General features: G+C 37.5%; 2 long non-coding RNA genes across 3 annotated transcripts; one reads left to right on the forward strand and one right to left on the reverse strand.

The window, feature by feature from the left end:
- Window positions 1–33,671: 33,671 nt before the first annotated feature.
- LOC110743227 lies at window positions 33,672–72,182 on the reverse strand. 2 transcript variants are annotated; one of them, XR_002521933.2, is made up of 3 exons: window positions 72,094–72,182; window positions 59,949–60,236; window positions 33,672–35,457 (listed from the first exon to the last, which is right to left on the reverse strand). It is a non-coding gene; the product is annotated as an uncharacterized LOC110743227 (long non-coding RNA). The 2 variants fall into 2 exon arrangements; XR_002521932.2 differs by lacking the exon at window positions 33,672–35,457 and having other exon boundaries at window positions 59,624–60,236.
- A 145-nt stretch (window positions 72,183–72,327) lies between these two features.
- On the forward strand, window positions 72,328–90,936 carry LOC103884215. Its single transcript, XR_646729.2, has 2 exons — window positions 72,328–72,386; window positions 90,643–90,936. It is a non-coding gene; the product is annotated as an uncharacterized LOC103884215 (long non-coding RNA).
- The last annotated feature ends 53,243 nt before the right edge of the window (window positions 90,937–144,179 follow it).

The raw sequence follows: 144,179 nt of genomic DNA on the forward strand, positions 1-144,179 counted from the left end.
ACGCCTCCCTACTTAACTCACATTAATTCTTTTGTGCTTCTGTTATGTCCTTATCTCTTAATTCTCCTTGAATGTTTTGTATTCTGTCATATTTCTCTGTCTGCACATGACAATATCTATCTTTTTCCCTTGTATTGAATAACTTAATCCCCACAGCAATCCTGTGAAGCGGGGAAGAAATGCTGTAGTTATTTCTGAGATGAGGAAAGTGAGGTTTGAAATGTTAAATGACTTTGTCAAGGGCATCAGGCTTCTATGGAACAAAACAGGAAAAAAAAAATTGGACTATTTTTACTGCAAAATGCAGCATTCTTTCAAATCCTTATTTGCAGCATTAAGCTGTGATTATGTCTCAGAAACATCCCATATTTATTCAAATTATACTTTATATTTAGACCAACTTTACATTTACAGAAAAATTGGGAATATAATACAGAGAGTTTCTTTCTATCTACTCTTTCCACATAGTTTTCCTTATTGTTACTATGTCACCTTTGCATGGGAATTAGTTACAGTTGATAAACAAATATTGATACATTATTATTTTCTAAAGTCCACACTTTAATCAGATTTTCTTACTTTTTATTTAAGACCTGTTTTTTTTGTTTGTTTGTTTTTCTGTTTCAGGATGCCTTATTATATTTAATCTTCTAAGGGTCTTCCTGGCTGTAACACTTTCTCGGACTTCAACAAGACTTATCACTGTTGATGTTGACCTTGATCACCTGGCTGAAATGGCATTTGTCAGATTTCTCCTCTGTAAAATTACATTTTTGTTCCCTTTCTGTGGTATACCCTTTGGAAGGAAGTGACTATGAGGGACCCACACTTAAGGAATGAGGAGTTATGCTCCCCTTCCTAAGGATAAAATAGCTACAAAAAATATTTGGAATTCTTCTGCATGAAGACATTTGTGTCTTCTCCTCTATTTATTTAGTCAGTCATTAATTTATATCGGTTGGACGCAAAGATATTTATTTTATACTTTGGGCTATAATTTAATATTACTTTATTTTGTTGTTCAGATTGCTCCAGATGTCAACATTGCTATTGGTTTCTTTAAAGTAAAATTCAAATTTAATTTAATTTAATTTCTTTTTTTTTTTTTTTTTTTTGAGACGGAGTCTCGCTCTGTCGCCCAGGCTGGAGTGCAGTGGCCGAATCTCAGCTCACTGCAAGCTCCGCCTCCCGGGTTTATGCCATTCTCCTGCCTCAGCCTCCCAAGTAGCTGAGACTACAAGCACCCACCACCTTGCCCAGCTAGTTTTTTGTATTTTTTAGTAGAGACAGGGTTTCACCGTGTTAGGCAGGATGGTCTCGATCTCCTCAAATTTAATTTCTCAATAATTCTTCTTTTATATGTAGGCAATTGATTGAGTTATATATTTGCATATAAATATATATAAAGAATATATACACAAATATATAGAAGAAACATTTAAAAATATAAGAAAATATATATATACATATATAGAAAATATATATACAGAGAGAAAAGAGGTTTAATTGACTCATCGTTTTGCAGGCTGTACAGCAAGTATGGTGCCAGCATCTACTTCTGGTGAGGGCCTCAGGAAGCTTTCAATCACGGCAGCAGGTGAAGGGGAAACAGTATGTCACATGGTGAGGGTGGAAGCAAGAAAGGTGGCTTGAATGTTCTATATTAACCTTATATTCTGTGAGATTGCTATAGTTGTCTGTTAGTTACAAGGAGTGCTTTTGTCCACTTTTCCTAATTCCCTACATAGACAATCATGTCATCTGTGAATAAAGATTTTTTGTTTCTTCCTTTTAAATCTGTATGCTTTACTAACCTTTTCTTACCTCATTGCACTAGCTAGGACTTCTAGCGCAATGTTGAATAGGAGTAAAGAGAGAAGACATTCCTGCCTTATACCCAATCTTGGGAGAAACAATTAAGTTTCTCACCATTGAACAGACGTTAGCCAAAGAACTTTTGTAGATGTTCTTTATGAAGTTAAGGAAGTGCCCCTCTATTTTTAATTTGCTAAGAGTTTGTATCATGAATGAGTGCTAGATTTCGTCAAATGCATTTTCTGAGACAGCTGATATGATCATCTTATTTTTCCTCTTTAGCTTGTTGAATAGGTTAACTATAATGATTGATTTCCAAATGTTGAAACTGCCTTCAATACCTGGGTTAAAGCTCACTTCACCATGGTGTATAGTTTTATTATATATTGTTAGATGCTAGTTACTAATGTTTCTTCAGGAGTTTTGCTGTTGTGCTTATGAAAGATGTTAGGCCATAGTTTTTCTTTTGTGTTATTTTCTTTCTGATTTTGGTACTAATGTAATGCTGGCCTCGCAGAATGAGTGATTTAGAAAGTTTTCCCTACAATTAAATTTTCTGGAAAAATCATACAGGATTGGTGTATTTTATGTTATTATTTTATTAAAATATTTGGTTCAATTTAAAAGCATCTGAGCCTGGTGCTTTCTTTTTATGGAAGGTTGTTAATTATCAATTCAATTTTATTAACATAAATAGGTTTATTCAAATTACTTATATCTCCCTGTGAATTTTGGTAGTGTGTACCTTTCATGGAATTGGTCCGTTACATGTAAGTTGCCAAATTTGTAGGCATAGAGTTACAAATAATATTCAGTTTTTTTCCTTTAATGTCTCAGGATGATTGGTGATGATCTCCTCTTTCATTTCTAATGTTGGTAACTTGTGTCTTCAATCAAAATTGTTTATTGGTCTTTTGATAAAAGCAATTTTTGATTATGTTCATTTTCCCTTTGTTTTACTATTTTCAATATAACTGATTTCTGTTCTAATTGTTTTCTTTACAGTTGCTTTAAACTCCAATTGCTCTTTGTATAATTTTGTTTTTAAATTTTAATTGCGAGAAAACAGGTGGCATCCCCAGGCACCATTAGATTGCGAATCAATGCTCAGTATTCAACGAAGTTTTTCTGTTTCTTAATCAGTCAAGACTACCATCCAAGGGACCAAAATTTCTTCTAAACTTTTAGAGAACGTGTTATCTATCTTTTTTGGGACACAGATCACAAGTCAGATTTCATTGCTGTGTTCTACCAGTGTGTTGTGTCTCTTCTATGCCAGCAATCACTTCTTGACTGTACAAAATATTCCATTAACATTTAATGCTTCAACCACACTCAACACAGTATTTGGAATGTGGGAGATATTCAATCAACATTTGTCTAATGATTCTGAGTCATGTACTGTGGTGACCTAAAGATGGTGTAAGGCAGACATCGATCCCTTCCAAGTAGAAGTAGCATGCCTGGTCAGCTCATTTCTAGAGGAAAAATGCCCTACACACATACAAGGAGAAAAAACAGGGAAAGTTAATGAAAACAGCAAATGCAGAAGAATGCTTCCTTTTCCAGAGTCACAGGAAATCTGTAATGGAGTGATAAAGCTACCACACCTTTACCCCAGGCAAACAGTAATAAATATTTTGATATGTAACCAGGAGTTTATTATGACTTTGCCACTATGGTAAGATCCACCCTCGGTTATCTGGAATGAATGTGCATCCAAAGTCCATATCCATTTCCTTTGTTTGGATATAAAATAGAAAACACTGCCAAGGGGGAGAATCAGGCCATGTACAAAAGCAGCGGCTTCTAAAAGGCAGGGCAATCTGCTTTTATAGTTTAAATTAGCGCTGTCCTGAACATGAAAAGAAAATTAAGTGAATCATTTATAATGTCCACGTACAGGAGTAGGCAGGTGATTCTCATTCACATAAGTCATCGCCTACCTTATCTGAAAAAAATCCCTTTTTTTCTGTTAATTATTTACTTAATCTACTCTTGTCTTTCCTTTCTGAGGGGAACTAAAAACAATACAGTAAAACCAGTTTGCTTTCCCTGTAGGTATCTGAGATAAACATGAAACAATGTAGCTCATCAGACTGAGCTTATCATGCAGCTGGTGGGCGAGAGTTCATTAACTATTCCATTCAGTCATCAGTGTTTCCAAATGATCTATTCTATGTCAGGTCCAAACCATGTGTTTTATGTTGGTTACATAGTTTAGCTAAAAAGCAAACTGATATGGATTGATTATGTCCCCACTCAGATCTCACCTTGAATTGTAATAATCCCCAAGTTTCAAGGGCAGGGCCAGATGGAGATAATTGAATCATCGGGGACAGTTTCCGCCACACTATTGTCTTGGTAATGACAAAGTCTCATGAGGTCTGATGGTTTTATAAATGAGGGTACCCCTGTACAAGCTGTCTCTTGCCTGCCACCACGTAAGATGTGACTTTGCTCTTCCTTTGCCTTCTGCCATGATTGTGAGGCCTCCCCAACCATGTGGAACTGTAAGTCAATTAAACCTCTTTCCTTTATAAATTACCCAGTCTCAGGTATGTCTTTATTAGCAGTAAGCGACTCATACATAAACCAAACAAACACCATATTAAACTAGAAAAGCTCTCTAAAGAATGATAGAACATGGCAAAGCCAACATTGAACCCAGGCTATCTAATCTCAGTGCTTATCCTTACTGACTTTCACATATTATGGACTTTCTTTCTCATGTAATATTTAAAGAATATTAGATGTAATGAATGCCTGGTCTGGAATATTTGGTAAATATTTCCTGCATGAAGAAACTAGTGAAAGATAAAATAACTTTCAATAATATTAGAATACTAAAATTATAAATACAATCAAATAAGACTTTCTATTGTGAAGAAACTCTATTGCTGTGTGTGGGGGGGGGGTGCATGAATCTTTAATTTTTATGTAATCAGATGTGTGACTTTATACAGATTAACCAACAGTTGCAGGAACCCAAAAGAAATAGCATTAAGTAGGCCTGGAGGTAGTGAGATAGATTTATAAAGAAAAGTTGACATTTGAGTTGGACCATAAAGTTGAATATGATTTTACCAGATGAAAATTACATAATGGCATTCTCCGCAGATGGATTGAATATGCAGACATTGAGGTAAGATGCAGTTCAGTGCATAAAGGGAACAGTTGGTATTTCTAGGTAAATAGTGAATAGAGTTCATAGTGGCTGAGACTGTCAAGAAATATCATTAGGAAAAGTCTAAACTTAGATTACTATGACAGTGTGAATTTGAGGGTAATGGTGCAGTACCAGGCCTGTAACAGGTGTTCAATAAATGATTTAGAAATGAATCCTCTGATCTTTCAGGTAATGAGGAGCCCCTAGAGTGTTTAATTACAGTTAAACCCTACAAAGATCCTACTAGCTCCTGAGTAGTAGAAAAAGAAAAGCGCGGGAGAATAGAAGGGCGTCTGTGCTCAAGGAGAGGTACTGACTGTAAGACTGAGGTTCTGAACCCAAGAAGCATTTCACAGACTGAACCACAAGGATTGCTTATGTATTGAACGGGAAGGAAAGTGACAGTCGCCAACACATTCTATGTGATGCTATTTTCAAAGGAGGAAAGAATAAGGAAGTCCATGTCTGACACAGCTATACAAATAATAATTTTTATAATCATACGTATCCCCTAGTGAGTAAGAGTGAAGCCAAAGACCTTAGAGGAATCCCTGCCGGCACAGATATACATAAAATGATAAAAAAATAAATAAATAAAAACAGGATGTTTATATGGTAGCCTCTTACATGGTTTCTTCTCTATCATCATTTAGAATAAAAGTGGCAACTAGTTTTTCTTCAAAAAACATATATAATGTACCGAAGAGATATCTTCAACTGCTTTTCTTATTAGAAAAAGAAAAAAGAAAAAAACCCACAAAACTCTTCACATAAACAACTCCCTCTAGTCCATCCACCTCTCCTCCTTCCCCTGACTAGGAGAAGTGTCCAGACTCCAACATGCCCTTTATTAGACCAAGACTATGTTCCTAGGGTGACCCCAGCATACCCCCACCTCTTAAAATACCTGCCTGAAAAAATTGCCAAAGAGTTTACTGTTTGTTCTAGTCAATATATGAACATGGGCTGACTTCCCATTTTCTTTAGAAAACTTACAATTTAACATCCTTTCCCTGCCCCACTGAGATGCATCTCTTGTAACCCAGGAATGTCTTTCTCAAAAACCTGGAAGCCATCCTTTTGAAATGTAATTATCGCCACAGATGGAAACCCTGTCTCCCAATCTCTGTGATAGGGTAGGAGCCTAACTTCAACAAACACCTTTAGCAAACACAGATCTCTGAGTCACATCGGCCACCCCCCAGCAGCATTTTAAAAGCCTCCTTCCTACCTTTTGTTTCAACAAAGTTAAGCTCAGTTTATGGTAACCTCTCTCTGTCCTACTGCAATAACTGGAAGAAAATTTGTCTCATGTTAACATGAGTTCAGCGCAAAATTTTTCTTTTGCATGAGTTATCTGTATACTTGCCCTCTACCCTGCTTTGAGCAGCCCTTGACATACACAGAGCAATCTACAAATATTTGTTGGGCAATTTTAAAAGTAAATGATTTATTTTTAAACTTAACATTGCTTCTGAAAAGACATTGAAATATTTCAAGCATCGTCATTCCAATTTGGATTTTTTTCTAATTAAAATTAGGTTTTGCAAGTCATTGTGTTGTCTCTGATTGTTTACTTGATAGCAGGGAAAGATATCCTGTCTCCTGCAGAGGGGATTTCCTCTCCTACACTGCTGATTAGAAGATCAAACAAAATGACCTCCACATCAGTCTTTGCCATCATACTCATTTGAGTTCTGATTTTCCCTTGATGTTAGAAGTGATTCAATTAATAGCATACATGGTGGTGTATTGTAATAGGGAAGTGAGTTTGGATCAAAGGGTCACATTTAGTTGAAGTACACAATGACTGCTTTTTTGACTGTTTCTAAGGTTTGCTTTGCTCCCACCAAAACTCCTGTTAAAATTTGATACCCAATGTGGCTGCATTGCATTGACAGATGGGTCCTAGTGAGAGGTGTTTGCGTTATGAGCGTGGATCCTTCATTAATAGATGAATGCCCTCCCATGAGGATTGAATGAGTTCTCACTCTCACTAAAATGAATTAGTTCCGGGATGAGCAGGTTGTTAAAAATAGTCCGACTTTCTCAGTTTGTTTCTCTCTCTTCCTTCCTCTCTTGCCATGTGACCTCCTTACACATACCAGTTCACTTCCCTTTTTGCTTTCCACCATGATTTGAAGCAGCCTGGTGCCTACACCAGCTGCAGATGCCCAATCTTGAACTTTCCAGCCTCCAGAATCATAAGCCAAATAAAACTCTTCTCTATAATCTACCCAGTCTTAGATATTTTGTTATAGCAACACAAAACAGACTAAAACAACTGGATTCCTCTTGTTAGACATTTTCATCTGAAATCCCTACATCTCCAGGCATTGGAACTGGCTCCTGTATGCATATATATTTTAGACCATGTGTTAGATAAGTACTTCAGAACAGTCTTGGCTCATCATGCATTTCCTGAAACCTCTAGTAAATATTGCAAACTACTGTCATTCCAGTCACTCCGTTGGACATTAAGGATACAGATGTAAGACTCAAGGAACTCATAGGCTGATTAAAAACAAGTTATATCAGAGAATAATAGGAACCATGAAAGAAGTAGAAGCACACAACACGGGCAATCACCTGTTTGAAGGTCTATGACCTTCTTGACAATCACTGAGTGAGATCAAATCGACAAGAATCTGCACCTAGAGTTCTTTTTAGGTGAAAAGGCACTTACTTTCAACAATAAACTCAGAAGGGAAAAGAAAACTTTACTTCAGCCGCTAGATGATAATATGAAATAGATCCATCATATATATTAGAATAGCAGCTTATTTATTCACGCTGACTTTGGTCTCATGTCGAAGAAGGCCAAAGCACTCTTCCCATTTGCCCTCTGTTAAAAGCTTTCAAAAATGACCCGATGAAAGGTGGGGTTGCAGAGTGGAAAGGATCAGTTCTTTAGAATTTATAAATGCACTAAAATAGAATTCAAACTTTTGCTGCAGTACATTACAGATATAGAAACCTAGAATTGTAAATAATAGAAATGTGGCATCAGAGGCCCCTTTGAAATTATCTGAAGCTATTTTAAAAATTACTTTATAGTGGTGGAAACTATTCTTATAAAAGCATTAATAATGGGCCCAAGAACTATTTAGAAACAGAACTGTCCTAAATTCAGCTTTGGGGTGCAGGGAAAATATAGGCAGATTCTCCCTCACATTTGAGATTTTCTTCAAAGTAAAGGGGTTCCATCAGCATAAAACCCCTGCCTCTGTTTGCCCCTATCTTTCCTCCCATGGGAGATGGATTGCTTATCTAATTAGTGTATGCAAAAGCAAGCCCAGGGCATATTTAGCCAAGGTGCTCCCTTCTTTTTCTTTGGGGCAGACCTCCTTACGTAAGGCATGAATTTTTATAGCTGTTGGCTATGCAGTGAGGTCATTCCAGAGACCAGGCAGTCTGGGAATGGACTATGGTGCCCCATGGCTGCTGGGATGAGAATGAAAACTCTAAACTCTAAGTTCAGCATTGGGAGGCCCACTTGACCAATATTTTCTCCATTAGTAATAGTAATATTTTGATCTCTTAATAGAATCATGCTGATAAACTAACGCTTGACCCTAGGAAAAAAAAAAATCAGACTTGCAGCATCTGCAGACTTCTGTGGTATAAATACCTCCACCTAGACTCATTTCATTATGACCATGACGTCAATGAATGAGGACTTGAAAAGACATGCACACAATTAGCTCTCATAAGGTTACACAAGACAGATTCAGCTCACACTGTCTCTTTCCCATCTTAGTCTTTTACCTCATTCCTCAATGGGTGCAGAGCTCAGAGAGAAAAAGTGTTATTTAGCAGGCTCTCTCAAACACCAGTATTTAGATTTCTTGATTTATAGTCAAATGCGTTTCCCACTATACCACAGAGTCACTTGGAAACTGGAGTTTCACTGCTCATTATATAATCAAGCATATAAGCAGTTTATATATAAATATATATAGTGTATACCTAGTATATAGTTTCTTGTATGTATGTAGTGTATGTATTTGAATGTACACAAATATGTAGTGTGAGTGTGCATATATGTACACACATGTAGTGTGTAAAAATACATAGGAAGTGGTTGCATATGTATACATATATTGTTAAAATTTACTGAGCGTTTTAAATGACTGGATTTGAGCCTATGTAAATTTTACCTCCATAAAGTAAATTTTTAAAAGTTAATTTGTTCACTTGAACAAAATAGAAATATTAGATTAAATGAGGCACAGAAACCACTGAGATGATAATGGGTGGTTGTTTTATTGCATCCGAATCTTCAGCTTGGCTTAATTCCATGCTTTTATTATGTGACTTTGCTATGACTTCAATGATGTCGAGTGCCCATTTGTGCTAATTTGTTTTTTTTAAAAAAGAGAAATAAATGAAAAACAACCGTGGAACATTGCCAATAAAAATTGTTATTCAAAAAGAGTAATACAAATAGCCAAACGGTGTACCATCTATAGACATTAATCTTCTTCAAGCTATAACAAACACCTCTGATTCTTGAACTGGCTGGGATATTTTGATGAGATAAAATTATACATTACTTGTCCTTGGCAGCAGATATCAAACAGTTGAAAATTGTATTAGGTTTATAATTAAGATATTACTTTGACATCGAAACCTCTTAGTGGACTAGATCTCAATTAACTTCCTGAACTCCTGGCTCCTTAATTGATCATCTCACCTTTGTATTTTAAACAGAAGTTTGTAAATATTATTTTTCTTTTCACCAGAGCTGTGACTTCTGTTTTCCTCCTTCCCCTGGGCTATATTGCCAAGTTAATTGATATCATATTATATCTCCATCACTGGAATTATAACCATCTGGCTTCTAGATACACATCCATACATATTATGCATACACAAATGTTAAAAAACCTGAAATATATATACACATATATATTTATATATGCACATATATACACATACATATGTACTTATGTATTTTAAGTTTTTAGCCTAATAGTTTATATCACAAGATACTTTTATATAATCTGAAATATCTGCATCTATTACTGAATAAAATCACCTGATGTTTAAGTTACATTTTCAATTACGTATAAGTAAACTCCTACAATAAGCTTATATAGACACATTTGGTCATGCGGAGGTATTCATGATTGACGAAAGTGCTACTTTTAACCAACTGCCTAGAATTTGCACTCCTGTCTCCTGACTGTCCCTGTAGGGAGCGCTCCGTTCACAGCAACAGGGTTGCCATTACTGAAAGCAACTCTGAAACTGCCGTTTTTGAGGAACTGCCTTTGGTGCTGACTCTTCTCTATGCTAACCAGTGACAACGCTTGGCAAAATCTTGGTCCTTTGAGAGTTCACTGAATATCTCGAAACTGCCAAAAGCGTTTGGAATCAAGAATAATGAAGATGGCTGATGGGAAGCTGTGGACACTGCTTGAAATCAGTGACTCCGTGGTACTATAGCACCATGAGGCTTTATTTTGCTCTGCGGCTTCTAACCTGAGTCTGAAGTCAGGACCAAATGCAGAGTTCACAACATGCTTTGAGCAAATGCATATGAAATCTCTTCTTAATTGCCTTCTTTGGCTACACTAAAAATATTTATAATCATTGGAAGCACATTCACTTTTCTCTCTCATTTTTAACCTCTCCTTGAAGATCCCTGATTAATGAAAATGGAACACAATAACTCTTCAGCTTGACAAAATGTAATCTGTATTTTCTATTTCACTTCCGTGGAATTACAATTTTAAATCTTTATGTACCTTAAATGTGAATGGAGTACATAACTCCTATGACCCGAAGTTTTGGTGAAGATTAAGTGATAACACATGTAAAACACCTGATCCAATATGTGCATAAAAGGTGTGTGCAATATATGTTATGATCTTTTTCCCACTCTTCTCTCCTTCCCCTAATAAAACTTTTGGGGTATTCCAACATTTGAAATGATTTTGATAATCCAACAAATGATAAATGTTATATAATAATTAAAAAAAAAAAACATTGCAGCCAATTTCTACCCATCTTAAAGCAGAAATGCCAACAGTTTTAGGGATTTTTGTACACTGCATATAACACTCTTTTGTTCCCACACAGAAAACTCTTTAGCTTTGTCTAATAAATTCCAACAAAACACCTGAACGTGAAGTAATACATTTTTGTAACACTTATATCCTTACATTTTGGTAGGTGGTGATAAAATACGGAAGAAAATAGGGGCATTTCAGACACATTTAAAAATAGAAACATACTTTGAGTTGATTGGTTGAAAAATGATTTTGTTTGTTTTATTCTCTTATTTTAATCTTAGGGATGACAAAGAAAACTGGTAAGCAAAATATAGGCCAGGCTTTTCAAACGGTATTTCATTTCAAAAAATACTGTTTGAAAATGAAATACTGTTCCATTTCAATAATGAAGAGAAGGTGCTGCAATGCTAATTATGCAGAGTTTGAACTGAGCATGTACTTGAGCTGAGGTTACAGTCCTGAGGATCCCCTTGCTTCAGGGGTCTCCCATTTACAGGCAATATGTGCTCAGTCTGCCCTACACAGTGACTACATTGTGAACACAAAGGCAGAATTGCAGCATTTGCACGAACCTGCCAGTCTATGCTACATTTTCTCACACAAGGGCCATAATAACCATAAAAACTTTTTTCAACCATACTATTCTACGGGTAACAGATGAAACCGCCCTTCTAAAGGAGTGACTGTTTTAAGTGAATAATTTCATTATATAGATGTATTTTTGTTTCTAAGAGGAAGGCATGGTTTTGAGGTGTCTGTTTGGGAAAGTGGACCAGAATCGAAAAGGCATTCTGAGAATTCCTTGACAAATGTCATGTTTTGCTTGATGATTTGCATTTACCGAGGAAAGCTTAGAGTGGCCTCACCAGGCACCTGTAGAGGAGATTCTCACCATTTATTTTTTATTTTGCATCATTGCTCTTACATGTAGGAGCACTGCCTGTTGTGTCTTGCTACAGCAGGAGTCCCCCATCTCTGGGGAGTGGAGATTCTACCTCTTTATCTTAGTTGGCATTAATGTTACATTTCCTGGAATTATTTTTGAGGAAGTTGAAAAGTCTGTATGGGGGGAAGGTGGGAGGAAGAGATGGTTTAAGAGCTAACTGCACACATCTGAGGGAGAAGATATGTATGGCTTTGCAAACACTTTAATGGAATATTGGTGTGGAAAGAGAGTCTTCAGGATATGACCTTGATGGCCTGGGATTCAGATAAGAGTAAGTGTTCTCAGAAATAAAATCATGCGAGAGTATATGGTAGAGAAATGGCCATGCTCAAACATGGGATCTCTGAAAGACAAGGCATCCAAGAGATAAATCTTTCAGATTCTTTGAAGGGCGGAGCTACCTAATATTTAATTATAAATTATGTGTTGATTGGATATTTGCTGTTACCTACTTGGCATTAACTCCCAAATTTAATTAAATTCTACTTGAAGAAATGATCCTGTTGGAACAGTGCCTTGAGAAAATCAAAGTAAAATAAATTTTGTTTAATCTTTGGGTCAATTTTTGGTACTGAAAAAGAGAACAGCTATAAGAAACAAAAGGGAGAAAATAAAAAGACGAGAAAAAGCAAAATATTGAGTAGGAAGACAGTATAAGAAATACAAGCTCTTGTAAATGCTGGAAAATAGTGGGAAGTGAGTGAGTGATGCTGAGTTGTCCACTATTTCTTTCTTTCTTTTTTTTTTTTTTGAGACAGAGTCTGGCTCTGTTGCCCAGGCTGGAGTGCAGTGGCTGGATCTCAGCTCACTGCAAGCTCCGCCTCCCGGGTTCACGCCATTCTCCTGCCTCAGCCTCCCGAGTAGCTGGGACTACAGGCGCCCGCCACCTCGCCCGGCTAGTTTTTTGTATTTTTTAGTAGAGACGGGGTTTCACCGTGTTAGCCAGGATGGTCTGGATCTCCTGACCTCGTGATCCGCCCGTCTCGGCCTCCCAAAGTGCTGGGATTACAGGCTTGAGCCACCGCGCCCGGCCGTTGTCCACTATTTCTATATGAGATTGGATTCATTTTTATTAAGTTCCATCATTCTGTGTAAGTCCACTCTAGAAGGCTTGGAGATGTCTAGGAAGATGACACATTGATAGCAATTGCACTGTTTCCACTTTGGGTTTATTACAAGATTTTTCTCAATTACCTCTACTTTTTCAGATGTGGACATAGCTCTCCAGAGGCTAAACATACAATCCAAACTCCTAAGAATGCTATAAAAAACTTAGAGGCCCAACCTTTTTTTCTCACCTCATTATCTAAAACTTTGTCACCCACACTCTATGTTTTAACAGTTAAGACTTTTCAATAGTCCTATTTCATTAAAAATAACCCAAATTTGATCTCTGAAACAACAGGAGGTAATGACACCATTACTGCAGAAAAACAAAACCACTTTTGAAATGTAGTTCACAATACCCTTCTTCTGGGAAGAAATTAGTATTAGTGATTTTCTGCTGCATTTTAATAAGATTAAGCTATATTCACCAACCCAGTTGACTGCCAGCTTACTGTTAGTCAAGAATCCAGTGCCCTTTAAGGAGACTTTCCTTTCTTCCAGTATTTAACATGATTACTGATATTTAATAGATAATCTAACAAAGCTACCTGTTCCTTCTCTTGCCCTGTGAAATACTAACCAAGAGTAAATCTTTGAATTGGCCACTGGGGGCTTTTAAAAAATCTGTCCTGCAAGACTACTAAAACACTGCCAATGCTTATAACTAAATTGTCGGAAAAGTTTTCTTTAATATATGCCGGAGAAAATTATAGTTGCTTCAAAGCAACTAAATGCAAATCTGGAATCCAGATATTGCTGGCAGCTAGAATTACAAAACATGTTTTGGAAAAAAAAACATTACATATATATTAATACATACACATAAAAATAATAGATAATATTGTGAGGTTTGGGAAAATGTATCTTAGAATTCCCTGTTGGAGTATATTATCCACCTGCACTGTATGACATAATAGCTACTAGGCATATGTGGCTATTTAACACTGGAAATGTTACTTCTACTAATTGAGATTTTTTTCTAACACTTATACCCTTACATTTTGCAGATATAAATATTGTACATTTTGCTGTAAGTATAGAGTACATTTGATTTGAAAAACCATTACTGGCCGGGCGCGGTGGCTCAAGCCTGTAATCCCAGCACTTTGGGAGGCCGAGACGGGCGGATCACGAGGTCAGGAGATCCAGACCATCCTGGCTAACACGGTGAAACTCTGTCTCTACTAAAAAATACAAAAAACTAGCCGGGCGAGGTGGTGGCGCCTGTAGTCCCAGCTACTCGGGAGGCTGAGGCAGGACAATGGCGTGAACCCGGGAGGTGGAGCTTGCAGTGAGCTGAGATCCGGCCACTGCACCCCAGCCTGGGCGACAGAGCGAGACCCGTCTCAGAAAAAAAAAAAAAAAAAAAAAAAAAAAACCATTACTAAAGCAGAATTCAAAGCATCTAACAGTGTTTATATTGATTACATGGTGAAATAATATTTTTAATATATTAAAATACATTAATCAGTAAAATTAATTTTAGCTTTTTCCTGTTTTTTGATGTGACTACAAGAAAACTGAATAATATGCAGGTAGCTTGCATTTGTAGTACACATTATATTTCTGTTGGATAGTACTATTAAGGTGATAAGATGTTTTCCCACTTTGAGTTTTTATTTCGTTTATTTTTACCTTTCCTCTTATCTTTAAGAGGGCTTGCTAAAAATTGTGGAGGAAGTTTTAACTCAAGTTGGTATCAGATGGTAGTAAATGGAGACTTCTATCTCTTGACAAACTAACAAAGAAAAAATTTACTGGAATTAAAGCACTGTGATATTTTTTTTGGTTCCAGTTGTTCAGCAAATGTTTGCCAAATTTCTAATATATACTGAGCACAGTGCTCCATCCTGGGGATACAGTGAGTAAGCATGCGGGTGTGTTTTTCTCCCCTCTTTGCAGAGTGAGTGCGTGACAGGCATAACACTTATGAACAGCAGCACGGAGCAATATCATACAAAGGGGCCCTGTGTGATGCTATTGGGAAATAGCCAGTAATCATTGGTGAATAACCCAGAGAAATAACTAGATTGGAGAGTTTTGAAATGGACTCTCTGATATAGTATTTTTTTATCCTGATACCTGGGGCTATATATATATGCCAAGGAGAGAGGAATTCCAGGTAAGAATTCTCTTTAGTTAAGGGTCATTCCCAGAGAGAAATTCAGCCAAAAGTCATCAGTAGCCAACCTTTGCAAGTATGAGTCAAAGAGAGAAGCAGCAAACTTTCACTCACTGCCCACTGAAAACATCTGAGCTTGAATCAGATCCTGGGCTTTAATTTGACTAAGAGTCCTGAATATTCATACGGCCTTAACTTGAATTTAGTTATTTGGTTATTACCTGGATTTTTAATGTCCAAAAGGGATGAGGAGATGGGATCTTATCTAACACTAATCAGGAAAGTTGTGTAATTGTTCTATAATTTTAAACAAGAAAAAGTGCCATTCTAGAGAGTAAATTTGAAGTACGAATGGAAGCAAGAATGAAACTAGCTTTTGTATTTACCTTTGAAAGCCTAGTTTGGTCAATGAAAGCAGTTTCACATTTGGCATTATACTGAAATTACTAGGTCACAGGCATGCTTCTCTGCTCTCATTTTAAACTCATTCAGACCTTAATGTTTCCATCTTTGTGGACTGAAAAATGATTCAATGTTGGGTATATACTAGTCATGCAATACATATGTTTAATAAATGAATAAACACTTTTAAAGTGCATTTGTAAGTGTGTGTAATGTTTGTGGAAAAGATGTTATTTAATAAAAATTTTAGAATACATACCTGAGCCCGGAATATATTCAGTAAATATACTTAACAGTTGGGAAGTTGGAAAGGTAATTTCTCACAGTTGATCAGCAGCAATGAACTGCTAATCCCACATAGAGTTCAGAGGTCTAAGGGAATGAAGTTTCTTATGCCCTTATCAACACTTATGAGTGAATATTTAGCAACTAAGCTAATCAGAAAGGGCTTACGTCATCAGAATTAATAAGGATTTAAGACACTTGACTGAGTCAAGGGAAATTTTTCAAAGTTATCTGCCACGTGCTATTGATCTCTCAGCAGTTCATTAAACACCTGAAGCAAACACTGCCGTGAGCCAGCAGGACAGTGGATGGAAATTTACAGCTCCAGTGGATCTCATCCATCAGGTATCTTCTTTGCCTCTTGTCCAGCCCCAGCTTCATCCCAGACCATTATTATTTTAACTTCTATTTTAGGTTCACGGATAGATGTGCAGGTTAGTTATATAGGCAAACTTGTGTCACGGGGGTTTAGTGTGTATATTATTTAGTCACCCAGGTACTCAGCCTAGTACCCAACAGTTATTTTATCTGATACTTATCCTTCTCCCACCTTCCTCCCTCAAGTAGGCCCCTGTGTCTGTTCCCTTCTTTGTGTCCATGTGTTCTCATCATATAGCTCCCACTTATAGGTGAGAATATGCCATATTTGGTTTTCTTTTCCTGCATTAGTTAGCTAAGTATGATATCCTCCAGCTACACCCATGTTCCTGCAGAGGACATGATCTCATTCTTTTGTATGGCTGCATAATATTCCACAGTGTATATGTACCACATATTCTTTTTCCAGTCTACTGTTGATGAGTATTTAGCTTGATTTCCTCCAAGAACAGGATCTCATTCTTTTTTATGGTTGTATAGTATTCCATGGTGTATATGTACCATATTTTCTTTATCTAGTCTGCTGTTTATGGACATTTAGATTGATTCTAGGTCTTTGCTATTGTGACTAATGCTGCAATCAACATACACGTGCACGTCTCCTTATGGAAGAATAATTTACATTTTGGGGAGTATATACCCAGTAATGGAATTTCTGGGTTGAATGGTAACTTTTTCAGTTCTTTGAGAAATTGCCACACTGCTTTCCACAATGACTGAACTAATTTACACTTCCACCAACAGTGTCTAAGCATTCCCTTTTCTCTACAACCTCATAAACATCTGTTATTTTTTTACTTTTTTTTTTTTTTTTTGAGACAGAATCTCACTCTGTCACCCAGGCTGAAGTGCAGTGGTGCAATCTCAGCTCACTGCAGCCTCCGCCTCCTGGGTTCAAGTGATTCTCCTGCCTCAGCCTCCTGAGTATCTGAGACTACAGGTGCCCATCCCCACACCTGTCTAATTTTTGTATTTGTAGTAGAAATGGGGTTTCACTCTGTTGGCCAGGATGGTCTCGATCTCCTGACCTCATGATACACCCTCCTCCGCTTCCCAAAGTGCAGAGATTACAGGCGGGAGCCTCCTCGCCCGGCCTTGACTTTTTAGTACTAGCAATTCTATTGCAGACCTCTTGTCCCACTGTTTGTTGCTATTTCCTAGTCCTCTCTGTATCCTCAGAAGGTCTCTTAGTGACTGATGGAAAGCCAGGTAAATAGAAGGATGTCCAGTACAAAGGTTGAGAAAATCATGCAACATGATGGCCTTTTTCCCTAAAGCGTATTTGGCCAGAAGAGAATTCTGGATGGGAGGTCAAACAGTGTTTTCCATATTCTTTTGTTAGTTCACCTATTTGTATCCCACCCCACTCCCCACCGTTGCAAGTCCAAGTTAAGCCATGCCTCTTATGGAAAATCATTCACAGCCATCCTGTCTCATAGCCATATGCTAAGTGCTGCTAATTGCATAATACAGGTGCATCCTTTAAGATACCAGGAAATACAAAAATTAAAGAAACATCATACTTAAGCACGAATAAAAGTTAAGGGTGATATTGAAAGTTGGTGAAGAAATTAAAATTACTTAATTTTTCTTTTTAGTAGACAACAACTGATAGACATATCCAATCTCCTAATTAAATAATGGCAGTTAAGTAGTACATGGAAGACAGAAGATAGATAAAAAGATAGACAAATTCAAAATTATGTTTAATAACCATGTTTCCATTAACAAGATCCTCTTTTCCTGGATCATTTACCAATTTACCAATTAACCACCTACACTGCCAACAAGTTTGCTACCTAATTGAGGAGAGGAGACTAACAGGAGCCAGGCCACAACGTGAGAGATCACAGCCTACAGTAGGTGACATCTGAACACAGAGTCATGACACAGCTGAGCCCAGCTCTGAGGGAGGCCCTCGTTGCTGGCCAGGAATATCAGCAGAAGGGACTCTTTTGGAGCTAATGCTTATGACAGGCTGAGTTGTGTCTCCTCTGTATTCATACATTGAAATCCCAATCCCAAGTATCTGAAACTGTGACTGTTTTCAGAGATGGGGTCTTTTAAGAGATAACTAAAATGAGGCTTTAGGGTGGGCACTCATTCAATATAACTGGTGTCTTTATAAGAAGAGATGTGGACATAGAAAAAGAGGAAAGATGATGTGAAGATACAGGGAGAAGATGGCCGTCCATAAGCCAAGGAGAGGGGCCTTCAAAGAAACGAAACCTGTCAACACTTTGACTTTGAACTTTTAGCCTCCAGAATTGTGAGAAATTTCTGCTGTTTAAGCTACTCAGTCTGTGGCAGTTTGTTGCAGTAAAACTAACAAACTAATACGGGGGGAAGTGCCTGTGAAGGTAGCCTACATATATGATACATTAGCAGGATCTGAGATTATCAAGTGAAACAAAGTAGGGGGAGAGAAACTTTTCCAGGGAGAGCAGCACATGCAAAATCACAGCAAAGACAGAAGGTACAGGGCATTCAGACGTCTCTAAGTGCATTTGACTGGAGGCCAGGATGGATACAAGATGGCAAGATGAACCTGGGGCTCTAAACAGAGTTCAGACCTCAGAGGGCATCAAGTGATTGCTTAATAGGAGCCACTGACTTTCTACTGAAAGGAGAAAAAGAGTGCTTTGCTGTTGAGGATGACACACTGGTCAAGTTGAATTTCACCCTCTCTGCCTACCCCAGACCATGGTTATTATTCTCTGATTCATGGCTCACCACTCTTCTCACCTCTAATGGGGAAAGCCCCATGGAAGAACTCAAGAAGAAAGCCACCTTACAAAGGGGCATTAATTAATTGGCAGGGAGTCTGAAGGGGTGCTAGAATAGATTGATCACAACAGATGGAGATAAGTCGCTTGAGGAAGTGAACAGCTGGATGGGTCTACATTTCTTTTCCACGACTGCAAATTTATAACAAAATTAATACAACTTATCACCAGAGATTGATGGCATTTCAGAAGCAATGAGCAACCACACGAGTGAAACATTTTATTATGTATATATGAACACAGTCATTAATTAAAACAAGTAATGCTCTTACAACTATGGAATGGATGACTGGATATGTCAACAGAATTCAGCTATAGACAAATATTATTTGATATATACAATTTAGAGTTCCGTATTTTGTAAAGTAAGTTTTGTTAACAAAGAAGACTAAGTCATATATTTTGGAAGCTAAAGCATTTAATAAGGATTAAGTCCATGCATTCAAGAACCATACTTTCCTGGCTCAAATTCTACTTCTACTATTTAGCAGTTATTTAATCCTCCAAAAGTCACAGAGACTCTCGGAGCTTCAGTTTTCAATTTTTAAAGTTAAAATAATTCTAAGTATTGTACTTTACATATATATAATATATATTTTTTATATATATATGCTGGGTATGGTCATGCATGTTTGTAATCCTGGTTACTTGGGAGGCTGAGACAGAAGAATCGCTTGAACCAGGGAGGTGGAGACTGCAGTGAGCCAAGATCGCCTCGCTGCACTCCAGCCTGAGTGACAGAGTGAGACTCTGTCTCGAAAAAAAATTAATAACAATTATTATTAACTCATTTTACTGATCAGGAAATTGAGGCAGAGAGTAGTTAAATAACTAGCCCAAGGTCACGGAACTATTATAGTAAATGACAAAGCTGAGATGCCAACCCACGCAATTTCTCTCCAGTGTGTATATTTTCATTATGCTCTCCAATTCCATATGATCATTAGCACCCTCATTATTATTGTAACTTCCTGGTATAGGCACACATTATCTGTTCATTAACCTACTTGAATTCCAGGTCTTTGCATGAATCCAGTCTCACCTTACTCTGCCTTAAGCAGGTTGTCTCTTAAACGAGGCCCTGGTTCTCGCTCTTCTATCCAAGATTCTGGCTGGCACTTTCTGCCCTCAGTCTCAGTTCCTCTTGAATACCTCCATCTGAATGCTCACTTGTAGCTGAATTATGGTGTCTGATAAGAACTGCTTTGGGGACATTTCTGACGTGATTCAGTCCCTTCCCTTAAAGCTTCTTTTTGGGGGACACAGCTCCCCCATGACTCTGTAGCTACTTTCTCCTGATTGGCACCAGTCGACTCCTCCCAGTACAAATGTCTTCCCTCTTCTCTAATGATGTAAAACTTCTTGCTTTCAGACAAGATAAGGGAGCTTTATGTAAAAATACAGGGGGAGTAAGGTTGAGAACCTGGGCTTTGGAGTGGGGAGATTTCCATTTGAACCTCGGTCCTACCATTTATCATCCACTCTGCCACGCGGACGACACTCCTCCCTCCCTCAGGGTTGCTTTAGATATTAAAAGAGATAACATATGAAAAGGCTTTAACAAAAGTCCTAGTATACAGTAAGTGCTTAGTGAATGTTATTTTTACCATTATAATTTTAATTGTGCTAATAGCACTATAATTTTTCAGAAATATCGTATGTAAAAGCGGCAAACAGCAAGCCATGTTTGATCATGAATTTCTGCTACTTACAACCTTCGGAAACTCCTAATTGCCTCCTAAATGGGTTTCATAAGTTGGCACCTTTTAATCTCTTTAAACATGTAGCCTCCCATCTCTCCCTTTATGCTTTATACTTTAATGATAAGTGACTTACTCTTTCTCAAAAAACACCATATATCTTTGCTCAACATAGTGTGCCATTTATTCCTAGAATCTCCACCCACTCATGTTCTCATCTAGAATGTTCCTACTAAAGCTTGTAAACCACTGCAACAAGAATCTTCCTTCCAGCCTTTTCTGAGAGCCCAACACTATCTTTCCCAATCCAAGAAGGGAGTGATCTTCTATGTGCCACCAATGCACCTTAAAAGTTTGTCTCATAGCAGATGCATTTATCACATGTTGTTCCTTCATTCTATAACTTTTACCAGGTCTGTTTCCATGCAGACTGATCTATGGTTGGATCAGTAAGTGTGTCTAATTCAGAAGCTAGTGTTAGTACGTCCAATTGCTCACAAATGTAAGTTTTGTACTCCAGTCTACCCTTATTATTAATAACGGGTATATTTTGGCTTTTATTTGCTTGAAACTTTATTTTTCAGTGAGTTTGTCATCCAGGTCATGGCAAAAGGAATGTTACTCATTTAGCTTCTCTAAAATAACTCTGATGTGTGGGCTCTGCACCTTGAGAAATGAGCAAGGTGTAAAATTTTGGAAACAAGTTATGCATGGAATGATTTTGGCTTTTGGCAGAGCTTGCACAGATGCTTGTAAACTGTGCTTTTCTAAGCACAGGCCATGCTGGCTCTTTTTTTTAATCTTAGTGACTTGCCACCTGCATTACACAGTGCAGCTGGTTTTTCATTGTGGAGCTGGCTTTACAAATGTGTGGCATGATCTAGGGACTTTGAATCCTTGGAATATTTTCACCATGGCATGTTACTGCAGGCTATTGTGACACTGGCCAGGGTTCTGTGATAGTTTATGTAGAAGGATGCCCCAACAAATGGGAGTCCCAACAAATTTGGAGCCTACCTGTGGGTACAGGTCCCAGCACCATGATCTTGACCGGTACTTAGTTTATGTGCATGAAGAACAGGGACCATGCAAAGAGTAGTGACCTCAGAGTCATCAGTTAAAAGGGTCAGCTGAGGCAAGAGTTTGATTAGAGACAACATATCATCACTAAAGAACTTTTAGGCCTCAGTGGTTGAGGAATACATGCTGTGCTTAGTCTGAAAGTGAATTATGAGTGCGTTACAGAGCACAAGGGTAGTTCTAGGTTGAAATTGTTAACACCAGACCTAGGGAAGAGGCTAAATTGGCTGCCAAATTTTAGTTAGTATTCAAGTTGAGGAAGGAAATTGCAGGTCTAGAGCCAGCACCAGTGTATAAGTCTGTTCTCACACTCCTGTAAAGAATATCACCGAGACTGGGTAATTTATAAAGGGAAGAGGTTTAATTGATTTACAGTTCTGCATGGCTGGGGAGGCCTCAGGAAACTTATTATCATGGCTGAAGGTGACATAGGCATGTCTTACATGGCAGCAGATGAGAGAGAGAATTGAAGGAAGTGAAACCATCAGATCTTGTGAGAACTCGCTATCACGAGGACAGCATGGGGGAAAACTGCTCCTATGATCCAATCACCTCCCACTAGGTCCATCCCTCAATACATGAGAATTATGGGGAATACAATTCAAGATGAGATTTGAGTGGGGACACAGCCAACCATATTAACCAGCTTTTCCATGGGGTCAAGTTCAACTAACTCACCCTCCCACTGTCAACACTATCTGGTGATAAATTAATTCTGCATCTCTTAATTACTTATAAGAGGGGGAAATCTTCTCAAAGAAGGGATATTTTTATGTCTTAAAAATTTCAAAGATAAATGAAGGAGAAGCAGCCTTAATATTTCAGAACTGAAAAACGCTTTGTCATAAGAAAGTTTGGGGAACTCCATTTACTTCGTAGAACCCCCATTCAGCAGACAAGGAAGCCAGGAGGTTGGGAATGTTATGAGTGGAAAAGCAAGCAAATCCATTCTGACTTACCAGGCAGTATTTATAAGTAAATTTTATTGATATAGTAAAACAATCTAGAATTAATATCTTGGTGAGAAAGTTTTCCAATTGAGTTAAAATTTCAGTTATTAGATTTTTAAAAAATAGCATGAACTGAATGATATGCCAGCAAGGTCTCCACCAAGACATCCATCTTCTTTCAGCACAATACTAAGTTTCTGCTGCAGTCTTAGGCAATACAAACGATCTGGCTGAAAATATTTTTCTCTGTGAAACCTCTTTTAGAAGCCATGATGGATTGCTCTGTTTATCCAGTTCTCAGAATAAATGCCATTGCTATGATAATCTTTTCTTTAATAGTAACTTCCTGGAATTTTTTAAATAGTAAAGAACATCAGAGAGTCAATGCTAAACAAATACAACTTCTGAGACCATGAAGAAGAAAATACACCCCTTCCAATGAGAAAGAGTTTGATTTTCAAATGCTTAGAGATCTGTCTCATCCAATGTATTGAGAATTCTTCCAACTGAGACCAAGTGGCCAAAAAATTAAATGAGTGGGAACTTTAAAATCTTTTAAATTTTAACTCAAGTACCAGAGAAAAAAACTGATTTGAACCTTAATTCTTTGGAAGCATGATATTTAGACTTTAAGTTGCAAAATAATGTAATCTCTCTATTTTAATATTGCTCCAGTAATGTTATAGTAGCAAAAAAAAATGTTATTTAAATATGGGTCCTCTCATTATTGATATTTTGTGATTGGAGTATAATTATGTTATCACTCAAAGTCAATATTGTTCTCCCACTAGGCTATTTTGGCAATGTTACTTATAAAAAAAATGTGAGCCAGAAAATCAAATAGAGATTACATTTTCAGCCTTAGAGTTGTTTTAACCAATGTGCTCTTCTGACCCATTTTAGAGTCTACAGGGGCTGGGGAAGGTCAGTTCAGTTCATTGATAGTTCTAAAGTGTATTCATTCCAAGAAGTATTGTTGGCACTGGATGTGGGACCGCATCTGGGAACGGGAAGAACTGGCCTGTTAAACTTGTGTTCTTTTCCCTGGGCAAGAAAAGCACAGTTCTAAGAGAACACAATGTGGAGGAAGGAAGGAGGGAAATACTTCTCCTTTCTTGTGGCTTGAGATCAGTTAGTGAAACACTCTGCTTCTCTCTGTCTCATCACTCATTACATCATGGAAAAGTTACTGACTAATTTTTGAGTCAATTGGGAAGTAATAAACTACATTCTTGACACGATTTTCTTTTTGGAGAGTCTGAAGCCTATATTGCTTTTTGTCATATATTGCACAGTTTTCTTTCCTTGAGAGCAGAGGCTTGTAAAGGGATAGCAATACCTGCAGATGGAAGAGTAAGGCTTTCTAATTTAAAGGCAGGACCCAATAGCAAAGGGTCTGTCTGCATGAGAAATGCACTATGTCCTCCAAACTCTGCTTTCTCATTGATAAAGGTGAGATACCTTGCATCCATCTAATGATAAGCTAGTTTATTTTTGAGAATTGTTTCTTCTGCACCATCAAACACACAGAGTAGGGAAAATTTCAGGATCTTGTGCAGAAGGAAAAGGGCCTAAAATGAGTCAAAGCTTGTTATCTGGGATGGATGTGCCCACCTATGGGACAGTAAGGAGAGAGAATACAGGGTGGCCAGGATTACGTGGGGTGTGACAATTCAGGATGCTCTTTGCATCTTGAAATATATCTGAGTCAGCATCGATTGTCCTTGTGTGCCAAGCTTAAATGAGGCAATGCTGGAAATGGGGCTGACTTGTTCCATTTTTGTGTGTGTGTGACATCACCCCAAACTGCTGTTTAGTGAGAAACAAATCCTGAATTCATTAATGCTTTTTATTCTTGCATGCATTTCCCTACAGATCAAGTCCTGGAGAAATTCAAGACAGTCCCCATGAGGCAGTTAATGGTGAGATAGCCTGGGACTATACAATTTTGTGAATCATGCCCAGTGAAAACACTCAAAAATGTATCAGTCACCCTTATCAATCAAGGCCTTTTTGGCTCAATTTTAAGCTTACCTAGAACAACAAGAAACTTTGTCTACCTTTGAACATGTTGAACTTCAGCTGATTGAGGTCTCCCATATTTTTCTACTGGGCCGATCAATACAAAGACAAGCAACACTATCACCTCTTTCATTGTAAACATATTTCTCTTGACTCAGCCAAGCATCCCACTAAAACCTTTCTGTGTGTCACAGTACTGATGTGTTCTCTATGTGAAGCAGAAGGAGCAATGGCGTTCTCCTGGACTGGAGTTCTAGGCTGGACAGTGATACATACTACAATATTTTTAAATTAATTTCCTGGCATGTTTAAGCCTCAGGACTTTGTTATGTAAACTGAAACATCACTGTAGTTTTATGTTGGTTATTACGAACAGCAAGACTACAACTCTGAAGCCACCCTACCCATGCTCAAGTCCTGGTCTTCCTCTTATTAGCTCCAAAGACCTTACCCAAGTTAAATAACTACTCTGTGTCTGAATCTCCTCATCAGTAAAATGGATATATCAAGTGTATTCCTATATCATAATGTTGTTCTAATAATAGATGAGAGAATAAATTTTAAGTTATTAGAGTAGTGCCTGACATATAAGTAGTGCAACACAAGTGTTGTTACTAGTTTTAACAGATAAAACCCTCAAATCTTCTGTTTGGCATTGAAGACTCTGCATTAATGTATTAATCTGTTTCTTAACATCCACTGCATGTACTCTAGGGCAGGGGTCTCCAATCCCCTGGGACATAGACTCGTACCTATCCATGGCCTGTTAGGAACCAGGACACAGACCAGGAAACCAGTAGCAGGTGAGCGGATGAAGTTTCATCTGTATTTCTGGCCGCTCCCTCTTACATTATTGCCTGAGCTCCACCTTCTGTTAGATCCGCCAGCCATTACCACTAGATTCTCACAGGAGCATGAATCCTATTGCGGACTGTGCATGGGAGGGGATGTAGGTTGCACGCTCCTTATGAGAATATAATGCCTGATGATCTGTCGTTGTTTCCCATCGGCCCCAGAGGAAACCGTCTAGTTGCAGGAAAGCAAGCTCAGGGCTTCCAATGATTCCACATTATGGTGAGTTGTATACTTATTTCATTGTGTATAACAGTGTAGTAATAATAGAAATAAATTGCACTATAAATGTAATGTGCTTGAATTATCCTGAAAACAGTCCCCCCATCCCAGTCTGTGGAAAAATTGTCTTCCATATAACCGGTCCCTAGTACCAAAAAGGTTGAGAACCATTGCCTCAGGGAACACAATATTTGCCAACATCGTAAGGTCAGGCCCGTGGCTAATCCATTGTTTTATTTCTAGTATCTATCCATGCTATCTATGTAAATATATATATTGAGTTAGTGAATTAATCGATGCCACACTAAAATTTACCCTTGATCTCTATCTTTGTCAGAGACATTTATATTTCTGTGCCTTTATGTTCATAAATGTTACTTTCTGGGTGTTCCTCTCCCACTTCTTTCCCAATATAACTCTGACCTGTGCTTCAAGGTCTAGTTCAAATGTCATCTGTTTAATTAAGATGCTTTATCTGGAACGGGCATCATTGTTCTGAAGTGAGAAAGAAATGAGGGGCGGAACTGTAGCAACGCTTTCCAAAATTGTGCCGGAACAGAGCCCAGCAACATGGAACAGGGGCAACAGGACAATATGGGGCTTGTGTTCATCCTGAGGAAGGTTTGGGGGACTTTAGCCTTGCCCCTCAAATCTCCTTTTGATAATCCAGAAACTTTTGTTTTTGGTGCACTTATTCTTTAATAGAAAAACCTAACAGTTTCCTTGTTGCAAGTAGAGATCATAAAAATACCTTTAGAATATTTTGCTGACTTTCATGTTGGTTCTATAACTCACATTCTAAGTTACAATATTGTATTTTATATGCCTACAGAACTGCATGACAAGTTCTCCAAATCCTGGTCCAATCCAAATGCTTACTCTTCACTCCTCCTCTAAAGAAATTCTAGAAACATCATTGCTTGAAGACGAGGCAAAAAAAAAAAGTTAACACAAGAGAACTGGCACTATGTTTATATATGCATTAAAACAAGAAAATGTATCTTGCTTTCACATTACTTCTTTGTCAGAAAAGCATTAAAATCGTCGTTGTATAAATAAGTAAAAAATGGAGGCACAGAGGTTGCAACAATTAAAAATAAAATGAAAAAATAAAATGTAACGAGTTGAGTGCAGGGCAAAAATTCTGAAACCTACTCTAATTATTACAAAGTTGGTCTTTTATTCATGGCATTTTAATGTTAATGGAAAGTAATCTGTATATTTTAATTCCATGGCCAAGATAATTTAGATGAAAGTGTTGCAAGTCCTCATTATTAATAACCACCCATGAATATTATGACAAGATTTAGTTTTTTGCCCTGTAGTTATAGTTCAGCTTCCACATTCAAGCTGGCCTTTAATTTCTTAAACCCCATTTTGGCTAGGGAGAAAATATCAGGAAAAAAAATACAGCCTTAAGGGAAAAAAGTATAATAATTATAGTATTAACTCACAAGAAAGCTTTGTGCTATTAATCTGGAGTCTGGGCCTTTAGCCCACATATCCTTAACATAAATACCCTTTTATACAGATGAAAAGTGCAGAAAACTGAAATCTGAAAAAGTCAATTATTCCCGAGCATTCTCCAAAAAGGAGAAAAGCCAGTACTTTACGCCAACTGGCAACTTATATGAATCTAAAATTGAAACTTTTTTCACTGTTTAAGTTCTAGAACAGTGGTCCCCAACCTTTTTGGCACCAGGGACCAGTTTCATGGAAGACAAGTTTTCCACAGACTTATGGGTACAGGAGGATGGTTTTGGGATTAAACTGTTCCACATCAGATCATTAGGCATTCGATGCTCATAAGGAGTGTACAACCTATATTCCTCACATGCGCACGGTGGGGTTCACACTCCTATGAGAATCTAGTGCCCTGCCGCCATTGATGTGATGGGAGGCGGAGCTCAGGTGGTAATGCTCTCCTGCCTGCCACTTACCTCCTGCTGTGCAGCCCAGTTCCTAACAGACCATAGACCCACACCAGTCCATGACTCGGGGGTTGGGGACTCCTGATCTAGAAGGTATCAGCATGATAATATCCTTTTGAATTCATTCATACACTGAAAGCTTATTATATTGCAGCTACTGTTTCAAATACATGGCATAAGAGTCCTCACGTCCATGTCTTTTCTATATAATTCTAAACTCCCTGAACAGACTTTTTGGCAGAGGGGTGGAGGCCTGATCATCTGACTCCAAGGACTTCCCAGGGATTTTCAAAGTGGGCCCAAGGACAGAGAGTCAAGCCCTTTCCAAAAGTGGCAGCTACAGGGCATGTGACTCAAGGGATGGCAATCATCATGTATTTCAGCATTTCTGGAAAGGGAGAGCATAAAATGGACATGCAAAGTCAGCAAAGACAAAGACAAGATATATGAAGACAGCTCTTGGGTAGTTATGAAAGTACTGGGATCCTTCCAATCTATTTTTTTTTCTTTTTAAATAAAATATTTCAATTTGTATTTATGCCTCTTTAAATCAAAACTTGCCTTATTTATGCAAGAGTCTAGTAGTAGGGAAGAAAAAGCACGGTATCTTGTAGTAAGTGCAATAACAGAGAGAAATCTAGGGCACTGTGGGAGTTTAGAAAATAATTCTCTGCAAGAGCATTGAGAAAGCAATATTTACTGGGAAGGTGTGCTAAGTTATTATTTTTTGTTTTGTTTTTATGTGTATTGATTTGTTTTAACATTTTGTAGAGAAAATCTGGAGTTGTGGGTGGGAAAGCATACAACATAGGCACGCTAAGGACTTTAGGAAGAAGAGGAAATTATCAGGATAAGCCAGAGTTGAGAAAATATGAAACACAAGAAAATTCATAGTGATTGACAATGGTTAAAGCAGAGGCTCATGTTGAAGAGTAAGAGGAAATAAGCCTTTAAGACACTGTATCTGAGTTCTTAGTTATAAATACTGTAGAAAAGTATGTACTGGATCAAGCAAAATGGCTCACTTGCTTGAAATATGGGTGAATAAATCTGTGTAAGTATGGCTGATCAGCTGGTTTCCTGACAATTCTTGGATGGGTCATCCTAGTCCAGAGCATCATGGAAAATTGTCCACACAGCTTGAGTGATTAATTTAAGGGTTTACACATGTCTCAACTCAGAAATCCAATCTCTACCCAGGACTGTTCTAACAGCAGTTCTAAAAGACTGTTGCATTGGAGGCCAGGAAAATGTGAAGCTAGGCCGTGTTTGGACACATACTCTATCATATGGAGAATATCAGCCTATAGCAGGTAAACAAGAGCCCAGCACAGAAGAAAAGGCAGAGCTACAAGAAGACAGTGCCACATTTTTTATTGGAATCTATGTACCCATAGGTAAGATCCACTCATCCTTCTGAAATACCATATTTTGATCAATTTGGCTCCAAGGGGCTTCTGTTACTTGCAATGTAAAATATACCTATTACACTCTGAAGCTGGAAAGGGTCACAGTGTGTTTGTCCTATTGGATAAATGCATATTCACTTTGCAATTCATGTTATAAAATTGATTTAAGAGCTAGGAGACAACACAGATAACATGTGCACCAGCTTACATGGTGTCACAGATGAGAAAATTGAGAAATAAAGCAGGCAAGTAGCTTTCCCCATACAAGTTAAATTGATACCAGAGAAATCCCTTCATTAGCCATTGGTAGGTATTCTATTTCACAAGTGTATACATGTGCCATTAAGTATGCATGATTGCATATGTACACACACACACACACATATATATATGCACACACAGAAGCATATACATAAAAGGCAAAAATCGTGTACCATATATGTTTGTTATATAGTATGTTCAGACACACATATATAAAACCTAACGTAATTAGTACTATCGACAGTAACTCACTTGACTTCAGAGTGGTTACTTTGCACAATGAGAAGAGAATAAATATATATGAACTTTTGAATCACTGGGTATAGCTCATTGACCTGAAATGACACCATGGCAGAGAGGGCTTATTTCAGGGAAGAAGATCCAAATCAATTCTTCGTATCATTTTATCTATTGCTCTTTTCAATAATTTAGATGTTGTTATTTCTTTGTTTCTTTAGGTGTGTTTCCATTTTACTTTTAGGATGACACCACGAGGTCTAGGTGATTGCTTAAGCTCATTACTCAGGGTGCCATATCACTGCTGGTTAGAATATTTATTTGGCAAGTGTTGTTACCTTACCATGTTCACCAACTTTATATAGCATACTTGGTTCAGATTTGGAAGCACTGGTTTCCCCCCCCCCCCCCTCATTTAAGCGGCTTATGATTAGGGAGGCTGACAAGAATTTAGCATGAGTAAGCCTCTGGCAGTGAGAACAGAACTTCTTAATGCTCAGCAGTTAGCACCAAAGATATCAGCACTTGACAATGGAATTAAACTGTCTTTTGACAACAAGAGTTTATGATGACAATCTAATTGTTCTTTCTCCCAAAAATATCAAAAAGAAAACTGTCCTCTCCTAGCACCATAAGGAAGGAATAAAGAATATCAAAATCTTATTATGTTTCATGCACCTGTTAGAAAATATTTTTTTTAATTACAAAAATTAAAAATGAAGCTCAAGGAAAATTTAAAACACTCCAAATCCAATTGAAAAAAGTATTTGGAAAGAATGAATTTTTCAAAAGCTGTAAAGACTTGATCATATAGTAGAGGAAAGAACAATAATTTTAGAATGAAATAGTCCTAGAATAAAAAACAATAATAAATCCTGGATTTATGATGTTTTTATAATTTATCAACATAATTTTCTAAGCATCAGTCACACCTCATATGTCTTAGATTAGGATTCAAAATTTGAGGCATTAGTTTAGAGCAATTATGTCCTAAAAACATACAATATCAGAGAAACATATGTATTGAAAAAGAAGGGAGGTAAGGAAAGAGGGGATGTCACCAAGTTGGTCAGTATTTGGTGTCAAGCTCAACGTATAACACAAAAGCATTCTCAGGCTCTTCCAGATGCATAAGACAACCTCTTAGAATTGAAAGATGGTTTAGGCATCATCTACCTAGTGTTTCTACAAAATTCATGTCCAATGTGTATAATTGCTGGGCAGTGACAGATCCAGTTCAAGAATTTTATCTTATATGTGAAGAAACAAAAAAATGGTAAAATAAATTGTTCAAGGTCACATGAAGTTTTTTTGTCAGAACTGGTTCTAAATCAGGTCACTCTCCACTCTAAAGCCAATTTTTTTTTTTTTTTTTTTTTTTTTTTTGTCTGAAGCAACGTCTTCCCAATTAATCACTCTCTGTTCTTCTTGGACTCCACATAGCATCCTAAAGAGCAAGAACGGCTCCTCTCTTATATTTATATTTATGAGGACCCACTCTAGTGCCAACCACAGAGTAAAACATAAAGTGACTGTTGTAGGTTGAAATGTTTCCCTAAAAAGCCCATATGTTGAAGGTCCCTAATGCTTCAAAGCGTGCCTTTATTTGGAAGTAAGGTCATTGAAGATATAGCTAGGTAAGTTAAGGAGAGGCCATCCTAGAGAACAATGGAAACCTAATCTAATGTGACTGGTATTCTCATGTAAAAAGGAAATTTGGACATGAAGGTGCACACACACATACACACACACAGAACACCATATGAAGATAAAGGCAGAAATAAGAATGATGCTTCTGCACAGCAAGGAATACCTAAGACGGTTAGACAACTACCAAAAACCATGCAACGGCCATGGAATGGAATGTTATTCTGCTATATAAAAGCAGAACATTATAGAATATGTGACCACATGATGAACCTTGAGGGAATCAAGCTAACTGAATAATATAGTCACAGAATGATAAGTGCTGTATGATCTCACTTACATGTGCAGTGTAACAAAATCAAATTCATACAGGCAGATAGTAGAATGGTGGTTACCAGGCAGGGATGGGGAGCAGGGGAAATGAGGAGCTGTAGGTCTGAGGATACAAACTGGCACTTATGTAGGGCGAGTAAGTCTAGAGGTCTAATGCATAGCAGGAGAATTATAGTTAATAATATTGTATTGAATATTAGAAATTTACTAACAGTAGATTTCAGACACTTATATCACACATACAAACAAAAAGAGTAACTATGTACACAGATGGATACGTTAGTATGATTCACTTTGGTAATCGTTTCAGTATGTGTATATATATATTAAAACATCATATCATACACCTGAAACATATATAGCTAAACAGCAGCATAACACACATAAGAAAAAATAAGCATAGTTACATCTATCTGTATATTTTTTTATGCAAAGATGCCATTGGGCATGAAACCACATAGAAATCATGTGAATAAGAGCACAATACACATAGATTTGTTGACTTTAATTTTCTCATCTCTAAATTTGTCTAATAAAATTTTACTTTCAAATTTAATGGTTAAAAAAATGTACACATGCAAGGAGAGTTATCAGAAATGGACCGCCTCTCAAATTCTGTCAATTTTGAAATGGAAAGATGGTTCTGATCTTATTTGTGTGAATCCTGAAGCATCAAAATAATTCACATTAAATTTTTTTAGTTAGTTACTCCCAATTTGATAAAACGAGTTCATAGCATTTTGGGGAATGAGCTTACAGCCTTGACAACTGTGTCCAACAAGAAATGCCCTCTAGTGGACGTTTTATCCCCACTCAGAGGATACTTGGGAGGATCTCTGTCTTTCATTTTTTTCTGTGGCACATTTTACAAGTTAAAAAATACATATTTTTTCAGAACAGTCATTAATACATTAATTTACTTCTTGAAATTTACTATCTTCAGATAGATTACATAGTGTTTTGATCAAATTATCTAAAACAAATACTGGTAAAATACCTACTAGTAACTCATACATCTGGATTTTATTACTGATTCTAAGGCTGACCTTCAGCAAAATCTGATTTCTTCATATTCTTTTCCTCTACCTGAAACATGAGAGTTCAAAATACCTAACATCAAGTAATCCAGCTGGAGAAATATCAACTTTGTATCTAATCATAGTACACTTGATTGTAAAGAGAAAACAAGAAGTCCCTTCTGTAATATTTACCTAGGTATATCCTATACATCTAGTTTCAATAAGCAGAATAAATGTTGGATATATTAAATAGTCTAATTCAAACATACTGATTTGAAAGCAAGACTCCTTTTGTATATACTGTCATGTTTTATATTTCAGGGGAAAAAAGAGTGAAGATTTGAGAATCAAATTTTACCCTGGGGAGTCTCTGATATAATTCCAGTTTGCCCACTTCGGAAGATTAATCTTGAAAAACTTAGGGAAAGAAAAAATGTGTAAAGATGGCTTTAAAAAGGAAAAGGTAGAAAAATATAAATGTAGTAAAATAACAATTTAGCTACAAGAACTGAGCTACAATTTGTTATTCAGACTGCAGAAGAAGATATTTATGAGTTTAGAATATATTCCATATTTACAATATTTGTATATTCTCTTATTCTTGTTATTTCTATTTTTTGTTTTTTTTGTTTTTTGTTTTTTGTTTTTTTTTTTTTTTTTTTGGGGCAGTCTGCATCTGTCGCCCAGGCTGGAGTGCAGTGGCGATCTCGGCTCACTGCAAGCTCCGCCTCCCGGGTTCCGCCATTCTCCCATACTCAGCTCACAGTAGCTGGGACTACAGGCATCCCGCTCCACCACTTTGCTCCCGGCCTAGTTTTTTGTATTTTTAATAGAGGCGGGGTTTCACCATTAGCCAGGATCTCGATCTCCTGACCTCGTGATCCACCCGCCTCGGCCTCCCAAAGTGCTGGGATTACAGGCTTGAGCCACCGCGCCCGGCCCGTTATTTCTATTTTAATTTACTTTTATCTAATGTTATATATAATGTATGGTACCTATATATAACTTACAAAAGTGAAAAAATATATAATAAAATATTTTGGGATGCATGCTGTAAATCTGATAGTTAAACATGATCAATGAGTCTTTGAAGCCCAGAAATAAATTTATGCATTATATATACAGTAACCTGATCACCAGTAAGGATGCCAAGAAGACAAAATAGGGAAAGGAGAATATTTTCGACAAATTGTTTTGGAAAAACTAGGTACCCCCATACAAGAGAATGGATTTGGACCCTTCACATACACTATACACAAGAGTCTACTTAAAATGGATTAAAGACAAATGTCAGACCTGAAATTATAAAACTACTGGAAAAACAATAGGGAAAAAACTATACAACATTGGTCTGGGCAATGCTTTTTTGGAATTGAACCCAAAAGCTCAGCCAACAAAAAACAAAAATAGACAAATGGAAATTCATCAAACTAAAAAGCTTCTCCACAGCCAAGTAAATAAGTAATAGAGTAAAGAAGCAACCTGTAGAATAGAAAACAAAATTTGCAAGCCATACATCTGATAAGGGATGAGTATCCAAAATATATTAGAAACTCAGAGAACTCAATAGAAAGAAAACAACCTGATTACAAAAAACCTGAACAGGGGATCTAAATAGGTATTTCTCAAAAGAAGACATAACAATGGCAAACAAGTATGTAAAAAATTTCTCAACATCACTAATTAGGCAAATGCAAAGTGAAAGCACAATGAGATACTACTTCATACCCATCAGGATGGCTATTACATATATAAAAAGACAATGTATTGGCGAAGATATGAAAAGAATTTAAACATTTTAGTACTATTGGTGAGAATGCTGACTGGTAGAGCCATTTTGGAAAACAGTAGGAAGGTTTCTCCAAATATTAAAAATAAAACTATCATATGGTCCAGCAATTCATTTTCTGTGTCTTTGTGTATATATACATACATACACACACACAGTCAATAAATGATTGAAATAAGAATCTCAAAGAGCTACTAGAATGCCCATGTTCATTGCAGCACTATTCACAACAGTCAAGATATAGAAACAAAGAAATATTACTCAGCTGTTAAAAAGAAATGAATTATACATTTGTTACAGCATGAATACAGCTGGAAGACACCATTCTAAATGAAATAGCCAGTCTCAGAAAGGCCAATACTGTAGGATTCTACTTACATGAGGTATCTACAATTTTCAAACCCAGAGAATCAGAGAAGAGAGTGGTAGTTGCCAGGGTCTGGGTTAGGGGAAGGAGGAGTTGTTATTCAAAGGTATAAAGTTTCAATTTATGCAAAATGAATCAGTTTTGCAGATTTTCTGTACAACATAGTGCCTATAGTTAACAGTACTGTATTGAGTATTTAAAAATTTGTTAAAAGAGTAGATCAGATGTTAACCATTCTTACTACACACACACACACACACACACATTCACACACAAAAGAGACATAAGAAAATTTTTGGTGGTGATGAATGCACTTCTACCTTGATTACACGAATAATATCATAGATGCATGGGCATGTCCAAACTCATCAAATTGTACAAATTAAACATGTGCAAAGTGTTTTGTTTGTTTGTTTGTTATCGATTATTCCTCAATAAAGATGAGGAAAGAATGGAAGGGAAGGGAAGGGGAGGAGAGGGGAGGTGAGGGGAGGGGAGTGAAGGGAAAGGTGGAAAGAAGGAAAAGGAAATCATGATGGTAGCATTATGTGCAGGTGAAAGTTACCAGGCTTTCGGAAGACAGGTAAGGTCTTCTCACTTGGAGATTTCTGAAAAAATAAAAAAAAAAAAAAGGAAATAAGTTTTAAGGAAATGTTAAGCAGAGTTGCACACTAATGTCACAGTTCAATGAAACTGACAGCAAATAATCAGACATACAGTCATTTCCACAATACCCAGAGTAAGATTTTTATCTGAATATTTTCTGCTCTCAGTTTATATTTTACGTGATTATCTGCAACTCTGAATTTATCTAATGATATCTTAATCCTAATTCAACATTCTGTAGTATAAAAACAACAACAGATTGTGGCTCAGAAATAATAAAATCCTAAAAAACAAGTATGGTAAAAGGTACCCTTTATGTCCAGTGGGTCATTGTAATGTAAGCCCAAGTAGGCAGATTTCACAGGTGTTGTTTGATTGACAATAGTCTTGCTCCCCCGCCCCTTTCCCTTGAGAGTAAGTGAGACTTTTTCTATCTGCATTGTTGGTCTACATGCAGCATACTGGCTAAATTTTAGGGAAAAGTGTCCCCTCCTAGAAAAGAGAGCACAATTTGGCCTCTATGTGATACATCACCCATGATAAATATGTATGTGTGCATATTTTATATATATATATATATATATATATATATAACATATTTCTTGCTTAGACACATCTTATCAGACAATGTCAAATAATCGTGAGCCCTTTGATAAAATATTAAAATGTTAAGCTTTAAAACGTTTATGGAAAATAGGAAGGAAAGGGAGAGGAAATAAACAACAGTATTCACTAACGTTTAGTTATGCATTTGTCCTTAATATTTTCTTGGGGGTATGTTTACAATTTGAAATTTCATGTTCCATGGACAAGCTTCAACCACATCTGACATGTGTGCCTTCCAAACGAAAAGCAGTAGATGTTTGTTTCTTTTCTATCACACTAGAAGACACAAGATATTTGCAGATGAAATATCATTGTGATTGTCTCTGAAAGCTAAATACATATCCAAAAATGTTGATTGCAAAAAGCATTTGGGTGGCCAATGTTCCAATAACTTAATGAGTCTGGGAAAGCAAACTAATGCTTATGAGTACTGTAAAATTAAATTCTAAATAGGTGTATTGTTGTTCTTATGATAATGTCACTACCAGTCTCCCTATGTGTACTGCTGTGGGGAGAAAATATAAGATTTTTCTTAAAAAAAAAAAAAAGGAATGTTCAGAGACTATTAGGTTAAATTAAACATTGCTGTAGAAAAATAAATGTTAAGTTTATTGATTCATATTTCATGACAGAAATGATGTCAAGGTCCCATTTCAAGGCCCCCATACTTGCTGTTCCAACTGTCTGGAATGGTGTCATTCCCAAATACATCTAACTCTTTCCTTTGGCCCTCCAAGTCTCTTCAAATGTTACATTTCTCATAAGTCTTCCCTGTCTACCTTTCCTAAATTTACTACCTCTTACCCCAATATCACATGTGTCCTGCTACTCTATGTTATCGGTTATCACTACCTACAAACCTATTATCTATGTTGCTTGTTTACTATGCTAATGATAGGTTGTGTACTGTCTGCCTCCTCCACACGGGAGAAAGTTCATGAGAAACATTTGTTTATTGTGTTCACTGTTACATCTCCACGTTCTAGTCTAAGGCCTGGCATATACCTGGGGCTTAATAAATGCTTTTTGAAGAGTACATATAATTTTATTTGTCTCTCACAACCAAGAAAAGTAGATATTATCTGTGCCCTTAGCTAAATAAACAGAGCACTCAAAGATAGTAAATAACTTACTCCAAACCTCAGAACAAGGAATATTCTCTGAGAGATTAAATATGGAAAAAGGAGAGCGAGGAAGCTGGATGACACAGCTGAGGTGGGCTAAGAAGAGAAGTCAGACTTGTTATGTGGTTACTCAAGGAGTTAGGGAGATGTCAATGGAGAGAAAGCAGGAAAATGAATTTTAGATCTTAGCAGAGATGGACAGAATTACAATGCAACATCTATGGACAGAGGGAGTTCCTGGAAAATGGAGATGTTCAAGGACGATGTGAATAATCAGAATTCAGGGCTGTTGCAGTGATGATTATATTCTGAGAAGGAACATGGATCAGATGTTTTTCAAGGACCCTGCACGATTTCCAAATATAAATTTTTAATAACACTTGGCTGCCAATGACGCCAATTACTAAGCTTCTCTGGAAAAAGAAAGGCTGGGATTTCCAATAGAAGTAACAAAAAAATCACGTTGTTCTATTTTGAAAAACTAAATTATAGCTCCAAGGAGAAAGCTTGGGGACGATGGAAATCGCCTTCACAGAGCAACTACTGTACTGTGCGAGTCACTCCACTCGCATTTTCTATTTTTCTGCATATCCCCATTTCAAATGAGGATCCTAAGATTAGAAGTCAAATGACCTGCTCAAGGTGAACACAGTGAGAACAGTGCAGGTGTTAGATACAAGGAGCCTTTCAACTCACTCCCAGCTCTATACTTTGCCAACTATGTCCTAGCTAGATTTGCTAAAAATAGGAAATAAATTAGCTCAAAAATATAGATAAATGAACAGAGAACAACTTAAGAGTATTTTTGTGGCTCAGATAAAAAAATCTGAAACTTTGTAAATTAGCTTTGCTTATCTTAGAAGAACAATTTAAAAGTATTTAAAACCACTTGTGATGATGAGTTCTGAACTTGAGCTAAGCAGAATTGAAACAAGCATGCACCAGTCAGACTGCATTGGCCATTTTTTTTTTTCCACATTAGAAGTTGAAAAATGGTTATATGTTTCAGAATAAAACATTCCAGTATATTCATAACTTGCTGTATATTTTTAAAAGATAGGTAACTTGGTAACTTGGTTGATTGATTCATTTATTACTCATAATTTTGTTTTAATATATCACTATGTTTTATACAGCTTTATGTTTGTCTTTTGAATTTTTTAATCATAAAGAAGCAATGACTCTATGAACTGTAGAAATTAGAAAAAAAAATCCTAATTTACTACTCTTAAAATCTTTGCTCTCCAGGAATAAGCTGTGTTTATCAAGCAACTTGGTATGGATTTATTAGTCAGCTAATAATGCAACAACAACAAACAGTTATATAGTATTTGTTCCATGGCTAAACTTTCCTATATAATTAATTTAATCTTCACTTCCAATACAACATACTATTGCATTTCCACTTAATAACAGTGGAAACTGTGGCAGAGATGTTAAGTAATGTGCTCAAGGATACACAACTAGTGTTATATTTAGCACTGGACTAGAAATTTGGGGTAGGTAAAAAATTCTATTTTAGATGTATTACCCATCCTTAAAAAAAAATCTGAACTATTTGATTATTGAGTCAATTAATACATGAGTGAATGAATGGATCAATAAATTACATAATTAATAAAAGAGCCAAAGAACAATGTATATTATATAATCAAATCCTATCTTTGTGGTTATTAAATTGGATTTTTTGGAAATCTACAGACAAAGGAATACAGAGGAGCATTGGTGTTGCGGGGAAATGAGGTAATATGGAGCTTTATAAAAGCAGAAGTAATCTAATTAATTTAACAAATAGATATTATTCACATCACACTGGAGAGTCATCGGACTACATTTTGCAGCTATAGAAACATGTGTGGTATGTCCTCAACATATGTCTAGTGGGAGAGAAAGACTGTAAACAAATAATTGCAAGAAGGTTTGGTTTTAGGCGATGGTAGAATACCAATAAGATGTAGAAGTCTTACAGAAGAGAAAGGCAAGACTGAGTGTTTTTTAAAATATTGATAGAAAATGCGTATGGATAACATCTGTAATTCAATTAAAATTGCCATTCATGGCAAAGAGTTCTTGTGCCAATGTCCTCGTGCTTTAAATTTGCTTGAACTCATTTTTTAAACTTCAGTGAATGTTACACCTGAATGTTGTATACACCCCATAAATAGGAAATGGACTTCAGATTGGTTTTCTGTTTTCTGTGAAGCCAAATGTTGTCTCTGTCATTTGAGTAAATTAGTGCTCTAAGTTTATTTATTTAACTAGAAAAATATGCAGATGCCAAATTTTCACATGAACATTATCAACAAAAACTGCTGATCTAATTTCACATTTCAGAATCTATCTATACCAATGGCACAAGAAGGACTACTTTGTTAAAATAAACATGTTTTGTAACTGAATTTCCCTTGCACATCTGTTTTTATATATTTGTATATTATTCATCTTTTAAGAAAGTAGGAGATTATTAAGATTTAGCATTTTAAGTGGTGATGTGTCTAAGGGACTCAGAACAAATGTCAAGAGTGACATCCGTCTAAGAGCACAATTACTTGCTTAATGATTCATAATTTGTGTCCAGCAATGCATGCTGTGATGGACGGAAGTGTTAAATACTTATAGTGAAGATTTCAGACGATACCACCACAACAAAGGGCATTTAGATAAGGCCAGAAATCAAAGGACTTTTACTAGTTATCAAAAAATTGAAACGGCAGTTGATGAAGATTCAAAAAGTGCAGAAATTAAAATTTAAAAACCTCCAAAGATTATCAGACAATAATCCAGGAATGGAATTAGAGTGGCATAGAAAATAATTATTGTGTCAAGTTCTATTGTGGGATTACATTTCTGTTATTAAACCAATTTGGTCCTTCTTTGAATCCATAATGCTCATTTTGAAATCAATTATGTAGTTTTCGGGGAGGTGGAAATGAAGAAAGGGAATGACATTTTTTAGTTACAACTAAATTTCAACAAAATTCTAGGCTTTTGACAATGCAATGAGTTAAATGTGAACACTCTCCTTAAGAGAAAGAACACATTTGAAGACATCTTTATTTGATACACATAGAGTATGCACAATATTGTCTTACAACTTGTGTATCCTTCTTATACATGTTACCATAATGTATGTATGTGGACCATTTCTGAGTGAAACCAAACGATGAGTAGTATTTACTGGTGAACAAATTCATGTAGTGGACCTTTTCTGTCCAGATTCACTTTGCTCCTTTGCATGCAAAACAGCCCATAATCAGGTGCCAGAATAGTTAATTGAGAGTCTACCTATCAAGAGAGCAGAATCAACTAGAAATTGTATTTCAAATCAAAAGGATATTGCTAATTGTCATATTGCTAACTATATGCACTTTTTGAATATGAATATTTAAGCCACATTTTTTTTTTTTTTTTTGAGACGGAGTCTCCCTCAGTCACCTAGGCTGGAGTGCAGTGGCTCAATCTGTTCACTCCACCAAACCTCTGCCTCCCGGGTTCAAATGGGTTCTACTGCCTCAGCCTCCCCAGTAGCTGGGATTATAGGCACGTACCACCACACACCCAGCTGTTTTGTATTTTTAGTACAGACAGCGTTTCAGCATGTTGGTCGGGCTAGTCTCAAACTCCTGACCTCGTGATCCACCCGCCTCAAACTCCCAAGTGCTGGGATTGGGTGCTGACTGCTGCACCCTGGCCTCGGTATTTTCTCTGGAGATGTACGGATAACTATCTAGGATAGTTGGGATACAGCTAACTTATTCCATTTTGGAAAGAGCTCTTCTTCAATAATCTAGGTGGTGGCTTTCCTCAGTTTACTTAATTTTGCTGCTTTCAGCATCATCTTGTTAAAAATAGGGTTTCAGAATACCCATTTTTCAAAGTGATACCTAGTTTCATTTTGTCCCTTTCCAGCTGTTCCTTTTCTGTTTTTGCTGAATCTAATACCAAAGCCCTTACAACTCATCAACCAGGGTAAGAAGCTGTCAGTTTCTAAGAGACAGTGATCCAAAGAATCCCTGAAATGATTATAGAGAATGAAAGTGAACACAAGTATGGGATTCTAAACAGGGCTTTGCTTATCAGTGCTTTATCCTCTTCTGAAGGGACTCTAGTTTATTTACAGCTAAGACCTTGGAAGAACAAGTGGACTTCATTTCTGCCCACTGAATCCTCAGCATAGTATCTATGTAGCCTCTCCATTCTGCTTTTACCCTCCAGTTTGTAAGGTGTCCTTCATAAACAGGACATGTCCTATAGAACATCCTATGGAAACATGTCCTATAGAAACATGTCCTGTAGAACATCTTTGTTTACTTGTTCCTCACAGAGATTAAAAAGGAGAGAATCAATATACAGCCGTTCTAGTTTATCAAAACTAAACAGGCACTAAACTGTACCTTTAGGAAACAGAAGAGGAGTCTTAGACTAACCCAAGTTTTCCTTTGACATGTTTCTTCTAACGTGCACACCTTTTCTGAGAGTGAAGAGGCAGTCTATTTGGATAATAATAGAATCATTACAGGCCAATATTTAGAATGTGCCTCCACTTTACAAAAGAACTTTTGAACGATCAGGGAAAGCAACAGAATGCATTGTCAAACTGTGCACTAAAAAATAAAAAAAGTTTAACAGTAACTCAAAAGCCAAAGTGTTCTCATGTCTAAAGATGGATTTCCCTGTCACCTCAGTGCCCTGGTCCCCTTACGCAGTAGCAGTAAGTACAATTTATTAATCAATTGAAGGGTGAGAAAGGCCATTGCTAACAATATATCTTAAAGGATAAGGTACATTCATTTAATTTAAACTCTAACGTCTTTACATGTTGTAATTCAACTTATGGAGTCTTTATTTGTATCTCTACAAAGAAAGAATCAAGTAAAAAATGTAGAAAGATATTCCCATGTTTCAAAGAAAAAGAAGAGCAAATACTTTGTGTGATTATATGGGTATATGGAATACTTATAAATGAATTTTTTTGTTTGTTTTTGAGATGGAGTCTCGCTCTGTGCCCGGGCTGGAGTGCAGTGGCCGGATCTCAGCTCACTGCAAGCTCCGCCTCCCGGGTTCACGCCATTCTCCTGCCTCAGCCTCCCGAGTAACTGGGACTACAGGCGCCCGCCACCTCGCCGGCTAGTTTTTTGTATTTTTTAGTAGAGACGGGGTTTCACCGTGTTAGCCAGGATGGTCTCGATCTCCTGACCTCGTGATCCACCCGTCTCGGCCTCCCAAAGTGCTGCGATTACAGGCTTGAGCCACTGCGCCCGGCCATAAATGAATTTTTAATGGATGAATTTGCAGTATCATCTACGTATGTATGTATATTTCCACTTAAATACTTGTGATTTTTTAGTGGAGCATCAAAGTATATTAAAACTCATTAAGAGGTCAGAAGATTCTGGTTTAAGCTCTAACTCTGATAACAACCACAAACTTTTGAAAAAGGCAGTTATTCTCCCCTTTGCTCAACTTCCACCTACGCCAGGCTTTCCTGGAACTTTCAGTCGTGTTCCCCAAAACAAGACCATTTCACTCCTTGAAGTGCTAGGAAGCTCCCTGCACTAGGAACCACCAAACATCAAATTTAACCCATTTCTTGCACTCTTTCCTATTTTTCCCTGTGACTATGAATGTACTGTCCTTTGTATTATTTTCCCGTTGCTACACAACAAATTAGCACATAAATAAATGCTTAAAGCAGCACAACTCCTTATCATCTCTAAATTTCCCTGTGTCAGAATTTCTGGGATGTCTAGCTGGGTCCTCTGCTACAGTATCTCACTGGTCTTCCTCAAGTAAGATGTTGTCTGGGGCCGAGTTTTCACAGCCAGTTCCAAGCTCATTCGGTTTGTTGGTAGAATTAATTGCTTGTGACTAAAATGACTGTGGGCCTGAGCTCCCTGCTGGTTGTTGACATGACACAAGGGGCCACTTTCAGCTTCTAGAGAGTGGCTATAGTTCCTTGCCATGTGGCCCTCTTGATATGATCTTTACCTCAGGAAATCTTACTCTTTCAAAGCCACCAATGTGTAAAGACTCTCCACAGGAAGGTCTAGGTACCTCTTGAAGGACTTTCACCTGATTAAGCCAGGCCCACTCAGGAGGACCTCTCTTTGGATAAAATAAACTGATTGTTTACAAATAAGAATAACTTTGCTGCTTTCTTTTAGTTTCCTATGTACTTAATTTACATTTTAACTCATTTTATTACATAGCAACTCAAATATAACATTGAATATATTTGTGGTAGTACATTTTTAATTTTTGTTCTCGTTTTTGGCTGGAAATAAAGTACAGTGCTTCTAAGCATCAAAATATATGTGTTTACTTTTGATTTTTAAATAATTGTCGTCATTAAGTTTAGAATGTTTATCTTTCTGCTATTAGTTTGTTGTGTGAATTTTTAAAAACACCAAGGAGTATAGATTTTCTTAGTATGTTACTTGCACCTATAAAATGACTTACTCTTTAATACGTAATGTGATATAATTAACATATTTTATGATCTTGACCATATATATGTCCTTGTAATAAATGTCACCCCATATTTGGTGTATTTAAAAATTTCTAATATTTTTTCCTACATATGAATGAATTTTGGCCATAATTTCAGTTTCCATGCGTCACTCATTCTGTTTTGGTTTTAACAACTGAAATGAGTTGGAAATTTTATTCTGTCTCTATTAACCTAAAATGGCTTTACATGATAAAGATTACCTAGTTTTTGAAGTTTTATAAAAACGTCAGAACCTGGTATTAATATTAAAATTCTTTTAGGTCCTATATTTCTTCTAAAATTAATTTGTTTTGTTTGTTTTTTAGTTTGGTATTTCACTTAACTGGAATACAGTTGTTCGTTTTTTAAATTTTTTAATCTTATTTTTTAAAGTCTTTTCTTAATAAAAAAGACCAAATACTCAACTATGTGCTGTCTACAGGAAACTCACCTCTTGTTTAAGGACATACGTTGACTGAAGATGAAGCCATAAAAAAGGATACTTCTTGCAAATAGACACATTGACCAATGGAAGAGAATAGAAAGCTCAAAAATGAACTCGTATGTTTATGGCCAATTGACTTTTAACCAAGGTTCCAACAGTACACAATAAGAAAGACATGATCGTTTAAAAAGGCTGTTGGGAAAATTAGTTATTTACATAGAATGAAATTGAACTTTTTCTGATACCATATACAAAATTCAACTCAAAATAATTAAAACTTAAACATAAGATATAAAACTATAAAACAAGTAGAAGAAAACAGGGGAAAAGCTATACAATATTGGTCTGGCAATGATTTTTTAGAATTGAGCCCTAAAATTCAGACAACAAAAACAAAAGGAATAAGTAAGTTTACTTAAAACTAAAAAGCATCTGCACAGCAAAGTAAACAATTAACAGAGTGAAGAGGCAACCTACAGAATGGGAGAAACTATTCGTAAGCCATACATCTAATTAGAGGTTAATATACAAAATATATTAGAAACTCAAAGAACTCAATAGTAAAAAAACAAATAACCTGATTTTTAAAATGGCAAAATACCTGAGTAACCATTTCTCAAAAAAAAGATATGAAAATAGCCAATGGAAATGTAAAAAAAAAAAAAAAAGCTCAACATCACAAAATATTAGAAAGACGCAAATTAAACCTACCACCTCACGATTGTCAGAATGGCTACTAGCAAAAAGCTGAAAGATAACAAGTGTTGGCAAGAATGTGAAGGAAAGGGAAACCCTAGTACACTGTTTGGTAGGAATATAAGATAGTAAAACCGTAATGCAAAAGAGTATGGAGGTTCCTTAAAACACTAAGAATAGAGTTCCCTTATGTTCTAGCAGTTCCCCTTCTGAGTATATATCCAAAGAATTTGAAATTGGCTTATTGAAGAGATACCTGAATTCCCATATTTATTGCAGCATTATTCATGATCCCAGATGATGGTTCTATCAACCAATGAATGGTTAAAGAAAATATGGCATATATACACAACAGAATCCTATTCTGCCTTTAATAAGAGAGAAATTATGTCATTTGTGACAACATGGATGAACTTGGAAGGCATTATGCTAAGTGAAATAAGCCAGTCACAGAAAGACAGACACCACATATTCTCACTTATATGTAGAACCTAAAAAAAATCAAACACATACAAGCAGACAGCAGAATGATAGTTACTTGAGACTAGAGAGTAGTGGAAATGAGGAACTGTTGGTCAAAGGGTACAATAGTTAGATCGGAAAAATAAATGATAAGTATTTGAGGTGACAGGTATGTTAATTAGTTTGATTTAATCATACATCACTTTGTACTTAATAAATATTCAATTATTATTTGTAAATATCCAATAAAAACTAAGAATAAAATTTAAAAGATTGCAAGAGGAGAAAAGATTTCTTTATAAATAATGTGTTAGTGCTTAATTTTTTAGAATAAAAATGTCAAAGAGAAAACATACCTTTTACGTAATTATTTTTAAATTTAAACTTTAAAATACTGTAAAAGGCAATTAAAAAAGTAAAGTTTTCATCCAATTTAAGTTCCATTTTGATGAAGATGAAGAACTTTGGAGTCTAATATTTCAGAGATTCATCTCCAGTTCATTTAGTCACAGTGAGACTCGGCCATATCTCTTCACCATTAGACTTCTTAGATTTTTCCTCTGTAAGATGGGAGGAAAAATATTCACCTGATACATTAGGTATGACTTTTAGCTAAGTTAATTTATGCACAATGATTAGTATAGTTCTGGGTCCATACTAATGGTTATTTAAATTATAGCTTTTTGGTGATTTTAGCAATTATGAGGGGAAAAAATGAGAAATTTAGTAGTGTTTTGTGTTCATAGCTGGTGTTCATTTTATTCACACAGGAAATGTAGGGTGGCAGGAAGAATAACAATTTTCATCTCAATTTCATAGATGAGAAGTCTAAGACTCATCCTGGCAAAGTGTTTCATTCAAGGACATGTAGGTAATCAGTAATACAATCAGGCCTGGAATTGGTACCGAGTTGACTGCAAACTCAGTGTGTTTTAACCTCAATCTACCGTATTTTAGTGCTTCTGAGTAACTTGTCTTTTGCATTAATACTCTAAAGATACTTGAGGGAAAAAAAGAGGTGTGTAAGATAATTTGAAAAGAAAGCAATTGAAAAACTGAAGTCAAGAGGGCAAACTCTGAAGACAATACAGCGGTTCAGAAAAATGAAGGGGCTATTCTAGTAACTCACTTGTGTAGGCTGGCAGGGACAGACATAAAATGCAAGCACACGAGGTCAAGCTTAAAATAATAAATGCCTGCGAGGCGGATTCCTCATTATTATTGTTATTTAAACAAAGACCCACAGCTGTTAACTGGACCTTTGGCCTAAATCACAGGCTTCTTTATATGTATGTTGTGAATTTCACTAAAAGGGCTGTTTTAAGTTCCGTTTTAAAAGAAATGAAAGTTAAACACGTACACACACACACACACACACATTGAATAGAGCTCAAATTTGTTCAAAGCTTCAAGGTTTAAAAACTTAATATTCTCAGTTCTCTACCTTTGCCTCCCAAAGTGTTAAAATAACAAGGAAACAAAGGAAGAATTGCTACAGATATGAAATGTCAGCCAATGCATTCCATTTTGTAGAGGATCTCAATGTTCATTCAAGGAGAATTGGGGTAAAGTGGGAGAAAAATGTTGAGAGAAAAGTTAAGAAATTAGTTTTCATTTTAAACATCAGACCTTCTATCAGGTACTTCATATATCTTGGTTCACATATTTTAGTCAACATTCTTAGAACAACTTTGTGCAGCAGATATTTTCCCCTTAAAGACAGTTGGCAAACAGCAAACTGTGGTCCAAAGACCAAACCCAGTCTGCCATCCATTTTTATAAATAAAGTTTTATTAGATTATGGCCACCCTCATTCACTTACATATGGCTTATGGCTGCTTTTGAGTTATAATGGCTGAGCTGGGTACAATTCTGTAACCAAGAAGGTATGTCCAGCAAACAACATACCTACAATCTGGTCCTTCTCAGATAATTACTGTTGAGTCTTCGATAAGGAAACAGACTCAGTGAAAGGAAATATTTTGTTCAAGGTCAAATAACGTTTTGTTCTTTGGAGGTAAGGGTTGATCTCAGAGTTTCCTAGTTCAACTTGTAATGAAACTCAAAGACTTCTCCAGGTCGAGCAAGATGTACTCTCCCTTAAAATTGTATGAAATGGTTTCTTAAAAGAAACCATACAATTTGAGAATATAGTTTGAGAATATAATTTCATCTTAGAGAACCTGGTGTTGTCATGGGGGAAATGTGCTTTTCATCATCTGAAAGACTCAGGAGAGCACTAGGTCCCCTCATACTTGCTGTTACTAACCCCTATTTTAGTTGGTGAAAATTAAATGAGGAAAAGTTGATAGTTATGTTCTGCAAACCAAAAAGGAAATATTCACATGTGTGATAATAGTTTTCAGTGCCAGGTCAAAGTTTTGTTTCTTTGCTAGAAAATGTGTTCACTTTCAAAGGATTTCCTTTTAAATATGATGCCTCCTGAGGATACATTTTTTTAAAAAATTTCCTATTACCCTGCCCAGGCAGAAGAGGTGAAGCAAAGCTGCTGACTTCAGCCTCAAGCCGATAAGGAGGAGAAGAGCTTGGTAGGCAAGAGGAAACATCTGGCATGAAAATGTGAATTTGTGAACCAAGTGTGTGTCTCTTAAAATGTTCCCATTAAAATTTGCCTTGCATCATCTATAACTTCCCACTGATCATGAGTTTTTGGATTTTTACCCCATGAGATCATCCAATCAAAAGGCTATGAGAATGTCAAGTTAATAAATGAATGTATAGTGAAAAAAGCTCACAATCTTCTGCCCAAAACACACTAATTCACATGCTGCTGCCTTACCAAAAAGCTGTGTGACTGTGCAGCTGTGCAGGGACTGAAACATCAGTGTCCTTATTTTAAAATGGGGACAACTTCTGTCCCCACCTGCCCACTGAGGCGTCGTGAGGATCGAAACAGATAATGCAGCAAACATTATTTAAAGCTGTTAGAAATCATGCAAAGTAAATAAACATCATCTATGTGACTAAGATGATGATGATGATAATGAAGACAATAATGGTAAAGGTAATCAATCCAGGACATTTTCTTCTTTTTTTTTTTTTTTTTTTAGAGAAAATGGGTGCTGTTAATAATTACTCTGGGACAACCCTCTTAAATCAGGATAGCCCCCAAAAAACTGAGGACAGGACTGCAGCCACTCTTTTTAAGCTGATCTTAACAACATGTTTAATTGCTGAAGATCACACCACAGTCTGGGGCTGGAGAGGAAGAATTTATATCTCTTTCCAGCAACGTGGTTGATCTAAGAAAGCCTAACTTGAAAAGAGGACGGGGGAAGAAGGCAAGTGGAAGGATTGACCCTACAGCCCCACCATTGCTAGTTACTTAGTACAAAGTCATTTCTGATTAGATAGATCTACCTGTGTATCTCTCAAGCCCCTCAGATTCAGTGCTCTCAAACCCAGCTCTTCTTTCCACAAACTTCTTTTCTAAAGACTCCTTTATTTATGAAGTTATACTAAAATACCCTTTTCCATTGACTGACCCTTATTTTATCTGGCAGAAAGTTTGTTACTTTTGCCATCTAAAACTGATTTAAGTTTCCTTTTGCTTGTTCAAGCTGACTTTCACTGATTCTGTTCACATGGCTTATCATATTTTACCTTAGATATTACAATACCCTTAATCTGACTTTTCTGCTGGTAGCTCCCCCATTCTTCCAACTTGCCTGAGTTCTCTGTCTGTTACTCTTAGAGCCATCATGCTTAATCATTTCTCATCATTTTCTCTTCCATACTGGTACACGATGGTATAATAGGTGCATCTCTCACAGCGCTTGAACTCTGTGCACTTACACTTAATGTTTGCCCAACATTCATACACTACCCTACATAAAAAATGCTATTTGAGATTAGAGTGACAAATCGCACAGGGCTTGAAACAGAATACAGACTGAAAAACTCATCCTTGAATAGCAGATTGTGTATACACATTTCTGTGAACATCCACTATATGCCCAGGGATGATGCTAAATGCTTTGGACTCCTACACAAAGAAGAACAAGGAGAAGGAGAAGGAGAGAGAGAGGGAGAGGGAGAATAAGAGGGAGAGAGAGAGAGAAGAGGAAGAGGAAGAGGAGGCAGCAGAGGAAGAGAATAAACTTTCTCAAGAATTTTTCTTTTTTTCCCATAAAGTTTTGTCATAATGAAAGTCTTCTGGGTATATTTACATTTTCACCCTCAATTTATACATATAGGGATGATCATATCTGACTGATTTTCTTGGAAAGTCCTGATTTCAAAAAGCATATTGCATACTATAAACCTATAAACCACCACCACTGTGATAGATATTTAATATCTAGTTCAGTGGATCACAAACCCATTTATGTGATAACACTCCTGGAAGTCAGAGTGTCTTTATAGAATTCTGTGATATGATGGTTTTATCATATATTTAATTTCATCATGTAAAATGAGAAAGTATTTGCTATCAGAAAATGTGATTTCATGACCGCATGGTATATAAAAGTCATCTTATTATGATGGGCACTAGAGAGAAGGTAGTAGACAGCTTTTCAACCAAACTGTCACTGCTTTTGTTTTTGTAGTTGTTGATGTCTGCTTACTTACATTATGTGCATTCAGTTTTTTTCTGTTTGCACGTGAGAGTAGCTAACATTATCAGAAAGAAATTAAGGAAAAAGACCTCAAGACTGACATAATTTGGAAAAATTAACTTAGCTTTTTCTCTGTATTTGCAAAACGTTTATATGGCCAACCGCCTTGCTCCTGTACTCTGCAGGCATATAATTTAAGATTTATTAGCTCAAAATCTTAAACTTAAAAAAAAAATCAGATTTATTTCATAATTGTTGCCCATTATGAAACATAATTTACTTCTAGATCACACTCTAAGTGATATTCTTGCTTTTTTTTTTTTTTCCTCCAAACCTGAAAGGACCAAAGATGACACTTAGTGATTTCAGAAAAATAGCAGAAATACGAACCAGCCACATGGATGAAATGTATTCCATAGCTGAGCCCTGAAAACAGGATTAGTTAAGTCATTGGCTCAAAGCAATATGACTAAGGTTACTAGAGGATATGGCAGGAAGGGGCTTTATATTTATGGTATATTTAGTGTGAAAAAGAAAACTGAGGAGAAAGGTCATTGAGTGGGTTACTTTGTATTGTAGTGAAACCTTGATATGCTGTAAAATAGGCAGCACCAAGAATTTTGAAGAACTCAGGATTTGGGGTCAGAGAAGCAGGCTGGAATTCCAGCTTTATTGTATTTGGCAGTCAATTAACTGCTGCCAGTCTATGTTATCTTTGCTTAAGTGACAATAATAATAATTGCATATGAATGTGTGTGTGTGTATATATATAAAATTACCTCACTGAATTTTATCAGGATTAAATGTATAATAATTGTTGTATGCAAAAATTTTCGACAACCACTTAAATACTAACACCAACAAACAGAAACTATAAAAGTGATGAATCATATTATATGGTTATTTCATTTTATGTTGACGTTTAATACACATAGAAGTTCTAATTTTTTTTAAAAAAAGTTAGTGCTTACACATATGGTAAATGCATTGAAGAGATCAGACTTTGGTGATATGAACTAGGTAAGATTCAAGCAATAAATCTCCAGGTATTCCCTCGGACATGGAAAAGCGACACCAATGATACTGTTTTCATCAGCACCGCAGCTTAATTTATTTTCATGATATAGTACAATGTTTTCTTTCGGGAGTCTGAAAACCCTTTTATTGGAAAATTAGGTCATTACAGCTATTGTGTTATTTCCCTCCATCTTCCTCCAATGTGCTGATCAAATCGCCCCCAGCTCAGGAAATCATCAAACAAATGAGAATGCTTACTACACACACTTATGTGTCCACAGCTGCCCTTGAATGATTTTTGTATCTGTTACCATTGTGGTTTCAAGTAAGATTTTTCTCATTTCACTTTGGATGATGTCCTCCAACAAATATTTGCATGTAAATGATGTCCTCCAACAAATATTTGCATGTAAATGGTAAAAAGAAAAATTTTTTTTCTGATCTAATTATATGATGCTTTTAACTTTATTTTCTCCTCCTCAAGTTTAAAGATGCTCAATGACCATAGGAAGAAGATACTGGATTTTCAAAATAACATTTGATGAAAGCAGTTGCCATCCAGTGATGAGCACAGGTTTGGGAGGCTCAAGACCTGGTGTCACATCCTGACTCCAATTTGTATAAGCTGTGTTGCTCTGCTCAGATGATTCAAACACTATGAACTGCAGTTGCACATTGGTAATACCTACTTCATTGGTATGTAAGATTTGAAAATGTTCATAAACCACCAAGCACTATGTAAGCATTAGTTATTCTTATTATGACTTTTTTATTCCTTCTATAGGGAAAAGAGTCCTAGAAATTATAGCTAGGAATTCTAGTTACTATACAATTCCATAAACAATGTTGTGAAAAAGCTTAAATTCTAAGATCAAAGATAACATTTATTCAGTAGGGTTTATATGTATGTGTATATAGACATATATTTTCACTCAGAGCAAATATGGTCAATAAAATGGGTTACAATTGTAAACACAATGACCATTAGTGTTTAAAGTACAAATCAGCCTAGCATGTAAAATAACTTTATTGAATAAAATCTTTCTAGCTACATAATATCTAAAGGTTACTGTGTTAATACACACACACACACACGAAAATAGCATTGAAAATAAAATAAATGAAGATGCTATTAAGTTCAAATGATGATGAAATTGTCCCCAAGAAATGGAAGTAGGTAAGCAGTAGAGAGCCAGTGGTCTTCTGAAGGCTGTAGCCCTGGGCCCTTGCCCAGTCTCAGGTAGTCCCCTCAATTCAAGAGAAATTTAAATGCAATGGACTATAATCCAGGTCTATATATTTCCAGATCTCCTTGCCTAGTGCAGATAACAAAGTTTGGTTCTGAAATTCCCCAGTGGACTGTTTGGCCTGGCTTTGGGCTCCCACATAGAGAGAGACAGTAGCCATGCAGTGAGGGCTTTCACCCCAGGGAAGGTGATGATTAACTATTTAGAAGATGTGTGCATGAGATAGGACAAGTCTTTGCTTCATAAAGTGTTCTGTGTATTGTGAGTTGTTTCACTTCTCTTTCTCCCCACATCAAATTATAGTAAGGTCTAAAAGTGAATAACAGAAAACAGACTTCACAACACCTTTCTAAATGATTCCCGGGAGGAATTCCCACCCAAATTGAGAACCTTGTAGTTTTAAGATGGTTGTTGCTGAGGTCGGACTCTTAAGAGCAATCTGAGAACCCCTTTCTTTCATCTGAACTCAGACTATGCCCTTAGACATAGAAAAAAAGTGGTTTCAGTGTCCAAAAGCTGAAAGGCTATGTTGTAGACATATGTTTCATGGACTGCAGAGCACCTGAAGCTTGTGCCTATGTACAGAAAAACCATGTCCCTAATTATAGGTTGATAGATGCCAAGATTTAACTTTCCAATCCCTCAGAAAAATATAAAGGCCTGCGACCTTGCCTACCAGCCAAGGAATGTGTCTGGTCTTAGGGATAGCAAAAGACCTAGAAATGGAGAATTTTATGTTCTTGTGGGCAGGAGGTGCAGTAGGAGAATCAGCTACCAGAGATGGCCTACAGCACAGTGGAGATCTCATATGCAGTGCTGGAAGCAGTGGCAATAGCATTCAGGCCCTCACTAGATTAAGTCTGCAGCTTCATTTGTGCAGTGGTTCTGGTTTAGGAGCCTCTCCTTATTTCTGTTCTTTTGAGTCTGATTCTCCAATCTTCCTGGAAATCTATGAATCACTCCCTATCTTTTCAGTAAGCATTTTTTTTCTGTCTAAAGAAGCATTCACTTGGTTGTGGTATGGACTGCATGATTATGTCCCCTTTCCACTCAAAAAAAATACCTATATGTTGAAACCATAACTCTCAATGGGATGGTAGTAGAAGGTAGGGCCTTTGGGAGATGATTAGATCATGCAGGTGGAGTCCTTATAAATGGGATTAATGCCCTTGTAAGGAGAATTATAAAGAATTTGCTTCCTCTTCCTTTGCTCTTAGTCATATGAGGAGACACGGAGAAGACGTCCATCTGGAAACCTTCAGGAAGTGGATCTTCACCAGACACCAGATCTGCTGGTACTTTGCTCTGGACTTCTCAGTCTCCAGAACTGTGATAAATTGGTGTCTACTGTTTAAACCACTCAATCAATGGCATTTTGTCATAGCATCCTAAACTGTCTAGTGAAGTTTGTATTGTTTCAACCTAAAGCCCTGAATGATGTGAATGGTTAACCATTTATAAACCACTGAAGGTGACTCAGCCCATTATCTTGTACATGGTGAACCACTCATACCAGAGGTTAGTAGGTTTTTCCAGTTAAACCTTCTAATCATGCAGTAGACATTGGCTGTGCACCAATAAGTGCCAGGTACAATTCTCGGTGCTGGGGATACAAAATGACACAAACCCAAGTCTCACCCAGGAGCTCATCATCTCCTAAAAACAAACACACAAAAAAGCAAATCTATACATTTATGTGTTAGTAATAAAACAGAGGTATGGTCCAAGATTGATGTAAACTGATGATCTTAGTTCTTTGTTGGTTATACAGATTGAAAATATATTCTTATGGTTTACGATCTTTTGTTTCACTTTTTAAGGTGTCTTTGATGTAGAGTTCATTATGTTGTAATTTGTAGTTCTGTGTCATGTTTAGAATCTTCTGAAATCCAGGATTATTAAAATGCTTACCTATATGTTTTTTGCCTAAATGTTTTAGGTTTTCTATACATTAAAAATTAATTTAGCAAATGTTTTCTTGACTCTATTGAAGTGATTTTATGGTTCTTCTCCTTTAATGGACTAATGAAGATTATTACTTTAAAAGATTTTTTAATATTAAACTATACCAGCATTCCTGGCATGCACCCAAATGAGTCCTGAATCTTTCATCTATTACTGGAATCAATTTGTTAATATTTTGTTTAAAATTTTACAACTATGTCCATAACTGGAATTGCTATATAATTTTCATTTATCATCTGTCTTGGCTTGGTTTGATACCAAGATTATCTCAGCTTCATAAAATAAGTTCAAGTGAATCATCTGTTTCCAAGCTCTCTGGAACAGTTTGTTAAATTTGGAAGTAATTCCTATCTTGAATTATTTCTCAAAACTTGAGTATAAAACCGTCTGAGTAAGCTGCCATTTTTGTGAGTAGATTCAGCCATTTCTCTCTTAAGAATCATTGTATCTCTGCTATAATTACATATCAAATATAAAAAGCATTAATTGTAACACTTATTATACACCTCCCCACTGCTCTTATTCTTCATTCTAGTTCTTCTCTCAGCAATTCACCTTCTTTACGTGTTTTTCACAAATGGCCATTTTCAGGAGAATGGCGTGAACATGGGAGGCAGAGCTTGCAGTGAGTCGAGATCAGGCCACTGCACTCCAGCCAGGGTGACAGAGCAAGACTCCAGTATCAAAGACAAAACAAACAAACAAAAAAAACAAAACCAGAAATAGCCATTTTATGTACTGTCTGAACTGATCTCATCCAAACTTCTTTTTTTCTATACCACTAAAGAAACTGAGAGAATGGAGCATATATGGGTTCAGGAAATGACCCTTCCATATATTCAGGGCAATGATGGTTCCCCTCTTACAGAACACATGCACTATCCAATTCCTGAGTGTCCACTGAGAGAATATAAGGTCTTTTCTGCAAAGTCATTTGCCAGTATTCAAAAAGCAATTCTTATATACAGACTCAGAGCCAGGATCTGGGATGAGTAAAGAAGGTACATGATCCTCCTCCACCATTAACCTTCAATGTTTCACAGTGTATTAGTTCATTCTCACATTGCTATAAAGATACTACCTGAGACTGGGTAATTTATAAAAGAGGTTTAATTGACTCACAGTTCTGCATGGCTGGGGAGGCCTCAGGAAACTTAGAATCATGGCGTAGGGCAAAGGAGAAGCAAGGACCTACTTCACAAGGCAGCAGGAGAGAGAGTGAGTGCACAGAGGAAACTGCTATTTTTAAAACCATCAGATCTCACAAGAACTTCTTCATTATCATAAGAACAGCATGGGGAAACCATCCCCATGATCCAATCACCTACCACTAGGTTCCTCCATCGACACACAGAGATGAGATTTGAGTAGGGACACAGATTCAAACCATATCATTCTGCCCTTGGCCCCTCCAAAATCTCATGTTGGTTTTTTTTTTTTTTTTTTTTTCACATTTGAAAACCTATCATGCCTTTCCAACAGTCCCTCAAAATCTTAACTCAACCCAGGATTAACTCAAAAGTCTAAGTCCAAAGTCTCCTCGGAGACAAGGCAAGTCCTTTCCACCTATGGGCCTGTAAAATTAAAAACAAGTTAGTTACTTCCAAGATACAATGGGGGTACAGGCATAGGGTAAATGTTCCCCTTCCAAATGGGAGAAATTGGCCAAAGCAAAGGAGCCACAGTCCCCATGCAAGTCTGAAACTCGGCCAGGCAGTCATTATGTCTTAAAGCTCCCAAATCTCCTTTGATTTCATGTCTCACATCCAGGGCATGCTGATGCAAAGGGTGAGCCCCCAAGACCTTGGAAAGCTCTGCCCCTGTGGCTCTGGAGGGTACAGCCCCTGCAGCTGCCTTCATGGTCTGGTATTGAATGCCTGTGGTTTTTCCAAGCACATGGTGCAAGCTGTCAGTGGATCTACCATTCTGGGGTCTGGAGTATGGCAGCCTTCTCACAGCTCCACTAGGCAGTGTCCCTGTGCCGACTCGATGTTGGGGCTCCAACCCCACATTTCCCCTTTGTAACGCCCTAGCAGAGGTTCTCCATGAGGGCTCCACCCCTCCAGCAGACTTCTGCCTGAACATCCAGGCATTTTAACACATCCTCTGAAATCTAGGCAGAGATTTCCAAAGCTCAACTCTTGTCTTCTGTGCACCCACAGGTGCAAAATCATATGGAAGCCATCAAGGCTTGGGGCTTGCACCTTCTGAAACAATGGCCTAAGCTGTATCTTGTCCCCTTTTAGCCATGGCTGCAACTAGAGTGGCTGGGGTGCAGGACACCAAGCTCCAAAGCTGCACAGAGAGGAAGGGCCCTGAGCCCAACCCACAAAGCCATTTTTCCCTGCTAAGCCTCTGGGCCTGTGAGAAGAGGGGCTGCTGTTAAGATCTCTGACATGGCTGGGCACGGTGGCTCAAGCCTGTAATCCCAGCACTTTGGGAGGACGAGACGGGCAGATCCTGAGGTCAGGGGATCAAGACCATCCTGACTAACATGGTGAAACCCCGTCTCTACTAAAAAATACAAAAAACTAGCTGGGCGCGGGCTACTCGGGAGGCTGAGGCAGGAGAATGGTATAAACCTGGGAGGCGGAGCTTGCAGTGAGCTGAGATCCGGCCACTGCACTCTAGCCTGGGTGACAGAGCGAGACTCCATCTCAAAAAAAAAAAAAAAAAAAAGATCTCTGACATGCTCTGGAGACATTTTCCCCATTGACTTGGCTATTAACATTTGGCTCCTCATTACTTATGCAAATTTCTGCAACGAGGTTACATTCCTCCCCAGAAAATGAGTTTTTTCTTTATAGTCAGGCTTCAAATTTCCCAAACCTTTATACTCTGCTTCACTTTTAAACATAAGTTCCAATTTGAAACCATCCTTTTGTGAATGCATGTAACAGAAAGCATTCAAAACAATACAGCTCATTTCTTGAATGCTTTGCTGCTTAGAAATTTCTTTTGCCAGATACCCTAAATTATCTATCTCAAGTTCAAATTTCCACAGATCTCTAGGGCCGGGGCAAAATGCTGCCAGTCTCTTTGGGAAAGCATAGCAAGAATTACCTTTATTCCAGTTCCCAACAACTTCCTCATCTCCATCTGACACCACCTCAGCCTTGACTTCATTGTCCATATCACTATCAGCAGTTTGGTCAAAACCATTCAACAAGTCTCAGTAAATTCCAGACTTTCCTACACTCTCCTGTCTTCTTCTCAGCCCTCCAAACTGTTCGAACCTCAGCCTGTCACTTGGTTTCAAATTCTCTTCCACATTTTCAGGTTATCTTTATAGCAGTACGCTACTCTGGTTACCAATTCTCTGTATTAGTTCATTTTCACACTGCTATAAAGATACTACCTGAGAATAGGTAATTTATAAATACAAGAGGCTTAATTGACTCACAGTTCTGCATTGTTGGGGAAGTCTCAGAAAACTTACAATCATGGCAGAAGGCAAAGGAGAAGTAAGAACCTTCTTCACAAGGCAACAGGAGAGAGAGAGCACAGGGAAAACTGCTATTTTTTAAACCATCAGATCTCATGAGTTTTCATATTATCATGAGAACAGCATGGGGCAAACTACCCGCATGATCCAATCACCTCCCATAATGACCCTCCTTAGACACGTGGGAATTACACTTCAGGATGAGACTTGGGTGGGGATACAGAGGCAAACCAAACCATATCACACAGTTTTTTGGGAGGTGGACAGTTGATACACCAATAATTAAAGCAATAAGGTAAATGCAGAGACAGGAAGCAGGCAACCCAGAAGACGCAAAATCCAAATGCCTAGGGATGAGATGATGCAGTTGAGGAGTCAATTTGTCCTCTAGATATTGGATACCAACATTTTGCATAGGACTATTACACTTTTAGCACTATACATTCTTTAACCCAGAAACTCCCTCAGTTCCTGGCAAACCAGGTCAATTGGTCACTCTATCTAGACCTTCAGTGCCTAGCACAAACTTGTCCAAACTTACAGCCTGTGGGCTGCATGTGGCCCAGGATGGCTTTGGGTGTGGCCCAACACAAATTCATAAACTTTCTTAAAACATTATGAGATATTTTTTGTAACTTTTTTAAAGCTCATTAGCTATCTTTAGTGTTAGTGTATGTTATGTGTGGCCCAAGACAGTTCTTCTTCTTCCAACGTGGCCCTTGGAAACCAAAAGATTGAATGCCCCTGGCCTACCACTATATACGGCACAAAGATGAAATCCAAAGGGTATACTTAATTAGTTGACATATGATCTAAGTAATCATGAACAGTAAGTTTTAACCAAGCATATGGAAAAGGGATTGCGAGGCTGTCTGGAGGAACAATGCAGGCAGAATTGCTAGAGAACATGAACATGGTTTGAAATTGTAAGTCATCCTGTGTGATGGAAGGAGCAGTGAGTACAGGAAAAGAGTTGGTGATAAGACTGCAGAAATAGACAAGGTTCAGATGATAAAATTCAGGTTGAGGAGTAAGGGCTTTATTTTATCCTGTAGTCAATAAGAGGATTAATAGGGAGGCATTAACAGAGTCAGCTAGCTGAGATAATATGAGCATAGGAGTGAAGAATCCAAATTTCTTTACATGTTTGTATATATAGGCATCTTTGTATATATTTGCACTTTGTATATATAGACATTGAATTGCCTGTTTTTGTTTTCAATCAGGACCCCATGTATGACAGAAGAAAAAGTCTCAAGTTGGAGTTAAAATTCTCCTGCATTCTGGTCAGATTCTGCTACATTCTCCATGTGACCTCGGGCAAGTATCTATATTTCTCCAGACTTAGGAATTCTAAAAGGGAATTCTTAAATTTTAAAAGGGAAATAGTGGTAGCTATTTCTAAGTCTTTTGTAGAAGACTGTGAGAAAATACCTACAGACGAGCTCTGAAAAATGTCAGGCAACATAGAAATCTAGGTTTGGAATTTGTAGTTGGAATGACTAATAGATTGGATGGCTAATGGTGTAAGAGAAAAATGACTGAAAAAAAGGAACCATATTCATTAGCAATTGAAGTTACTCTTGAATTGGCTGTGCAACTTCAGCAAGGCTATATAATAGTCCTATAACTTGAGATAACTCAACAATAGCACAGATGGTCACAATGTTAATTATAGATAACTGATACATGATATGGATTGGCCTATGATCCCAATACAAAAAAGAGTCACGTTTTACCTGACATGGAAGTTGGACTAACTTACGAAAGAGTTAACAGTCCATGAGTCTGATATAATATGTTTGATTAAACGGTGCCTATCAAAACCTCTGCTACTGAATTCCAACAAGCATCTCCCTTGCTCCCTGAGTGAGCCTTTATCGCCCTGGCTGTCAGCACTGTGAACATTCCATTGTTTCTATTTTCTTTGAGATACAAACTTCTAGGTGCATGGGGGCTGCAAGTGTTATTTTCACCTATGTATCTCCAAATACTGCAATCACCTTACATCGGGCCCATTTCCATGATGTCTGCTCTAAGAACCCAGTAGCATAAAGGTCATGGCTTGTTTGTTAAGAAATTCTGGGTCACTTTGGTTTATTTATCTTTTTATTAAAGTAAAGTTAGAAATTATACCATGTCTGTTTCAATGAACAGAATGTTTGTGTTCCTCCCCACCGAATTCATATATGTTGAATCCTTAATCCCAATGTGATGATATTCAGAGGTGGGGCCTTTGGCTGGTAATTAGGTCACAAGGGTAAAGCCCTCATCAATCGGATTAGTACTCTTACAAGGAGAGGCTGAGGAGTTAGATAGCTCTCTTTCCTTCCTTCCATGTGAGGCTACAAGAAGGCAGCCATCTGTGATCTAGAAGAGGGCTCTCATGACAATCTGAACATGCTGGTATGCTGACCTTGCATTTCCAGCCTGTAGAGGTGTGAGAAACAGGTATCTGTTGTTTGTAAGCCATTCAGTCTGTGAGACTTTGGTATACCAGCCCACACTGGTTAAGACATCTGTAAACATAGCTCACTCAGAATAGCAGAACTCAAAATAAGCATGTGGACCACAGAGGTCATATGAGTTGAGGATCCTTGCATCTTGTGTGTCTTGGATTTTGGTCTCAGGTCTGCTGCTAACTGCTGGTATAACCCTAGGTAAGCCTCTTGAATACTCTGGAGCCTGAATCCCAGTTTTTAATCTGTGAATTGAAGAAAGGTAATTTTATTTGTTTCACCCATCCGCTGTTCTATAAATAAATGAATTATGGTAAACGTGCTTTGTAAACTAAAATGTTTAGCAGGGATATGAGACTTTTAAAAAGGATGAGAAAAGTTACAAATTTTAAGTCAGAAGTTTGATCTTCCACCTCCATGTTGGGAAATGATGGACGAGGCATCATTAGTATCTTAGAGGAGTTCAGAGTTTCGCTCTCGAGTCAGAGTGCTGAGGTTCAAATCACAGTACCACATTTTGCCAGCTATGTGTGTGGCCTGAGACAGGTTACTGAACACATTATGTTTCAGTTTCCTCATCAGATAAATGTGGGTGATATTAATTGGTTACGATATTAACATAAGAGTGTGAATATATATCAATAGAGTCTATACTATGTAGTTGATCTGAGTGTTAGGTGAGTTAAAAATCTGCAAAGCCCTGTGATCAGAGCCTGGCACACTGACATTTCTCAATCTGTGGTAGTCATTATATTTGCTTCAGTTACCTTTTCCAAAATCAAAAAGACTAGAATACCTCTGCCTAGAGCAAAATATAACGAATTTTAAAATACTTTATCAACGTCAAAAGACAGTTCAAATTTCAGTAGTATGTACGAATAAATACTGATGAAATGTGTTTTGCTCAGCAGGGTGGAATTCCTGGATATTGGGTCACACACACATGCACACATACACACATAGGGCCAAACCCACTCACACACGTGGTTACATACTCAGAGACACACAGACACATGCACACACACACACAGACACACTCTCATACACATGTACAAATGCACTAGAGTTCTGATCTACCTCAGTGCAAAATCCACTTCCATTTTTGAATGTTAAACCTGGAGGAAGAAGAACTAAGGTCTTCTGGAAAATACACAATTTAATTTGTTTTCAGGGAGTCCCCTATACCCCAGAGATCATTAAGCTACAATTTAGAGTTATTAATCTTGAACAAGGCAACTCTTTTTTCTTTTTGGGTACTCAGTTATTTCAACTGTAAAATGAAAAACTTGGTACATAAGAGTCACTCTATGAATATTTGTGGAATGAAAATTAAATGATCAAAAAGTAAAATCATGAGAAATTATTATTGCTATGATGTGTTTATTATGACAAAATCTTTTGAGGGTGCATTTTTTAGAAAAATTCTGTTATGCAATGATTCCCAAAGTCAACCCAACCACAATTACCTATTTTCTGTAGATTACCAAAATATTCATAAAACTCAATAGTTAGGAGTGAATGTGTGTGAAAAAGTTTGTCCATGAGACTCTAAGTCCTCTCTCTTGGGAATCTCAGGCCTCTCGTTCATACACTCATTCAACAGCTCTTTGCAGAATACCTCCTTTATATCAAACATTGGCTGGTGGACAATGATAGAAAAATGAAATCGACAGGTTCCTGATTTTAAGGAACACACAGTCTAAAGGGAGAGTGGGAAGATATACAGTGGGTGTGGCAAAGACTTTCTGCAGGCGGTAACGTTTCAACTGATGGGAAAAGTAAGCAGGAATCCATCAAGGTTTTAGGGTGTTCTGCCAGTGGGGTGCAGATTGCCAGAGACTTTGTTAAGAAATGCTCTATGTGTGCACCCAAAATGCAGGAGCATTCCTGCCGTGGACCATGGGCAGAAACTCAAGGAGACTGAGCCACAAAATGCAGTAACACTTAAAGCCCTGTCTCTGACATGAAAAATATCATCTGCTAACATCTAATTGACCAAAGTGTGTCCTATGGCCAAGATCAATGTCACAGGACAAGTCACATGTCAGGCGAACCAATTGTTTAATCTTATTGCGGAAAAGGAGTAAAAAATTGAGAACAAAAATATAATCTTCCATACTAATTTTATTAAGCTGATAATTTAGTAGGACCAATGAGCTTCAAATAATAATAGGAGGTGAGATTAAAGCCTTAAGTAGGGACAACACCTTGTGATAAACACAGTTCACACAGGTAAAAACCTGGGAGTTCTTTAACACTTTATTTTCTCTTTTCCCCAAAAGTTAGCCACTTTTTAATTCCTGTGAATTCCATTTATAACACTTAATAGTGCTTTGCAAAGTATCTGACACATAGTTGGTATTCATTGTATGTTTGGTAAATGAATGCATGTATGATTGAATAAATATATGGCCATGCTGCCAGCCATTTCTTGCAAAGTCTGTTGAAACTAGTCTTGAAGAAAACTTTCTTCAAGTAGGTCAAGTCCAGCTATAAGAAGGAGACAGTCAAATGGAGAACAAGATAGGCCCAAGGATTTGGGATGCTCAAGTTGTGGGTCAGAGGCCGATGATACAAACAGGAACTGGGAAGACACAAAATAATATGGAGCAGGGCCAGGGAGCAGCATAGGCTCTAGACGACTGACAGTCACCATCACACCCATGGGAAAGGAGAGGTCAGAGAGGGCCAATGGGCCTGCTGGGTAAACAATCAGGATTTGAAGATTCAAAAGAAATAAAGAAGAGGATTATAAATGCGGAACTAGAGTTCACAGAGAAGCTGTGCAGTGCACTGGAATAAATACTAAATTCTGGCTTCAACTCTGTTCCTGACTACTCTTAGGCTGTTATGCAAATCATTTTCTCTGTATAAGCCCCAGTTTCTTCCTAGGATAAATTCCTCCATTAGAGGCTTTTGTGAAGCTCAAGTGAAGCGATATATATGGACATACTTTGGAAATTACAAAATGCCTAATAAAGGTGAGAAGTTGGTATTATTTTGCTCACTGAAGACATTGGAAAGAGAGTGATCGTGAAAAAAATGTCAAGATGCCCCTGATATTTTTAAGTACTCATTCACCTGTCTGCCTCCACGAATGACTTATATGCTCTTAGATTATTGAGATGTCAATGTGTTCTCTATATCCTCCTTGTAACTAGCTCATTAGCTGATTCCATGTGGTCTACTAAGTATTAAAGCAATTAATAAAATAATTGCAAACAACCTTAGTGCTGGCCTCTTTGTAACCCAATTTCCCAATGACAGTGATTTTATAGCTAGATCCCTTCCCCCCACCCTCCTTAGAGCTGGGACTCCTGCCTTTCTGACAGAGAAATCTAATGATACAATTCAGTTTAAAAATTTCTTAACTCACTAAAGTCTAGAAGAACGAAAGCATGATATTCAACACTGTTCAACATATTCTCTCTTCTCCCTACCTTTCCCATTTCATCTTCCACAAAGGCATACAGAGCCACTGAATTCTAGAAATGCTCCATGCTCTTTTCAAGTCTTAAAAGCTTCACTGCTATTCCATGTACCTGGGATTTTCTTGTCATTTCTCACTCGACCTCTACCCAGTAAACTTCAGTTTACTCAAACAGTCAAAGCCTACACATCTATTTTCCTCATTAGCCCAAGACAGAGTTTCACAGTCTTGTCTCTGCTGGCAACCACCACATCTCCTGGAGTGACGGGTATGTGAGTGTTCTCATGGCTAAAATTACTTGTGTTTATTTCTTATCACCAGCACCCACTGCAGTGCTTAGAAAGAGAAAACATGCTCAATATACGTTTAATGCAAAGACAGAAGAGAGAGTATTACTTTTTCCAGTTGTAGTACAGGAGATATTCCTGGGAGGACGTCTAGGAAAGCATTTCCTATGGGTCTTTACACAGTGATCCCTATGGTGTAGAAGGAAAAAATAAATAATATTTCAAGCTTCTCAATTTTGCCCAGCACTCAAGAGCTTATTTCCTATGGAACATTGACTGTATGGAATTAAATTAGATTTTATCAAATAGTAATTTGCCACATATGTAACACATGAAGGTGTGTGATTGATGTGGAATCTTGAAAAATCATTCTAAATGTCAGAAGGACAAATGGATTAGTGAGAGGTATAATGTCTGGTCATAGATGTGGCTCTGTATTAAGTTGGCAAAATCAAAGCCTTACTTAAAGGTAAACTACCTCACTCCTTTCTTAACTAAAGTGTCATTACCAGTAAGACCAGCTTAGTGGAAACAACTCAATTGTGTTGAATTCAAGCTATTTAATCGGCTTCCTTTGACTGACTCTTCAGAGCATTTGTTACTATCCTTGTTGGTAAATATGTGACCCTGGATGTTTTATCACTTTAATTTTTGTATCACTAGAAATTAAGTGTATTTCAATATTTGATATTTAGGACCAGGCTCACATCTGTAATCCCAGCACTTTGGGAGGCCAAGGCAGATGGATCGCTTAAGGTCAGGAATTTGAGATCAGCCTGGCTAACATGGTGAAATCCTATCTCTACCAAAAAATACAAAAATTAGCCAGGTGTGGTGGTACATCCCTATAGTCCTAGCTATGAGGGAGATTGAGGTAGAAGAATTGCTTGAACCCAGAAGGAGGTGGCTGCAGTAAGCCTAGATCGCACTACTGTACTTCAGTCTGGGTGACAGTGTAAGACACTGTCTCAAATAATAATAATAATAATAATAATATTTAGTTTTAATATAACTAGAAATGAAACTTCCCATAGAACATAAATGTATCTTTTCCTTGCCTTTTTTTTTCCATTTTAAGGCTATAAGTTACTGTCATGAACTAAACTGTGTGTCTCCCAAATTCATATGTTGAACCTCTAGCTCCCTATGTGACTTCTTTTGAAGATAAAGTTTTTTTTCTTTTTTGATTTTTGTAGGTACAGTCTTTAAGGAGGTAAGGTAAAATGAGGTCACAAAGATAGGTCCCTAACTGAGTAGAACTGGTGTCCTTAGAAGAAGATGAAGAGATACTAGAGCTCTCTCTCTCCCTAGTGCACACAGCCAAGGTCAGACAGAGAGGCCTCATCAGACATCAACTCTGAAGGCACCTTGTTCTTGAACTTGTGACTTCCAGAACCGTGAGAAAATAAATTTCTGTTGTTTAACCCACTCAGTCTATGGTATTCTGTTATGACAGAGTAAGTACACCAATATAGCTACATAGAGTGGAATACATAGAATTTAAATTTACATTGCAATATGTTTTAACATATGCATATACTCATATAACCTTTCCCCAGTCAGAAGAGAACATTTGCAACATCTCGGAAAGCCTGGCCTCTCTGCCACCTCCCAAGGCAGTCTGGCTTCAAACTCCCACCCGGGGCAACTGCTACTCTGATTTCTATCTCCATAAATTAAGCTTTGCCTATAACAGAATTTCAAATAAATGAAACCTTACAATATGTACTATTTTGGTCAGAATGTAGTAGCTCAACATTATCTTTTTAAGATTCGCCCATGTCGTTTCATTCATACAAATATTGATATTCCTGAATGGTATTTCACTTAATAAATATGTCATACTTTATTTATTCATTGGCTTGTTAATAGATATTTGAATTATTTTTATTTTTATTTTTATTTGTATATTATGAATAAAGCTGCTCTGAACATTCTCATAAAAGTCTTATTGTGGCATTTGTTTTTATTTCTCTTGTTAAAATAACTAGTAGTGGAATAGTTTGATCACTGAATATTTACCTTTGTAAGAAACTACCATAGTACTGCAAAATGCTTGTAATGTTTTACATTTTTTTTTTTTTTGAGACAGCGTCTCGCTCTGTCACCCAGGCTGGAGTGCAGTGGCTGGATCTCAGCTGACTGCAGGCTCCGCCTCCCAGGTTCATGCCATTCTCCTGCCTCAGCCTCCCGAGTAGCTGGGACTACAGGCGCCCTCCACCACGCCCGGCTAGTTTTTTGTATTTTTTTTTTTTTTTAGAGACGGGGTTTCACCGTGTTAGCCAGGATGGTCTCGATCTCCTGACCTCGTGATCTGCCCAGCTCGGCCTCCCAAAGTGCTGGGATTACAGGCTTGAGCCACCGTGCCTGGCCTCTTTTACATTTTCAAAAAAAACAAAAAACAAAAACAAAAAACTGTTTTTATAGTTCCACACTCTCACCAACATTTTGGTGTAGTGGCTTTAGCTATTCCTGTGGATTTGTATTATATCACAATTTGATTTGAATTTGCATTTCTCTGATGATTAATAATGCTGAGCACATTAAAAAATATAATGTGCTTATTGGTCTTTAGGTATCATTCCCCTTTTTTTTTTAATTGCAGGAATTCTTTTTTTCCTGCAAAAAGTTCTTTCTCAGATATCTGTGCTAATGATACATTTTAATTTTATTAAAAGAGTCATTTGATGAACTGAGGAATTTAATTTTTATAAAGTTCAATTCATTACTTTTTAATGTTTTCTGGAACTGTACTTTCAAAAAAGTCTTTATCTACTTTGCCTTGATCACAGAGATGTCTTTCCTGTTTTCCTTTAAAAACCATAATTTTAACCTTAAAATTCATGTGTCAGATCCATTCACATTTACTCTTGTACATAGGATGAACCAAGGGCTGACAACAGTTTTTTCCTATGGCTATTGATTTGATTCTGCAAAACTTATTTAAAATTATTTAAAAAGTGGGCAAAGGATATGAACAGACACTTCTCAAAAGAAGACATTCATACAGCAAACAGACACATGAAAAAATGCTCATCATCACTGGCCATCAGAGAAATGCAAATCAAAACCACAATGAGATACCATCTCACACCAGTTAGAATGGCAATCATTAAAAAGTCAGGAAACAACAGGTGCTGGAGAGGATGTGGAGAAATAGGAACACTTTTTTTTTTTTTTTTTTTTGAGACGGAGTCCCGCTCTGTCGCCCAGGCTGGAGTGCAGTGGCCGGATCTCAGCTCACTGCAAGCTCTGCCTCCCGGGTTTACGCCATTCTCCTGCCTCAGCCTCCCGAGTAGCTGGGACACTTTTACACTGCTGGTGGGATTGTAAACTAGTTCAACCATTATGGAAAACAGTATGGCGATTCCTCAAGGAGCTAGAACTAGAAGTACCATATGACCCAGCCATCCCATTACTGGGTATATACCCAAAGGATTATAAATCATGCTGCTATAAAGACACATGCACACGTGTGTTTATTGTGGCACTATTCACAATAGCAAAGACTTGGAATCAACCCAAATATCCATCAGTGACAGACTGGATTAAGAAAATGTGGCACATATACACCATGGAATACTATGCAGTCATAAAAAAGGATGAGTTTGTGTCCTTTGTAGGGACATGGATGTAGCTGGAAACCATCATTCTCAGCAAACTATCACAAGAACAGAAAACCAAACACCACATGTTCTCACTCATAGGTGGGAACTGAACAATGAGATCAATTGGACTCGGGAAGGGGAACATCACACAGCGGGGCCTATCATGGGGAGGGGGGAGGGATTGCATTGGGATTTATACCTGATGTAAATGACGAGTTGATGGGTGCAGCACACCAACATGGCACAAGTATGCATATGTAACAAACCTGCATGTTATGCACAGGTACCCTAGATCTTAAAGTATTATAATAATAATAATAATAATAATAATAATAAAAAGATTTGAACAGACTTAGAAAAAAAATGTTAATTTTCTTCCTTGGTTTGTTGCCTTTTGTTGAGAATTAATCAACTTGATAATTATAGGTATATTTGTAGAAACCATAATCTGTTACATTAATCTATTTGTTTATCTTTATGCAAAATTCACACTCCCTTGATCACTGAAGCTTTATATTAAATTCAATTTTGTTCCTTTTTAAAACAGTTTTGGCAATTATAACTTTTGAAATGAATACATGACTTTTACAATGAATGTATGACTTTCAAATCATTGTGGCAAAATCCTACTGTAATTTTATTAGTGTTGTATAAAATCTATCAATCTGAAAAGAACCAACCCAGGGACAATATTCAATCTTCAAAGCTGTTAATATTGTATATTTTTGCATTTATTTGAATTTTTAAATTTATTTCAGCAATGCTTTATACTTTTTATTAAGTTTTATAAATGTGTCCCTTAGTTAATTCCTAACTTTTGTCATCATTATGTTATTGCAAAAGCTACACATACTATTTGTTTGCTTGTTTGTTTTCTTATTGCACTGGCCAGGTGCTCCAACACAATGGGGAAAGCAATATCCCTCTTAATGGATGGATATTATTGTCCTGTTTTTTATTATGGCTACACTATTAAATAAGATCTTAGCTGAAGATTATTTATACATGTCTTTATCAGACTGAGGAAGTCCCCATTTATTCTAAGTTTGCTGAGAATTTGTATTAAATAATATTTCTGCATTTATTGAAATGAAACTAAATACATTAGTGATTTCAATAATCTGTTAATATGATAATGTATATTGATTGATTTTGCAATGTTAAACCAACCTTGCATGCCTTGAATAAATGTGACTTGATTACAGTCTATTATCAGACATGACTTGTTAATATTTATTTTAAGAATTTTTGCATCTGCTCCTGAGAGAGATCCGTCTTGAGATTTGCTTCATTGTAATATCTGTCTGGTTTTGTTGTCACAGTAATGATAGTTCACAAAATGAATTGGAAAGTGCTTCCTTCTCTATCTTCTGAAAAAAAGACGTGCAGTACTTTAAATATTTGCCTGAATATATTAAGGAAGCTATGTATGCCTAGAGTTTCCTTGACTAAAATATATTTAATTAGAAACTAACTTTCTTTAATAGATACACAGCTTTTTCTATTTTGTCTTGAGACAGTTTTGGGAATATGACTTCAGGGAATTTTTCTATTTAATTTAACTTGAAGAGTTTATTACAAAAGCTTTCATAATTATCTTTTGAGATTCTTGTAATATTGTTAGAATTCTTGGTGATGCTTTCTCCTTCATTCCTGATATTGATAATTTGTGTTTTCTCTCTTTCCTTGATCATTTAATCTAGAGGTGTATTAATCTTATTGGTCCTTTCAATGAATGTTTTGTTTTTGTTTTTGTTGACTGTTCTTGTTTATGTGTTTTTATTTTCATCCTTATTATTTCCTTTCTGTTATTTAATATCAATTTACCTTTCTTTTCCTAGTTTCCAAATGTTTAAACTTACATTATTAATCTTAAACCTGTCTTCCTCTTTAATTAAGTCATTTGAAGTTATAGATTTTTCTCCAAGCAATACTTTAGCTTAATTCCACAAATTTTATCTAAATATTATAAACAGTCATTTTATATTAGAAATTATATGTAATTAACTTTAAATTATTTTATCTTGCATTATTTTGTATTTAGTATTGATTTAATTATAAATAATACTATTATAGATTATTTGTTCCAATTTATTACTAAATATTTTGAGTATTTTTAGAAATATTTAATTGGCTTCCAATGCAATTTTATTATGGTCAATATGTTTGCTTTAATTTTAAAGATTATTGAAACATTTTATTGTCCAATATAAGGGCTATCTTGATGAATGTTTCTGACATTTAAAAACAACATGCATTCTGAGATCTCTGTTGCCAAGACCTAAAACTAGTTCCATTTATTTGTCCCGTTTTTCATGTCATTGTTGTTTGTACAAGAATAATTCCGAAATCCATTATCCATCATAACCAAAATGGAAGTGCCTTTTTGTTTGTCTTGAAATTTAATACTAAATCATAGACATTTCCACGACTAGCAAGTAGCTCATAATCTCTGGGCTCTTATTCCAGAAAAAAAGATATACTTTACATCCTGAAATATTTGTTATTTGAGTGGATGTGGAAAAAACAACCACCAATACAGATTATGGACTAACTCTAGAGGAAGGGGCTCTGGTGGAATATGGGAGAGCTGCAGGCCACTTTCCACACAATCACTATTGCCAGGTTGTCAGTCTGAAAAAATAAAAAAATAAAAAGTAAATAAAATAAAATCTCTTGCAAGAGAGACACAGCTATTTAGCATCTCAGAAATAAAACAGAAAAGTCTAAAAACAGAGAGAACATTCCCTGGTGAGTTAGATGCAAAGGCTAAGGAGAAGAGAAACTAGGGAATGCATAAGATCAATAATATCAAAATAACCAAACAAAGTTTAGTTGTATTCTGTTAGTAATTCTTGTAGTGTGCTCTAATGGCAAGTTGTGTTGTAATCGCTAGAGTTGCTTATTAATAATGGGCATCCAAAGGCCCCACCTGTGCCTTTTAATAACAAAGAACACTACCATTTGCTACTTGTCTTGAAGCATACCAAGTGCTTCCCATGGATTATCTTATTTAATTTTTATAGCCATATTATAGGAGAGCTCTTATGAAAAACAACCACTACAAAAAGAACCTGAGGCTTAGATAAGAACTTTGTCTTCTCCAAGTTCACAGAAGCAAGTAGTGGAGTATGTGAATCTCATGTACACTAAAGTTTAGAACAACTGGTTAAGGGGTTTAATGAGATGAAAATGACCCCAAGATGATAAAGGGATAATGAATACAGTGTGTGGGATAGAACTACACAAAAACTGCAGTCGGTAACAATATTACAGTTGTGCCTATTTGTACCTGATCTGCTCTTCGTTGTTCATTCTTGGAAATAAATCAAGGGGGAAAGGTGTCTGGAAGCCAAGGTCAGTACCCACCCAGGAAAAGGACTTGGCCACATAGCTTGTCAGTTTTAAATCAGATGACTGAGACCTGGAAGACTTCCATCCTAGCGGGAGAGCAGAGTCCCTACTGTAAAGTTGAGGAAGAAGTTGCACATGGATAAACTTTGGTAGACAGGTAGCATAGTGATATACTAGAATGGGCCCAGGAGGAGCATCTACCAGGAAAGTGTCATGCAAAACAATTCCAGACCCGATGTGCCAGTGGCATGAATAGTAACGTTCTCCTTGCTGTGGTTAGGTTTGTCATTGTGTCCAGAGTTCCTTCCAGTGGGTTCTTGGTCTCGCTGACTTCAAGAATGAAGCCGGGGACCCAGCGGCAACCCGCTCGGGACCCCCTCCACACTGTGGAAGCTTTGTTCTTTCGTTCTTTACAGTAAACCTCTCTGCTGCTCACTCTTTCGGTCCGTTTCACCTTATAAGAGCTGTAACACTCACCGCGAAGGTCCGCGACTTCATTCTTGAAGTCAGCTAGACCAAGAACCCACCGGAAGGCACCAACTTCGGACACGTCATGACCACTGAAGAGAAATGAATATACAGGTGAAAGGATCTCAGGGAAGCAGCTGAGGGGGCTGTCAGAAAGATTTTTTCTCGCTTGGCTTACCACAAAGAACTATTTGTTAGCGAGACCATACATTATTTGGGTTAAGTACATGCGTATATGAGTCAAATATGTTCCAGTTGCAAACATGGGTTTGCATTTACCAACTCCATAATTCAGGACATTTTTAACCCTTTCTGAACCTTCAATGTTTGTCTATAAAATGAAAATAATTCTTTTCAGAGCATTTTGAATAATTAAATTAAATCATATCTAAAACACTGACAGTCAATAAATGTTCCTCCCCTTATACTGTTTTAGAGACATGGTGCTTACAAGTGTGTACTGTGGTGTCACTGGCCAAAGGAAGATGTCCAGGTGGTACATGGGTCTCTGCCCAGAAAATTCAGGAAGTCCCAACTAAATGGAAGAATAGTCAGGACTCAGAGATCAGAACAAGCAGTGCATCTGGAATCTCTATTTCAGGCAAGATTTCAACCTAAAAACAACTGTCACGTGTCTTTGAGATATCCGACTTGGATACTAAGTGCCAAGAACAGGAAACATGATTGATATTGAAGAAAGAAAACGCACATAACAGCTGATTCAAGGAATCTTTTTATCAGTGCAGAAAAAGTGAGCCTGGCATGGAAGCAAAGGCTGGCTGAGATTAGGGTTCCTTAGCTACTTGTTCCTGAGACAGAACTTCTCAAATAAGTTTAAAACTGTATTAGTTATCCATTGCTTTGTAATGGATTTTGCCAAAATTTACCAGCTTGTGGCAACAAATATTTCTTATTCCACATCATTTTGTGCGTCAGGAATCCGGGAGTGGCTTACCTAGGTGGTTGTGGTTCAGGGTCTCTCATGAGGTTACATCAAGCTGTTGGCTGGGGCTGCAGTCTTTTAAGTTGTTGACGGGACCCAGCTTCTCCCCAGCTGCTGGCTGAAGGCCTCCGTTTCTCACCCTATGTATCTCTCTATAGTCTGCCTAAGTGGTGACATGACAACTAGAGCAATAGATTCTGGGTGATGTCACACTACTTTTATGACATGTGATTTCTGTTTAATTCTATTGACAGAAGTTAGTCACCAAGTCCAGCCCACATGAGATGGCACAGGTTTGCACAAAGGTATTAAATGAGGGGATGAAGCTATTTGGCACCTTCTTTAAGACTGGCACCACAGGAATTGTGGTGCCACATTTAGGGTCTACTGTTTTTTCTTGGTGGTGATAAGGGGGTAATTACAAGAAATGGAGTTACGGGAAGGCTCAAATACTGATGGTAAAAAGAGCTCTAATTGTGTGTAGGTTCTGACTATTTAGCTTTCGTATATCAATGCCTATTCTCATCTGTGCACAAGTATTTCAACCTCTGAATTACAGTTTAAGAGAATTCCTTTTGTAATTTCATGTAAATTGTATGTTTTGTGTTTTTTAAAAGGAAACATATTCATTGTTTAAAAAATAGAAAGGAAATAAAAGTTCTCTGCAATCACCTCACCCAGAGATAATCACTATTAATACGTGGATGAACACTTTAGACATTTCTAAACCATATAAACACATATAACTATATTGTTATGTAATTGTACATAAATTTACAATAATATTGCACCTGCTTGTAAGCAATAGCTTTTTTCATTTGATGGTATGTTATGAACTATTTTCCATGTCAATAAATATAACTCCATACCATCATTTTTAGTGGCGACAATATGTTGCATTGTATGGATGCTCTATAATTACTCCTCCGATCACTTGTTATTTGATATTAAAGTTGTTTCATATGTGTGTTTTTATAGAAATAAAATGTACGGCTGTAGGAATGCCCAGCTTAAGCCAAACCCAAATTATAATGCTTTCATTATCATTGCTTTCTGTCCTTTTCCATACCTTTTTATAATACAGTGAAAATGTCAATGTTTCTCAGTTATTTGTGAAAGATTTTAAATGTTTTTAAGGATTTCAAGAGGCCAGAAAATGCAGAGAAATGTGTAATACAAGAGGGTTTTCCTGCCTTCTGGATAGTGTGAACTTTATTAATTTGATAAGATCCAGAGCTTATACTCTCTCCGTTCTCTCATCTTATATAACACATTGAAGATACAAAGAGACATTTAACAATCATTGGTGAAATTAGCTCCCCAGACAAAACCTTAGTTTAAAAATGCACTGAGTACCAAGCACTTGACTCCTGACTGTACCTCAATTGCTCCATGCTTAATCATTTCTCCCCATGAAAGTATATAAAAACTACCCTTGAATCACGTAACTATGGTGACCATATCATTCATCACCCAAATGGGACACTTTAGAGAGTAAAATCAGAATTATTAATAATTATATGGGACAATTGGCATAACCAAAACTGTCCCAGGCAAGCTGGGACATACAATCAACCCAAATAGATCGGTTAAGGAAACTGAGGCATAGATTGCTTATGTGAACTATCGGAATTCACAGCTAGTAAATTACACATCGCCTGTTCCAGATCCATTCCCTTATCATGGATTTCTGGGTTCCCGAATATCTTTGCAAGTTTGTTCTCTGCAGGTGCCACTTCTTCCTATTAGGTGGGATTTCATGTCTTTATTGGAAATGCTTACTTTATTGGAAATTACTTTCTTTATTGGAAATGCATATATATATGCACACACACATATCCAATATATTGGATATATTATATAAATATAATAAACATATTTATATGAATATATATCTATATATGTATGGATTTTTATACATATGAATACATCTATATTTTATATATGGATATGCATATAATATGGATGTATTTCTCTTTCCCTAGATGTAATAAACAACTATTAAATACTGAATGTCTTCTGCATTTTCATGGAATTGAGAAAAGTGCAGAGGGGTAGTTCATAGGTCCACCACTAGAGAGAGTGCTGGCCAAGAGTTAGTGTCTGTAGCCTGGAAGTTCCGTGCTTTATGAAAAAGGAACAAGAGCGGAATTTGTTCCCTTATGTCTCCAGGAGAATGAGAAACTTTTGTATACAGCAAGAGACTCTTTCTCCCTACTTCTATGTCAAACTTTGTTTTTTTTTAGCTATTGACTGAATTCTAACATCTATCAGTAACTTTTGCTGCTCCATCTGTGTCTTTTTTTCCCAGAACCCTCTACTGTTTCCTCCTTTTTTTCAGGAGGGTCCCCCATTCCTCACAGGCCTCCTATCCAGTTTAGAGAGTATTTGAGAGGTTTTGTGGCTGCATTGTCTTAGAAAAGGAGCCCACATCGAGATCCCTTTGCCTCCACTCTTAAGCTGATTCGGCACAGTGCCATCTTGAAACTGGACACACTACTAAAGCACGTCCTGCTCTAGGGACCAGGGGTTATTGACTCTTTTCAGCTTTGAGTGCCTGCTGTCATTCCATCACATTTCCGTGAATGTCTGGAACACCATGCCCTTGGCTGCCTACAGCTAGGATCTGACAGAATTATTGAGATCCTAGCATCTAAATCTACACAAGACCTCCACAATCTCTCTGCAGGAAACTGATGGATCTGCATAGAAGGGAAGCTGTTGAACAGTCAACCATGCCACTGCATTTGCCCTGATTTTCTGGAAAGACCATCACACAGCTAGCCAGCCTGCTTGTGCATATATAGCTTGACAGTCAGCCCAGTGATTACCCAGCCCCACACAGAGAGCCCACCAGATAACCTGTTGGCCCTCCATGCCCACTTACACTGGGCTAGAAATCCAAGCTAGTGCCCTCATCCTCAGCAAAAACATGTCACCACTATCACAAACCTCTGCAGCTTAAGTCATTGAGGCAATCCCAGATATCACTAATGAGGATAAAAACTGAAGAAACTGTATGGAGGCCACACTACTGAGTCCAACCGAAACCAAAGCCAATGCACCATACCCAAACAACCCATAGGACTCATCTATGATTTACTCCATAAAATTAGAAAAAGTAACCCTTCCACTAAATGCATAGATATCAACAGAGAGACACAGGAAACATGGAAAAAGGAGAAAAAATAACTTCTCCAATGGAGCACAATAAGTCTCCAGTAACAGACCTCAAAGAAAAAAATATTTACAAAATGCCTGAAAAACAATTCAAAAATAATGATCTTAAGAAAATTCAGTGAGATATGAGAGAACATAAACAAAATTTCAATGAAATTAGGAAAACAGTTCATGATTTGAATGAGAAATTCAACAGAGATAGGTATTATATAAAAATAAACAAAGTCTTGGAGCTGAAGAATTCAAAAATAGAAATTTAAAAAATACAATTGAGAGCTTCAATAACAATCTAGATAAAACAAAAGAATTTTTAAACTTGAAGTTTTTTGAAATAGCCCATTCAGAAAGAAAAAAAAATAATTTAAAAAGAATTAAAAAGACTATAAGACCTCTAGGACAACATTAAGCAAACAAATATTTATGCTATCAAATTGTCAGAGGGAGATGAAAGGGAGAAAGGCATGAAAAACCAATTTAAAAAATAATAGGTAAAGACTTTCCAAGTCTTGGAGAAATATGGGCATTCAGATCCAGGAAAAGTGAAGGTCTGCAAAGACATAACACTCAAAAAGTTACCCTTTAGATCACATTATAATGAAGCTGCCAAAAGTCAAAGGCAAGATAAAGAGATAATTCCAAAAACTACAAGAGAAAAGCATAAAATCATGTATAGGGGCTCAACATAAACCTTATAGGCCAAGAGAGAGTAAAGTGATATATTGGAAGTGCCAAAAGGAAAAAAAAAAAAAAAAACGCCAGCCAATAGTACTATATTCAGTAAAGATATAATTGCTATCATGAAAACACATGAAAGTATAATACCAATAGAAATAAATGCATAAATCAAACTCAGAAGTTTTCAGTGTTATGGTGCTATGTAAATCTTTCATGCCTCTAGTATGAAGATTTAAAGTCAAATGGTAAAAACAACAACATACAGATTTACAGTAGTCTATTATAACTACAAGACTCTATGTTAGCCCCATGTTAAGCATAAAGAAAGAAATTACAGCAGATGAATGAATGAAGCAAAGAAAGGAAACAAAGCTGAGCATACAGAAAACCACCATATTAGAGAGGCCAACAGCAAAAGGATAAGAGAGGAACAAAAACCTACAAAACAACCAGAAAACAATTACCAAAATGACAGGAATATTTCTCGACTTATCAACAATAAACCTGAATGTAAATGGATAAAATTTCCCAACCAAAAGAGACAGAGTGGTGAATAGTTTTTTAAAGACCTTACTATATGCTGCTTATAAGAGACTCCTCTCCCTATTAAAGACAAACAGACTGAAAGTGAAGAAATAAGATAAGATACTCCATGCAAATGGAAACCAAAAAGCAGAGAAAGTAGCCACTCATTTCAGATAAAATAGACTTTAAATAAAAATTTTAAATGAGATAAAGCAAGTCATTGTGTAGTGATAAAAGGAGCAACTGAACAACAAAGATAACAGGTGTGTATACATATATCTATGTACATATATATACATATAGATGTATATATACACACCCAACACTAGTGCACCCAACTATATAAAACAAATATTATTAGATCTAAAGGGAGGGATAGGTTATAACACAATAATAAGAAGAAATATCAATACCCAACTTTCTACAATGGACAAAATAATTTAACAAACATCAGGCTTTAACTGCACCAAATGAATCTAACAAATATTTACGAAACACTCCATCCAGCAGCTTCAGAATATGTATTCCTTTTAACTATACAACAAATATTCTTCAATATAAATGATATGCTAGGCCACAGAAGTAGTATTACAAATTTAAGAGGATAAAATTAAATCAAGTTTTTTTAACCACAATATTATAAAACTAGAAATTAACAACAACAAACAACTTTGGAAACTTTCACAGAAATACTTGGAAATGAAACAACATGCTCTTAAATAACCAATGGGTCAGTGAAGAAATTAAAGGGAAATTTTAAAATAATTATTTAAACAAAAGAGAACAAAACTATGTTATCTCAATACCTATGAGCCACACAGACACAAAAAAAATTCTAAAAAAGATGTTTGTAGCAATAAGCACATACATTAAAAATACTCACACCTGTAATTCAAGCACTTTTGGAGGCTGAGACAGGTGGATCATGAGGTCAGGAGATTGAGACCATTCTGGCTAACATGGTGAAACCCCATCTCTACTAAAAATACTAAAAAATTAGGTGGGTGTGGTGGCACGTGCCTGTAGTCCCAGCTACTCGGGAGGCTGAGGCAGAAGAATAGCTTGAACCTGAGAGGTGGAGGTTGCAGTGAGCCAAGATTGCGCTACTGGACTCCAGCCTGGGTGACAGAGCGAGACTCATTCTCAAAAAAAAGAAAAAAAATAAAAAGAACCTTAATAAATAGCCTAAAGAAGCACCACAAGAAACTAGAAAAAGAACAAACTAAACTACAAATGAGTCGAAGTAAGAAAATAATAAAGCTCAGGGCAGAAATAAACAAAACAGAGATGAGGGCAATAAGCAAATAAACAAAACAAAGATGGGGAAAAAAGAATATTAGCAAAATTTTTTAAAAGGTAAACAAAATTAACAAACCATTAGCTAGACTAACTAAAAATAAATAAATAAATAAATAAATAAATAAATAAAGAAGATGTGAAGAAGTAAAATCAGAGGTGAAAAAGAAGACATTCTGATGCATATCACAGAAATACAAAGGACTATAAAAGACAATTATCTACTACTATACACCAACCAATTTGATGTCATACAAGGAATGAATACATTTCTGGATACATAAAACCTACCAAGATTAAATTATAAAGAAATAAAAAATGTGAACAGACCAAAAATGATTGAGACAATTGAATCACTAATTTAAAAATCTTTCATCAAAGACAAGCACAGGACCTGGATGGCTCCACTGCTGAATTCTACCAAACATTTAAAGAAGAACTAATATAAATCCTTATTAAATTATTCCATAAAATTAAACAGAAGGGGAGACTTCCAAACTCGCTTTACAAGGCCAGCAATACTCCACCTCCAAAACTGGACAGGTACACACAAAAAAAGAAAACTACAGATGGTAACCCTGATAAACATAGATGTAAAATTTATCAACAAGATACTAACAAATCAAATTAAATAACACATTAAAAACAGCCTTCACTATAATGAAGTAGGACTGATATCAAAGATACAACAATGGTTCAACATATGCAAATTAAGAAATATAATACACCACATTAATAGATAAAAAGACAAAACCTTATGATCATTTTAATAGACGCAGAGAGGTATTTGACAAAATTCAACATTGTTTTATGATTAAAACTCTCAACAAACTAGGTGTGAAAGATACGTACCTCAACAAAATTAAGGCTATAGATGGCAAACTCTCATATAACATTACAATGAATAGGAAAAAGTCGAAGGCTTTTCTTGTAGCATTAGGAACAAGACAAAGATGTTCAGCTATATGGCTTCTATTTCATATACTACTAGAATTTAGAGCAATTAAGCAAGAGAAAGTAATAAAGAGCATCCAAATTGGAAAGGAAAATATCAAATTATCATTTGTAGATAACATAATCTAATATATACAAAATCCTAAAGATTCCACCAAAAAACTGTTAGAATAAATGAATTTAGCAAAATTGCAAGATACAAAATCTACACAGAAAATCAGTAGTGTTTTTTATATGTTATTAGTGAACTATGTGAAAAATCAATCAAGAAACCAAATCCATTTACAATAACTATAAAAAAACCCAAAGATACTCAGGAATAAATTTAAATAAAGAGAGGAAATATCTGTGCATGGAGAAATACAAAATGTTGATAGTAGAAATTAAGGAGAATGAAAATAAATGAAAAACCCCATGTTCATGGATTGAAAAACATTGTTAACATGACCACGTTACCCAAAGTAATTTACAGATTTAACACAATGTGTATTAAAATACCAATAGCATTTTTTGCAGACATAGAAAATACAATACAAGAATTCATTTGGAAACACAAAAGAGCCTGAATCGCCAAAGCAATCCTGAGCAAAAAGAAAAAAGCTGCAGATATGATACATCTGACTTCAAAATATATTACAAAAGTATGGTAACCCAAACAGCAGGGTGCTGACATAAATACAGACACATAAATCAATGGAATAAAATAGACAGCCTAGAAATAAATGAATGAGCCTGGAAATAAATGAATACACCTATAGCCAACTAATATTTGCCAAAGGTGCCAAGAACACATATTAAAGACAGTCTTTTCAATAAGTAGTGCTGGGAAAATTGGATATACGCATGCAGAATAATGAGACTAGATTCCTACCTCTGACTATATACAAAAAGCAATTAAAAATGAATTAAGGACTTAACTATAAGACATGAAATTATAGAAGTCCTAGAAAAAAATCACAGGGGAAATGCTTCACAATATTGGCTGCAAAAGAATTTTAAAATTATACATGAAAAGGAAGGCAACAAAAACAAAATTAAACCAATAGGATTATATCAAACTAGAGATATTTTATACAGCAAAGGAAACAACAGAGGAAAGAGAACCTATAGAATAGAAGAAAATCTCTTTCAAACTATAGAATTGACAAGATGTTAATTTTCTTGAATATGTACGAAACTTTAAAAACTCAACAGCAAAAAGAATAAGTTGATTAAAACACGGCCAATATACCTTAATAGACATTTCGCAAAAGGAGACGTACAAATGGCCAAAGGTATACAAAAAAATGATTACCGTCACAAATCATCACAGAAATGCAAATCAAAACCACAACGAGATATTACATCACGCCAGGCAGAATGGTTGTTATCAAAAAGACAAAAGAAACCATGTGTCGGCAAGGATGTAGAGAAAAGGATGCATTTACATATTCTTGGTGGGATTATAAACTAGTATAACCATTATGGAATACAGCACGAAGGTTCCTCAAAAAATTAAAAATAGAACTACCATATGATGAAGCAATCCCATTACTGTGTATAAATTCAAAATGAAAGCAGCTGGAGAGGAGGAGGTGGAGCATGATGGCTGAACAGAAGCCTTCAGCAATTGTCTCCACTGCAGGAATACCACATTTAACAACTATTTACGCACACAAATAAATACCTTCATAAGGAACAAAATTCAGGTGAGCCATCACAGTACCTGGTTTTAACATTATATTAAGAAAAAAGGCACTGAAGAGGGTAGGAAAAACAGTCTTGAATCACCTACATCACCCCATCCCTTTTCTGTGGCAGCAGCCATGTGGTGTGGTGTGTAGAGAGAATCTATTCACTTGCAGAAGGGAGAGGGCAGTGATTATGGTAGTTTGCATTGGAACTCTGTGCTGCCCTGTCACATAGAAAGAAACACAGGGAAGGACTCAGCTGGCTTCCATTGAGGGAGAATTTAGACAAGTCCTAGACAGAAGTGAACAACCCATCCCAACAAGTGGCTCTAAGTTTCCAGCAGGCCCTGCCCATGGGCAGGCTGGTCTTGAACTCCTGGCTTCGTGATCCATCCACCTCAGCCTCCTAAAGTGCTGGAATTACAGGCATGAGCCACCACACCCGGCCAGATGATGTAATCTTATATGTGGGAAAACTTAAGACTCTACCAACAAAAACTATTAAAACAGATAAACAAAGTAAAGTTGCAGAATACAAAATCAACATATAAAAATCAGTAGCATTTCTATATGCCAACACTGAATAATCTGAAAAATAAATCCAGAAGTAATAGATAAAAAATGTGGTACATAGAAACAATGGACTACTATTCAGCTGTTAAAAAAATGAATTCCTGTCATTTGAGACAACACGCATAGAACTGGAGGATGTTACGTTATGTGAAATAAGCCAGGAACAGAAAGACAAACTTCACATGTTCTCATTTGTTTATGGAAGCTAAAATTCAAAACAATTAAACTCATGGAGATGGAGAGTAGAATGACGGTTACCCAAAGCTGGGAAGGGTAGTGTTTGTAGGGGTTTGGGAGAAGAGGAGGTGGTTAATGGGCATAATATAGTCAGAAAAATACAGTTGAATAGAATTAACAAGATATAGTATTTGATAGCACACCAGGGTGACTACAGTCAATAATAATTTATTGTACATTTCAGAATAGCTAAAAGTGTATAATTGGATTGATTTTTTTGTAACACAAATGATAAATGCTTGATGTCATGCATATCTCATTTACCTGTACATGATTATTATGCATTGCATGCCTGTATAAAAACATCTCATGCATCTCATAAAGAAATACACCTACTAGGTACCCACAAGTATTAAAAATAAAAAAGTTTATTTCAGCGCTATTTACAGTGCGCAAGATACAGAATCAACCTAAGTGTTCAACAATGGATGCATGGATAAAGAAAAAGGGGTATATATACTCGATGGAATACTTCAGCCATAAAAAGCAGTGAAATTCTGTAACGCAACAACATGAATGAATCTGGAAGGTATCATCTGAGTGAAGAAAACTAAGGCACTGAAAGGCAAATACCTCATCTCACTCATATGTGGAATCTAAAATAAAAGTTTTTTAGGCTGCAATCAAAGAAGCAGAATGCAGAACAGTGATTAGAGATGGGGAAGTGGGGTAGAGGAAGAAGAATGGGGAACGACTGTTCAACAGGTACACAGCTCCTATTAGGATTAATAATTTCTGGTGGTCTACAGCACAGTAGGGTGACTATCCTTAAGAGTAAAGTGTTTTACATTACAAAATAGCTAGAAGAGAAGTATTCGAATGTTCTCACCACAAATAAACAATGAATGAGGTGATAGGTACACTAACTATCCGAATTGAATCATTGTATATGTATCAAAACGTCAAATTGTACCTCATATTTTAAGTACGATAAAAAAATGTGTCAATTTACAAAGAAAGGACGGGCGCAGTGGCTCATGCCTGTAATCCCAGCACTTTGGGAGGCCAAGGCGGGCGGATCACGAGGTCAGGAGATCCAGACCACGGTGAAACCCCGTCTCTACCAAAAATACAAAAAATTAGCCGGGCACGGTGGTGGGAGCCTGTAGTCCCAGCTACTTGGGAGGTTGAGGCAGGAGAATGGCGTGAACCCGGGAGACGGAGCTTGCAGTGAGCTGAGATAGCGCCACTGCACTCCAGCCTGGGTGACAGAGAGACTCCATCTCAAAAAAAAAAAAAAAAAGGAAATAGGACTATTCCATGTTCCTTAATACAAAGAAAAATTCAATGTGAGCCTGAAAACAGTGACTAAGAACAGATCATATTTTATGTATGTCAGGCCTCTGAGCCCAAGTCAAGTCATTGCATCCCCTGTGACTTGCACGCCCAGATGGCCTGAAGTAACTGAAGAATCACAAAAGAAGTGCAAATTCCCTGCCCCACCTTAACTGATGACATTCCACCACAAAAGATGTGAAAATGGCCGGTCCTTGCCTAAGTGATGACATTACCTTGTGAAAGTCCTTTTCCTGGCTCATCCTGGCTCAAAAAGTTCCCCACTGAGCACCTTGTGACCCCCACTCCTGCCCGCCAGAGAATAACCCCCCTTTGACTGTAATTTTCCTTTACCTACCCAAATCCTATAAAATGGCCACACCCTTATCTCCCTTCGCTTACCCTCTTTTCAGACTCAGCCCACCTGCACCCAGGTGAAATAAACAGCCATGTTGCTCACACAAAGCCTGTTTGGTGATCTCTTCACATGGACGCGCATGACATTTTGGTGCCGTGACTCGGATCAGAGGACCTCCCTTGGGAGATCAATCCCCTGTCCTCCTGCTCTTTGCTCTGTGAGAAAGATCCACCTATGACCTCTGGTCCTCAGACCAACCAGCCCAAGGAACATCTCACCAATTTTAAATTGGGTGAGCGGCCCCTTTTTTACTCTCTTCTCCAACCTCTCTCACTATCCCTCAACCTCTTTCTCCTTTCAATCTCTCCCTTCTCTTAATTTCAATTCCTTTCATTTTCTGGTAGAGACAAAGGAGACACATTTTATCCATGGACCCAAAACACCTGCGCCAGTCACGGACTGGTGTTTAATCCCTTGGTGTTTAATCATTGCAGGGATTACTCTGATTACTCACCCACGTTTCAGGTGTCTGACCACGCTGCAGGGACACCTGTCTTGGTCCTTCACCTTTAGCAGCAAGACCCGCTTTTCCGGGGAAGGGGAAAGCACCCCGACCCCTTCTCTCCCTGTTTCTACCCCTTCTCTGCTTTTCTGAGGGAGGGGCAAGAACCCCGACCTCTTATTTTTGCGCCCCAATCTCTTATTTTTGTGCCCCAATACCTTATTTCTGCTCCCCGACCCCTTTCCTGCTTTTCTGAAGGGCAGGAACCCCTGAACTCCTCCTCTCTGTGTCTCTACTCTCTCTTTTCTCTGGGCTTGCCTCCTTCACCATGGGCAACCTTCCACCCTCCATTCTTCCTACTTCTCTGTAGCCTGTGTTCTCAAGAACTTAAAACCTCTTCAACTCACACCTGATCTGAAACCTAAATGCCTTATTTTCTTCTACAATGCCGCTTGACTCCAATACAAACTCGACAGTAGTTCCAAATAGCCAGAAAACGGCACTTTCAATTTTTCCATCCTACAAGATCTAAATAATTCTTGTTGTAAAATAGGCAAACAGTCTGAGGTGCCTGACGTCCAGGCATTCTTTTACATATCAGTCCCTCCCTAGTCTCTGTTCGCTTCTCCCAAATCTTCCTTCTTTCCCTCCCGCCTGTCCCCTCAGTCCCAACCCCAAGAGTCGCTGAGTCTTTCCAGTCTTCCTTTTCTACAGACCCATCTGACCTCTTCTCTCCTCGCCAGGCTGAGCTAGGTCCCGATGTTCCCTCAGCCTCGGCTCCACCACCCTGTAATCCTTTTATCACCTCCCCTCCTCACACCTGGGCTGGCTTACAGTTTCCTTCCGCGACTAGCCCTCCCCCACCTGCCCAGCAATTTCCTCTTAAAAAAGTGGCTAGAGCTAAAGGCATAGTCAAGATTAATGCTCCCTTTTCTCTATCTGACCTCTCCCAAATTAGTTAGCATTTAGGCTCTTTTTCATCAAATATGAAAAACCCAGCCCAGTTCATGGCCCGTTTAGCAGCAACCCTGAGACGCTTTACAGCCCTAGACCCTGAAAGGCCAGAAGGCCATCTTATTCTTAATATGCATTTTATTTTATTACCCAATCTGCTCCCAACATTAAATAAAACCCCAAAAATTAAATTCCAGCCCTCAAACCCCACAACAGAACTTAAAGAACCTCGTCTTCAAGGTGTACAATAATGGAGTAGAGGCAGCCAAGAAGCAACTTATTTCTGAGATGCAATTCCTTGCCTCCACTGTGAGACAAACCCCAGCCACATCTCCAGCACACAACTCCAAACACCTGAACCGCAGCTGCCAGGGGTTCCTCCAGAACCTTCTCCCCCAGGAGCTTACTACAAGTGCCAGAAATCTGGCCACTGGGCTAAGGAATGTCCGCAGCCCGGGATTCCTCCAAAGCCGTGTCCCATCTGTGCAGGACCCCACTGGAAATCGTACTGTCCAACTCACCCAGGAGCCACTCCCAGAGCCCCTGGAGCTCTGGCCCAAGGCTCTCTGACTGACTCCTTCCCAGACCTTCTCAGCTTAGCGGCTGAAGACTGACCTGCCCCATCACCTCGGAAGCCTCCTGTACCATCACAGACACTTTGGGTAACTCTTACAGTGGAGCATAACTCCATCCCCTTCTTAATCAATACGGAGGGTACCCACTCCACATTACCTTCTTTTCCAGGGCCTGTTTCCCTTGTCTCCATAACTGTTGTGGGTATTGACGGCCAGACTTCTAAACCTCTTAAAACTCCCCAGCTCTGGTGCCAACTTGGACAATATTCTTTTAAGCACTCCTTTTCAGTTATCCCCACCTGCCCAGTTCCCTTATTAGGCCAAGACATTTTAACTAAATTTTCTGCTTCCCTGACTATTCCTAGGCTACAGCCACACCTCATTGCTGCCTTTTCCCCCAGTTCAAAGCCTCTTTCACATCCTCCCCTCATATCCCCCCACCTTAACCCCCAAATATAGGATAAAACCTAATCACCCTTACCCCACTCAACGCCAATATCCCATCCCACTGCACGCTTTAAAAGGATTAAAGCCTGTTATCACTTGCGTGCTACAGCATGGGTTTTTAAAACCTATAAACTCTCCTTAAAATTTCCCCATTTTACCTGTCCAAAAACAAGTCTTACAGATTAGTTCAAGATCTGCACCTTATCAACCAAATTGTTTTGCCTATCCACCCTGTGGTGCCCAACTCATACACTCTTTTGTCCTCAATATCTTCCTCCACAACTCACTATTCCATTCTTGATCTTCAAGATGATTTTTCACTATTCCCCTGCACCCTTCATCCCAGCCTCTCTTTGTTTTCACTTAGACTGACCCTGACACCCATCAGACTCAGCAAATTACCTAGGCTCTACTGCTGCGAGGCCGCAAGGACAGACCCCATTACTTCCGTCAAGCCCAAATTTCTTCCTCATCTGTTACCTATCTCGGCATAATTCTCATAAATACACACTCACTCTCCCTGCTGATGGTGTGCGGCTAATCTCCCAAACCCCAATCCCTTCTACCAAACAACAACTCCTTTCCTTCCTAGGCATGGTTAGTGCAGTCAGAATTCTCACACAAAAGCCGGGACCGAGTCCTGTAACCTTTCTGTCCAAACGACCTTACTGTTTTAGCCTAGCCCTCATGTCTGTGCGCAGCGGCTGCCACTGCTTTAATACTGTTAGAGGCCCTAAAAATCACAAACGATGCTCAACTCTCTACAGTTCTCATAACTTCCAAAATCTATTTTCTTCCCCCAACCATCGCTCAAGACAATGGTTATGCTGATAAGGTAGCTAAAAAAGTAGCCATCAAAAGACATCAGATGCTATCGCTGGGGACAATGCTTATGCTGATAAGTTAGCTAAAAAAAAGCAGCTAGCGTTCCAACGTCTATCCTTCACGGCAGTTTTCCGCCTTCACATCGGCCACTCCCACCTACTCCCCCGCTGAAACTTCCACCTATCAATCCCTTCCCACACAAGGCAAATGGTTCTTAGACCAAGGAAAATATCTCCTTCCAGCCTCTCAGGCCCATTCTATTCTGTCGTCATTTCATAACCTCTTCCATGTAGGTTACAAGCCGCTAGCCCGTCTCTTGGAACTTCTCATTTCCTTTCCATCATGGAAATCTATCCTCAAGGAGATCACTTCTCAGTGTTCCATCTGCTATTCTACTGCCCTCAGGGATTGTTCAGGCCCCTCCCTTTCCTACACATCAAGCTGGAGGATTTGCCCCTGTCCAGGGCTGGCAAATGACTTTACTCACATGCCCCAAGTCAGAAAACTAAAATATTTCTTAGTCTGGGTAGATACTTTCACTGGATGGGTAGAGGCCTTTCCCACAGGGTCTGAGAAGGCCACCACGGTCATTTCTTCCCTTCTGTCAGACATAATTCCTCAGTTTGGCCTTCCTAACTCTATATAGTCTGATATTGGACCAGCCTTTAATAGTCAAATCACCCAAGCAGTTTCTCAGGCTCTTGGTATTCAGTGAAACCTTTATATTCTTTACCGTCCTCAATCTTCAGGAAAGGTAGAACGGACTAATGGTCTTTTAAAAACACACCTCAACAAGCTCAGTCACCAACTTAAAAAGGACTAGACAATACTTTTACCACTTTCCCTTCTCAGAATTCAGACCTGTCCTCAGAATGCTACAAGTTCCAGCACATTTGAGCTCCTGTGTGGACACTCCTTTTTATTAGGTCCCAGTCTCATTCCAGACACCAGACCAACTTAGACTGCACCCCAAAACACTTTCATCCCTACTGTCTTCTCTCTAGTCATACTCCTATTCACTATTCTCAAATACTCACAATGCCCTGCTGATGTTTACACTGCTGGTTTACACGGTTTCTCCAAGCCATCACAGCTGACATCTCCTGGTGCTATCCCACACCACCACTCAAAATTCCCTCTTAAAGTAAATAAATAATCTTTGCTGGCAGGGCTATGCTGAGCCTCGTTGGGCACTCTCTAATTAGATGTCCTAGGTCCTCCCAATTCTTAGTCCTTTAATACCTGTTTTTTCTCCTCTTATTCAGACCTTGTGTCTTCCGTTTACTTTTTCAATTCATACAAAACCACATCCAGGCCATCACCAATCATTCAATATGACAAATATTTCTTCTAACGACCCCATAATACCACCCCTTACCACAAAATCTTCCTTCAGCTTAATCTCTCCCACTCTAGGTTCCCACACCGCCCCTAATCCTGCTTGAAGCAGCCCTGAGAAACATCGCCCATTCTCTCTCCATACCACCCCCCAAAAATTTTCGCCACCGCACTACTTCAACACTATTTTGTTTTATTTTTCTTATTAATATAAGAAGGCAGGAATGTCAGGCCTCTGAGCCCAAGCCAAACCATTGCATCCCCTGTGACTTGCATGCCCAGATGGCCTGAAGTAACTGAAGAATCACAAAAGAAGTGAAAATACCCTGCCCCGCCTTAACTGATGACATTCCACCACAAAAGAAGTGAAAATGGCCGGTCCTTGCCTTAGGTGATGACATTACCTTGTGAAAGTCCTTTTCCTGGCTCAATCTGGCTCAAAAAGCTCCCCCACTGAGCACCTTGTGACCCCCACTCCTGCCCGCCAGAGAACAACCTCCCTTTGACTAATTTTCCTTTACCTACCCAAATCCTATAAAATGGCCCCACCCTTATCTCCCTTCGCTGACTTTCTTTTCGGACTCAGCCCACCCGCACCCAGGTGAAATAAACAGTCATGTTGTTCACACAAAGCCTGTTTGGTGCTCTCTTCACACGGATGCGCATGACAATGTGTCAATGAGAAGTACACACAGGCCCAAGTTTTCCTTATGTTTGTTCTCTATTTCTAGGACATCTGAAGGAAGTAGATAAGATACGGGAACATGAAAAGATCCAACTTCACCTCAGGAATTCTTATTTACATTAGAAGAATTAACTGTGAACGATTTCTTTTTCTTTTTGTTAATTTGAAAGTCACTGTCAGGACCTTGGAGAATCTTGATTCTATCGTGGAGGATAGTTAACACTCCTTGTTGCATGGCATCAGTGACTACCTATGTTCCTGTAACCATTTCTGGGTTTAATTAAAATGTTGAACACTGCAGGGTTAAAGACAAGACCATCAGATGCATTACTAGGGAACTCTGTCGATTTTACATTGATTCATTAGTTCTTACCTTATGATTTATGCAATCCCCTATGAAACCAATTATTACACTGTCACTTAATGCACATTTCTAGATCTTGAACATGATGGACTCATGAGATTTTTTGGAAATGCCTTCTTAAATCCAGGTTAAAAAATGTGTGTCTATTTCTGAGTCTAAAATACCTGTCAAAAATTCTAGTAGGTTTAGTTTGTTCTGACTCATTCTGTGAACCAGTGCTGTGTTTTAATGGCTCCTACCTTTTATCTAAGCATTGATCTGTTTAATAATTCAATACATTTTTATTTCTCGTTTTTGTTTTTTTTGTTTTTTTTTGTTTGTTTGTTTGTTTTTGAGACGGAGTCTCGCTGTGTCTCCCAGGCTGGAGTACAGTGGCCGGATCTCAGCTCACTGCAAGCTCCGCCTCCCGGGTTCACGCCATTCTCCCGCCTCAGCCTCCCAAGTAGCTGAGACTACAGGCGCCCGCCACCACGCCCGGCTAGTTTTTTGTGTTTTTAGTAGAGACGGGGTTTCACCATGTTAGCCAGGATAGTCTCGATCTCCTGACCTCGTGATCCACCCGCCTCGGCCTCCCAAAGTGCTGGGATTACAGGCTTGAGCCACCGCGCCCGGCTATTTCTCGTTTATTTTGTGATAAGCATTGTGCTAAATACTTGTTTCAAATCACTATCATTGAATATTTGGTATCTGTGTGGTCTCCTTTTTAAAAATTAAAAAAAAAATTTTGCTCACCAAGTCTTCAAGAACCTAGTTTCCCCAGAATTCTTAGCTAATCATTGCCAATGTTTCTCTGATATCAACTTCCAGACTTTAAAATAAATATCAGATATATAATTTATCTATCACAGACTAGACACCTGAACTCAAAATTATCTAAAGCTAAGCTATGTTTTTAATTTTTTGCTGAAGAGTTTCCTTTTCTTGGGACCTTGTTTTTCCTCTACTCCTTTGAGGATCATATGAAAGTCTTTTGAACCTTTCTATTGACTTAGATTAATTCTGTAGCATGTCCTCACTTCTGTATTCTAGGTTATTTCTTTTATAGCCCATCCCCAACTTTTGGTATTCTTGGAAATGAGAAAACGGGGCAGTAAAAAGTGCCTTTTAGGCATTACCGTGGCTGCTCTGTCTTCCTCTGAGTGATATCTTGCTTCTCTCTATGATTTTTATGGGGATAGTCACTTTTTTTTTTTTTTTTTTTTGATACAGAGTCTCACACTGTTGTCCAGGCTGAAGTGCAGTAGAGTGATCTTGGCTCACTGCAACCTCCACCTCCTGGCTTCAAGCAATTCTCCTGCTTCAGCCACCTGAGTAGCTGGGACTACAGGCACGTGCCACCACACCCAGCTAATTTTTTGTATTTTTAGTAGAGATGGGGTTTCACAATGTTGGCCAGGATGGTCTGGATCTCTTGACCTTGTGATTCTCCCGCCTCAGGTGTGAGCCACCAGCACCTGGCCCACTTTTGTTTTTTGTTATATAGGCACAGTATTTCCAACAAGCCACAGATATTATTGTTTCTGTACTTGAACCCTTATGCCTTAGTCCCAGTTACAGTAGCCTTAGCTACCTGTGACATCTTGTTAGGTTATATCTACTGTGCTATGCATTGATGATCCTGCTGAGTAAATGCAGTAATTCTAGTATAATAAAATAATGTTTCCGGGCAAGATTATATATAAAAATCTTCAAAGTCAATTATTCATTCAATCTTAATAGTTCCAAATAATGACCAGAAATCATATGTGGTTCTATAGTATCAAACCCCATGATTTGGAGGGGCTATTTGTGTATGATTTTTGCGAATATTCCTTAGTAAAATTGTCTATTTTACCTCAAAATCCTGCCTTTGGTTACCTAACAATGGGTTATTTTTAAAAATAATTTGCAAAATTGCTATGCAAGAATGTTTGAAACCACACACTACAGTGAATATTGATTGAGATTGAGTACCTACATCATGAAAAGCTGTGTCTTTTCCCAGAAAACTTACTATGAAAAAAAGAAATAAACAGCAATTAAAATAAAACAAAGCCAAAAATGCAGGCGTATCTCAGAGCCCTAAGGTTATTTTTTTTGTGTGTTTCTTTTCCTTCCCTTTAATTTTTCTTTTCATATTTCCTTCTAGAAACTCTGTCTCCCCAAGAGAAAAAGTCCTCATTGTTGCAAGATCACTAAAAGATTTACAGAAGAAATGGGCTCTTTTGTTTTTGTTCTTCATTCATCTTCTTTCCTTTTGCTAAAACAAATATATTTGCATTCTGAAATCAACAGCATCAGTCAAGTATGCTTTTCGTAGACTAACCTCTAAAAAAAGGTTTCTTTGAACCTTTTGGAGGCTTTGATGGTAAAACTGAAAAGTCCCAAACTATTTTCATTCATCCCACTTGGAATACATCAGAAATTATGTTGCTGAAATTAATGCATGCCAGTTAGTCTTTTGTCTTATTGGCTTTGTGTCAATTTCGTCAGTGGTTTTATTTGTTAAATTGTGCACATCCTACATGACTTTCATACAGAAAGCTCCTCTTGTTTCATGTTTATTTAGGGCTTCCACTTGAAATATTGCATTCTTAGCCTCACAATTCTCCTGTGGTAGAGGCAAGGATGGTATTAATATTTCCATTTCACAGATAGTGAAATGTATATTTAATTGGAATTAGCAATTTGCTAATTGGGCTATAAGTCACCTAGCAAAACCGAAACATGAACTCTGGTCTTATGATTGCATATTCAGTGACATTTCTATATCTCTTTGGCACCAAATCCAGCATTAAGTAGGGAATACGGTTAATGGCTATTCCGTAACCCAAAAATGTCTTTCTAAGTCTGCTTCATCTTGAGGGCATCGCCTCATTTTCACCCTTCTTTTTGTACACATACTTTCAAAAGTATTGTTCAGTGACAAATAATGCTGTGGAAAAAATAGCAGGAGAGGCAATATAGTTTTTAGATGGCCCAGAATCTAAATCTCCCCATCCCCAACTAAAACAAAGAGAGCAACTAAAATACCTAAACAAACACGAATGGACAACTTACAATAAAACTGGGTGATTGGATAGCCCCATAAATCCCCAAAATGTAAGCAGGTGTGGACAAACAACCAACAGCTGTGAGACTCATGCTACACAGCATCTGTGTGGTGGAAAGAGACTCATGTGACACCAGCATCTGTGCATAGAAAGAAGAGAGAAAAATGGGGCACCTGGAAGCTTCAAAAGAGAAGAGCTGCAAAATTGCCACAGGTATTGTTGCAGTTTGCATTACCAGGAAAAAGACAATGAGAGGGATATTTGCATAACAGGCTTTTTTAGGAAGTGATTTTGGGATCCATGCCTATGGAAGGGAGGGAAGAGAAGTAGCACTGGGCAGAGGGAGTGGAGCTGTAATATAATTCTAAAGAGGGCTTCAGCAAATCTCCTGGGAGCTCTGGAGTTGGACTGGATAATTAGAGTCGTTCTAAGATTGGGCAAGGTTGCCTAGACGTTATTATTTTTCCACACTGATTAGCCATTAAGTAGGAGCTAATCCTACAAAGCTTTATGACCTTGGGTGAGTAAGATTATTTTAGCTGTGGCAATCCCCACAGTGAGTCGTAACAGATGGAGGCCCATCTTTTAGCAATCCTTTCAGCAGCTGAAAGAATAAATTTTTCATTCCTGACGAGGAATTTAAGCAGTGCTTCACTGAGTCACCAAAAGCACTTATTGGGAAGTCTGAGTATAGTAACCAATACTGGGAGTCTGTTCCATAGACTTCAACATAGGGGTGAAGTAAGGGTTCTACAGTAATGCGTTGGAGTGGTCTGAGACCTGTGTATGTTCTAAACTAAAGACTTGAAGCTCCATACTAGGACAAAGCCATATGCTAAGAAATAGTTGCTGAAAGAAGACTACAAATTGAGCAGAACAGGCCAAACAGGGACAAAGAAAAGAGAATACCCCCAAAATATTGGAAGATACCATCAGAAAGTATAAAGCCATTTTTTATTATATCAAAATATAAACAACAAAAATAACAGCAAAAGAAGATGCCCTAGGGTAGTTAACCTTAAAGCAGCTATTCTATCCCACCGTCTTCCTTTTAAAAGTACTGGAAAAGTAATTTTATGCAAAATGAGAAACACAAAATAATTCTATATGAAGTAATTGTAAGAAAAAGAAAATACAAGGAGCAGAACAAAGTCTGTACAGACAATGAAATTCTGCCAGAGCATATGTCTATAAAACAGATTTTTATCTGCAAACTATTTTAAAGCAACTTAAAGAAATTGAGAAAATAATAGAAGCTTTGAAAGAAACCGTTAAGCAAAAGAAGTTCAGAAATGATGTGATTGGAGGAGAGGAGTGTTTGAAAAGCACAAACCAAAAATAAAATTCTAAGGCTCCCCAACTATTTGAATGAACTTCCTCCTCAGTCAGGGCACTCTAAAATTTAACCTGAAATACTGGTTCAGGCCATGACCTGAAGTGGGCATCAGCCATGCCTCATTATCCCCTCCAGCTTTAACATCAACACAGACCTTAAATCTGATAAAACTTATGGCCAAGTTGGTTTTACCAAGAAACGTAAGTTTGTTTTAACACTTTATAATAAATCAATGTAATTTTTCATATTAATAGACTATATATAAAATATGATGATCTCAAGAAATACAAAGTATTCCATAAAATTCAACATCCATTTATGTTAAAGCTTCCAGAAAACTAGATATTAAGCAACCTTTATCAAGCTGATGAAAAGCACCTACAAACTCTCTAGCCAACAACATTCTTGATGTGAAAGAATGACTGTTTTCCCTGTAACATTGAAACAGTACGAGGCTGACTGGTCTCTCAATTCCTATTCAACATCCTGCTGATATTTTTATCAAATGAAATAATTCAAAGGGAGCCAAATCATGAATAAGCTCCCACTCACAACTGCTGCAACGGGAATAAAATACCTAGGAATACAGCCAACAAAGGACGTAAAGGACCTCTTCAAAGAGAACTACAAACCACTGCCCAAGGAAATAAGGAAGGACACAAACAAATAGAAAAGCATTCCACCCTCATGGATAGGAAGATTCAATGTCATGAAAATGGCCATACTACCCAAAGCAATTTATACATTCAACACTATTCTCATCAAACTACCATTGACATTCTTCACAGTATTCGAAAAAGCTACTTTAAAATTCATGCGAAACCAAGAAAGAGCCCATATGGGCAATATAATTCTAAGCAAAAAGAACAAAGCTGAAGGCATCATGATACCTGACTTCAGACTACTACATGGCTACAGTTGAACATGCAGACTAATAGAACAGAACAGAGACCTCAGAAATAACACCACGCATCTACAACCATCTGGACTTTGACGAACCTGTCAAAAGCAAGCAATGGGGAAAGGATCTCCTATTCAGTACATGGTTCTAGGAAAACTGGCTAGCCATATGCAGAAAACTGAAACTGGACCCCTTCTTTACACCTTACAGAAAAATTAACTCAAGATGGATTAAAGACTTAATGTAAAACCCAAAACCATAAAACCTCCAGAAGAAAATCTAGGCAATACCATTTAGGACATAGGCATGGGCAAAGAATTCATGACAGAAACACCAAAAGGCCATCTGAAAAGGTCTAATATCCAGAATCTACAAGAAACTTTAACAAAGGCCTGAAAAGATAGTCAAGAAATGCAAGAGATCGGGTAAGTACATTTGAAGGGGTATAGGCCACCATATAAAAAATAAACTCATAATTAATCATAGATATAAATATATAACTTAAAACTATAAAACACTTAAGAAAACAGAGAATATAATCTGTAGAACTTGTATAACTTTGGGTTGGCACAATATACCAATTCTAATATTTAAAGTCAATTCTAATATATGAAATAAATTGGCAATACCAAGCTGATTTAAAGCAACACGGGCTCTCATTCATGGCTAGTGAGAATGGAAAATGGTATAATATAAAAATATAAAGCAACATGAACTCTCATGGTTAGTGAGAATGAAAAATGGTATAGCAACTTAGGAAAACTGTTTGGTATTTTCTTATAAACACACACTTATAATATTATCCATTAATTCTACTACTTTTAAGTATTTATCAGGGAAAAATGAAAATACATGTTCAAACAAAAACAAATAATGTATGTGAAAGTGCTCATTTATAATTGCCAAAAACCAGACACAACCCAAATATCTATCAAGTAGGGAATAGATAGAATATGGTAAATCCATATAACGTAATTGATTTAGCAAGCAAAGAATACATGAAAAAAAAAAGGACGCATCTCAAATGCACTGTATTAAACAGAAGCCAGATTTAAAGCTACAATATGGTCCTGATGATTCTGATTATATGGCATCCTGGAGAATGAAAATGATGGACATATAAAAATATATCAGTTATTGCAATGGGCTTGCAGAGATGAAGGAGAATGACTCCAACAGAGTATTCAAGAATTTTTTGGGGGTTCTACATCTCCTTTGTGGTGGTTGGTACATGAATGTGTCTGTCAAATGTTATAAACCAAACATCAAGAAAATGAGTTTTATTCTGACTAGAAATGGCATTACAGTGGCATCACAATAAATCTGAGGGTGGAGAGAGATAAAGAAAGAGATAGAGAGAGAAACCAGGTCTAACCCATTGGCAATCTTGTGTGTAGAGAGTGAAGAAATGAACATAGTCTAGTAGAGGAAAGTGAGGAGGAAAAGTAAGGTACAAAGAGAATTGAGAGCAGTATCTTGAGAGCTAAAAAAGGAAAATAGTCTCAGATGAGATAGACCACTACATTATGCTGTGATAGGGTATGCAAGGAGAATATTAGCTGCTGGACTTAGTAATAGAGAAGGGACTAGGAGACAGACAAGAACATTTTCAAGATCTGGTGGGTTAATAATGGGTTCAAGAAAAAGGAGATGTGCAAATGAAGAGTGAGTAAAGAAAACACTTTTTAAAGAGCTTTACTGTAAACAAGCAGTGGAATGGGACTGGAGCCAGAAGGCAAATGAAACCAAAGATTTTGTTCTGTTGTTTTATGATCATATTGCATGCTGTTATGTTGATGTGAATGATCTAATAGAAAGAAAAAAACAGTGATGACACAGGAGAGAAAAGAATCGCTGAAGTGAAAAACTTGAATAAATGAGAAGAGATGGGATCCAGGTCATAATGTAGTCCAGAAGAATTAGAAAAGAAGATCCAGATCTGGGAGAATCTGAGAAGTCTTGTTTTCAAGATAAGGCTGGTTCTTGCTCAAGGTGGCCTGTCTAATTTGGAAAAGGATTCCACTGGTATTGCAAGGTAATGCTAGAGGTTACAAGAAGTAGTAAGAAGTGCCAAAGAGATGGAGGTAATGAGATCTAGATTGGAGGTCTGAGTAATAGACAAGGAATTTATATTCAGGCAAAACCTGAAAAGATAGTCAAGAAATGCAAGAGATGGGGTAAGTACATTTGAAGGGGTATAGGGAAGTAGGCCACGCTCAGAAAGGTAGACAAGAGGCTTAACCATAGGCGTTTGGAGTTATACCACAAAATTTAATATTACATCACTGGATTTGAACCAATAATCAACTGTGAATCACACCTAGCCAAGACTTCTATATAATGTCAGGCTTTGCCAAGATTGACTAAGAAATTAGGAGACCCTGGGCCTGTTATATGAAGGTTAAGTGTGACTATAGCTAATGAAACTGCAGTTGCTAGCAGTGTTAAGAAAAATATTTATTGACTTGGTTCTACTTGTTTTAATGGATATTTAAAATATGTGCAAAGTGCAAGTGGATTGATTTTGAATGTCATTAATTCTTTGCTAGAGTATTGAAGGAAAATGGCAAGCACAGAACTATGGAACCGTAACAGATAAATCCTTTCTGAATCCAGTATTAAGCCATTCTTAAATGTTATTCTTATTCCATGTTAAAGTCCAGATATTTTTCCCCTTTTTGAACACCTCATTGAAATGATGGAACTTATTGGAGGAAAATGTGATTCAATAAGTGAAAGTTTATTCTACATCTGACTTTTCAGGAAGTCTAAAGCCTCATTTATACTTTATCGTAGGTTGTAAAGTGCTTTAAATTATTTGATATGTTATTCTCACAATGAAATGATTTTTTTCCTCATTTTACAAATGCAAACGTTAAGACCCAGAGAGATGAACTGCTTTGCTTTAAAATACCAAGCTAATAACAGAGCCAGAGCGAAACTCCAGGCATTCTACATTCAAATCTAATGATAGATCTGCTACAACTGTGTATCACATCATTGACCAATCATTGCAAACGTGTGGGGTATGTGCACAGAAAATTTGCATTCTCAGTGCTTGTTGCCAAATACGATTTGGTGGAATGTGTCTGAGGAGTTCGTATTTTAACTTCTTCAACCTATCTGAAGATTCTATCCATCACATAGCTTCATTCAACTCCACGTGGTGGCACACAGGGTCGTTTGGGAGCTTCCATTAGGGAGTGCCCTTCTGCACAGTGTGCCTAACCATAGAACCCTGAGGAAACAGTGTGTAATGAAAACAGCACAAGCCTCGACACAAGGAAGCATCATCGCAATGCCTGCTCTGCCACTCTCCTGCCAAATGGCCTTCAGCAACTTAAGTCATCTCTCTTTGAGCTTCTGTTTTCTAATTTCTAAGAAACTGACCTAACCTACAGAATTGTTATGAAGATGAGAACATACCACACTCAGCCAATGCTGTTTCTTACAATGACCAGAAATAAAGCTTTAGAAACTAAAATGTGGCAAATATATACATATATATACACACACACACACATATATATGAATAAAAAAATCACAATTGAAAGAATGTGGTAAAAAGCAAATGAGCTCTGCAATTCATCTGTAAGTTCTTTTGGTTTAAAATTTCATTTTAATTTTGGCACAACATTAGCAATCCATTGAAAATATTCTGAAATAACTCATATTCAGAGTTATTAAAGAAAGTTGATGGGTTTCACGCGCACGCTCGCACACGCACACACACATACATCCACCCACCCCTGTAGGTTGTGCGTTTTAGCAGACCTAAATGTAAACTTCTGGAATCCAAAATAAACTCCAAGTTGGTGATATCTAAAATAAACCCCAGTATGTTACTGTCTGCAAAAAAGAACTGTGAGAAAGTCTGTTCAGAGGATAATGATAGTGACTCAAATCCAGCTTGGAAGCGAGGCCTTCTGTGGGAGATAGAAGATGAGGGGTAATGTGGGGTGATGTCCTGACAACAGCAAGTCAGAGTGTCACTCCAAATGAAGCTCATTAATTCTTTTTGCCCCAAAGCCTGAACCTTATCATTGTCCCTCTCACAAGAGGCTTTGCTGGAGGCACCATGCCTCTTCTCTGCAGAGTTCTTTAACTCGCTCAAGACACTTCAATTTTGCAAGTTGAGTTGAGGACACCTGGTAATGAATGATTCAAGACACACAGGTGGCCCAGGACTGGGCCTGGCAGGCATATTCCTGGAACAGCGCCCCCGTGAGGATCCTATATGCAGAGGGAGAGCAAGCCAGTAGTTAGATTCTTGCTTAGTCAATTATGCATAATGGCTGTCAGTCAAGTTCTCCTGTTTGTGTCCTCATGGAACCTGGGGAGGGGAGGAACCAAGGCTGTGATGTGCTCAAGGGTAGCACTCTTACTTTAGTGGAAGCAGCTGCAGCCCAAGACTTGCAGGCTGAGTCTTCTCTCTGCAAACAGAAAATTCTGTTTGTTGTCATATACAGAACGAACTCCTTAGCGAGACTACAATAAGATCTTCATGATGCTCATTTGTCTCTCAGCCTGAATTTCCTGCAAATTTTCTACATGCATGGGGTGCTTCAACAATGGAGGGTGACTGGTAAAGGTTGAATTGTGTCCCCAGAAATTCATATGTTGAAGTCTTAACACTAAATACCTCAGAATAGGACCGTATTTGGAGACAGGGTCATTATATTTAATGATATATTTAGTTATGATGGGGTTGTACTGGAGTAGAGTAGGCCTCCAATCCAAGACTATGGTGTCTTTATAAGGAGGGGAAATTTAGACACAGAGACACCCACACAAAGAGAATACTACGTGAAGATGAAGGGGGCAAGGATTGGGGTGATGCTCCTAACACGTTAAGAAATACAGAAGATTAAAGACACATGCACACGTATGTTTATTGCGGCACTATTCACAATAGCAAAGACTTGGAATCAACCCAAATGTCCATCAGTGACAGACTGGATTAAGAAAATGTGGCACATATACACCATGGAATACCATGCAGCCATAAAAAAGGATGAGTTTGTGTCCTTTGTAGGGACATGGATGCAGCTGGAAACCATCATTCTCAGCAAACTATCGCAAGAACAGAAAACCAAACACCGCATGTTCTCACTCATAGGAGGGAACTGAACAATGAGATCACTTGGACTCAGGAAGGGGAACATCACACACTAGGGCCTATCACGAGGATTGGGGAGGTGGGAGGGGGGAGGGATTGCATTGGGAGTTATACCTGATGTAAATGACGAGTTGATGGGTGCTGACGAGTTGATGGGTGCAGCACACCGACATGGCACAAGTATACATATGTAACAAACCTGCACGTTATGCACATGTACCCTAGAACTTAAAGTATAATAAAAAAAAAAAAAAGAAAGAAAAAGAAATACAGAAGATTGCCAGAAAAATCATCAGAAGCCAGGGATGAGGCACGTAACTGATTTTCCCTCAACATCTTCATAAGGAGCCAACCTTACTGACACCTTGATCTGGAACTTCTGGCCTCTGGAACTGTGAAAAATACAATTCTGTTATTTAAGCCACCCAATCTGTGGTCCTTTGTGATGGCAGCCCTAGCAAATTAACAGAATTATTTTGGCCTCCAAAAAGGGATATTCTCAAATTCTAGCATTTGCACGTGTGTTTTCAGATCAGCAGAGAGTTTAGGGAACAAGGTTTAGAGCCAGACAGAAGTGGCTGTGATTTCTAGCTTGACCACTTTCTGATTGTGTCATTCTAAACAAAACACTTTGGAGCATCTGCTTGGAAATTTTGAATCACAGTGGTTAACATTATGGCCTTGGGCTTCACAAAGATCTGGTTACACATTCCAGCCATTCACCCGCTGAGTAGCCCAGATATGTTGCTTTTCCTGAGTGTGTTCTTGTTCTTACAAACAGTATAATACTTACTTTCCAGGAGGCTTGTGAGGATTCAATGTCATAATGCACAGACATCTCAAACTTGCTGCTATGGCATCATCACTACTCATAAGGAGGAAGCAGGGATTATGTTCTCCTGGGATTCATTTCTCTTCTGTTTTATCTGGACTATTATGTTTATCCTGCAGATTCCATAGAAGGGCGTCCTTCTCAAGAAAGTCTTGCCAGTCTGGTCAGCTGTGACCTATCATCTCACAATGGCTTGTTCCTAAGAAGTGCGTGCACCCACACTCATGCCCACACATGGACACTCATATTAACCTGTTTTTAAGTAGCTTATGTACATACATACTCTCTCTGCTAGACCATGTCTTTTGAGGCAGAGATTTTTTTCATTTCCATATATTAGCTTTGTACAGAATAGGTTTTCATTAAATAAATATATGATGAATCGATAAATGAATGAATAAATGAATAGCAAGTTTCCAAGTAAGTTTCAGGAGGGAGTTCTATTTTTCTATTCTTTTCCAAATATCCGTGGCTGTTTCTTCCGCTGCTGCTGCTGTATGGCACCCTACAGAAGGAAAATTTGAAAAGAGATGCCTTCCAGGGGTGGGAAAGACACTGGTCAGAAGAACCAAAGTGGACTCTGGGTAATGTATCCCTTACAGGTGGCTAGATCTTTTACGTTACAGTACTCTACCTTTATGAAACAGTCTTGTAAATGCTATCTAATTTAAATACCACATCATTTTACTAGATAAGCCAGAAGGATATTACTTCTCTATGTACCAGTGAGGAAACTGAGGCATATAACTTCTCCAGAATAACATAAGCTAATCAGAGACAGAGCCAAGTCAAGAACACAGTCTTCTAAGATGGCCTCTTTTTTGACTTTTCATCTTACTAAAACTTGCTGACTTTGATTTCATAGGGCTGATTTCTAAAATAAGGACTTAATTAGGCTTCTAACTGAGACCGTCCAATAGATGTCTTAGTAAAAGTCATCATGTGTGGGTTCTGAGGACTGGTTTTCTGGGAACAATATGCCCTTCGAAGATAGGAACCTAAACATAACTCATTCAAGTGGTGGATGAAACCTCCAGGGCTGTAAAGCAAGATTCTAGAGCAGAACATCAGGTCAAGAGTAACAGATACTTCCATGAAATCCTTATGATGGTCCTAGCTCTGAATTATTAATTGGTTGATAATTTTCTTATCTCTCTGAGTCTCAGGATTCTTATCTGCAAAATGGAAATATTATCTACTGTAATTCAGAGTTCATGACAATCGATTGTGATACTGAAAATGAAGAGTACCCCAAAAGTCTGTGGCAAATATGTAAAAGACTATTAACCTTGTCTTAGTAACATTAGGTTCTAAAAATCAACAAATACAACTAAAATTGTATAAGCTGAAATGACTCCCCAAAATCTTTTGAGAGAGTACAAAATTAAACACTATTATTTTTTTATCCACCTAACACAATAAGCTTTCCCCCCTGTATACATACAAATTGGTCTCTGTTTCCTTGAGCCATAGAAGACATTGTTAATTTTCTTCTAAGGAATGTGTGAAAGAGGAAAAAATATGAATATTTACTACAAGAATCAGACAACTGAAGCAACAGCACATTCCTCTCTTACTTGTCACACCCAATCAAGGACATATTGAGAGAAACAGAGAAATGAGGGGGAGAATCACCTGTGCTCTATTCATTGTCATATTCCATCTCTCTCCCCCTTCATTATCATTATTATCAATATCATGATTATTATCCTGTCATTTGCCAGCATGCATAGTTTAATCATATAAATCATATGTGTGTATGATGCGAGATCATGGTGTTTAGAAATCAGAAGCCCTCAGTTGTAACTGAAGTGAATACTGTGAGATGAGCCTCCAGTCATTATTCAAAATGCAGTGACTCAGTGCTTCCCATTTTAGATCGCACAGCCCAACCCCACCTAAGATATGAATCCTAAGGTTTATAAATTCCGTCGTGTTTTAGCTTCCCTGAGATTTTTGACTCAGCTTCCTGCCCTGCCCTCATCACGTTCTAGTGACATTCCAGTGGCTGTTAGGGAAGACAAAGTATAGGATCTGAGAAGAGCAGAGTCCAAGGTAGGAATTCGCAGGGGTGGATAACTCCCATCTTGGTGGTTGTGCCAGCCTGTTCCATATTTAACACACAATGCATGGGACTTGCAGGTTGTGTGTGTGTGTGTGTGTGTGTGTGTGTGTGTCCTTTAAATACACTTAGTTGTATTCATAATCTGAATATAAAGAACTAGCAAACATCTGAACTGAGCTTCTTTGGACCAAGCTAAGACTCAAAGCAATTTTCCTTTTAGTGATTTCAGAATAGACACTGATCAGGTTAACTTCTGCAGACCCTTCCCCACCTTGGGGTGGTAGAGTTTCAGTGGGTAGCAGTTAGAGCTCGGGACATACTAGTAAACCAAGGTAGGTGCCAGGCTCTGCTCAAAAGCCGCCACTGAGAAGAGTTTTCCCCAAAACCACTTTTCTCAACACTGGGCTCTTCCTTCCCCACTCTTTTCACAGGATTCCTGTTTGCTATTTCAGAGATACTATGGTTCTTATAGACAGTGGCAGCAGGCTCCCAAATCTTCTTCTTGCTTTTATTCTCAGCATACTCCAATTTATCTCCCACACTGTAGCCAGAGGTAGCTTTTAAATTGTAAATTTGACAAAGTAATTTACTGCCTAAAACCTGTCAGTGTCTACCAGTTACCTTCAAGACAGCATTCAAAATCCTTAAGAAGCCTTTCAAATCACTTGGCAAGCCAACCCAAACAACCGTCACGCTTTATCTCTTACCACACCTTCAGAGAGTGCTGCCAGATTAAATTAGAAACAGAGAGGAGGCCAAAAAAAAAAAAAAAATGGCAAGAACATATAAAAAACAATTTCCTCTGCTTTCTCTAACTATATGGAACTCACATATAATCTATGTTAAAGCCATTGCCTCTTCACCGCAGTTCTGTTAAAGAAGAAAACCCTAAACATCTGACTTTTCACTAGATCATCAACATTTAAAGATGGGAAAGACACAAAGCAGATTTTCTACACCTTTCGTGAAGACCTACACCTCCTTAGTCTTTAGGAATCCAACTTTTTAAAAAATCTGATTTAAAGGTGACCGGGCTACCTGCCCTTGTTTCTATTTTTCAGAGTCCTTCAGAAAATCTGTGTTAGGTTCAGTAAGCATGTAATGAACACTGAGGCTTTCGTGCCAACGTATTACTGGTGCTGTAATGGATTCTGAGTGAAATTCTGATCTACTTTATCCAGTGTGAGTGAGTGACGGTGTTACATAGTGCAACAGTATCTATGTTTCTCTGCAAAAGGCAATCAGTCATCAGCTTAAACTCAATTTGGCTAGTGCACATTCAATTAAAAAAAAAGTGGTCCCTGAGTCTCACTACCTTCCTAGAGAGAATCAAGTCACAGAGAGAGAGAGAGAGAGAGAGAGAGAGAGAGAGAGATACATATACACAGAAGATTGGCAGCTACTGTATATAAACCATTTGGAAAACACCATATTGGCAGACCGTCTGCAGATATGCAGCTGACAAAGCGGGCGGTTGTTGAACTGTAATAACCAAATAAGCAGAAATGAGACACTTTCTGTAAATAATATCATTAAGCACCAGATAGATGATTATGCTCAAGTGAAATGCACAGTGCATACTTTTTATTTAATACTGAAAGCATTTCCAATTACTTTCCATCAATGTTCTCATAAAATCTTACGTATTATAGTAGATGTATGTAATCTGCTAAGTGATTTGAAAGTAAAATATCTGATCCAGACTCCAGAAACTAGAGTGGCCAGGCCAGATACACAGAAGAACTTCTACTTTTGCCTGGAGGATGAGATAATATTGCACGTTTCATTCATTTAATTCATTCAACAAATGTGTGTCAAACCTGTAATATATGGCAAGTACATTCCTCGGTGCTGAGGATATATTACTAAGTGAATCAGAAAATAATCAAATTGATATCATAACAGGGCTGACAGATAATTATGAGGCCAAGATTTACAAGAACAAGATAATTTCTGTGATAAGTACTATAAAGAAAATGAAGCAGGGTATAACAAAGAAAGTGGTGACAGCTAATTTAGATAACAGAGGCAGGGAAGGACAATTGATAAAATAGCATATCAAAAGCCATGGAATGAAGATGCTGCTTAGAATATCAAGACCAAGAGAGCCAGAGACGCCCACACCCCCAAAATTTCTTGCCAACCCAAAATGAAAAGGAGTAACCGTGATTTCCTATTTCACAAGAAGGTACAGAAAAATAGCTAAAAGAATAGAGCCAGGAGACTTGAAAAAAATATAATAATGGCAAGTAACTTAACATGTCTACCATACAATAGACAGTTCCAAAGAAGTTTTCAAGCATTTTCTTGTTTCTCCTCATACTGGGAATGTCAAGGAGGTTGCTAATATTATTCTTACTTTACTGGTAAGGAAAATGAAGCTCTGAGTTTGATTTTTCCTTGGGTTACACAGCTAACCAATGGCAAGGCAAAGTCTAAAACAAGAGGAAGCAAACTACTACCAGCAGGCTCAATCCAATTGGCCACCTGCTTTTGAACACAAAGTTTTAAGGGAACACAGCTGCACTCATTCATTTGCCTCCTGTCTATGGCTGCTTTCACGCTAAAACAGCAGAGATGAGGAACTGCAACAGAGATGGTAGGTATTGCCATGCCTACATTATTTACTACCTGACTCTTTTTTTTTTTTTTTTTTTGCCAATCCTTGATCAAGAACAAAAGTTTTCTAATTTTGAGTATAATTTACCTTCCTGTACATGACACTGTATGAACCTATTTCACGTTTTCATTATCTTGATCCCTAATTGGAAGATTGAGTCCTGGAGGAAAAGAGCATATTTTCAGTGTTGTATCCTGGAAAAATAAAATGCATTTAGTAAACATTTATTGTCATCACTTGATTTACATTAAAACAAAAGACAACCAAGTCACAAATTTATGTATACATTAAAAATTTTTTAGCAAATCTAGCTATTCTTTTATATTCTACTTATTTCCTAGTGCATCCAGATTACATTTTCAGCACTCAAAAGAAGGACCAGTCCATATTTGCATAATGAAAATCACAGACAAAATTCTTAATCAATGTGTCATTTGTTTTAAGTACGGTTTCTCAGTGATACAGGAGGAAATAGATGAGAATGGAAAATTAAAGAAAATAACTTAATTTCATGTCTTAGAAAAAAATTAGTTGACCTTTGAGTATTCAGTTTCTTCACCAGGACATTACTTTAAGCATTTCACAAAATATGATTACTAGTAAAAACTTTGAGTTTATCATTAGTTATTTCATTCATTCATGAAACATAATTAAATGCTACTCTGGCTATTTATTGTTGTATAATACATTTCCTCATAACTTAAGGCTTAAAGTAATCATAATTCTTTATTAGTGTCTCTCAAAATTCTGGGGTTTATGTTCAACTTGGTGTTTCTTACTTTTTGTGCATTTTTAGCTAGACAGTGAGTAGTACTGAAGTTATGCCAAAAGCCTCTATAACACATGCCTGCTTGTTGACATTGACTACTGGTGGGGATCAAAACTAGGAATGGAACACTTACCTGTGGACTTAACCAGGTAACTGGTGTGTCCTTAAAAAAAGGTACCTGGGTTTCAATATTCACTATCCCAGGAGCAGGAAGTCAAAGTGACTAAGTTCTTGTAGCCTGGGCCTGAAAGCTGTCAGAGGGTCCCTTTGGCTGTAATCTATTAGAAGCACAGTCACAGAGCCCAGTTTCAAGGGAACATAGACCTCATTCCTCAATAGGAGAAATACCAAAGAATATCACAGTAAGTTTTTAAAACCACCAGAGGCTGGCCACCAACTTCAAATTATGAACATTTCTCCAAAATGCAAAATATACTCATTCTCAAGATCTCTTAACAATTTTTTTTTTTTTTTTTTTTTTTTTGAGACGGAGACTCGCTCTGCCACCCAGGCTGGAGTGCAGTGGCCGGATCTCAGCTCACTGCAAGCTCCGCCTCCCGGGTTCACGCCATTCTCCTGCCTCAGCCTCCCGAGTAGCTGGGACTACAGGCGCCCGCCACTTCACCTGGCTAGTTTTTTGTATTTTTTAGTAGAGACGGGGTTTCACCGTGTTAGCCCGGATGGTCTTGATCTCCTGACCCCGTGATCCGCCCGTCTCGGCCTCCCAAAGTGCTGGGATTACAGGCTTGAGCCATCACGCCCAGCCTCTTAACAATTTAATAGCATATTGGTGTCAGACTCATCCTCAAGGTTCAAATATTTTTATTTAAATTAGTTTCTTAAAGTGCAGATCCTTGGCTTCTGGTTTCTCTCAATCTAAAAATGTATAAACTGGAGACAAGTTATCTGACCACTGCCCCCATCCCTGCTCCACACTACACTCAAAATCGAATTGTGGAACAGATTCAGAATAACTGCTACTGACCCTGTCTTAGAAAAAGAGAAAACAGAAAGCACAAATAGTTACTGGTCCATAGCAATTCTGAAATCCAGCCAGACACATGTTCTGTAGGGCCCTTTACTCCTTCATAACAGTGATTCTCTCAAACTTTGGCTCTGTGCTCAAAGTTCGTGGTTCCTTCCTATTAGTCATTCATCATTTTTCATAAGAAAATTGACTTTGCAACGAGTAAGACTTCTCAACCTGCTTCCCAACACCCTTTTCATTTTATACAGCCTCTATTTCTTTTCTTCCAAGTAGGTGGTGCTTCCACCAGAAATTTATTTTAAAATCTTTGCGAATTTTTTTTACTCTTATGTGGGTTCACTCCATTAGACTTAGCCAAATCACAAAGCTCTTTTAGGAAAGTTCTTCTCCACCTTGAGTTTCTTGTGAAGCTGCTGTTAGAAAATAAATTTTTGGAAGCCCTCTTGTTTAATGGAAAGGACCTGTGAGGTGTCACCTTAAAATCCTCAGAGGCTTTTTTATTTGTTTGAAAGTTTTCATGAGCCACTGCTTAAATTATTATCAGGTGACAGAACATCCTACCCTGTATTTGATCTTTGACCTAAGCCGTGTGTAATTTTAGAATCATTTGCTGTCTGGAGAGACTGGGAATTGAAAACAGCTTTAATTTAAAACACAGCAAGCCCTGAATGCTTTTTATTTAGCATTTTACCAACACACTGACTGGAAATCTTAACTAGATCCTTGAGATCTTTAGCTGCATTTCCTAATTATGACATTAACACAAGTGACAGTATTGGCAGACTTTCTGCCACCACACAAGTATCCTCTTTCCTCCAGCTTCCAGAAACATTATCCCATTTTTACTTTCCTCTAAGCCCTGTATGACAGCCCTCTTGAAATATTTTAGGCTTTTACTAGCAGCCTCCTCAAGGTCTTTCTATCTCCTCCCCATTGCTCAATCTCAAAGCCAATGTCAATTTTTAAAAATTATGGTAGCATACCACATTTAGTTTTGTAATTTATTCCAAATATCTATTTTTATAACGAATTATCCCCAAGTTAACGTTTCAGTTTCAGCCAGACAGTTGCTAAGTTCAAGACATTGCAAAGGTCTCTGCACTTTCATGTCTAGCAGGTGATCCACTGGTACTTCAGCTGGAACTAATAGGTGGATCATTTATACACAGCCTCACCATGTAGCTTGGACTTTCTTCCAGCATAGCTGAGTTCTAAGAGCAAATATTCCAAGAAGCAGGAAGTGAAAGGTGCCTTTCCTTAGGCCTTGACTCCCAAAACAGGCACAGTGTTACTTCTGCCATATTCTATTCGTCAAGAAATAGCAGATCACAGATTCAAATGGAGGTTACATAGACATCACTGCATGTCACATAATTTGGAGGCTGACTTTTTTAAACTTTCACAAGTTGCAACCATCTTTCAGAAACTAGTTTATGTACTTTTAGATGTTATAAAAAATAATCAAGGCATGCAGCATCTCTTTGAGATTGTAGTCTAAGATAGTTTTGTTTTGTTTTTATCATGTCAAGTTAATTAAGCTATACCTTTCCAGAATCCCCTTCCTTATACAAATCCAGATTAAGTTTGACACAAGGAAAATTAATCATGATATAGAATGTGGAAGTGAAAGAGCCATTAGTATCCAACAAATGTTGATTTCTGGTGACAAAAACATTGCATGTTTCATGTTATTGCTGAGGTTGTTGCTGTTGTGGGACAGTAGCTGGGCTTGGAGTAGCTCCATCACCTTTGCTGGATTTCCTCTTTCATCTTCTCTAAGTCTCAAACCAGATGAGAATTTAGCCTTGTGGCAAAGGACATCATCTTCTTTTTATGGCCAATTGCATTGCTGATGTTGGAGGCAGTGAAGATGTGGGTTCCTGTTTCCTTCCGAGGTTCTTGTTTTCTTTCCAGATTCCAGTTGTTCCTTTATGTTCCCAGTTTCACTTTTATATATTTTTCCTGACTGCTGGCTTTACTGACCTTCAATGACTTTAGGTCTACCGCCAGATGCTGAAGGAACAACTTTCCTTAGACTTCTTCACCTCCCACAAGTATGTGTGGCTTACCTCCAAAATCAATCCTCTACTTCATATTTCTTATAGTAGGGCTGCTTACCTGGTAGAAACCAAACTAACTCAGGCAGAGAATGATGAGTAAATTATTACATTTATAATACAGAATAATATGCAAGATATGTAAATGAGTAACTAACTATAGGATGAGCAAAGCTTTCACAGAAGTGACATTTTATCTGGGTCCTTTTCATTTTTCCCAATGCAGAAAAGTCAGGGCATAGTATTCAAGGTAAAACAAACAACATTGATTCCACTGACTTTCAAGTAATTGACTTTAAATAAATCACCTTTATTGACTGTAGCTGGTACTTCCTTCAATCGTATACTTTGATTGTCACTAGACTTTTTCTGTTTAAACAGCATATGAACTTCCGTTTGATCAGGAAAGCCTTGGGATCTGTAAAACCTTAGTCACAACTCCTCCTTCTGATTTTTTTTTCAAACATCTCTATCGAAAGCTGTTATTTATTCCCGGCCATGACATGGCCAGGATAGAGAAATCTTAATAACTTCCTAGTTCTTCCTGAGCTGGCTCTCTGTGACTTTGCTTGATTACCCTATTTGTAGTGCATTCCCAGAACTTCAGGCACACCATGCACAAATGTGTGTGTCTTTATAAAGCACTTTCTCAAAGGGAGCATCAATCATTGCTCAAGCCAAATATAGAGTGCTGCTGTTATGGAAGAGTTATTTATGAAATTGACATCCCTGGGTTTCAGCCTCCATTATGTCTCAACAAAACTGTTGGACTTGGAGCAACTCATATAATTACCATATGCCTCAATTTCCACAACTGTAAAATAGATAATATTATCCTTAACGAATGCTGTTAGGGTTGTTGGTGATGGTGTTGGTTGAATTAAAATGAATTTGAATAAATTAATTAATTTTAAATTAAAGATTAAATAAAATGTATCCTTTTGTTCAGTATCAGCCTTTGTTTCTATCCCATTCGTGTTGGGAAGTAAGAACACTGCAACCTAATAGTCTGGAATTTTACTCTTTAATCTCAGAGTTTTATTTCTTCCAGTGCTACTGAGGATTAGAAAGAATGTATATAACACAACTCAGATAGTGTCTAATGAATTCATTATAGGTGCTCCACGTCAGAGATCCAGTTGGATCTGATGTAAGTTTGAGATGGTTTAAGATGATTTAATATGATAGAAGGAGTTACTCCAGGGAATCTAGGAACACTGATACACTGTCTTGGTTACCTGCTTCTTTCTACAAACTATTGCTCTAAATAATAAGGCAAATAAAAGGCAGAACAACACTTTACCAGTAGCTGGATCTCTGTCCCAAACAGGAGATCATAGTGAGGTCTGATGCACTGTGTGGAGACAGAGTTTATTGAGAATTAAGACCAGGGTAGCTTCATTCTCTCTAAGCTTAAACTTGAAACTCACCATCCAAAGTATTTCACAGGGCAGTGATGGAAACAAAAGTGAATACAGAGAAGTAGAAATCATGGGAGAGTGTACTTTTGCCCATATTAACTCTAGACTGGCCTATGCTTTCCCATATACAACCGTAAACCTGAATCCAGCATTTACTTAGAAGAATAAAGAAAGTGTACAAAGAAAGAGATGCCTGATATGGCTGGAACACTGTACTATTACTTCTCTGGCATGTGGAAACAAAAGTTCAGAGAAAAACCATACATAAATGTATTCCAACTTATATATATATATAAAAATATATACTTTCAAGTGTGTATATATATATACACACACATACTTTAAAGCTATTCCTTAGGGAAATAAAGCCCATTCAGAGGTCCCAGTTTAGGAAATCTTCCCGCACTGGTATCAGGAAAGAGGATAGTGGAAATTGTGTATTTAACCATGACTTATTAATAACATTATTTCATGAGTAGTTATCTTCATTCAGTATTCATTTTACTTATTTGTTTTTCCTTGGTGAAACGGATTAAGACACTTTGGTGTTCATTCTAGTTCTGATATTAGGTAGCTGAGCTACCTTAAACAAGGTTTCTCTCTAGCACTCAATTTCTACATCCATAAATAGAAGGTGTGAACCAGATAATTTGTTGTTTCCTTCTCAGAGCTAACATTCTGGTAGATAATCTAGTTACCTAGCTTCCTGTAAAGTACTTTTAAAAATTAAAAGTATGTGCTTTTATTCTCTAGGAAATAGTTTTGCACCCCACTCTTTAGTTTAAAAATCTCTGCGGCATGATTTTTCTTTTAACAGACACAAAATCTTGGTGATTTTGCAAAAGTTAAAAATAGAGTCTCTTTGAAAATAGGAGAGTCACGTTGTTTATAAATAGCAGGTCTTCAACTCTGCAGCGTATTCGGTCAGAAAGAGCAGTTTAAACTGAAATGCAGAGTAAAAATAAAACTACTTAACTAGTTTTGCAAGAGTCTAGCTAAGAGATTTAGATTTCCTGCATTAGCTAAAGAAAGGCATGGAGATGAAAAATTGAGGATTACCAGACTTACTGTGAACAGGAAGGTGCATCTTTAATAATTGCCTATTTTATAAAGAGGAGAATGAGGCTTAGAGGAATTATTTTTTAGGACTGTGCCCAGAAAAGTGGGAGGCTTGGATGAGAATCTGCTTGATTAGCTCTTTCCATTCCATCATCCCCACTTCTGAGACAATCGTGGAGCACACTGCTTATCCAACCACATTCTTCTCACTCAGTTAACCCTAAACTAAAATATGAGACTGAAGGCAGGAGGATCTGTTATCACTGAAGCATGTCTGCAGAGAGGTACCCCATAGATTAATCAATTAGATAAAATGTATTCATCAGAGACTTTATGCATGGTGTTGTGAAATAAACTTTATGCAAAATGCAGTCTTTGGTGCCAGGATGCCTACACACTGTTAAGGCAAGATCTTATCAAATTAAATGTCAGAAATATATAGTGCCCAAAGAAATACATAATATTAATTTCTAAGCATTCACCTTGTATCTGGCAGGTGGTATTCCATGAGAATTTTATTTTATTTCCTTTTTGCTTTTCTGAATATGTGTGACTTTTACAAATGTTATGAAATGCACAATATAAATTATCCAAGGAGCAGTTTTCTTAGATACAGATATAATCAACTTCAGACAAAAAAGGTATGGTTGCCTGACTCTTTTGGTGAATTAGTTTGTGGTATTTTCAATAGACTTTAATGTTTAGAGAAATTTTAGATTTACAGAAAATTTGAGTAAAAAGTCCAAAGTGTTCCCATATATATTCTCACACCCATCCCCTCAGTATCCCCTGATATTAATATATTGCATTGATATGGTACATCTGCTGTAAATGATGGACCAATATTGTGTTAGATAGAGTTTACTATTGGTGTTGTACATCTATGCTTTTTGAAAAATGTAAGATGACATGTATCCTCCATTATAGTATCATCAGAATAGTTTCATTGCCCTAAACATATCCTGCACTCTACCTCCTCTTCATACCTCCCTCTCTCCCCTGACCTCTGGCAATCACTAATTACTTTAACTGTATTCATAATTTTGCTTTTTCCAGGATGTCATATAGTTAGAATCATACAATGTCCTTTTCAGAATGTTTTCTTTAACTTGGCAGTATGCATTTAATGTTTTCCCATGTCTTTTTGTGGCTTCATAGCTCATTACCCTTTATCTCTGGATAATATTCCATTGTATGGATGTACCACATACATTAATTCATATATTGAAAATCATCTTGGTTACTTCCAAGTTTGGAAAATAAAAGTAAAATTGCCATAAACATATGTGTGCAAGTTTTTGTGTGGACATAAGTTTTCAACTCATTTGAGTGAAACTCAAGGAGCTAAATTGCTGGATTGCATGGTAAGAGTTTCTTTAGTTTTATAAGAAACTGACAAACTTTCTTCTAAAGTAGTTGCCATTCTGCATTTGCACCAACAATGAATGAGAATTCCTATTGTTCCACATCCTGAGCTACAATTGGTGGTGTCAGTGTTTTGAACATAAGCCATTCTAGTAGGGATATCATGGTATCTTATTTTAATTTGCAATTCCCTGATGATATATGATGTTGAGCATCTTTTAATTTGTTTTTTTTTTTTTTTTTTTGTCATCTGTATATCAGTGAGCTGCCTGTTCCCCATTTTTAAGTGGGTTGTTTAATTTTTTATTGTTGAGTTTCAAAGAGTTCTTGCTATAATTTGATTACTACTCCTTTTTATGTAATATGCGTTTTCAAATATTTTCCAGTTTTTAGTTCATCTTTCTATTCTCTTAACAGTTTATCTTGCAGAATAGAAGTTTTAAACAATTTACTGAAGTCCAACTTATAATGATTTTTTTCTTTCATGGATTATGCTTCTAATGTTGTATCTAAAAAAGTCAGGACCACATCTTAGGTCATCTAGTTTTTCTCTACTGTTATCTTCTGGAATTTACAATTTTTCATTTTACATTTAGGTCTATGATTGATTTTGAGTTAATTTTTATGAAAGATAGAAGATCTGTATCTAGATTCTTTTTTTTTTCCTATACGTGGATGCCCAGTTGTTTCAGCACCACTTTATTTATTATTATTATTATTATTATTATTATTATTATTTTAAGACAAGGTCTTTCTCTGTCACCCAGGCTGGATTGCAATGGCACAATCACAGCCCACAGCAGCTTTGAACTCCTGGACTCAAGTGGTCTTCTCATCTCAGCCTCCCAAGCAACTAGGACTACAGGTATGTGCCCCCACACCCAGCTATTTTTGTTTGTTTGTTTTTGCAGAGATGGCATCTTGCTATGTTGGAAACCATCCCAGACCAGGTGTGCATGTGTGTGTGTGTGTGTGTGTGTGTGTGTGTGTGTGTGTAGGGTGGGAGGGTGTTCAAATGTATTCTGGAGAGCTGGGAGTACCAAGGGTTCATAGGACTGCTATACTACTTTGTATAATCCAAAGGGAGGAAAGTCTCCAACAATGAAAACGCAAGGTACATGGGCAGAGTTAACGAAGCATCACATTGGCCAAAGGAATGATAAGAAAATGAATTTGCTGTTGCATATGAGGGCAATGGTTTGTAAGGTAAAAAGCGTAAGAGAATATCCCACTGCTTTTGTAGGCAGTAGCACTCTTCCTGACCTTGTTTTTCACTGTTGCCCTTTCAAAAATCCCACAAGAGGGACTGCCTCAGAGAATTCACCCATGTATTCATTCATCCAATAACTCTTTTTGTGGGCCACATTATACTCTGCCTACTATTCTAGATGCTGGGGGATATATGTGTGAAAAAGGTAGTAGAAGTTCTTCTTCCAAAGCACCATATACTGCTCCACACTGTAAACTTCTTTAAATGCTTTTGTCCTACCATTGCTTCAATAAGCAATTCAAATTTCCTTCTCTTGTTTACTGACACAAATATTCCTTTAAACCACCTGCCATCCCTGTGTTCTTCTTAACCACTGGTATCTTAATTCAGTTTTCTCCTTTGACTCAAGAACATCTGAAACATTGTTTTCTATCCTCAACATCATGAAACCCTAAACATACAGGTTCCTGTCTTGCTGCTGGAGTGGGACATTTGGATTAGTATGTGACATATTGTACAAATGCAACTAATGCATTTACCTTTGAGTTTTCTGCTGGTTTTAAAGATTAAACATATTTCAGTTCCAGGAGAAAACGGAATGAAGTGTCATGAGAAAGGTAGGGTCATTCTGTGAATTGATCCTCTGGGGGAAAGGGCTGTGATATGGTTTAGCTGTGCCTGTACCCAAATCTCATCTTGAATTGTAACTCCCACAATTCCCATGTGGGAGGTAATCGAATCATGGGGATGGATCTTTCCTGTGCTGTTGTTGTGATAGTGAATAAGTCTCATGAGATCTGGTGGCTTAAAAATGAGGGTTCCCTGCACAAGCTCTCTCTTTGCCTGCTGCCATCCACATAAGATGTGACTTGCTCCTCCTTGCCTTCTGCCATGATTGTGAGGCCTCCCCAGCCATGTGGAACTGTGAGTCCAGTTAAACCTCTTTCTATTTTAAATTGCCCAGTTCTGGGTATCTCTTTATCAGTAGTTTGAAAACATACTAATACAGGGTGCTTCATGAAATGGAATGAAGGGAACTTCTAGAGAAGCCTATGCAGGACCTGGAGCAAGTGCCTCACACCCAGGACATCACACAAAGAGGGGAGGCTGGGAACGTTGTCAAGGCAAGAAACTACTGTGGACCAAGCATTTTAACTGCAGTTTTTCCTTAACTGAATTATCAAAATAGCATGGAGATATAGCTGTTGCTGTCCTTCACTAAGGCTCAAGAACACCAGGTAATTTCCCCAGGGTTACGTGGTTCTTTGTTGGCAGAGCTGGAATTCAAACGGAGGTCCGTTCTCTATGGTTTTAAGCTTTTAGTCTTTCTGTTGCTACACACTGCCTCTCAAAGGTGGCAAGACATCCAGAACAGAGCTTCTATTTCAGTTTGTAAAATAACACACTATCGCAGGTTCTGTTGCTGCTCTGCTCACCTCCCTTGTCACTAATCATCTCAGCACCTGCCAACAGTCTCTCACTGCAGGCAGGTAGGGCTCTCTACCTGAGGGCTTTTTCTTAGCCTTCACTATAAGATGGAATTACTGAGGGTTGCTGCTTTGGGAGTGTCCCCCTACTACTGACAGATACAAATTCAAGGACAAGAAGCCCAACTTCCTCAATCCCCGGGTAGAATAACTCTGTGATAAGCTCTACGGAGTTCCCTGGCATAGTTGAACTCAAGTTGTCCACACATTAACTCAAGTTCTAATCTCCTTCAAAACACACCTTTTATTTGCTTCTTACCTCGATTTATCTACCTTCCTCCTTCCCTTACTAGTGCTTCCTGGGATCATCTCCCAAATTCCTAGACACACCCTTTGACTCAAATCCTAGTCTCAGGAGCCAATTCTGTATAAACCCAAATAGAAATACACTTTTTACCTTAGACATAATGAATGCAGGAGAAAAATTTGACAGATGGTAAAAGATCTTTAAAATTAAAGGTATCCCTGCCTATAGATGAGCTTCTCATTCTGTCTCGTGCTTTTATTTTTCACTGCTTTTCCTTATGATTAGCATACTTTTGATAACATGAAAGCATTCCTCTTTTGTATCAAAGGAAATACAATCAAAAAGTGTTTGAGGCAGCGCTAGGTTGGGATTTAAAGAGTGAAAGGCTAAAACAGTCCCTGACAGATTCCTGATTGTGTTCCTGAGTTACACTTTGCTGAAAGAATGGGTCTACCATGGGAACACTCAGCGGACAGTAACCATGGAGGGCCTGGATGTACCAACATGCTCCCACCATGATCTGGTTCAAGGTCAGGCACATCTGGTAGAGACGCAAGAATGTGTTTCTCAACGTATCTTTACATAGAATACAGGATCACAAACCATCACTTCTTGGAGTTTGTCCTGTGGACCTCATTGTCCATAGCTAAACACTTTCAACAGTCATTCTATTGTGAGTCTTTTCATAGTAATATTTTTTGGAGGGTAGGAGAGGGCCCATCAGTCATGCTAATTAGCTACCATCTTAACCTGCAGTAATAGTGATGCATGGAAATACGGGTTGGCAGTGAGTCTGAGAAATGTGTCCAAAAAGAACAAGCTGACTGTGTCAGGGTTGGGATTAAGGGTAGGGGCTTAGTACCTGAAAAGTAAAAGCGCAGCCTCTTAACAATAAATTTTAAACCTAGACATCCTAATAGAGGAGGCTGCTGATAATGTTAGGACTTGCTCTCATGAGAGAGGGATAGGAGTAGCATAAGTACATTCCATCGGGGTTGTAATTAATTCAGTAAGTTGTGGGATGGATAGAATCTATCAAGAAGCAGCAGGGGAGCGAGCTAAGATGAGTTGGGTAAAACAGAGGAACTGGTGTGAACAGTCTCTGATGACCCTACTCTCCTATTTTGGAAGGCAGTGAGGAGAGAGCCACTGAGCAGGGGTGACAAATCTTTTGAGGAAGAGATGCTAATTCTAGCTCTATGCAACTAGAAGATGTTTCTTAACCTCTCTGCACCTGAATTTTCCAGGCTGTCAAGCAGGAATCTTAGTATGTGACACAACTATTATGGGAATTAAAATGAGATACTGTTTATCTAATTCATGGAACATCATAGACAATAAATAGCAGTTCCTTTATTATTACACACAATAACCATTCTTGTGGAATTGAATAAAACCCTTCTTACATGAGTTGATTAAAAGATTCAATTTTTTGGCTGATATACAGAATATCCTCTGAAGATGCTTTAAAAAAAACTGAAATGAGAAAGCAGTCATTGTTGTGCTCAGAATTTATTAATGCATACAGTCAACTATGCCAGACAAAATGCTTGGCTCCCAATAGTGCTTACCATTGTAGACAAGATTATTCCGTCACAGAGGCAGAAGGCTCAGTTAGGGGAAATATGTCTCATTCAAAAAAAAAAAATGGAATAATTTGATAAAGTACCTTTCAGTCGTGGAAAGGAACAGAGACCTCAGTTTGTCTGTTGTACCATAGATCTCATGGAAAGAGGGTTCCAAAAGAAATAAACCTGAAATTTACAGATAAAATCAATAGAGACACCTGAAAAGTGCAAGATGACCCCGGAGAACACCTTCGTTCTGGGAGGATGCATCTCATCTCATCTCTCTGCAGACTCAGCCCAGCCCTTGGTGTCACATTCTTCAAGTGATGGCATCAACAACATTCATTTTTCTCTCCCTGCTTCTTTTGAGTCTTGTGTCAACACACGGTAGCTGGTGAATCTCCTCATTATGTTTCTTAATTTCAATAAGAATGTATCCGGTCCAACTCCTGAGAGCATCTACATTCATTGCATTCTGTGGGGAAGGAGAAGTCAATCTTTCTATATTGATTTCTATGAAAATGAAGCATGAAGCTAGAAGTACTTTTTTTGGCAGAAAATGATTTTACAAATACAACTCTCTGCCTAAATATACTGAAAGAATAAGGATCTCTAATTAGTTTTCTAATGCAATTGTGTTCTTATAATATAGGTTCCCACTCTCAAAAGAGTAATTACAAAAATAATTGTATTGAGAAATGAGGTAGCTCTTTGCAGGTAAGGAGGTTCCTCTTTTACTGAATGTCAATCACTAGATATGCTCTCTTTTTAGAAAGAGATCAAAAATAGAAAAGAGAAAAAGTAACAAACAACAACAAAAAACAAAGAAATAAAAACAAAACAAAAAGCTGTTCTGTGGTACTATGCATGGTTTGTTTAAGAAAAGGCCTCCAGGAAGGCTCTCAATTGAAGTTCATTGAAAGTTTAATTGAAGTTATTAAATTACGGCTTTTGGCAAAAAAATAAAAAATAAAAAAGATTGAGCAGTAATTTTTGAATAATATATAAGCAGATTTCTCTCTCTCTTTTAGTGATTAGATTTACCATGTTCACTCTCAGCCTCTTTATAAAAAGGCATAGACATGCCACTTTGAAAATAGGGGTGGATGTTTGTTCATTTCAAGAAAAGGTTCACAGAGGATATTAACTGTCCAAAGATACTAAATTGCTACTAAAAATCATAAAACTACATTAAGACACATTTGATTATGTTTACGTGTACACGTCTCTCTACATATGTATTTATTTATACACATATATATATGAAATATATGTGAGTGTATATATATATATATATGAAATATATGTGAGTATGATAGAAAATTTTACATTTTACATTCTTCAAACCGAGGCAAAGACATCATCTTCACTGACATTGTTTAGGGGAAAGCTAAACTCTTTCTTCTTGCACAAATCTTTTCTTTCTTCCTCAGGTAGGAAATACATTTGAACTTGAATTCCTGAACTGCCAGAGCACGTTCCACTGTCAGACCGTGCTGAACATTCATGGTTACATAATTCCTGAACATCTATTTGTGTGTGAATAATTCAAAGTGCTTTTGAAGAAATGCTCATAAATGCTTAATGAACAAGAAAATATTTGTGAAGGGTAAATCTGAGAGATGGGATGGAGAGGCTCATGCATTCGCTCACAGTTTGGAAGCCAGTAATTAATCAGAGATGACTGGAATGAAAGTAGTGTAGCTACATGTGAGGTTGCCACCTCCCATTCACGCCCTTACGTTTGTGTGGTAAGAAAGAAAGCACGTGATAAAAACGGGCTCTTGCGTATTTTCTTACTCAGTCTTTGGCCCTTTATCATATCTCAGGACTGGAAATCCTGCTTTAAAGAAAAGCAACTTTAGGAATTGACTGTGTGGATACGTGGGGAAAAGCATTCTAGTCCAAGGACCGAAACTTAGGTGTTGCATTTTATTTGAAAAATCATTATTTTCTTTTTATTTGTTTATTTTGGTAAAAGTCCCATTAATTCCAGATTTACCTTCTATAAGTGTGTACATTTCTGGGGGTCCTGGTGTCTGTCAGGTCGTATGTGCACAAAAAATCTTTGTATAGTCGAAATCGGAGTCAAAGCATAATGGCTTTACCTTTCTAAATCTTCTTCATTTTCCTTTTTCTCTTTCATTCCAACTAGAAAGCAGCTAAGATAATTATAAACTTGAGTCTCTAGTTTCCCGCTGAACCACACTGACTCTCAAGATTATAGATGTTCTTCTTCGTCACCTTAAAATGCTTCCTCACGTACATTACCTAATTTCATTTTTACAGTAACATTTTCAGTTGTGTGTGAACAGCCATTTCTATAGATTAAATATATGTAGGTCTGACAGGTTTGCTCAACCACTAATTGGAAGAGTTGAATTTGAAACCATATCTTTGATTTTAAATCAATATAATTTCTCAGATGCTGTTTCATCATGAGGAAGTAGGCATAAAAGGGATAAAATTATTACATATAACTTTGCTGGCATTTAGCAAATATGTAGTAGATGATAATGTTATTATTATTTTGCTGGTAGTAATGCAGTATGTGGCTCTGGCTAATGAGGAGTTATATATACTAGAATTTCAAAATAATCAACAAAGTCTGTTAATTAAAAAATAAACTTTGTTTAGAGGCTATGACTAACTTCATTATCAGAGAATTAGAGAAGGTATTAACCCCAGCTCTAATGTAATGCCCACTTAAGTGAGTATAACTCAGTAAAACTGAAGAATCACAGCAAGATGGTCGGGAAATCATTCTCGACCCCAGTTATAATTCAGAAGGGGATAGTATGAGGGAGTGGAGACATTTGAGCAGATGCAGGGAACAAACATTTTATGAATAATAAGGGAGAGACTTTCCATCAATGCTAAGTCCTGAAAGTCATCTTTTTCTAACCAAAGCCAGAGGCGTTGGTAACACTCCCACAGAGGACATTTTGAAGAAAGCAATCTCAGAATTTCTGCAGAAGACTTGTTCACATAGAAGGAGTGCCATACCTTCATTATTTCCAGAATGTGTGAACTAGCAAATAAAACAAAAATAGCAAATTTTAATTGTGAGACATTGCAAAATTGGTCACAAAAATCTTTTCATGTCTGCAGCACACTCTCTTGTGCTATGTGGCAGTGCAAATCACCTCCATGAAGGTATCCCGTAAAACTGAGTTGGCCGTGTGACTTCCTTTCGTCAGCAGGGCTTCAGCAAAATGCTTGAAGCAGAGACTTAGGGAGTACTGTTGCATTGAGGCTATCCTCTTGGCTGTTCTTGGAACCCTAAGGTTGCCCTATGAAAGAGCTCAAGCTAGCCTATTGGAGCCAGGAAGCCAGACTGAGGAGAACCAAGGCATCCCAGCTGACAGCCAGGCAGTTGCCAGATGTATGAGAGAGACGATCTCAGGTGCAGACATCAGCTTGTCTCACAGCTTACCACAGACGCGTGGGAGACCAGATCAGAAGAAATATCTGTGCAGCCTCCAGTATTGTGAGATGCAGAAAATGGCTGTTGCTTTACATCTCTAAGTTTTGTGTTAGTTGTAATGCATCATAAGCTAATACATATAATGCAAAGTACTGAGACCGCATGAAGACTGAGCCAGCAAGGTCTTTATAAAAAGATATTAGAGAAATTTCAGGTAGAATGATTGCGAAAGTGTCATGTTTAGTTAGGACACTGGGCAGCGGCTGGATCCAGAAAATCTATTCTTTGTGGTGGGTAATGTTGCACCACTTGTTAGAGAGAGAGCTGAATAAGTTCCTCATGCTTAAACTCTGCTCCTTAGGATGAACAGCCTCTCTGACCTCTCAACTGCAGTTTCTTCATCTATAAAAGAAAAATATAAAGCCTTTTTTCCCCCTTATATTGTCAACTGCTTACTACGCCATCTGGGATCCCAGGAAGGCTCGATAAAATTATGGCTGTTTTAGTTTTGATGATTATAATAATGCATTCTGGTGTAAGAATTCTACTCTCAAAACCAGAACTTCCTTTCAGAAGCTACGTGGGCTCTGGATCATGATTGGACACACGCTGCACAGTCAGGATTTACGTGTTCTGATAGATTGAAGAGTTTGAAAAGCACCATCACAGGGCAGGAGACTGGGAATCGGGAAGCAAGAAAACAAAGATTTAAGGCTAATGATTTAACGGGGCGGGGATTCATATGAACACCAGTCATGCATTGAAGCAATGCTTATTTGTTTCCTTGTAACTTGAAGTTCCACTAAGTAGGTTTAGAGAATTAGGAACAAAGCCACTGAAATTTGATTAGTCTAATATGTTTACTTTTTTTCAAAGGATTCTCTTATTGTCCATAGAAATTTTCCCTTAAAGTTCTACATTCGGGGATTAATTTAATATAATGAAGTAATATTTATCTGTTAAAGAAATGTACTATAGATGGATAGACGGATAGATCCTGGAAACTTATTTTAACAGCACTTTTATAAACTTAAATAAGCAAGAAAATAAATAAGCTCGATTTTCTCCCAGACACGTACTTAATGGTTAAAAAGAGTCATGAGACTTTTGCTTCTAACCAAATAATAATCTAGATCTATTTTAAAAAGAAAAAAGAAAATGAAAGAAACAGTGTTCTACGCAACATGAAAGTGATGTGAAAAAAATCTTTAGAAATACATTTATATGAATAAACAAGATTGTAAGAAAGTACTAGAAATCCTCAGGGCTCAAAATGATGTAGAATTCTCACTCATGAGTAATAAATTGTCAGTGAAGCTCGCAGATGCCCTACAAGTGTTGCATAATCCCTGCTCATCTTGAGCCTTCTTTACAATACAACACATCGAAGGGACACAAGGCAAGACCCTAGGCTTGTGAAAGGGGAGCAGCTGGCACAGAAAGGCTGAGAATAGGACCCCATAAACCCAGGACTTTATGGAACCCCATTCTCAGTGAACATCCAGACAACAGAAAATCTAACCTTGATGTCCGTATGAGTTATCTTCAGGAATAAATGGAAGAGAAAGCAGAATAATTTTTCTACAGTTTCCTAGAGAAAAAATTTCAAACTTTTGGAAAAATATGATGCCAAGAAGACCTCCTAAATAATAACAAGCATAAAATGGTAAGCAAAAGACTGATAAATGCAATTACATGGAATATTAAAATTTACTTGATCAAAATTAACTATTAACAAAAATAGTGGAGAAAGAAAAAGAAAACGTGGAACAGTTACCACACTTACAGACTTTACAAATGATTTTTGAAATCAGTAAAAAAATAAAAATAAAAATTACCTAATAGAAAAACAGCCAAAAAACATGAACTATGTTTTAGCAAAATGCAAGCTGCTAAAAAATGAAAATATGCCAGGCAATAAATAAATAAATAGCTAAAATGATCCATTTCAATAGTAATCTGGAAAAAACAAGTTACAAACCACAGTAAAATAATATTTTAGGCTGGGCATGGTGGCTAATGTCTGTAATCTCAACACTTTGGGAGGCAGAGAAAGGAGGATCCCTTGAGCCCAGGTGTTTGAAACCAGCCTAGGCAACATAGGGAGACCCTGTCCTAACGAAAGATTTAAAAAAATCCCTGAGAAATTGCCACATTGTCCTCTCCAATGTTTGAACCAATCTACATTGCCACCAACAGTGCAAAGGCATTCCTATTTCTCCACAGCCTCTACAGCGACTACTGTTTCTTCACTGGTTAATAATCACCATTCTTACTGGCGTGAGATGGTATCTCATTATGGTTTTGATTTGCATTTCTCTAATGATCAGTGGTGATGAGCTTTTTTTCATATGTTTGTTGGTCACATAATTGTCTTCTTTTGAGAAGTGTCTGTTCAGATTCTTTGCCCAATTTTCAACGTAGTTGTTTGTTTCATTTCTTGTAAATTTGTTTAAGTTTTTTGTAGTTTCTGGATATTAGACCTTGTCAGATGGATAGGTTGCAAAAATTTTCTCCCATTCTGTAGGTTGCCTATTCATGCTGATGCTAGTTTCTTTTGCTGTGCAGAAGCCCTTTAGTTCAATTAGATCCCATTTGTACATTTTGGCTGTTGTTGCAATTGCTTTTGGTGTTTTAGTCATGAAGTCTTTGTCCATACCTATGTCCTGAATGGTACTGCCTAGATTTTCATCTAGGGTTTTTATGATTTTGAGTTTTATGGAGTTGTTTTTTGTATAAAGTGTAAGGAAGGGGTCCAATACCATTAGACCCAGCAATGCCATTACTGTGTATATACCCAAAGGTGTATAAATCATTCTTTTGTAAAGCACATGTATGTTTATTGCAGCACTATTTACAACAGCAAAGACATGCAACCAACCTAAATGCCCATCAATGAGACTGGATAAAGAAAATGTGGTACCTATGCATCATCAGATACTATGTAGTCATAAAAAGGAATGAGATCATGTCCCATGGAGGGAAATGGATGCAGCTAGAAGCCATCATCCTCAGAAAACTAACACAGGAACAAAAAACCAAACACTACATGTTCTCACTCATAAGTGGGAGTTGAACAATGAGAACACATGGATACAGGGAGAGGAACAACATACATCAGGGCCCGTTGTGGGGGTTGGGAGAAAGGGAAGGGAGAGCATTAGGACAAGTACCTAATGCATGTGGGAATTAAAACCTAGATAGCAATTTGATAGTTACAGCAAACCACCATGGCACATGTATACCTATGGAACAAACCTGCACCTTCTGCACATGTATTCCAAAACTTAAAGTAAAACAAAATTTTTTAAAAAAATTAAAAAGAAATAGCCAGGTATGGTGATGTGCCGAGTATTCCCAGCTACTTGGGAAGATGAGATGGGAGGATTGCTTGAGCCAGGAGGTCGAGGCTGCAGTAAGCAAGTTTTCACCATTGCCTTCCAGCCTGGGTGACAGAGAGTCATCTTGTCTCAAAAACAAACAAAAAACGAAATAACATTTTGTAACTTCTAAATTGGCAATAAAGTTAAAAGTCTGACAATTCCAAAGTTTAGCAAACATGTGGGAAAATGGGAGCCCTTCAACACTAGTGGTATCAGTATAATTGGTAAAACTACTTTGGAAAGTGATTCAACGTTACCTATAGATGTTTAAGCAAACATACGATGATTAGCAATTTTACTCCTGGATAAACTTTGCTTCCTGTGTCATGAGAAATATGTATAAGAATGTCCTTGTTCGTATCATTGGTAATAATAAACTTGAAGATTATTTAGTATGAAAATGGAGCCAAAGTCTGGAAATAGACACAAAAGGGACTACCATATGGCAATAAAAGTAATTAATTAGATCTGCATGTATTGGCATGAACTAATCAAAATATTGAATGAAACAAAGTAAACTACAGAATAAATCTAGAATGATAGTTAAATGAAGTTCATGACCACATAAACCTAAATGACATGTCATAACCATGGATAGAGAATAAGGGATCACATTGAACTTAGAATTTATGCCTTCATGGAAAGCATGGGAGTGAGATGAGGATGGAGAGCTTAGGACCTTCAACTCTATTGATGATACTTGATCTCTTGAATGGTGATGACATTCATATGTCTATGACATTGTCCTTCATAAAGATTTCCTGCTTATGAAATATTGTATCATCAATCTTTTATAAAACGACTTGAAAGGCACACACCAATTATACCAAAATCATACTGTCATTACCTCCAAGGAGGGGAAAAAGAATGGGATGTGCAGGTAGCAGGCAAGGAAAAGTAACTCTGTGTCATTTAAATATAAAAGTTTGGTCCTTAGCTCAGTCCCTCCTCATCTAAACATAATTCTTAGGTGATTTCATCTACTTTAGTGCTTTAAATACAATTTATTTTACAGTGAATTAAAAATCGATATTTCCTGCCTGGTGTCTCCCTGGAATTCCAGCCTCAGATGTCTAGCTGCTTATTCACCATCTCCTCTTAGATTTGTAATAGGTATTTCAATTTTAACATGTCCAGAGAACACGCGGCAATGTTTCTCTGCAAAGGGCTTGGTAATCAGTCTTCCCTGTTTCATGACGGACATCACCAACTGGTCAACTGCTGTGCCAACAACGAGGAGTTACATGATTTATGGTCTGTTTCTCTCTCTGTGGTCTTACCTCACCCAATCCATCAGTAACACGTTAAATTCTAGTTCCAAAACCCACAAATTCATTCATTTCTCTAAGTCTTCACTCTTACCACTGTAAACTAAGTTACCATCATCTTTTGCCTGGACCACTGCAAGAGTCTCCTGACTATTCTGTCTGCCTCCAAAATTGCCCTCCCATAGGCCATTCTTCCAAAATATTCTGAGGAACTATTTTAAAGATAGATCATATCATGTCACTTCTTGATGAAAATCCCACAATGGAATCCTACTGCACTTAGAATAATACCCTGGTTTGCCAAGCTTTATATCTGGCTTCTGCCCATACCTCCTGCTCCTTCTTATACCATTCTTCCTCACTCACTACATTCTAGCCCCACTGGCCTTCCTCCTGCTGTTGACAATTAAGCAGGCATATCTTGCCCTTAATATGTGAGTGCTAGGTTTTCTTCCTAGCTGGGGCTCATGCTGTCCCTTACTGTCATTCATGCTGGAGCTTAAGGGCCACCTCTCAATAGGCCTGCCCTGAGCACCCATCTAAGGTTGTCACCTAAAAATTCTCTGGAATTGCCTCACTTTAATTTTCTCCATAGTTCTTATGATACATAGATTTGTTTAAATATTTCTTCTTCTTGTCTCTCTCCAAAAAGTAAAATCACACACATACCTAACACTGATTATGTGCCTGGCTCTTTTCTGAAAACTACGTTAGTACTCAGAACAATCCTTCAAGGTAGGTGATATTATTTTCCCCATTATACACATGAAGAAAATGAAGTATGGAAAAATTAATTTACAGCTACCAAGCACCACAGCCAAGACTTGAACTCAGAAGGCAGGCTCCAGAAACCAGACAATACACCCCTATACTCTACCACTTCCTCTGTGCACACAAATCCTCTCGTCTTGTGTTTTTTTCTTATTGTTTTCTCTCTCCATTCTCACCACTTAGAACAGGGTATGGTACATGGTGACTACTGAAAAAGTAATTGTTGAATAAATGACAAATAAATATATTTTAAAGAAAATGCATGCTGATATTGCTTGCTGCATATACACGTGCACACAACAAAATTCTGTGGGACCTTGAGCAACTCAAATTTAACTTATCTCTGTTACAGGTTTCTTCATCTGCAAAATGGAGATAATGATTTAGCCTATAATACAGAATGGTAGGGATTAAATAATTTAATATGCATAAAATATTTAGTATAGGGCTTGTGTGTGTATATATGAATATTATATACATAGTCAATAAATGTTAGTTCTAATAATGCAGATGAAGATGAAAATAATGATGTCTAAACATGGATGGTAGGAAAATTTTTTTTACTTTCTACTTTTCTTCATTTATCAAATTTCCAAATGTATAACTATGTTATCTAAATATAAATATCTGCATATCTATTTTATTTTCTAAGTTCTTTAGTTATTTGTAAGAGAAACACCTAAACTGGCGGGATCCCTCCGATGTGATCATCACTTTCCTAGCTTCAGAGCTGCCTAGAGCACATCTGCGTCTCCTCAACAGAATCGTGTCTTATTCAAAAACTGTTCATCTGGGGCTGCAACATGTCAGGATTCTTCTAAAAGCAGGGGAGGCCGGGTGCAGTGGCTCGAGCCTGTAATCCCAGCACTTTGGGAGGCCAAGGCAGGCGGATCACGAGGTCAGGAGATCGAGACCATCCTGGCTAACCCAGTGAAACACCGTCTCTACTAAAAAATAAAAAAAACTAGTCAGGCGAGGTGGCGGGTGCCTGTTGTCCCAGCTACTCGGGAGGCTGAGGCAGGAGAATGGCGTAAACCCGGGAGGTGGAGCTTGCAGTGAGCTGAGATCCAGCCACTGCACTCCAGCCTGGGTGACAGAGCGAGACTCTCTCTCAAAAAAATAAAAAAATAAAATAAAATAAAATAAAAGCAGGGGAACAGAGGTGAGAGCATAGCCCAGAAACATAAGAATGTAAGATGTTCACATTCTACTGAAGAAATGATGGGATATAGTTTGGCTCTGTGTCCCCACCCAAATCTCATCTGGAATTGTAATTCCCATGTGTCCAGGGAGGGACCTGGTGGGAGGTGATTGGATCCTGAGGGTGGTTCCCCCATGCTCTTCTCATGTTAGTGAGTGAGCTCTCAAGAGATCTGATGGCTTAAAAGTGTTTAGCAGTTCCCTTTCACGCTCACTCTCTCCTGCTGCCTCGTGAAGAAGATGCCTGCTTCGCCTTCATCTTTCACCATCATTGTAAGTTTCCTGAGGCCTCCCCAGACATGCATAACTGTGAGTCAATTAAACTTCTTTTCTTTATAAATTAGTCAGTCTCAGGTAGTTCTTTAGAACAGTGTGAAAATGTACTAATATGGAAAATTGGTACCAGGAGTGTGAAAACGGACTAATGCAGATGGCAAGCAAACCAGGGCATGGTGTGTGCTGACTTCTATGATAGGGGAGCATCTCTTTGGTCATTTCCCTGAGTGTCTACCTCTCATGAGCATTATTATGTGAGGATCTGTCCTATTCTAGAGATGAGGACCTATGAAAAATATAAGCACATTTGCAATGCTCTGTGCACTCAACATAATTTTTTTCACTTGTAGATCCCCAGTAGGTAGAGCACTAGATGAGCTACAGATGAAATAAACAAGGCAAAGTTTATTGTCCAAAATCAAACAACCATGGAAACAGCAAAAACTGAAATTTACACTCAAGGTTTTTCTATAAGCCACACACGTGTATGGCTACATTTTGTTCCCTCTCCCAGCCTGGAAGGAAATCATGGTGCATTTAATACACATGCTCTAAGTCGAGGCCTAAGTGCATTAAGCCTTTTACCTTTGTTGGATTGGTGGCCTAAGTTAAATTTATTTGTTCAATTGTTTCTCATCAACTATTATTTTAAGTTCCAGGGTACATGTGCAGGATATGCAGGTTTGTTACATAGGTAAATGTGTACCATGTGCTTTGCTGCACCAATCAACCCATCACCTAGGTATTAAGCCCAACATCCATTAGCTGTTCTTCCTGATGTTCTCCCTCCCCCCAGCCCCCAAAGGCCCCAGCGTATGTTGTTTTCCTCCCTGTGTCCATGTGTTCTCATCTTGTTTAAATTTTTGACAGAGAATTTAATATTATGGTGTTTCTGTCTCCCTGATGAAATTAGAGACGATATAGCACAATTTTCAAATGATAAAAATAGAATTGCCTAATAAAAATTAGAACTTTATTTCAGGCTAAATTAAATTAACCAAATCACGGTGAATGCTGGTGGAGCCTTCACGGATTTTCCATTTCAGTAAGTCTTTAAATTGTTTTTCAGGTACCCAAACATCTGAGACACAAGATTGTTTTTCAGAACACTATCAAACCTGAAATTTAAAATAACTAAGTGCCACTTATATGTAGCCATATAGTAGTGAATGCCAATTGCTTAAGACATCGTGTGTGTGTGTGTGTGTGTGTGTGTGTATTTCCAACACCCTGCCCCAGAGAAAATCCAGCTCCTTCATTTAGTCTACAAATGATCGGTTTTTCACTAGCGCCTTCACCCACGTATTAGCTAATCCAGGAGGAAGGTGACTAAATTAAGGATAATCTAGCAACCCTTCACTGAGGCAGTCATACCAGGGAACCTATAGGTAATGGTTGTTCTAAAAGTTCTTATCCAAGAAGCCATAGGGGTAGAGGAAGAAGCTCGCTGTGTCCTCACAGAAGCTGTGGGTTGGAGGAGGTCCTCAGGTGCACGCAGTACATCCTCTGGGTCCTTGGTGGACCATGCCTGCGATGGCTACACCAGTTGATTCAATGGATTAGTGGATCATTATAGAATGATTATCTTATTCACTGATCCATTGAAGAAACAGGTATAGACAGTGGATTAGTGGTGCACTGCCTCTGAACATGTTTTGGAAACTGTGTGAGCATCTCCAGGAGTCCGTGGTTCTGACACTGAGTCCAGAAGGCTTCATCTTTAAGGACTCCTTATTCTTCATTCCTTGCTTTCAAAAACTTCATGGGGTCATCTGGGTCTCCTGAATGATACATCCAGGCCCTGGGAAGACAGGGATGCTGCTACTTGTTCACTGTCCAGCTGCTTCCCACAGATGCAGCCAACAAGGACTTGTGTCATCACCTTGCATCAGCCAGCACGAGACTGTGATGGCTACAAGTAGGGTTCTCGTAGAAACTTGTGGTCCCCCACATGTATGTCAGAGAAAGCATGGCACCGCCCAATTTGTTGCCAAGCTTTCCCATACCTATTTGGATTTTTAAAGTCTTTATCATCTGCTTAGGTTCCTTATCCATGGTGGGTAGGGGGAGAAAATTAAAGACCCTGGATCCTGATCTACTTCTTTTACTAAGTCCTTTTTTTCTCCTATTTATAGGAAATTTTTTAAAAAAATCAAAATTTAAAATTATGTACATTAACATTTCTGTTCTAATCGAAAACTTTATCGTTATTCCCTTTTTTTTTTTGAGATGGAGTCTTGCTCTGTTGCCAGGTTGGAGTGCAGTTGCACAATCTCGGCTCACTGCAACCTCTGCCTCCTGGGTTCAAGCAACTCTCTGCCTCAGCCTCCCAAGCAGCTGGGATTACAGGCACCTGCCGCTATGCCCAGATAAGTTTTGTATTTTTAGTAGAGACGGGGTTTCACCATGTTGGCCAGGATGGTCTTGATCTCTTGACCTCATGATCCGTCTGCCTCAGCCTCCCAAAGTGCTGGGATTACAGGCGTGAGCCACCGCATCCGGCTCATTATTCCATTTTTCTAATTGAAGTTTATCGTCATTCCATTTTTTCCAATGGAAAATTTATCATTTTTTTTCAGTGAAAAAAAAAATATTTCACCAATAAGGTATCAAATTTCTACATTATTACAATTTAAAAAATACTAATCTATCCAGCAACGTCATTTTAGAGATGAGGCCCAAACAAACTTTGCGAATTTCCTATAATCTCAATTCTGCTCCTTACAAAAATTCTAAGGGGCACTAATATTTCATCCCCTAAATTAAGCGTAGATGGTCATTTGAATAATGAGAATTAGGGATTGGGTAAGCTATAGAAAAATGCAAATTTTAAGAGCACATTGGGTCTCTGAAAATCTCTACCTTAGGATTTTGGGTATCTGAATTTGTATAATTTAAGATTATAACACGCCCAGGAGCGAAAATACGTTCCCTTATTCACTCATCAGTTCATTCGACCAGCCACTCACTCACTGTTTCTTAATTCATTCAACAAGAATATGTTAATTATCCACCTACTATGTTTTGACCACAGTGCCAATAAATGTTTAGGGTTATTGAAGTATACATTTAATAAAACACGGTCTTTTCCAGCAAACAAAACTAGGAGAGATAGAATATGCAATACATGTTTGTAAGTACTATAACTGAGATATTGAGAGAGTGCTGGGAACACAGAAAAGAGAGAGATTAGCTGGGACACCAGAAGAGCGACTATATAGGAGATAGCATTTGAAAGGAACCTGCAAGGAAATTTTTACTGAATGCTGAAAGCCATAGAACTCAAAGCAAGAGCTAAGGCGTAGGGACACAAAAAAATGGAGCACTTTGTATTGAGGTGTCCTTATTTTTTAACTTGGAGTTTCTGGTAATAGCCAATGTCAGTAACCTTCTTTATATAGCAACCTTACTATTTAAAGCAAATCAATGACATAGCATGCTGGAAATAAGAAGTAGATAAAAAGTAGACAGATGACAGGAGTTCTGGATGTATGTGCTTGTTATGCCAGACTAGTTATGTAAACTTGGGTCAGTTAGCCTCTCTGAAAATAATTTTTTCCCAGAACAAAAGTTTTTAAATTATAAGGGATAGAGCAATAATAACAATTAAATGATAGCACCTTCAGTTATTCAAGGGCTACTGTAAAAGTGTGTTTGAAGTTACTAGCACATATTTTTAAACCAATTAATTCTCACAATAACCCTATTATGTAGAGGCTCTTATTTTCTCCATATTCAAAATAATAATCAGTATCAGTGGATCTCAATTTTTTGAGACATAAGAAATACTTAGTGGTGGGGCTGGGTGTTGCTAAAAACGCTGTTTCATGAACTGGCACTACTTCTTAGAAATTTTATTTACCAGATCTGTGGTTATCTGGCTTGCTTTCTCCTCAGAACCACCTGGAAGGATTTTCAAATGTCTGAGGCATGGCCTCCACCCAGATAAATTCAAGCAGAGTATCTGGACAGTGGTGGTTTCAGTTTATGTATCTCCCCAAAGGATGCTCACATGCCGCTGCGATGGAGAACGCTTGCTTTAAATCTGCTCATCCAGCCTCCAGATTGGTTCTGCTGTGCTATGGAAATCCCTGAGTGTGAGGAGCTATAGATGAAGGAGGAAAAGAGAGGACGAGTTGCTGAGGTAAAGGTAATGAAGGCTGAGGAATGAATGGGGAAACCCATTCTGAAGACAGGAAATTAGAAAAAGGCTGTGTGATTTGCAGATGAAGGGAATTGAGGAGGTGAGGTTTTAGATTGTTTATGTGAGCAAGTTGAGCCAGTATTGCAAATTGAAGACAGATTTGTTTTTCCACATACCATGAATGAAATTCAAGATATTGGAACCCAGGCTTAACTATAGAGTTAAACAAAATCTTTGATAAAAAGTAGAAATCCCATCACTTTTAGATAGAGGCAGTGGTGCCTGGAGCGGGAGGGAAGAAGAAAGCTGAGAGTTCTGAGTAATAAAGCAACAGGAGGTAAGCTTGCATTTGGATCTTAATTAACATTTTTATTAAAAATCATGGGAAAAAAGATTAAACAGAAATGAAAACAGAGGAAGAGAAACCTGCTGTTGATACTTAATCTTAAAGTGCTAAATACACAGATTAGAAGAACAACAATGCAAATTTAACTAAAAATCTTAAAATGTCAAAAAAGGCATGATTATTCATTCCACCAAATAACAAAGAATAAAAGGATACCATTTCTGTAGAATGAGTGATGGCAAAAATAAGGAAAAGTCAATCATTCCCTTGGGGGAAAAAAAAGAATACTTTTGTTTTAGTCCACTTCTAAATTGTCTTCATTTTTTCTTGCCTTGAGCTCCTTTGACTCTGAAAATGGAAAGAGCAGATACACATGTGGGTTTGAAAGTAATATGTAGTCTATATATTTATGTAGATTCTGTCTAATGTTCCAAACAACCTTATAAGATAGGCACTATTAGATCCTTTTTATAGATGAGAAAACTGAAGCTCAGAGATGAAGCTCTAAGACGATACCTGTTCAAGATCATGTGGAACGTGGGAAGATGGAATTCCAGCGTAGGTCAGTTCCAAAGCCTGAACTAGCTCCACTTTAGTCATCCAGTAAGTGTGGACCTCATGTTGGAAACTGGAGTTAGAATTTCAACCCTTCACCCAACCTATGTGTAGCAATAGACTTGCCACACTTAACTACCACACTCACCACTTGTTTGAGATTCGATTATCTCAGGAAGGAAATAAGGCAGATAATAACTAGCTTCCATGATTGCAGAGGTAATTGCACAGGGTCAGGTCCATTAAATCACCTTTGTTCATCATTCTGTTGCTAAATTTTCAAACATATAGCAAAGCTGAAAGAACTATACCGAAAACATCCATATATCCATAAACGGAAAATCTGTCATTTGCATGTTACTATACTTGCTTTATGACATGTCTGTCCATCTGTTCATCACTCCGTTCATCAAACCACATTGTTTTTAATGTACTTTCTAGTAACTTGCAGACATTGGTACACTTTACACATCTGAAGTTGGTTTTAAATTCAAAATGAACTTTAAAAATGCAAGGATCATCATTATTAAAACTATACTTCTTATTATAATAACTTCTTCTGTCACATTGAACAGTCCCCGTCATAACTGCCTGTTTCTGGTTGTGATAGTATTTGTCTACTCTGCTGTGTTACTGGGCTACACTTCCTAACAGCTGAGGAAAGATAAAAGCTGAAGTTCATACGGCTCACGTTTTTGGTTTGCCCAGGCGCTATTTGTCATTGGAAGACGTACCTGCTCTGTGGTCTCAGCACCACCTAATTCAGTCTAGTTCATCCCTACTCCAGTTACTTTTTTTGTATCTGATTATTTTCCAAAGTATAGCAATGATAATGTGTGCCCCATGTAGGGAATTTACTAGAACATTCCTACAAGGGCAGGGTAGGAAGGAAAAAGAACCAAGCAGTTGCCATGTATAGTGTCAGTTGCTTTACATTTCATTCTACAATATACAGGTAAATAATACATTTCTATATTCTTATATATAATCAAACATGTACAATATATTTCACCTATAATCAAATTGGTTATAGAGTTTTCATCACTTCGAACACAACATGCTTTCTTGCCTTTTCAAAGTGGTTTTTAATTTCTCCTCAATTGACAAGTGTCCACATGACCTCTCACCTCTTCCCTTTGCAACTACTTCACCCTCCTCTAGGATGACCAGTGTCTTGTACATGTTCCACCAATGCCTGCTCCAGACCAGTGACAGTGTAATTCTATATGGAGAATTACACAGTACCTATGCCAGGCCAGTGACAAACAACACTTACTGACTGTTCGTTTATGTGTTGTAATGCATATGTAATTATCTACATTTATATATTGTATAAGTACATTAATACATGCATATATAGTATACATGTGATGTATAGTGTAATACTTTTTATATATAGTATAATACTATGTATATATTATAAACAAATATACAATATATAAAGTACTATATATAGTACTTATTATTTATACAATATATGCATAGTATTATACTATATAAAATTATTTATATATAAATAAGTTTATATATAATTTTTTATAATTTGTATAAGTATATACAATATATTCATAGTATTATACTTATAGTATAAATACAATAGTATTTACTGTTGTACGATAGTATTATACTTATTGTATTTACTATTGTACTATAGTATACTATTGTATAAGTACAATATATACATAGTATTATATTTATTGTATAAGTATAATAGTATTATACAATGTTAATATACTATTGTATAAGTACAATATACTATACATAATATTGTACTTATTGTATAAGTACAATGGTATTACACAATAATACTAGTGTATTGTACTTATACTATATATAATATTATTTTACATATGCATTTATATAATGTACAATATAATGTATATATTGTATTTGTATCATATGTATTGATATATTGTATTTATATCATGAAACATTAATATCATAGAATATGTACATATATCTATATTTCAATATATATGTACATATCTAAATTTCATATGTATGAAGAATACATGTATAACTATGATATATACATAAATACTTCTATTTACCTTTCATTCATAAATAAATATAATTCTACTTCATCAGTGAATCCAGAGGTTATTTTTATTTCAGTGAAATGTTTCAAAAAAAGAAAAAAGAAAGACTCGCCAAATCTTAAATACAGCAGAATGGAATAGACCAATGCCTCTAGGTTAATTGAGAAAATTGAAGCTACTTGCATCAGAAAGGTAAGGAGGCAGTGGTGTGATGTGAGCTCTCACTGCAGTTACTGAGAAAAGGTAATCATTGCCACTGTCATTCACACACCACGTAATCTTATCATCTGACTAAGGAAAAGAAAGTAAATATCACCTCCAAACATGCATATTTTAGCCTCCATGGAGGTGCTAAAGAATGAAGTGAACAGTCACGAATTCGAGAGAAGTGCTCTGATTCACACATTGACATCTGGCTTGGCTCCATGCAGTCTTCACAAAATGTGCAACAAACTCCCCAGAAGCTTTCTGAGTGTTGGCAGTGGCACCGGGAACGAAGCACGAAGCAAAATATTAACATCTCGCACAGCAAGCAGGTCACACCATGTGAATTTCAGGAACAAAGTGCCTCTATTTCCCCAGAGTGTACGCAGCTGACACGGCCTCCTGCTCAGCTCATTACCGATGCTCTGATGACCTCTCCCGGAAGAATGTATTGACTTGTGTTGGCATTGAAAAGATGCTCAAAAGATCAAAACAACAAAATCGTGTGAAAACAGCCTCTGCAGACATGAAACACTTCTGTTCAATGATGCCTGAACTGGGGGCGGCTCAAAGAGGTGTTTCCCACGGAGAGTTCTAAGTCAGTGTCGCCTTTTGCTGTGAGTGCCACGGCATCGGAGACAGATAAGAAGTTGGCGAAACATATGCCAGATCTCAGGGGTGGTTATATCTCTCCAAAGGAAGATTGGAGCTGCGGAAAAAGTCAGAGGCTTCCTCTCCAGGATCTTAGCACGGTCTCAGTGAGAGTCACATTTTTCTGCTATCCAAGTCATAGGTACCTTCTCTAATGAGAAAATTTACAAATGATATAAAATTACTTGGCCTCCTTTGAAATCATCGACCTCCATGACAAATTTATTTTCTTTCCCTGCGGTGGTTAACCAATTAGAAATTTAGCACCAGAAGGGGTACTTGTTACAAATGCAGAATCCTAGACTTTTTTATTTATTTTATTTTATTTTTTAATACGTGACATGTGTCTCTCGGTTTGCATGCATTCTCTCTCAATGCTATTCTAGACCCAGGCAAGTTAAATACTATTGTCCCCCTTTCACAGGCTATAAGGCTGAGGCTTGACAAGGTAAATCATCTTGTTTCAGGTCACAACATGTTAAGGGACTGCATGGCAGATGTAGCATTAAAAACCAGAGCTGTCAAATGCTAAAGCTTGGACTTTTTTCTATGTTGCATGCATTTGGTGGCAAAAAAGTATTAATCATGATTTTTTTATGTTCTAAAAACATGAGTTACATAGGAGATATGTTTTACAGCAGTTTTCTCAAACTTTAACACGGGGAATCTTATTAAATGCAGACTCTGATTCACCAAGTCTGGGCTGGGGTCTGGAATGCTGCATTTCTAGCAAGCAAGTGTCGGCAGTGGCACCGGGAACGAAGCACGAAGCAAAATATTAACATTTCGCACAACAAGCAGGTCACACCATGTTGAGTTTCAGGAACAAAGTGCCTCTATTTCCCCAGAGTTTACGCAGATGACATGGCCTCCTGCTCAGTTCACTACCAATGCTGTGGTGACCAGATTGGAGCATGAAGGTTTGGAGCATGTAATCTCAACAAATAAGACTCTAAGCCCTTGTAGATACAGTGCCCGAGAGTATTTGCACTAAATAACAAAAGTGGCGGGTTCTGCTGAGAATCAGTGTGTGCTTTTTGTTTGTTTGTTTTTTGGTCATCGCTAATGATCGTTTCTAAATTCATTTTCACAGAAGGCACATTAATTCCACTTTATTCAACCCATCAACAGAGATTCAGTGGCTATCTATAAAAATGTTCGTAGCTAACATTTGTCAGGTGCTTTACACTTTAAGTGTCTTTTTATGGGTGATCTTATTCAGTTCTCACAAAAAAGAAACAAAACTAAGTACGCATTGTCAGTGATTTGATTTTAATGTGATAAGTTTAAGATTTGGAGAAATTAAGTAACATACAGCTGACATGTGACACAGATTATATTAGAATATACATTTTTCTCACTCCCAATATTATACCAAAGTGTAATTTGTGAGACGTCGATGGAAGGTGTATTCATTTACTGGGGCTGTCACAAAGTACAGCACACTTGGCGGCTTCGATAAAATGTATAGCCTCAAAATTCTAAAGGCTAGACATCCGAGAACGAGGTGTTGGTAGGGTTGACTTCTTCTGAGACTGTGAAGGAGAAATTGTTCCATCTCTCTCTCTTAGCTCCTGCTTGCTGGTGGTTTCCTGGCAATCTTTGTTTTTTGGCTTGCAGATTCATCGCCCCAGTCTCTGCCTTCATGTTCACATGGCATCTGTAGGTGTCAGATATGGTTTGGCTGTGTCCTCACCCACATCTCATCTCGAATTGTAGCTTCCATAATTCCCACATGTTGTGTGAAGGACCCAGTGGGAAATAATTGAATCTTCGGGATGGTTTCCCCCATACTCTTCTCGTGGTAGTGAATAAGTCTCACGAGATCTTATGATTTTATAAGGGCTTTCCCTTTTTGCTTGGCTCTCATGTAAGATGTCCCTTTGTTCTTCCTTCCTCTTCTGCCATGATTATGAGGCCTCCACAGCCATGTGGAACTGCGAGCCAATTAAACTGCTTTCCTTTATAAATTATCCAGTCTTAGGTATGTCTTTATTAGCAGCATGAGAACAGACTAATACAGTGTCTGTGTCCACATTTTCCTTTTTCATATAAGAACTCCAGTCATGTTGGATTGGGCTCACCCTACTGCAGCACGACCTCATCTTAACTCATTACATCTGCAACAAACGTATTTCCAAATAAAATCAGATTGTATAAGGTGCTGGGAGTTAGGACTCCAAATAAGAATTTTGGGGGTAATACAGTCATACTATAATTTATAACACAATTCATAACATAATTCGTGTTGCCTGGCCCCGTCTCAGAATTGCTTATGATTGACTTGAGCCAACAATGGGGCACAGAGGAAAATCATGACCCATAAAGGGCAGGCAGGACACTTTCCCAGTGAGTCTTGAAGAGTTCTGAGAAGGAGAGAGGTAGTATTCCCCTGGGAAGAGCAGGGCAGCTTTGATGAACAAGTTGGCAACCCAGGTTACCCCTGGGTATGAGTAAAATTTAGAAAGGAAACTGAAGAGTATCGCAGCTGACAAGAAAGTGTTTTGCCAAAGAGAAGAAGAAAAGCAACCCTCAAACCTGTTATAGACTTTTTTTTTTCAAACCCCAAAACAGGAAATTAAAATTAGAATCAAATAACACTGATTTTATATTTATTTCTGGAGGCAAAAATAAAACAACTTTGAAGTCTAGTCTTAGTTTGTAAAATGAAAATACCAACTCCAATATTGTAGGAGTTGTCTTTAATTTTTTTTTTTTACAAAAAAACACAAAAACAATATATGTCAAAGCGTGTATCTAACATCTAAATACACATCTGGGGTATGTTGCTAAAAATTAAAAAAAAAAAAAACTAGATGTGAAGCAAGAATGAATAGTTACTATTATTGCATTCTAGAATCTAGGTGACTTGATTTTTACACTTGGAAATTATAGCTAGTTTTTTGTTAGATTAAAACAAACCCACTTTTTGTTTACCGGCTTGTGGATTTCAGAGGTCACGTCATCATATTAATTGACAGAGGATTTTGAGACTCCAGCAAGGGATTGTATTTAAACTCCTCTAGACAGTTTCGGAATTTGCAGTTCTGTGTGTGAAAATAACTCTTTCCCAGTGAGGAGAATGACATCTTTGGGGAGTTGTCTTTGAAAGGATGTAGTCACCAAAATTCACAAAGAAATATTCACACCCTGAACAGGGACTATCTCACAAGATAAATAGTCATGTCCTGGTTCAGGCAGAAATGCATTTTGACAAGGTCAAAGACTCTCAGCTCATTCCTGCAAGCTCCTGCCTCCCAGGTTTACACCTGAGGTTCTCCTGCCTCAGCCTCCCAAGTAGCTTAGGGACTACAGGTGCCAGCCACCACGCCCGGCTAATTTTTTTTTATTTTGTCAGTAGCAGACGGGGTCTTCACCATGTTAGCTTTCAGAGACTGGTCTCGAGTCTCCGATGATCTCGTGATCTGCCCTGTTCTCAGTCCTCCCACAGAGTGCTGGGATTACAGGCTTGAGCCACTGTGCCACGGTCCCTTCTGTCCTCTTTAATACAGATATGTCACAGGCCCCATAAGATCTACCTGATGGGCAGAAAGATACAAGTGAAAGAATGGCAAGGATAGAAGTGAGAATGATGAACATGAATACTATTTGTAGAACATTGAGGGATATATCATGGGTAAAGGGAGCACAGATTTCAGGTTCATGAGAGACCTGATGTGAGTCTAATTGAATGACAGGAATTTGACACTCAAATCAAAGGCAGTATTCAGGAGCATTTTAAACTATTTTTGGTGTACAAGATGGTGTACCAAGAGTTTCCTATGTGCTTTCTCACTGATGCCACTCCACAACTTGATAGACTATTATTGCTCCCATTTTGCAGAGGAGGAGCCTGCATCCCACATAATTTATTCACCTTGCTCAATTGGCAAGAGCTGAAACAAATGCAGTGTTCTTCCTACAATGCCATTGTAGGAAGGTGGAGACAGTCAACAGTTAAGTTTTCCTGGTTTCTTATAAGAAACTTGTTAGCTCTCTTGCTAACATTTTTAGACCTTCATTTTGCTCATGTTCTCCTAAATTGTTTTTAAACAAATTTTTAGCTCTTTATAAAACAAATTATGTACTTGAGAAAAGGGAGAAAAATGTGATAGTTTATGATGAAATTACATCAATGTAAACCTGAAATTTTCCAAACTAGAGAAATTATGTTACTGCTGGTCAAGTCTCTGGGTGAAAAATATACCATTTGTATAGGATAGAATCTTCTTGATCGTTTATAGGCAAGTCTACCCAAATCATGGCTGATTTATCATCCACTACTTAATTAAAGTTCCTTCTAATAGGCTTTGATAATTGCAGGCATTCATTATTTTCCTCAACATAGCCAAGAAGTTTGACAGAAAATTTTATCACATGCATTTTAGTTATCTTCTTGAGCATCAATTTCTATGAGAAGACTCAAAACTTCAAGGAAGATACAGAAGCCACCATCGAGCTCAGTGAGAAAGACACGGCCCAGAGTTCTACAGATGTCATCCATTCACTAAACACATATTTATTGTTTGCCTGTGTGTGTCAGGCATTATTATATAATCCTGGAATATAAGAGTGAACCTTGGTCTTATAGCATTATATTCCAGGAAGGTAAGACATAATAAGACATTAATATTATCAATACATAAAAGTACACAATAAAATATTTGGAAGAAAAAAATAGATGAAGACAAAGAGGATAATGAATGCTGGGATGAAGGGATCTTTGTCAATTTTAAATAGGGAATTCTGGGTAGGCCTCATTGAGAAGATGTTATTTGAGCAATGTCTTGAAGCTCATTTGAGTTAACTATGTTTGGAGAAAGCATTATCAAAGTTCCTCTTAAAGGCCAAGTTGGACTGGGTTGAATCGAAGAGGAATACATCTGGGTTTAGGGTTAGTTTACAAGGAGAACCCAGTTAATGTGTAGTATGCAGACTGGGCTGGCTGGGCAGAGAAAGCTAGTAGTACATAGAAGTATATATAAGTTCAAGTAAGTGGTGAACAATGAATTTCAGTCCAGAAGAAAGTCAGAGATACTTGGTGCTTCTTGAAAAGCAGTACCAAGTATCAGACGTAAAGGGCAACCTAATTTTATTAGGCTGTTAGGATTGCCCTAGCAAAGTACCACAGACTGTGTGACTTGAAAAGTAGAATTTATTTTCTCACAGTTATGGAGGCTAGAAGTCTAAGATCAAAGTGTTGGAAGGTTGAGTTTCTTCTGAGACCTCTCTCTCCTGCTTGCTGATGGCTACTTCTGGCTGTGTGATAACTTAGTCTTTCCTCTGTATGCATACACCTCTAGTATCTCTCTGTATATCTAAATTTCTTCTTCTATTAAGAACAATAGTCCTGTTGAATTAGGGTTTCCTAGTCTCTCCAATGGTCCCATTTTAACTTAATAACCTCTGTAAAGGCTCTATTTCCAAATACAGCCACATTCTGAGTTACTGGGTATTAGGGATTCGGCATATGAATTTTGAGGACATACAATTCAATCTATAACGCTGGTTTCAATGCAAACAAGTGAGCTGAGATCAGAAGCCAAAATTATTAGAAGAAGGTCATGAATCAGAATTCATAATGAGAGTTCAAGGAGGTAGTTTTAAGCCTAAAATTTCTGGGCTGAAAAAAGCGAATTGATTAGGATAGTTGGTGGCAAATTAACCCACAATGCCCTAGAGAGCTGCTTTTTATTTGTCTACAGTAACAATGTGGGAAGAACGACAAGTTGATGGATGAATGGTGACATCTTCAAGGGGAACCAAGGCAATGAATGAATATATCCAATAAAACAATATGCTGAGCAAATGATAAAGTTAGGTATGAGGCTAAAAGTATGACTAGGTTTGCCCAGGAGGCATTCTGTATGATCCATTTTTCTTTTTTAAAGACATTTGGTGCTCTGAAATGGAGTTGGATTCCAAGGAAATAACAGAAAAGAGGAAAAGGGGAAGGTAAGGAAAGAGAGAGAGAAAGAAGGAGGTGGAAAAGAATAAAATAAGGAAGAGGAAGAGGAGGAAAAAGAAGAAGGAAGAAGGAGAAAACAGAGAGGGGATAAGAAAGGAGGAAGAGGAAAAAGCAGAGGAGAGGCTTCAATAAGAGGACCACACAAAGGCAGGGAGTTGAATTACACAGAGTTGAGGTATAGTGTTTGCTGAAGGATGGCTGAGAGATAGAAACTTACAGAAATAAATCAGAGAAGACACAAACGAATGAAAAAACATTCCATGTTCATGAATAGGGAGAATCAATATCATGAAAATGGCTATACTGCCAAAAGTAATTTATAGATTCAATGCTATTCCCATCAAGCTACCATTGATTTTCATCACAGAATTAGAACAAATAAATAAATAAAAATAAAACTCCTGTAAATTAACATAGAACCAAAAAAGAGCTCTCATAGCCAAGACAATCCTAAGCAAAAATAACAAAAGTGAAGACATCATGCTACCTGACTTCAAACTATACTATAAAGTGACAGTAACCAGAATAGCATGGTACTGGTACCACAACAGATATATAGACCAGCAGAAGAGAAGAGAGGCCTCAGAAAAAAATCCACACATCTACAACCATCTGATCTTTGACAAAGCTGACAAAAACAAGCAATGGGGAAATAAATCCCTATTGAATAAATGGTCTTGGGAAAACTGGCTAGCCATATGCAGAAAACTGAAACCAGACACCTTCCTTACACCTTATACAAAAATTAACTCAAGATGGATTAAAGATTTAAATCTAAGACCTAAAACCATAAAAATCATAGAAGATGTAATCCCAGCACTTTGGGAGGCCGAGGCAAGTGGATCACCTGAGGTCGGGAGTTTGAGACAAGCCTGACCAACATGAAGAAACTCCATCTCTACTAAAAATACAAAAATTAGCCAGGCGTGGTGGCGCATGCCTGTAATCCCAGCTACTCCGGAGGCTGAGGCAGGAGAATCTCTTGAACCCAGAAGGCGGAGGTTGCGGTGAACTGAGATCACGCCTTTGCACTGCAGCCTGGGCAATAAGAGTGAAATTCTATCTCGGGGAAAAAAAAAAAATCATAGAAGAAAACCTAGGCAATACCATTCAGCAAATAGGCATGGGCAAAGACTACATGACTAAAACACCAAAAGCAGTTGCAACCAAAGCCAAAATGGACAAATGGGTTCTAATTAAACTAAAGAGCTTCTGCACAGCAAAAGAAACTACCATCAGAGTGAACAGGCAACCTACAGAACGGGAGAAAATTTTTGCCATCTAGCCATCTGACAAGGAGCTAAATTAATCCAGAATCTACAAGGAACTTAAACAAATTTACAAGAAAAAAAAAACCCATCAAAAGTAGGCAAAGGATATAAACAGACACTTTTCAAAAGAAAACATGTATGCAGCCAACAAACATAGGAAAAAAAATAGCTCATCATCACTCGTCATTAGAGAAATGCAAATCAAAACCACAATGAGATACCATCTCATGCCAGTTAGAATGGCGATCATGAAAAAGTCAGGAACAACAGATGCTGGAGAAGATGTGGAGAAATAGGAACATTTTTACACTGTTGGTGGAAGTATAAATTAGTTCAACCATTGTGGAAAACAGCATGGCGATTCCTCAAGGATCTAGAACCAGAAATACCATTTGACCCAGCAATCCCATTACTGGGTATATACCCAAAGGATTAGAAATTATTCTACTCTAAAGACACATGCACATGTATGTTTATTGCAGTACTATTCACAATAGCAAAGACACAGAACCAATTCAAATGCCCATCAAAGATAGACTGGCTAGAGAAAATGTGGCACATATACACCATAGAATACTATGCAGCCATAAAAAAGAATGAGTTCATGTCCTTTGCAGGGACATGGATGAAGCTGGACACCATTATTCTCAGCAAACTAACACAGGGACAGCAAACCAAACACAACATGTTCTCATTCGTAAGTAGGAGTTGAGCAACGAGAACATATAGGCACATGGAGGGGAACATCACACACTGGGACCTGTCGGAGGGTGGGGGGCAAGGGAGGGATAGCATTAGTTTAAATACCTAATGTAGATGACAGGTTGATGGGTGCGGCAAACCACCATGGCACACGTATACCTATGTAACAAACCCTCACATTCTGGATATGTATCCCAACATTTAAAGTATAATTTAAAAACACACACACACTAATTGGTAAATAAATAAACATTATTTATGTGAAATAGATATTACTAGTAAAATACAAGTTCTCATTTTATTTATTGGGGTTCAACTTGCTTCTCATTAAAAAGAAGGAAGGTCTGCTGTTGTGCCTAAATGTCACTAGCAAAATCTCCTACTTTTAGTACTTAAAAAAAAAGGAAAACTATAAAAGATGAAGGGACTTCCAAGATGTCACAATCAATATATTTTAATTTTGTTCCCAGAGGAAGTTGTTTTTGTTTCTTCTTGTTTTTCTGTAGTTTGTTTTGGGGGGAAAAAAAGTATTTGCTTATTTATACTTCATGGGAAAAGCATCATTAGCATTTTGTATTTTTTGGTAGGCTTTTCTTCTTCCCTGGGAATTATTTTACATCTGAAAGGGCATTATTCCTCAATGCATAAGGAGAAAGATTTCAGAAAACCTTTTCTCTGCAGCCCTCCCCTCACCCCTATTTTCTTTTCCCAACCCACATATACATAGAGTCTGTGATAAGAGGCCAAGGAACAACCACAGACATTGAGGGCATTTGATTTCTAGTCTGAAAGTCACAAACTTTCCAGTAATGATAGCCCTTCCTGCAGGGAGTGGCTGCAAAAGATGGTCACTGTCATAGATTCCAAAAATGAACTGGGAAATTATATTAAAGAACACTCTTCAGATGGATGTAATTGAACATGTAAATTGGATTTACACACTCAGGTTTTGGGAATAGTGACTATAAACACAACATAAGACTCGCATTCACAAAATTATAGAGGACTATACATACAAATCAGCTCTCATTGAATCTTTGAAAATGAGATTGCATTTCTTCAGGATTTACCACACACTCCATGCTGGATAACTGCAGCAAATCGAGCATAGCTGAAAAAATATGAAATGCCCACATGGCTATTTCTTTTCCCTGGAGGTGAGGGGTTTGCAGGTGAAGTTTTTACAGAATGTTTAAAATGTAATGCAAAGGAGATCCCTAATTTTTTTCTTTTTCCCATTGGTGTTGTAGTCTGGATAAATCACACCCTTTGGCATTTGCATTGATACAACAAGAACATACCATGCAGCACAAATAGGCTCATTTCCATAAAACGGCCTTTTAAAATTAGAAAATGTATAATTCATTTGGGGTGGTTATTACCG

Source organism: Papio anubis, chromosome 3, assembly GCF_008728515.1.
Source record: "Papio anubis isolate 15944 chromosome 3, Panubis1.0, whole genome shotgun sequence".
In the NCBI taxonomy this organism is placed as follows: Eukaryota; Metazoa; Chordata; class Mammalia; order Primates; family Cercopithecidae; genus Papio; species Papio anubis.